The sequence below is a fragment of the Gopherus evgoodei genome, chromosome 1 (assembly GCF_007399415.2).
Source record: "Gopherus evgoodei ecotype Sinaloan lineage chromosome 1, rGopEvg1_v1.p, whole genome shotgun sequence".
Classification (NCBI taxonomy): domain Eukaryota; kingdom Metazoa; phylum Chordata; order Testudines; family Testudinidae; genus Gopherus; species Gopherus evgoodei.
This window is the reverse complement of record NC_044322.1, coordinates 164,728,627-164,843,651: the sequence shown is the minus strand read 5'-3', so window position 1 is coordinate 164,843,651 and position 115,025 is coordinate 164,728,627. Positions and strand designations below refer to the sequence as shown.

At 40.5% G+C, this 115,025-nt stretch overlaps 1 protein-coding gene and 1 long non-coding RNA gene across 4 annotated transcripts; one reads left to right on the top strand and one right to left on the bottom strand.

Moving 5' to 3' along the window:
- Window positions 1–7,245: 7,245 nt before the first annotated feature.
- LOC115658746 lies at window positions 7,246–16,460 on the bottom strand. The gene is made up of 3 exons (XR_004002378.1): window positions 16,204–16,460; window positions 14,925–15,048; window positions 7,246–7,853 (listed from the first exon to the last, which is right to left on the bottom strand). It is a non-coding gene; the product is annotated as an uncharacterized LOC115658746 (long non-coding RNA).
- A 9-nt stretch (window positions 16,461–16,469) lies between these two features.
- Window positions 16,470–111,216, top strand: DOP1B (DOP1 leucine zipper like protein B). Of its 3 annotated transcripts, none has more exons than XM_030578138.1 (37): window positions 16,470–16,565; window positions 21,475–21,641; window positions 43,426–43,607; window positions 43,698–43,868; window positions 47,943–48,132; window positions 50,923–51,021; window positions 52,209–52,332; window positions 55,053–55,153; window positions 55,598–55,706; window positions 59,634–59,754; window positions 60,338–60,457; window positions 61,610–61,715; window positions 63,003–63,194; window positions 64,419–65,109; window positions 67,083–67,351; window positions 69,716–69,868; window positions 70,969–71,069; window positions 71,840–72,030; window positions 72,736–74,353; window positions 74,613–74,724; window positions 75,808–75,996; window positions 78,529–78,654; window positions 80,272–80,406; window positions 82,406–82,461; window positions 83,354–83,458; window positions 83,551–83,617; window positions 87,289–87,433; window positions 93,491–93,573; window positions 95,709–95,818; window positions 96,788–96,934; window positions 97,373–97,434; window positions 98,932–99,060; window positions 99,601–99,737; window positions 100,103–100,158; window positions 100,554–100,718; window positions 102,411–102,540; window positions 106,338–111,216. In XM_030578138.1, the coding sequence occupies exons 2-37, from the start codon at window positions 21,504–21,506 to the stop codon at window positions 106,593–106,595; spliced, it is 6,888 nt and encodes a 2,295-aa protein (XP_030433998.1). In that variant the 5' UTR covers window positions 16,470–16,565; window positions 21,475–21,503; the 3' UTR covers window positions 106,596–111,216. The 3 variants fall into 3 exon arrangements, with proteins under 3 accessions (XP_030433998.1, XP_030433989.1, XP_030434006.1); XM_030578129.1 differs by having other exon boundaries at window positions 67,080–67,351; XM_030578146.1 differs by lacking the exons at window positions 16,470–16,565; window positions 21,475–21,641; window positions 43,426–43,607 and having other exon boundaries at window positions 43,792–43,868; window positions 47,948–48,132; window positions 67,080–67,351.
- The last annotated feature ends 3,809 nt before the right edge of the window (window positions 111,217–115,025 follow it).

The window sequence follows — 115,025 nt, the reverse complement described above, 5'->3', positions numbered from 1 at the left end:
ACACCTTATGTGCCCCTAGGCACAGCATCTTCAGCACACCTGCCTACAACTGACATTTGTGCTTTCTGTAAAAAATTAAAGGAAAAGAAATATAAATGATAATTTAAATACAGTAGAGCCTCAAAGATACAAACACCAGAGTTATGGAGTTATGGCAGCAGTGCAGACAAATAAAAAGGAAATACTGTACCGCCTCAAGGCTCGGCTTCAGCCACAGCGGGTTGGGGCTGCAGCTGCGGGGGGGACAGGTTGGAGTTCCAAGCTTCCGACCCTCAGGAGTACCAGGCCTCAGTGCTTTAGACTGGGGGGAGCACTGGGGCTCGGGGTTTCAACCCTGTGGCTCTGCTCCCAGTTTTAACCCTACGTGGGGTGCCAGGGCTCAGGGCTTTAGCTACCAGGGGAGCGCTGGTTTCAGCCCCAGCGCTCCCCTGGTAGCTAAAGCCCTGAGCACCCCCCACACACACACACCACTGAAACTGGGAGTGGAGCCATGGGGAGCCCCAAGCCCTGGTGCCCGCTGCGGGGCTGAAGCCCCAACCCCAGTGCTCCCCCCAGGTCTAAAGTGCTGAGGCCCAATGCTCCCACAGGGCAAAAGTCCTGTGCCCCCATCCAGAGACCTGGTGCCCCAAGAGTCAAAAGCCTCAACTCTCTCCCCCTGCCCTGACCCCCCACCACACCCTGCGGCTGCAACCCCAACCCCCCCGCATGTCACTGAAGTCCGTAACCTTTTCTTCAGAGTTATGGAACATTCCAGAGTTACCATAACTTTGAGGTTCTACTCTACTTACTTAACTTTTAGGCACCCCTAGAACACCAGCGCCCCTGGGCACATGCCTACTGTGTCTAATTAGAAATCTGGTCCTGCATGTAACCCCCACATACCCATGATATCATTATGAAAACACAAAGACATACTACCGGACTTTTTAAAAAGTAATAACAACATATTGTAAACAGTCAACAAAGTTTAATTAATGAGTCCTAAATTTTGCTTATTCGGGGGATGTAGTATTTTAGTTGCTAGCTTCTGTTGAAATGCTTGGCATGGTGTTGGTGTCACTAGGCATAAATCTAGGCCTCAGTGAACCAAAGCTCCTCCATGTTGAACTCTACTTGATCTAGAAAGCTAGCAGCTGTGAAATTAAATGTGTAACAGTAAGTTATCAGTTGCAGCACAGCTAAAACCGGTTTAAAGCAGTAGTGATAAGGCCTGTGCACCTTTAGCAGAAGGAAAAGATAACTTGCAGAAGGAAAACTTACTAACGAGCTGCCGCGGCCAAGATTACTTAATGCACCTGTGCTTACGTAACTGCTACAGGGGGAGGAAGGGGGGGGGGGGGAGAAAAGAAAGAGAAAAAGAACTTATAAAAAGGGGAAAGCTGCTTGTGTAGGGGTGCATGATTTGAGGCGTTCGTCTCCTTGCACTGCTTTGAGATCTCAAATAAAATTTGCTTGCTTCTCCACCCTGGTGTGTGTTCATTGGTGCTTTGCACTCTGGGAAACGAACCACTGTTGCTTGCCTCAGGCACCCTCTGTGTCAGCAACAGTTCTTGGTGTCCCTGGGTGGGCTCGAGGCTAAAATTAGCCTTGCCCGGATCCCTCTTGGTGGTCAATGGATCGTGGCGACGACCGACGCCCAGTGTGCACCAGTCACTTCACTGGGGGCCTCTACGGAGACGCAGTTCGACTGACCACGGAGGGCACAACAGTGCAATGCACTCAAGTAGTGGAGAAGCAGTTGAGGGCGACGGTGAGGAACTGGTCCCTTGGATAAGGTAAGAACAGTCCAGTGGTCTGGACTTTGGCTGCGGGCGACAGTGAGGAACTGGTCCCTTGGATAAGGTAGGAACAGTCCAGCAGTGTGGACTTTTGCCCGAGGCTGAGGACACCCAGTCGTTGTAATTAGAGGCTGGGGACACCCAGTCATTGTAATTCCCATTAGACAATAGAGCGTCATATAATGGGTCAAGGGCATGGTATGGGGCGCCAGGTACAGTGTACACTCTTAGAATGCATTCTAGTGAATTGGAAGGTGTGTGGTTCGGATCCGATGACTAAGCATAAACTGAAAAAAAGGCAAAGCAAGATCAGATGCGGAATGGTCCTGGGGGCCAGTGTGAGAGACTGTTACTGGAAGATGCCCAGAGTACCCTGTGAATCAAAAGCTCGTGACCAGGACTACTCTAACGCAAGCCCGGTAACTAGTGGATCTTTAGGAGGTCCGACCCATGGTGGGCTGACTCGGCCTGGCCTTGTCCGGTGAGGAAGCTACCTGGGTCTAGGAGTGTGTGTACCCATCTTCCCTTCCCCTTTCCTTTCCATGTGGGCTACTGACAGTCTGATCATCTCACTGAATGCAATCAGAGTAAGTGGCGCCGTCTCTCAGACTAGCCAACGCTCTTTGCTGAAGGGAGGTGTAGGAGGGTCGTGGCCATCCTCGTTAGCCTCTCCTGTGTGAGTACCCTGTAGGGAAAAACCCTTAGTTTAAGAGCCGCTAGCGCAGACAGGGCACCTTCCCTGTGTGTGTAAGTGGAAAATGGGCGGGGGGACAGTCTAAACATTCTACCTCACCCCCTAAGGCTATCACTGCATATTACATGTACGTACGATATGGTTCAACAACCTGTAGATATTTAGAGAATTGGAATATTTACACGCGTGAAATCCATCTAAACAATGCCCACTAGAAGGTACTTCAATCTAGATAAGATCATACATCTAAGAGGAGCGTTTAATCACCAAAAAGCCTTGACACAGCATGAATAAATTTGTCTATTGAGGAAAGGAATGGGTTAATTTGAAATTCAGCTTGGCCCAGGGATAAAAAGAAAGTTGTTCTGCGTTCAAGGTCAAGAATCAACGCAGACTATGCTAAGTACAAAGAAAAATTGCTTTCGGCCCCAGCTGGCTGTGAAAAAAGGAAAATTGACAGAGGCGAACCAAAGGCAATATAAGTTACAGAACTGAGATTACATTTGCAAAGCTTAACTGTCCAGTAAGATCCAACAGTGTGCCTTTGTGACCCCGGAGCCGGTGTGGCTTGGTGACACCAAAGAAGCCACAGGCAGCCGACCTGGACTGGAATCTCTGAAAGAGATGCTGCAGGAGATTCCAGGGTGTAAAAGAACAGCCCTCCCAAGAGCGGAAGCATGTTGGAAATTCTGGACGAGCTGTATACAGGATAATCTCCCATCCACCTCTCCCCCTTCTCTGAACATTATATACAGAAGTGGCCAGTCTAGACGTACGTGTGTGAGTATGAAAGGAGTTTCGGGCTTGGGGCATTAATGTTTTCCTGAGTGATGTGGGAGCCTTCCCAACACTCTCCGTTGTTGTTTTATGATTTTATTAGTGGAGCTTTAAAAATTCAGTTATATGGTGTGTTTTCTTTATCTTCCCCCAATGATCCTGTAGTGTCAACCTGATCACCTGACACGAGGGATAGATTGGTTACAGAAATTTGTCACAGTTTGGTGAGCAATTAAGAAGGGGGGAGCCCTGCAGAATTTACACCATCTATTTGTTTTACCCTTGTTATTTTATGTTTCCTTTGCTTGGTACTGTTGGTGTTATATGTTGAGAACTGCATGAGTAAAAGTGAGCCCTAATAGGATAAGGAAACGCTATCTGGTTCTGTTCTGTTTAACCGGTTACTGTTGTTTTTCTGCTCTGTTCATTTGGGCATTAGGAGTGTAGGCGGAACGGAACCTCTCGTTCGTAATTCCTCGGAGTGGAAGCCATGCGTGCAAGGAAGCTCTGAGGTCGAATTGAGATCCTTCTGTCCCGTCCCCTGTAGCGGTCAGTGTATAGAAGTGGGAAAGCCTGGCTTAGACTGTTAAGTTCCTCTGCTCTGTGTAATTCTCTTTTCTGTTTAAGTGTCAGCAGACAGATGGATGGGTCTCTGGGTAAACTCTCTAAAGGGGGTTGGATTATATGTTAAGTAAATGGCCTTTGCCCAATGGGCCATGTGTTTTTGTCCAGGTGACAAGCCTCACGAGGGAGGACTCGGGTAGTCTTGTGAGTAAGAATGTTTAAGGGAAGAGATCGGGACGGGGGGGGGTTAATTGAGAAGCCCACCCTCCTAGCTAAACTGGTAGTGGAACAAGTTGGTGCCCATGGAAGGGACGGTTCAGCAAGAAAAGCAGGATCGGGCCCAGGTGGGCAGGCAACAGACAGAGAGATTGGAAAACAGATTGGAAAACTTTAAGGGTGTAGTGGAAGGAAAAAGTCAGTAAGTGTAAGCATGGGGATTTCAAATACCCAGGACTTACTTGAAATGGTGAGTTAAGTTGATAAAAGTGGCTGTTGGAAGACAAGCAAGTGATTTAAGGGAGAGTGAGAAGTTAACTCTGCAGTTGCTGGAGGGAACAGCAGTTGAACTTTGTAAAAATGCTACAGAAGAAAGTTCTTGGTGTCTGTGAAATGTTTGTAAATAAATTCAGGCAAAGAAATTATTGGATTGCAATCATTTGGTTTGGCTATGAACAATTTAGTTAAATTAGCTGAAGAATGTATACAGTGTTATGTAATTGAAAACCTGGGCTGCCTATGAAACAAATACAAGAAAATATGGGGTCATACCTCTGTTTTGCCTGAAGTCAACAAGGGTATTTGTATATTTTAAGCGATGATTGTCTGCCCAGAAGGGGTAGACCTCTGTTTTTTTGTCTTTCAGATAACCAGAGAAAACTGATGCCAGCTGAACAGCATTCAATGTACCATGCATTTACTGGCACAATAGGAATTATGTTTTGTGTTCTATGTTCTGTCTTGTGGTGTTTGTCTTGTGGCCAGAATTGTGGTGTTTAATATTTTTATAGAATAGTCTAGTTTAAAATCAAACAAAAAGGTTAAATTAAAATGCAGATACTTGTCTTGTTCAACCTGGAATACAAAGTGTTTGGATAAATCAGGAGAATGTAATATACTAAAGTCTAATGCATTTCCTTAAGTAAGAAAAAGAAACTTCATTGGCCAAATTGTTAATTGCAAAAATTGTTATTAAAATTTGCATACCAACAGTCTTTGGAAGCAAAGACATGAAAAGTTAACCCACTCCCCATATGGTACATGGGATCTTTCTGGCTACCTCAGATTTCTAGCCAGGGAGCTGGGGATGGTGGAAAGCTATTGGACTAGAGGTTGAATTGAATGAACTCCTCAAAGTGGGTGTGCTTGTTCTAGCTTGTTGCTCCAAAGTTCTGTAATAAGGTTAGGTTAGTAAAAGGGTATGTGTGGCATATATTGAATAATAAGACTAATGTACTGTATAACGACAATGTTTATGTGTTCATTTTTGGGAAAAAGGTGTATAAGTGAAAAGTGGAAGTTTCCTTTGCAGGTTAAAAGAAGCCAAGAAGGGAAAAAGGACAAAGAACAGAATGAGTTAATGAAAAAAAAATAATTAGCTAGCAAGCTCAGGCTATAGATAAGACACTGACTCCATTCAAGGACACTCCTCACAGTTAAGACTTGGCTAACAACCAGGAAAAGGAGGGCTTGAATTTGCCCATGCAGCTATAAGGTTTGCAAAACACCAGGCACTAATGAAATGTGTTAGGTTTCTTTTCTCACAGGTAAGGAAGTGCTACCCGAAGACCCTAGCAGCCCTGCTACTCCTTGGAACCAGGAAACTGGATTGATGTAAAGGTCCACCAACGAAAGACTGCTTTGGCTCCATGCTGAAAAGGCCCTTATTAAGCCCTGCTGTCTACCAACACCACTGTGAAGTGCCAAAGGCTGACTGCTTGGACCCATGATTCTCACTACAAAAAGACCCCTCCACCTCGGGAGAATTCTCCTATTGATGCTTAGCCTATTTCTCCTTCTAGCTCCACTGTGCCTTCTAGACAGTAGGGAAAAGGTACAAGGTGAAGTGCTAGCAACCTCTCCCTTGTCCACTGACAGATCTACTGTGCCTTTGAATTTTTCTAGAAGAATCAAAACCATTACAGGGTGATGTGCTGGTAACCTCTGTCCTGTAGGATGCTGAACCACGACTGTTTCGGGAAAGAAGAAGGAACACTCAGAAATTGCCAAAGTCCAGGAATTCCTGACTAGAAAGGACATTAAGAACTGACCCTGGTGAAGAAACAAAGAATTATACACTGGTGGGAGGACATTTGTGGGACCTGTGCTTGGGAATGTGGTATTGATTAGAGCTTGGGGTTTATTCTACAGGCTGCGCCCTGTTTCCTGGAGAGTGACTAATAATGTAAACTCCCCTCCCCCGTCCTATGCTATTAATGTTGATGCCTTTTGAAAGTACCCGAGAATAGTTAAATAACAGGTGTATTATAGTACTACATCAAAAGAAAGATGGTATTGAATATCACTGAGGCTGGGAAGGCATTGCAGTGGGATCTAGTATGTTTAGGAATTCGGGATTTCCTGAATGACCAGCTGATGGCCATTCGGAGTGATCTTGAGTACCAGACTTGGCCCACTGCCCTTACAGACACATCAGAAATACCATCTGATCTGTGATCATGGAGACGTACGTGGACACTCCCTGGGTGGAAGTGTGGCTTCCTAGGGTGGGGTGTGCGCCCTCATAGGGGATGAATGCTGTACTTATGTCCCATAAAACGCACAGAATATTAACAAGCACATCCTGTCAGCCAAACAGGCTTTTGAACAGTGGAAGGCCTAAAAAGGGGAACCCACTATTTCTGATTCCCTCTGGGACTGGATACCCAACTTGGGGGGACTAGGGGGAGGCATTGTTCGCCTCCTGCTCACTGGTGTGGTGTTATGCATCGTTACTGTCCTTTTGTTTGCTTGCTGTAAAGCACTCCTACATAGAATTGGTACCTCCCGTTCCCCAGGAAATCCCGCTATACTCCCTCATTAATGACCCCAGCTCCCTAGAGCTTAATCGCTTTTTGTCCTCAAAGTATGAGAAAACTCAGCCAAAAGTTTGTTGAGTATTCTCAAAGGAGGGAGTTGTTGGTGTCACTAGGCATAAATCTAGGCCTCAGTGAACCAAAGCTCCTCCATGTTGAACTCTACTTGACCTAGAAAGCTAGCAGCTGTGAAATTAAATGTGTAACAGTAAGTTATCAGTTGCAGCACAGCTAAAACCGGTTTAAAGCAGTAGTGATAGGCCTGTGCACCTTTAGCAGAAGGATAAGATAACTTGCAGAAGGAAAACTTACTAATGAGCTGCTGTGGCCAAGATTACTTCATGCACCTGCGCTTATGTAACTGCTACAGGGGGAGGAAGGAGGAGGAGGGGAGAAGAAAGAAGAAAGAGGAAAAAAAACTTATAAAAAGGGAAAAGCCACTTGTGTAGGTGTGCATGATTTGAGGTGTTTGTCTCCTTGCACCACTTTTGAGATCTCAAATAAACTTTGCTTGCTTATCCACCCTGGTGTGTGTTCATTGGCGCTTCGCACTCTGGGCAACGAACCACTGTTGCCTGCCTCGGGCACCCTCTGTGTTGGCAACAATGGTCCCACAGCATATCTGTGAGCTTGATTTCTGACTATCATAGCAATTTCAAACAGTCCACTTTCCAGGCCAGTCCTGTTAATTTTTTTCAGTGCAGTTGCCCCATCCCCACCTTGGCAGTTTTACACACTTTAAATTATACCTTATTGTCCAGAAAGTTTTTTCAACAGTTCTAAACCATATTCCACCAAATTTTAGTGGGCACAATTGTTTAGATAACTGTAGATTGGTAAAATTTAATAACACTGACATAAATAAACTGAACATTTTTGTACAATATTTCCTAAACCATTTGGATGGCACTTTCAAATAGGATTTTGGTGGTTGGGTTTCACTCCTTCTTACATTTACTGATTTTCCCGGGGGCTGGGTTGGTTTCTGCTTTTGTGGTACACAGCCACCTGAAAAACAAAATACAACATATTGTGGATCCTCTTTGGAGCCCTTATTGGATTTGAATTAAGTACCAATTCTTGTTTATATTTCTTTTACCGCCCCCCTTTACTGTGTACATTGCACATGTAATAGAAATGTACATTCCTTTCATAATTTAACCTCTACATTTTACTTGCTATAACATATTAGGTATATCAATGTCATTATATATTATACATATTATTACTATTATTAATAATTACTTTTCTTCTGCAGCTCTTTTAGCTGTTCCTTTATTACTGAAAAAGGATACAGGGTCTCTTCCCCATAATCCTGAGTGTGGCTGCCCTTTAAGTCCCTAGTTTTATTTACTAATTTGTTTTTAACATTTACAACTTACTTTTACAACATTTAACATTTTTTAAATTATTAAGACACCCCAAGTGTTAACTAACAAAGTTAAGGCTGCCAGGAAACACTGGCTGCCGCCCAAAGAGTGTCTGTGTCAGCTCTACAAACCTTGACTGAAAGATTCAGATGGATTTTTAGTGGAATCTTTTGAAAGCCAATTCTGTTTACGTGTACATTTTACGTTTTCTTTTTAAATAGCTGCTTTCTTAAATTCTGAGGTCCCTTGCTATGTTGTATTTATATACGTTTATTATGAGAGACCAAATAAATATTTTAAACTTGCTTGATTTAGCCTTGCCAGCTGACTCTTTGAACTTCCTTCTTTTCTAAAATGTTTATAGTCCTGAAGTGTTCCTTTTGTAAAGTGCATGTTATGATACATTTAAGTTGCTTACATTTCTGTAACCCTTTTGCCAGGTTGAGTCGGCAGCAACAAGAGTTTACATCTCTAAACTGCAATGTTCATATTTATAAAAAGCTTTGAATCAGGGCTGTCAATCGCAATTAATGCAAGTGATTAACACAAAACAAATTAACTAGAATTAAAAAGTCATAATTAATCTCAGTTTTTTATCACACTGTTAAACAATAATAGAATACCAATTTAAATTATAAAGTGCTCGCTTTATATTATTACAAATATTTGCACTGTAAAAAAGATAAAATAAATATATTTTTCAATTCACCATATACAGTCCACTCGGTCTTACTTCTTGTTCAATCAATCTCTAAGACAAACAAGTTTGTTTATATTTATGGAAGGTAATATTTCCTGCTTCTTATTTACAATGTCACCAGAAAATGAGAACTGGCATTCACATGGCACTTTTGTAGCTGGCATTGCAAGGTATTTATGTACCAGATATGCTAAACATTTGGATGCCTCTTCATGCTTCCACTTGTAGGCGCAAAAGATTTACATTGTTTTGTTTTGAGTTCAGTTATGTTAAAAAAAATTCTACATTTGTAAGTTATACTTTCACAATAAAGAGATTGCTCTACAGTACTTGTATGAGATGACTTGAAAAATATTGTCCTTTTTACACTGCAAATATTTATAATAAAAAATAATATAAAGTGAGCACTGTACACTTTGTATTTTGTGTTGTAATTGAAATCAATATATTTAAAAAGGTAGAAAAACATCCAATAGTGTTTATAATCCATTTAAATTAATATTCTGTTATTGTTTAATAGTATGATTAAAACTGCAATTAATTGTGACTATTATTTTTAATTATTTGACAGCCCTATTTTGAATAAGTTCTTCACAAGCAAGATACCTTTCTTGGCCTGGGCTTATAACTGTTGTATCCTAGCTACGTTTTGGTTTACTGCTGTTTTCTCTCCCTTCTTTTTCTTCTGTATCTAAGTTCAGACTGTAGTAAGATCCCTGTTTTTCTGGCAGGCAATTCCAACTGCAGTTTCATTTATTTTTTCCTTTAACTTAGCACTACAATTTATTACCTCCCTTTTCTGTGCCAACGTTATATTGCTACTAGTACATTTGGAAGCAGTTAAGCCATACAGAAATCACTATTTCCTTTAGTGATTTCAGCTCAGTCGTCCATAGTAAGCCAATTTCAGTCAGATTGTCTCTGTACCTGCAACAACTAGCACAATTGCTCATTTACAGACACATTCATTGGGAAGGGTCCATTTCCTTCAAAATGGCTGTCAAGGCTTCTCGGGGGTGGGAAAAGCACATACTGTAATCATGGTAGTTATCACCACTGACCTCTCCTTTGCATAGTTTGTTTGATTACTAAAGATTTCACCAGGCAGGACTGCACCATGTTATACTGCCATAACTGGCTTTCATTCTCAAACCAAGCACCTCTTTTCTTTAACACTTTTACTCTTTAACATTTCCCCAATCCCGACTGTTCAGTTCTCTTGGAACTCTTCAATGTTAATTTGTGCAAAAGCTCCTTTAAATCCTCACTCTTTTTCCTTAAATCACTTACTTATCTCCCAAAGTGACACGTCTCAGCTAGGGTGACCAGATGCCCCAGTTTTATAGAGACAGTCCTGATTTTTGGGTCTTTTTCTTATATTACCCCCCAGCTCCTGTCCTGATTTTTTATACTTGCTATCTGGTCACACTAGTCTCAACTGAATTCTTTTGGTGGCTCTAAATTTATTTGTTATGTTTTTTGCATTTATTTCTTAATTTAGTACACTTTGGAAAGCTGTACTCCCTAAATCAGAGGTGGGCAAACTACAGCCCATGGGATGGATCCAGTCCACCAGCCATTTTAATCCAGCCCTCAAGCTCCTTCTGGGGAGTGGGATCTGGGGCTTGCCCTATTCCAGCACTCCAGCTTTGGCACAGGGTCAGGGGCCGCTCCGTACAGTTCCCGGAAGCAGTGGCATGGCCTCCCTCCGGTGTTCCAATGGGAGATGCAGGGCAGTGCCTGCGGATGGGGCAGAGTGCAGAGATGCCTAGCTGCACCTCTACATAGGACCCCAAGAAGGGACATGCTGCTGCTTCCGGGAGCCACGTGAAGTAAGCACCGGACCATTATCAGGGCAGGCTCATATTCAGAAAAGATCAAAGATCAGTTTTGTGCCTCCCTCTTGAAATGTGCACTCCTTGACTGTAGCTGAAGCTCTGAGCCATAGTCTTCATCGAGTCTTAGAAATGTAAGATTGGAAGGGAACTTGAGAGGTCATATAGCCCATTCCCCATGATAAGGCAGCACCTAGAATACCTTCCTAGCCTATCTCTGACAGGTGGTTTTCCAACCTGTGAAATACTGTTCCAGTGCTAAACTATCATTATACTTAGAAAGTTTTTCCTAATATCTAACCTAAGTCGTCCTTGCTGCAGATTAAGCTGATTACTTCTTGTTCTACCTTTTGTGGATACAGAGAACAACTGATCACCATCCCCTGTAACAGCCTTCAACATATTTGAAGATTGTTATCAGTTTCCCTTAACTTCTGTTAGTAAGAGTGTTTGAGCCACAGAAATCTTCCTCAGGTCCATCATGACCTGAGGAAGAGCTCTGTGTGGCTTGAAAGCTTGTCTCTCTCACCAACAGAAATTGGTCCAATAAAAGATGTTGCCTCACCCACCTTGTCTCATATCCTGGGACCAACACAGCTACAATTACCTTGCATATATCAGGTTCTCTCTGTCTTCTTTTCTCAAGATTAAACATACCTGGCATTTTAACTTTTCTTCATAGGTCAGGATTTCTAAACCTTTTATTATTTTTATTGCTTGCCTCTGGACTCTCTCCAATCTGTCCATGTCTTTTTAAAAGTGTGGCACCCTAAACTGGACACAGTACTCCAGGTGAGGCCTCACCAGTCCCAACAGAGCAGAACATTTAACTACTGTGTCTTAGATATGACACTCCTATTAATACTCTCCAGAATTATATTAGCCTTTTTCACAACTGCATCACTTCGTTGACTCATTCAATTTTTGATCCACTATAACCACCAGAACTGTTTGGCAGTATTGCTTAGCCAGTTATTCCCCATTCTGTAGTTGTGCATTTGATTTTTCCTTCCTAAGTGTAGTTTTGTAGTTTAGTGAATTTAATTTTTGTTGATTTCAATTCTTCAATTTATCAAGGTCTTTTTGAATTCTAATCCTGTCCTCCAAAGTGATTGCAACCCCTCCCAGTTTGGTGTCATCTGCAAATGTATTCTTTAAAATCTTGATTGTTTTTATATTTTATCGTTAGGACCATTTGTCCAGAAACTCTTCTATTTAGCTTTATGCAAGACTATTTCACTCTTTCATCTTAATGATAGATGTGTTATTTGAGATCAATCACTTTTCTTTCTCCTTTATTCTAAAATTATACAGTATTTTGTTGATAATCGAACTATGGCATTTTCCCTGTTATAACCACAGGAGTAAATGTATCAAATGTCATGAGTGTTTTGGCATTTGCAAGTTGCAGCCAAGGTCAGCAGCAGAAATTTTGCAGTGATACAATCACTAAGGAGCAGCTAGTGAAGCTTATGGAAAACATTTGTGGAAGATACTGTACCAAGAATGGAGTACATGAGAAGGAGTGCTAGCCCCATACTGCCTACCTACAGTATGTCTGAAATTGGAATTGTAGTATTGTCCAAGACCCAAGGCAGGATGATGAATGAGAAAAAGAAATTTGACAGAATTCTTAATGCTGACTGCCCCAGATGGCTGAAGACTGACTTAATAGGTCTGAATGCTCCTAAAACTCCAGATGAGGGAGCTCAGAATGCTGTATATTTAGCTGTTTTACCCTCCAAGACGGATACGCTCCATGGGCAGTTGATTAGTGAAAAAACAGTTCATATATGGTGACTTTTTGTGTGTCATATGCACGTAAAAGTGAGATTATGAATTGGATAGTGGCTTTGGGTGGGTATGGAAGGGAGGGAGCAAGGAGCTTCTTTACGTCCTTTTCCCTTCAAATTGCTTAGGGGCCAGCCACACTGGTAGTGGGCATTGCAAGTACTATGCTTATCTAGTTCCAACCCCAGCATTAGAATCTCCAAAGGCATTGTGGATCAGAGACATTCCCCTTTGCACCAGCTGGAGGAGCTGAGTTGTTGTGGGAGAATGCCTTTTCAAAGTGCGCTTGGACTGCTAGCCCAAATTTTCTCAGTGACTGCAGTTGCTGCATGTTTCTCTCTCACCCTCTTCACCCTTACACAGGCCCTGGCTTAAATCCACAGTGTGGGTTAATGTTTGTTAAGAATTAAGTTTTGGACATGAATGTTGCTATATGAAAGGTAAATATTATTGGAGAATTCAACTAGACATTAATAGATTAACATTACAAGATAAGTGACCAAATATTATCAGTGTAACCAGGTGTCCATGAATTGGCTTGATATCAATGCATATATACATTTTACATGTGATTATTTGTTTATTTTTTAAATACGCTTGAGACTTACAATGTTTTATGTAAGATTTATCTCAAATTGTTTGGATCAACTTCTACCAAAATGTACAGAAGGGAAGTACAAAATGTGTATATGAATGAAATTAAAATTAAGTGGCAAAGCTGATGTAGTGAGTTACTTAGGAGTTCAGTTCCCTGGCCATTGTTGTGCTGGCACTCTCCCATGTAAGGACTTTGTAGGGATATGGCAGTTGAAAGGTTGGGAGCATACTGGAACAGGAGGTGATGTGGATCCATAAAGAGCTGTTGCAATGCAAACAGCTTAAGTTAGAGTAGCCTTGGAGGCTGGTCTGAACTGTTATGAGATAGGTATGTCCCTGAGTGGATCCAGAATTCTGGAGGTGCAAAAGTGACAGAAAGGCCACTTACCCATTGGTCCTTCCTAGGCTTCACCACTTGCAAGGTGCTGCCTGCACTTGTCCTTTTTAGGCACTATTGGCAAGCTAGCAAGCATCTAGCCTTGTTTTAGAGTAGTGGTTCTACACTTTTCCGTCAGGTACCCCAGGACCAGCTCCAGGCACCAGCTAAGGAAGCAGGTGCTTGGGACGGCCAATACAAAGGGGCAGCACTCCATCCACTATTGGGGCAGCCCATCCAGAGTCTTCAGCAGTAATTTGGTGGCGGGCCCCTCAGTCCCTCTCTTCCCTTTTGAGCTGCTGCCAAAGTGCTGCTGAAGAGGAAGAGAGGGAGTGAAGGACCCACCATTGAACTGCTGCAGAAGAATGGAGCGGCGCGACTGAGCTGCTGCGGAAGTGCTGCCAATCGGCTTTTTTTTTTTTTCTGCTTGGAGAGGCAGAGAACCTGGAGCCAGCCCTGGGTACCCCCCATCTCATAAGAGAGGCAGAGCCTCTTCTGGACATGCTCTCCTCCTCATACTTCACTGTTGGATTCTCAGAAATGTTTCCTTCAGCAAGCCAATGGAAATGGCACTGGACTTCTGTGGGCTACAGACCACAGTTCGAGAACAGCTCAAGTGGAGCTTACCTGTGAGTAGGTCAACTAAACAGGTGTTGATTTAAAGCAGTGATACTCAGACCTCAGTAGCTGAAAAGCCAAATTAGTGATCAGCATTGCCCAGAAGAGTCACAGTAGTTTAAATTCTTTGTTTCATTTACTATAGTACTATATATTCATATTTAAACAGTATGGCAGGGGAGGGATAGCTCAGTGGTCTGAGTATTGGCCTTCTAACTCTAGGGTTGTGAGTTCAATCCTTGAGGGGGCAAAAATCTGTCTAAGGATTGGTTCCCCCCCCCCCTTTGACCAGGGGGTTGGACTAGATAAGGTCCTCTCCAACCCCATTATTCTATGACAAGGAAAATATTTAGTGTATAGATCAGAGAATAATATATTCTCACAGGAAAATAACTGACCAAATATGGTTATTTTATCATCTACAATTGGTTAATAACTTAGATTGGTTAATAATTAAATCACACAGTTTTTTAATACCATGTGCTGCAAAGAGCTGCAGGAGCCACTTGCAGTTCCCAAGTCTCAGTCTGAGTGTCACTGATTTAGGGTATGTCTACACTTGCAGAGTTTTTGCGCTGTAAGTTTCACCAGTGATAGGGACCCAGTGAAAGTAAAGCACTAGTTTGTGTACTCACTTAGGGCATGTCTACACTTGCCATTTAAAGCGGAAACAGTCCCTTTTTTGCACAAAAACTATGGGAGCGTGTACACTTGCCAATGACTTTGTGCAGTGAAACTCAGAAGTTTCACCACAAAAAGGAAATCACCTCCACAGAGGCATACAGCTTTTACCGGTGATGCTCTTCCAGTGATGTGCAAGTGAAGACACATTCTTCCTGTTTACACAGCTTTTAGCCTCAGGAGGATATCCCACAGTGCCTAGGTGACCAGTCTGGTCAGCAGCTCTGTTGCTCTGCTGTGAGATAAACAGACATCCACAGAGAGAAAAATACTTTTTATAGTGCTAATGAGCATAAGCACCAACTTTTCCTGGTGCCAGTGAGTGCTTGTGCACCCCCATCCTGGCCCTGCCCCAACTCCACCCCTGCCCTGCCCCCATTCCAACCCCTTCCCCAAAGTCCTCACCCCAATTCCACCCTCTCTCTGCCCCTATTGGATTCTTTCCCCAAATCCCTGCCCCAGTCCCACTTCTTCCCCAAGCATGCTGTGTTCCCCCTCCCCCAAGCACTTGCTGCCACAAAACAGCTGTCTCACAGTGGGAAGCACTAGGAGCTAGGGGGAAAAGCAGCGCGCTCAGGGAAGGCGGCAGAGGCAAGCTGGGATTGGGGGGGCAGGGCACGGAGCTACTGGTGGGTGCAGCAAAACAATTTTTCCCCATGGGTGCTCTGGGGCTGAAGCACCACGGACTCAGCGTCTATGCTAATGAGGCCAATTCAGTCAGGGTGGATGTGGCCCATTCCTAACAGTTGACAAGAAGATATGAGTATCTCTCCGATATTCATCCCTTCCTATCAACTGTTGGGAATAGGGCACCTCCACCCTGATTGAATTGGCCTCCTTAGCACTGACCCCCCACTTGGTAAGGCAACTCCTGTCTTTCCATATGTTGTAATATAAACCTGCCCACTGTATTTCTTACTCTATGCATCTGATGAAATGGGTTTTAGCCCATGAAAGCTTATGCCCAAATAAATGTGTTAGTCTCTCAAAGGTGCCACAAGGACTCCTTGTTGTTTTTGCTGATACAGACTAACACGGCTACCACTCTGAAACCTGAATCCCCAATGATCGCTGTTTCAGTGTGCTGGTTATGTCACTGCCGATCATTTCAGCAGGCGACGTTGCTGTTGCTTGTGTTACAGGAACAACGCCCCTCTGCAAAGGTGGCTTTGGCACCTGCTCTGCAACATGCACTACCCACCCCACAGCGAGCTGGCGTGCGCGATCAGCGCTGGGACCGGTATGAATGGGAGCTACCCCTCAGCAGCGGCCCCAGGGGCGACCCCCGCTTTTATGCAGCGGCACTACCGGGGCGCTCCGCTGCGCTTCCCCTGCTTCGCCGGCAGGTGGCGCCAGACACACAGCCGTGGCTACGGAATGTACCACTTACCCTGGCCCTACGGGGGGGAGTATACTTTCCAATCTAATCATGATGAATCTAGGCAGCTCCACATTCCTGACAAGGCGGAAGGAGGGGGAGTGAAGGTAGACCGGACTTCCTCGTTTCCGGCGGCTGAAGCTCCCCCCTCCCCAGTCCAGAGTGGTATTTCCCGAGCTGGCCGAAGCGGAGCCGCCCGAGCTGGGCAGTGGGGCGGGTCCCCGGGCGCAGGAGCGAGACCCCGCCCCGCCCCGCCTGGTTACCATAGAAACGGAGGGGCTGCCCCCCCCGGCCCCGCCCCGGGCAGAGACACGTCGCAGGGAAGTGGCAGCGAGGTCCGTGCCCGGCCGGAGCCGCTGCCTCCGCCTCGTCAGGTGGGTCCCCGGGGCCCCTGCGTCGCGGCCCCACCCGCCCCGGGCTGCTCCCCTGCAGTGCGGGAGCCGCTTCTTCCCGCCGCCCCGAGCCAGCCGCGGCCGGGACCCGCGGGAGAGCGGGGTGTGCCCCCCCCCCCCGCCGCCCTGCCAGCCGGTGCGAGGGTATCCGGGGGTGGGGGGAATGTGAGAGCTGTGTATGTGTGTCGTCACCGCTGTGCGTGTGTGTAGCGCATCTCGGTGGAGGGGGCAGGTGTGTGTGTGTGTGTGTGTGTGCGCGCAGCCCCATGCTCGGGTCTCCCCATGCCTCCAGCTGGCGGAACGGGCTGGATCATTCAGTGGCTGTTCTGCTCTGTTCATTCCTCTGAAGCAGGTGGCACTGGGCACTGTGGGAAGACAGGATATTGGGCTGGGTGGACCATTGGTTTGACCAAGTATGGCCAGTTTTGTGTGTGCAAACCTATGTATGAGAGTGGGGATTTGTGTGTGTTTCTGGGAGGAAGGCTGTAGGTGTGCATATTCTAGTGCAGACTGTCGAGCTCCCGCAGCTCATACCCTCCCCTCCCTGCAACAGCTGTGGTCTTTGCCATAGTGCTTGGCTGGCAGATGCTGTGGAGGAGGGCTGTGGGGCCCTGTTTGCTGCATCGATGCTGCAGGGTCTTCTCCTCTCCCATGGTATCAACTGTATCTGGGTGAACTTCTGCCCAAATCATGGTGTCCAGTCTGGCACCTGGCAAAATGGAGCCCCTGACTCCTGGTGAGCAAAACTGCCCTGCAGTCTGCACAGTGATGCATGGTTGGAACTTTGCACATATGCTGTGTTGTCATTATTAATAGGGGAAATGGAAAGAGAACAGAGACACTTAAACCAAGTTGTGGTGTATTTGGACAAAAACCCTCTTGTTTATCAAGCAAGCCTTTATCTATAGGCGACAGCCACAGGTATTAAAGGTGCACCTCAGGTTAAAAGTAATATTTTAAAACAAAACACATTTTTTTAATCTGTCCTTCATCTGAGATTGATAAAAATGGGAGGAAATGACTAAATTACTTTATATAACTTATTCAATCTATGTACTTTTTCATTTATCTTTAACATCCATTCTAGCAATGGAATGTGGGCTTCAGGATCACTGATAAAAAGTATTATTTAATTACTTGTTGATGTCTGTATTTATACCCTCATTAAAATATTATTTTGCATTTATTAAAATCGAATGTAAATTTGTTGACATCTAGCTACACAACTCCAATTGACTTCAGAAATATTTAGATGACTAAGAACAGAAAAACGGCTGTGCTGGGTCAGATTCAGACCAAAGGTCTGTCTAACCCAGTATCCTGTCTTCCAATAATGGCCAATGTCAGGTGCCCCAGAGGGTATGAACAGAACAGATAATCATCAAGTGATCCATCACCTGTTGCTGATTCCCAGCTTCTGGCATAGGGCCATCATCCCTGCCCATCCTGACTAATAGCCATTGATGTACCTATTCTCCACGAGTTTATCTAGTTATAATAGGGTTCAAAAGAGTATTGGCCTTCACAACATTCTCTGACAAAGAGTTCCACAGGTTGACTGTGTTTTGTGTGAAGAAATACTTCCTTTTGTTCGTTTTAAACCTGCTGCCTATTAATTTCATTTGTTGATCCCTAGTTCTTGTGTTATGAGGAGTAAATAACATTTCCCTATTTACTTTCTCCACAAGACTCATTACTGTACTTTAGGAAAAATACCCTTATTTCTGAAATTGGCATGCATTGTGAAGGTACTTTATATAGAAGAGTGTAACTACTAAACATTAAGTACAAAAATGGATTATTGGTGGTAAATGTTCCATTGAGAGCAATAGGTACATCTTTATAATTAGAAAATGATTTGTGATTCCATGAAAATCAGTCACTGTTAAATGTTTATAGTTTGATCATAAAGTGTCCGTCTGAATGAATTCCAGTCCAAATCTACTCAGATGCAGTTTTATACCAAGAAAATTGTGCAGTTCTGCTGGTATAGCTGTGTCCATGCTAGGTGTGTTTTGCTGGTATAGCTATTATTTGTAGTTTGTATTTTCTCTATTACCTCAGAGGACAGTGGCACAGGATGCAGGACTGGAGTCATATTTAGTATATAGCAGTGCAGGCACCCTGATTTTAGTAGTTAAAGCTGGAATTGCTATGTTTAGCATCACTCTAGACAATTCTAACTTCTAAATGATGTAATACAATGAGAGAGAGAGAGAGAGAGGGGATTGGGCCTGAAAAATGTAAACTCTTAAAAAAAAATAAAAAATTAAGGTTTATTTGGCATTCTTTATTTTAGGCAATAAATAAAGTTGCTTGCATACTATAAATCTGTGGGGTTATCTACATTTAAAACGTTACAGCTGTTTCACTGTAATATTTCAGCATAAACACTAGCTACACTTATGGGAGGAATTATTCTGTCAATGTAGGTAATCCACCTCCCTGCTGTCTACATGGGGATTTAGATTGGTTTAAATATGCTGTTCAGAGATTTGGATTTTTCACACTCCTGAGTGATGTAGTTTTGCTGACCTAATTTTCTAGTGTAGACCAGGCCCAAGTATCCTAGCCATAGAATTTAAGGCCAGAAGGACTACCAGATCATCTAGTTGAGTCTCTTGTATATCACAGGCTACAAACACAACCCAGCAATTGAAATTAGACCACGGTATTACAACTCCCAGACTAAACTGTTATGTGCTCAGACTAAACTGTTATGTGCCATAGGCAAAGGATAGGTGGGACCAAGTTGCACCAATGCCCATGGCCCATGAATTAAGTGAGATATACCCAGATGAATCTAGCAAGCACCCACACACCTTATGCTCTAGAGGAAGGTGGAAAACCCGTAAGGTACTGCAAGTCTGACCTGGGGGAGAATTCCTTCCTGACCCCCCCACATATGGTGGGTGATCAGTTGGACTCTGAGCATGTGAGCAAGAACCAGCCAGCCAGGCACCTGAGAAAGTGAATACTCAGGACCTCTTCAGAGTACTAGCCTCCTGCATCCAGTGTCCTGTTTCCAGCTGGCCATCTCTGATGCTTCAGAGGAAGGAGACCAAAAAAATACACTGTTGAGGTGGAGTAGAGGGAAATTGCTTCCTGACCTCTGCAGGAGACTGGTTGAAGCCCTGAAGCACGAGAATTTTAAGAACATCCGACTTGATTCAGAAGAGACACTTAAGACTGCTGAGCTCTGTCCGTCCCCCCACCACTACCATCCCGACCCCTGCCCCTGCCATTATCACAAGCAACCCTATCATACAAGCCCACTCACAAGCTTCTCTGGTCATAAAGTACCACTCCTGAATAGATAATTTTGAAACAGCCTATGTCAGAGATAACTAGGGAACTTTTAAGGTGGAAGAGCAGGGTCCACATGGAGAGCTAGTACACAACACGCTGGAGTGCTGTAGATTTACATCCCAGCTTGCTGCACAGTAAGTGTACATCTAGACATAGCCTGGATGGATGGCACATAATTTTGCTTTTTAACTTCTTAACCGATAGTGAGGTAGTAACCACATCTTCATTCCAGTTTTCATGCATTGCTAATTGAGGATAAAAAAAATGGGTTTGAAAGATGAACTAGTTACATGTTATAGTTTCAAGTGTTCATAATTTGTCACTTTCTAAGGCCATATATTTGCTGGAGGGGGAGGGGAAGAAAGTGTGTGTATTCTTAACTCAAGCTAGTTAATTCAGCATAAAATCCTAGAGAAAACCAGGTAGTTTGTAGTTTTCATATGTGTTAACAGGTTGGGTTAAAACTCAACCAACTAATGTGTGAAAATTACAGATTGCCTGGTCTTCTCTATTACCAATTAAGGACAGACTTTTTTTGTAGTGAAGATGAGGTCTTAACTATTCACTGCCAAGAAACTTCATTAACGCAGGGCTAATATTGGCTGGCAGTGCCATATACCTTTCCAGAATGTTGAATGCGCCTGTATTTAAAGCTCTGAAAACCAGGAAACACTGTTTCGCACTGGTAGAGGGGAAAAGCTTTATCTTTGATGGAGGGGAAGAATAGAACTGGTTTACCAACATTTTAAAGACTAAGTTGATGAGAATTGTTTTCAGATACAGACTTATTTTAATGACTAAAATAGGAGCCTATCACTGAACATTTTTTAGTGAGTTTGTCAGTATTGCCGATCCCAGCTGTTTGAAATGTGAGTCAGGAGCCCCAGAACTATGAGATGGGTCTAAAAATCATAGATTCTAAAAAAAAAATAAGTTTTACATTCTTTCAACTTACTTCTGGTTTTTGAGCCTTTGGTATGCACTCAGGTAATGTTTTAAGGCTTTGTTCTACAACCATAAAGACTCAGTGTTTTTTAAAAAAGACAGAACTGATATTCTCACATTTGCACAACTCCAGGAGCTGAGGATTTTAAGAGAAACACGGAATATTGTGAGACTTGAAATAAAATGATGAGAATTGGCACATAGTTAAAAATTCACACTAAAATATGATTTTCTACTTTTTATTGCTGCAGATAATGCCATCAATTACTATAGCTAAAAAAGTAGGAAAAAATCTTCCTCTCCCTCCCTTATTCCTCTCCAGTTTATTTACTTTGTGTATAATGATTTATTCTGTGTAGTTACTCTCCCCTATTGTTACTGTATAAAAGATGCACTCAGACATAGGAGAGAGCATTTCTAAAAACAGGAAAAAACACAAATGCTGGCAATGGGAAATTGGTGTCATGCCTTAAATCACTTTTAACTTGGTTTTTTTAAATTAATTTGTTTACAGTTCCCTTTCAAACATGTCTGCTTACTTACTACACCCTTGCAATCTTTTCAGGTGTAGGCTTTGTCAATATTTAATTCTTGGTTAATTTTTCATAACAGTGTATTATTCATTTTCATTTGCCAGGCAGTTTTGGCTTGCTATGAGGACCCAAGATGGATCCAGAAGAGCAGGAGCTGTTCAGGGACTACAGATACAGAAATTATTCTTCAGTAATTGAAAAAGCTTTGAGGAATTTTGAATCTTCAAGCGAATGGGCAGATCTCATATCTTCACTTGGCAAACTCAATAAGGTATTATATCTTGGACGTGTTGGGTTGTTTTTTGTTTTTGTTTTTGTTTGGGTTACTCTTTGTTGCTTTCTTTGAGACTAGGATAGCTAAAGATCTCTTTAATGTGTTGAAGCCCAGAAAACAATTTGGGGAACAATTATAGGGTGACTGAATAGTAGGAAGTTTGTTTTTAAAAAACAAAACCAGAAACCCCAAGGGCTTTTACAGTTAATGCAGCTGTTACTCCTGGGGGAATTCTGTGCCACTGCGCACATGCAGACTTCATGTCCATTGCAGAAATGACTTTCTGACAGGGAAGCAAAAGGAAGCTGCAAGAGTGGTCATGTGCGCCTCCCCAGCATCAGGGCGTGTCATTTTGGGCACCCAGAACAGCCAGCGGGGAGGTAAATTGCATGGCTGGGGAAGCCCTGACCAGGGCCAGTTAGACCCATCCGCCCAACCCCTGTGCGTGCAGACACACGCACCCTGCCTCACCTGGGGCTCCTGCACCCAGAGCCCCAGGCTTCTGGCCCTTCCCAGCCCTATTTGGGGCTCCTCTCCTGCACTGAGCTCAACTGATAGTTCTGGCTGGGCTGGGGGTGGGTGAGAAATTCTGGTCCCAGCCATTCCATGCAGGGAAAGTGGTTAGACCCACCCCCAGAAACCTCTCCTGGCTGCGCAAACCCACCCCTTGCTTCCTGCCCCCATCGGCCATGGGGGAGAAGAGGTCACTGTATGGGGAGCTGCTCCCTTGTCTGCCCAAGTCCCATACATCTGAACCGAGCCCCACCTTCTTCACACCTGGCCCTCCCTGCCAAGCCCCACTCCCCGCACCCAGACCACCCCCTGCTGAGTTCCACACACTCAAACCCCTACAGTGACGAGCTCCAGCCCCAGCTGCTTGGACCCCAACCAGGTGCACTTGGACCCTCACCTCACCAAGCCCCCCTCCCCCAGCACCTGGACCCCCCACTGAGCCCTATCCCTCCTACACCCAGATTCACTTTGTTGAGCCCTAACCATCTTCACCTGGACCCCCATTCAGAGTCCTATTGGCCCTGCACCCGGAACACCCCAACAAGCCCTGTGCGTCAAGATTGCACCCAGACTCCTGACTGAGCTGCCTGCACCCAGATTGCTCCACACAGCACCCTCTCATCCCACACCAAGCCCCTCAATGCTTGTATCCAGCCAAGCTGAACCTGCCTGCCCACATCTGGCGTGCCTGGTATGGAGGGGCAGGGCCTTGGTGTGTTTCTGGGGCAGGCCTGGCCCTTGCAGTGTGTCAGGGTTAGGTGCAGCCTCACCACCAAGTCTGTGTCCCAGAGGAGGTTGCAGAGTGATCTCCCACCTCTATGCAGCCAGTGGCTATGGGGGAGGAGACGTCACTGTATGGGGAGCTGCTCCCTTGTCTGCCCAAGTCCCAAGCATCTGAACCCTTTGCACCCGAACCCCCACCCCACCAAGCTCCACCTTCTTCACACCTGGCCCTCCCTGCCAAGCCCCACTCCCTACATGCGCACCACCCTCTGCTGAGCCCCATCCCCCTGCACCCAAACAAGCCCATGCCATGCTGGAGCCTCCGCATTTATTTATTGACAAATAAAATTTGCAGACTTTTTTTTTAAAATATTGTGCTCAGAATTTTAATTTTTTGGTGCAGAATTCCCTCATGAGAAAATTATTTTAATAATTTCTATATACACAGGAGTAAGAAGATTATCTGTATATATAGGAGGAGAAAATGAGAAATCTGTTTATATCATTGCAAAGGTTACAGTTAAAGCAGGAGAAGCAGGTGTGGAAACTGCAGATCTCCAATTTCAGATGTCAGCAAAAGCCCCTAATGTTGATGCAGTTACACTGGCAAAACTGCACATTTACCAATATAACCTGCTTTGGCTACATTGTGTAAACTAGGGGTAGGCAACCTATGGCACACGTGCCGAAGGCGGCACTTGAGCTGATTTTCAGTGGCACTCACACTGCCTGGGTCCTGGCCACTGGTCTGGGGGACTCCGCATTTTAATTTAGTTTTAAATGAAGCTTCTTAAACATTTTAAAAACATTTACTTTACGTACAACAATGGTTTAGTTATTATAGACTTTTATAGAAAGAAACCGTCTAAAAATGTTAAAATGTATTACTGGCACGCAAAACCTTAAATTAGAGTGAATAAATGAAGGCTTGGCACACCACTTCTGAAAAGTTGCCGACCCCTGATGTAAACCTTACTAACAGATCTCCACAGCTATGCAAAAAGTGGAGTTAGTAAGTTTACTAACTACCTGCAGTGTGTGCTATCTTCAGAAGAGAGAAGTTGGATGGTGCTACCTTGGCTGCATGAGTAATCAGTTATACCCTTGCAGCCTCGGCAAACCTTCATTTTTTGGACTGATAGGCTAGTCTCTGCTGTGAGAGAGGGGAACTTGGGACCTTCAGACAGTTCCACTGATCATTCCCAGATGTCACTGGGCACTTGCATGTGAAGGGAGATGAGCTCTGATCTTTTACCTTGGCTAGTGTTGCTCACTGGGGCCAGCTGACATCTATTAGCTGAAAACTCTTGCTCAGATGTGTAACTGACAAAACATTCAGGAATAGACTGCAAACCAAACAAAAAGCTTTTATTTGTAACGTCAGTTCGTCTGCCTTGGTATTTTTTAGACTTAATCTTCTTAGGGTTATAAGAGTTGCTGTACCAGATCAGACCAGTGGTTCCTCTAGTCCTGTATCTTGTCTGAGGCTTTACCAGATACATCAGAGGAAGGCCCAAAACGCCTATTGATTGGAAAATTATGGAATAATCTGCTTGTAAGGAAAGTCTCCTCTTGCTTAAGCAGTTACTAACTGTCTTATGCCTGAAGCATAATTATTAATTACTGTTTTAGTTCCAGAAGTGCCCATGGAGTGTGTATGTGTTTTGTGGGTTTTTTTTTTTCCCCTTATATAGACAGTGCAGTCCCTTGGACAGGGATTTTATAACCTAAAGAGACACCACAGGTACTGTGGAGGGAAGCAACAAATACTGTTATGTTAATAAACGTATTTTTAAAATGGACATGAAAATTTATACTTGGTTATACTCTAGGCATGACAGTGGTGGCTAACAAATTTCTTATAGACATCATGACAGTTGAGTGTTCAGAAGGAACTCGAATGTGAAAAGAATGGGAAGCTTTGCTGACGAACTCAGGGAGATCCTTCCTGAATAACAGATAGCATGAATGATGGCAAGGAGATGTTTGGGAGAAGCATCAGAGTTAATATATCTTAACTTTTTAATCTTCTCTTATTTTATGTAGTTATTAATGTTCTTATTTTGATTTATAAATTGATTTAGATTCTACTAAGCTCTTGGCGTCACTGATTTTTGCAGTAGTGAATTCCACAAAATAATTTTTTTTTGGGTCGGGGGGAGGCTGTATAAACTTGTTGCCGTTTAACTTCATTGGAATCTCTACTTCTTCTTGTATTAAGAAGGTAAGCCTGTAGGGATGAGGAGTTAAGGGGAGAAGATCATCTCCAGTATGCCTCCTCCAGCTTCGTGGCTGTGGTAAAGCAAGGGAGAAAAGAGGTCTATGCAGCTCTATCACTCTTCTCCACTGCCTACTGTTTTTTTTTGTGCTTCTTCTCTGTGAATATCTCCAGTGTCTCGCTTTGCTGCTGCTTACAGTCTTACCAAGCAGTAGCAGCATGAAGCTGATGTGGTTTTTTGCAATTTCATTGCTGCCTCCAGGGTCCTGAATAGCAGCAGTGAAGCCGACGAGACTTCTGTTAATTTTAATCTGTTGCTGCTTGACAAAACTTGAGCAGCAGTGTATTAGAGTAGTCTGCAGTCTGAGAAATACAGCTCTACCTTGCAGTCTGAGAAATACAGCTCTGCCTCATTTAATGTTCTTAATACACTTGTTGCAACCATAAGGATTAGAGATCAATGTGACATATACTGCAACCACATGCAGTGTTTATGTTGTATTTTATGTTTTTATGCATGAACATGAAATAGCCATTATATTGAGACGGGCTAGACAGTATTAGCTGTAGAATATTCATAGCCCTTGATATCAGTGTGAGTGATAATTATTTGTGAGTTTTTTAAGGAAGAGGAGGTGCTTTGAAGCTTGGCCTTCTGGGGAGTCATGGGAAGGACTGGTTTTACCTGTTTTCAGGAGGCTGGGGGATAAAGCAATTTTTTTTCTTTTAAATAAAAAGCCGACTTTAAACAGACACTTTGATTTTGATTCAACAAATGGACAAGACTTTGTGTCCAAGAGGTGAGACTTCAACCCTTGCTGAAGGGTTAGAAGTAGGTTGACCAGATAGAAAGTGTGAAAAATCAAGACGGGGATAATAGGTGGTTATATAAAAAAAGCCCCAAATATTGGGACTGTCGCTATAAAATCGGGACATCTGGTCACCCTAGTTAGAAGGGATGTCGGTCTACCAAACGCCCCAAGTGAAAGATGAGTGATTCCTGTGAGCATTAAAATCTTTTTATTGTTTGTTTTTTTCTCTGTGATGCTTTTGCCCTAAGAATAAAAGTGCTTACTTAGAAAGAGCTGTTCAGATTACTGGTAAATCACACCTTTCATAGCCCTTGGAGAGAGAGCTCAGCCTAGATGCTGGCCTTAAGGCAGGTTGGGTTGCTGTGGATATCACAGAGTATTTCGGACAGCTGTGCAGCCTTTAAATCCCCTGTCAGAAGGGAGTAGGACACAGGACCCTGCTCAGAGACAGGTGACAGCTGGAGGTCTGAGACGTGCCTGGGTGCTGGAGTGGAGATCTGGAGTAGCAGTATAGCTGCAGTTGCCCTGAAACTGTGACAATCGATTTTTTATAATGAAAGATTAAAGTCTGCAGAAATTGGTGATTTATGACCCCATGATTGCCAGAGAAGACTTTCCATTTGCCACTTACAAATGGATTTTTTCAAGCATTACTGTAGAAAATAGTTTACTATGTTTATACAAGGTCTATTCCAAATACATGGAAATGGAGGATGGAAGTGGACACTGTTAATTACCAAAAATTAAATATTGACACATTCATCAGTGTTTTAAAGACCTGCTTATGTTTCATGGGAAAATTATGAAAAACATTTCAATTATAGATAAGTCTCCATATTTCTCTATAGCATGAAAATGAGATCTTTGTTGGTTAGAATTTCATGTGTTTTCTCTTTATGTATCATTTGAAGAAATAATCCTTGACGTAAGTGCATTTCCTGGGATTTAAACAGCTTTACATCTATTTCCTATACTGTGGATGCACAGTGCGACCAGACTTAAGAGTCAGATTAAATAGAAGCCATGAGTACTAGAAATTACAAATCTGACAAAATAGATTAAAGGAATACGGATACAGAATTTCCTTTTTTAAGAGTCAAATTGACTCTTAAAGTAAATTCTGTATCCTTATTCCCTTAATCTTTTTTCTCAGACTTGTAATTTCTAGTGCTCATGGCCTGTATAATCAAAATATACAAGGTTTTGTGGAAAGAGATTATTTCAAAGCAGTGATTTTGCCAAACTGTTCATGAGGCTTGTATACCTTTTTAGTCCACTGTATGTTTTTAGAAATAAGATTATTCTTTTCTCATTCCTATTCTTGAGTAGTGCTTTGACCAGCATTTTTATTGTCTATATACACGTGTGTTAACTGCTAGGAAAATATTGTTTTGTTGCTAACAAAATGAATGCCAGTGTTTAGAATGTTCAGTACAGATTGCAGTGTACAGGATTTGGTAATCCCTTTTGTAATAGTCCTGGTGCCAAAATGTAATTGTGCTATTGCAGATTTTGCCTTTGTGTGCTAACAGAATGGGGTGAGGTTCTGTAAAGTTACTGCTGATAGGTTGCCTCTAAAGCAGTTTTTAACTGAAACTGGTGCTGGTTCATTATGTGTAGGCACGTCGGTAATGTTAGTGCTTTTAACATAGCAAAGGGTCCTGTGGCACCTTATAGACAGACTAACAGACATTTTGGAGCATGAGCTTTCGTGGGTGTATGCATCTGATAAAGTGGGTATTCACCCACGAAAGCTCATCTCCAAAACGTCTGTTAGTCTATAAGGTGCCACAGGACCCTTTGCTGCTTTTACAGATCCAGACTAACACGGCTACCCCTCTGATACTTTTAACATACATGCTTATAGCCAAAATATCTTTAATTAAATGATCTAAAATTTTATTATGCGGAGTTAGGGTTGCCCAATGCTAGCTTGTGTCCTTCAAAAAGGTCCAGTTCAGCAAAATTCAGACTTCTGAAAACCAGAAAATAAGAGGTATTTTACGAGGTAAAATATCCATCCAATCTTACCTCTGCCCCATGGAACTGGCAAGAGCTACTGGGAACTGTCTGCATGTGTTCCAGCTGCAGTCACCATGTTAGGTATAGTTGTGCTGGTTGGTAGCGATATGTTTGTGATATGAGGTGATCTTGGGTTTAGTTTGAGGAGCATCACAGAGCTGTGATTGAGATGATGTGAGAGAGGGTTCAGACCCAGATCTCCTCACATGTGTGATCAAAGGAAAGAGGTGCATATGTACCTTAAAGTTTCAATCTGGCATCATTTCAATATGGAATTGTGTAGGCCGTGTCAGGAGAAGAGCACTGGGATGGTCTTGCTATGAGTATTGTCAGTAGTGATAGGATATGAGAGCAATCTGTGGATTTAATGATAGGTAGGGAAAAGCATAGGTTTAGGTGGTGTGAAGGGAATTATAAATTGTTAAAAAGAACAAACTGACCATCAGGAAGTTGAGACTTGAAATTAGACGAAGGTTTCTAACCATCAGAGGAGTGAAGTTCTGGAACAGGCTTCCAAGGGGAGCAGTGGGGGCAAAAGACATATCTGGCTTGATGAGTTTATGGAGAGGATGGTATAATGGGATAGCCTAATTTTGGCAATTAATTGGTCTTTGACTATTAGCGGTAAATATGCCCAATGGCATGTGATGGGATGTTAGATGGGGTGGGATCTGAGTTACTACAGAGAATTCTTTCCTGGGTATCTGGTGAGTCTTGCCCACATGCTCAGGGTTTAGCCGATGACCATATTTGGAGTCAGGAAGGAATTTTCCTCCAGGGCAGATTGGCAGAGGCTCTGGGGTTTTTTGCCTTCCTCTGCAGCGTGGGGCATGGGTCATTTGCTGGAAGATTCTCTGCACCTTGAAGTCTTTAAACCATGATTTGAGGACTTCAATGGCTCAGACACAGGTTTGATACAGGAGTGGATGGGTGAGATTCTGTGGCCTGCATTGTGCATGAGGTCAGACTAGATGATCAAATGGTCCCTTCTGACCTTAGTCTATGATTCTATTATTCTAGTGTGGTATTCTGTCAGGGGAGTAAGCACAGTGTTTGCACTTAAGGCAGGTCTAGAGAGCAGCTGTCTATTACAGTAAAAAGGGTGTGTGAGTGTGTGTGTGAGAGAGAGAGAGATGGGTATTTTGGGGTATCTCTCAGAGAGGGCATAGTTAAGGTTACATGGGTTTTTTCTTTAAGTTTGTATTTCCTGGTTTTCAGGAGTTTGAGTTTTGATGAACTAATTGTTTTAAAAGGCCACGAACTGTCAGCAAAAGCAACCTTAACTGTGTGTTAATGAAGCTTTTTGCAATTTGGTTTCCTAGGGTGTGGGGTTTTTTAAAAGAAAATCATAAAAAAAACCATATTCATAGACATTAGTAGCCATTTAGGCAGTTGTAGTTCTCACCTCGGTTTTCAGTTGATATGCTACTCTGGCTAGATAGTATTCAAAAAACATAGCTTTTATACAGTGCTTTTCACCAGTAGGTCTCAAAGAACTTTACTTCCTATTCCCAATTTATATATGGGAAACAGGTGAAATGACTTGACCATGGGTACCCAGCAGGCCAGTGGCAGAGCCAGCAATAATCATCTTGATGTGATGGTCTCAGCTAAGTGAGAACCACCTGGGGAGATGAATATAACTTGAAATAACCACTCTGAGATGTGTGAACTGCTCCATTGGAGAGCCTCTGATGTGTCAAGCATACCCATTCTCAGTTCCTCACCCCAGTTTAGCAGTGTGTTCTTGGTGCATGCTCCAAGCAAGTCTGTTCTCACCTCCTCACCCACAAGGGCATTACTTCCCCAGATCCTGGCTCACGTGGGGACAGAGACCCCCAGATCACATAAGTGTAGGGTATGGGGTTCAGATCACTGCCCAAAAAGACAAGCCCCCACAGAACTTGGCTCACATAGATGGGCAGGGCCCCTCAGATTGTGGCACACACAAGAGTTCAGGGACTGAGGATGAAACACTCCCAGAGGGACAGGGATCCTCAATCCCATGGAGATATAGGAAGAGGGACTCCCCAGAAAGTTAACACCCACCGAGAACCTGGCTCACATAAGAAGGGGCATAGAAGGAGGTCAAAGTGCCATATATGGGTGCCCAGATCCTGGTGTGCACAAAAGAGGAGACCGTAGGACTGACAGGCACTCCTGCACCTTTTCCCTGCCACCTCCCTTTGTCACTCACCTTCATGTCTCCTTCCCAGTGTCCCTCCCACTCACCTGAGGCCCCACTCCTCCTCCTCCTCCACAATAGCCTTCCCCTGTCAGCAAGCATGTGCATGTCTAATTTTTTTTTACAAAAATACATTTGTTTTTGTTTTTTAATTTTTGGAGAACATAAACAAAAACCTCACAACTCTGATGGAGATGGATTTTTAGCAGTATGTCTTCTGACCTTTTCCAGATTTCTGCACAAGGTGGGACTCAGGCTCATACTGGCTGGGTAGGTCAAGTTCAAAGGACTACTGGTTATTGTCTTAAACCATCTAAGCCTCTTAAAATTTCCAAGGCTAAAAATCCTGTTAACTCTTCTGTTCACACATGCTCATTTATTTGGCGCAACACCAAGAACTTCAGAGGCTGATGATCCAAACTAAAGAGTTAATGTTTGGCTAATAGCATTGTAATCTGATTTTCCGCAAAGGGCTGGTGAGTGGCATGAACCCTGTTGGGGTAACTCTCAGGTGTCTGAGATCTTGGTGTGATGATCTCAGCCCTGGTTTGATCTCTCGCTGGGCACAAAAATTAATTGCCAGAACATGTCAGCTTTAAGAAAAGCTATATCTCAGGAACCTTGTGCTCAGATGGCCTCCAATTTGCATCACTGACCAAACCCTGAAGTTCATCTGATAAACCATACAAGAAACATGAGTGTTTTGGGGGGAAGGGTTTTGGGTTTTTTTAAGAGGCTTTCTGCTTTTAGAGTGTCATCTCAGAACTCAAAATTTGCATTGAGTTGTCCTCAGGGAGAGGCAACGAAAGATGGTGGTGGTTTTTTATAGTAAATATGCTCAAAGACTCCATTTCAGGTTGCAACCGATTATGCTGGATTCTGTACAAGCATAAAAAGGGAGAATTCCTATGCTAAATAGCTTATGGTTGTGGAATTTGCCTCACTGTTTCTTATCCACCCTGCTCTTTGATTCATTAACTTTTGATAGAGCCATTGGGAAAACCGATTATGGCTCTGACTGACCAGACTACCAATAAGTGCAGTTGGTAAGCTGGCAGCAGAAGCTTCACAGGGGAGGTGTATGATGGTGATTGTCATTCATGTGCACATTTCTGCATGTGAGCTGACAGTAGCAGAGAATTTGGCTAGCCTTTCCCCCCATCCACCCTATGGCAATGGTGCTTTCTCTGTCCTGGTAAAGTATATTGGAACAATAACCGAACGTATAACGTTTGTGAGCTCCATGACTAATACTTCTACCAATTGTGTAATGCTAGGGTGACCTCAGATATAGAGTGTGCTACCATGCATAAAGCTGAATATGTTTGGAAGGGAGGGGAATTGTTGTAGCCACTGGTGATATTTTTACCTGAGCTGTTGGGGGTGGGGGTGGCAGAAAGGCTGGCATAAAGTGAGGCAGAACATCAGAGAGAGAGAAGGCGCAAACTTCAGAGACAAGATCCTCTTCCATGGCCTTGCAGGATCCCCTCCCACAAGCCTTTCAGTTAGTAATGCCACTGGAAAGAGACAGGAAGTGGCAGAGCTTATACCCCAGGCTTCCATGCTGCCCTCCATTTATTTTCTTGCAGGCGTAAACTGACTGCAGACATAAATATTCCCCCATCCCTGGTTGGATATAATCTTCAATATGGAAGCATAGGCAAAGTCATCTTTCTGACTTGTTCCCCAGTAGGTATAAGTTTTCCAGTGCCAGAACATGTCTTACCTCTTCCTGGTCACAACATACACATTTCAGTTCTGCCATCAGAACAAGTTAGGTTTGCAGTGTTTGTGAGCTACTCTGACTAAACTGACAAAGATTAAAGCCTACGGAAAATCATCTTATACTGGTTGCACTCAGATCATAGTGATGGCTAGACTTTTAAGCATCTAGTTAGAAGGTTCCGTATTTCACTGTTTTTTAAAATGGTTTCTAAAGGGAAGAAATTCCAAAACACACAATCATATGTATTTTATAGTCCAAGAAATAATATCAATACTGTAGTACAAGAATTTCTAATTTAATGAGTTTTTTGAAGCAAGTTTAAAAAAAGTTGAAAGTGGGAAGAATCAGTTTTCCTGGAAAGAGATTTCTGAAAGCCCCAAATATGAAGGTACTGGGCCTGGTTGTAAATACATACTCTGAGAACATTGTAGTAAATAGTGCCATCCTGAACTCTGTAAAAGGGATCTTGTAGAGACTATTTAGACTGTACTCTTGGCTCCTATGAGATCCTCATGAGGAGGCTGTGATGAGCATGCCCACTTCAAGTTATAGCAATATTATGGCACACCCTGGGAGATGAGGGAATCATAGACAAAGACATAAATAGCTTGAAGGTGAGATTAATTCTATATAGGAAGCATTCCATTGTTTCCTTTGTCACAGCTCAGGGCAGCAGCACGTTTCCCCCTAGTGGTCCAGTAAGGGCACCCACTCTCAGGCTTCCGGCCCCTTAGCCCTTGCCTTACTTGGGTGGAGACCAGTGCTGCTCTCTTTCGTGACAGGGGTATTTCCAGGGTAAACAGTCTCCTGCATTTGCTGTGGTGTTTTCAGCAAAAGACAGTCTGCCTAAGCAAGTCCCTTCAGAGACAGGTAACTGTGTAATTGCCAAAGTTGTAAGTTATCATACTATTCTTTTGAAGCAAGCATATTTTATTCTTAAGGTAAAAGCAACGCACAGAAAACATTTTAAAATAATAAAAAGAACCTACATGCATATTAATAAGCTTACTAGTGATCACTCTAACTCTAGCATGGGCTCTGGAAGGAGCAGTCCTTCAGAACCCCACCCAGGGGTTTTCTTGTGGTTTCAAGTTCATCACAGCTTCAGCTCAGAACAAGAATCCAGTCTTACGTGGCCTCTGTAGGACGAAGTCCTTCCAACCCTTCCCTAAGGATTGGGGCCTTCAGGGGACCAGTCTGTCCACTTGCTGAATCAGAACAAAAACCCGGAGTCAGTTTAAACTCAAATTATTTATCCCAATTGCCTTCCTTTGTCAGTTAATCTCTAGTCTAGAGAATCCAGTTTGAAGCTTTGAAAGGTAATCTGCCAGACAGTGGGTCCCCTCCTCAGGGTGAAGCTTCAAAGGGCTGATAACCAGAGGCATTCCATTAGCATACCCCACCTCTCTAAAGAAGTTGCCTACAATCCCACAGTAACAGAGACAATTGCATTTTTAATACAATTAAGTTAAATGATACAATAATGTTAAACTTAATTCAGTAAGGTTTTCCCAGGATAATACAGGACCTAGTCATAGCTATCAAACGTCATTGCTGAGGCTCCAGTCCTCTATTGTCTTTAATTCAACCTGCTAACTCACATGAAAACTACAAACCCTGCCTTATATTTGCCAGGATTTTAACTCTAGTTAAGAACACATCCCCTCCAGTGAAGAAAAAGCTTAAGAAAACTTGGAACAGTCAGATTTTTCCTTTTCATCAGATAATGAAACATGGTTTATTTAAATAGAACATCAGTATTCCCAGTACGTGAATGTGGCGGGCAGGGCTATGTAATGTTAGCTTTAGGTGTTTGTTCTGCACAGCAATAGCAAGTAAACAGCTCATGGAAGTGTTTTAAAATTCCTGTTCCTTGTTTACTCTTTCCCCACCACTATCTGTGAAAATCATAGGAACTCTTGTCCTCTATTTTTATAGCAAATGTCTTTAGCGCTTGTTTTCTGAAACCATGTGTGCACTGCGGGTGCTACAGCAGCACAGCTATAGTTACTTCCTACATCAAAGGAAAGGGTTTTTCTATCAATTGTAGATAATCCACCTCCCCAAGAATTATTCCATCAATTTACTCACGTCAACACCGGGGGTTAGGTGGCTTCACTGTGGCACTCAGTGTGACTTTTTCACACCCCTGAGAACCATAACTATGTTGATGTAACTTTTAAGGGTAGACTGGGCCTTAATGACAGTTGATGAATCATAACTTCAAGTTTTAAATGTATTGCCTGTGTCTCAAACAAGTACGTTGTTAATTCTTAATTGGAGCTAATGCTATAAATTTAAAAAGTATGTTCTGTATTATAACCAGGATCCTGGTGATATAAACACGTCTCGTACTTGGTTCTTATATTTCACCAAAAGTTGGTCAGACTGACCTGTGGTGGTGCTGTTTAATAATAGCGCACTTTATCTCATTGTTCAGTACTGTACATGACCATTATTTGTCCTTCAGAAAAAACATTCTGTTTTGAAGTCCTAGGGAATAAGAACTTTTTATGCATATGACCTTCACCTATCAGCTATGAAGGGAAGATGTTGATATGGTGATAATCTGCATTTAAGAAGCCAAACAGTATATTAGCGAAGTAAATTGGTTTTCGGAAACAAACTGTTGTCCAAATTAAATGTATTAAATAAGTGTCTAAATTTATAAATTACTGAAAACTATTTTATATTTACTTCTTGAAGTAAAGAGAGCCCTAAACACTAATAAAGTATGTATTTTTAGCTGGGCTGATTTTGCATTGTAACACGGATGAGGAAGCACATAGTTGTGTGTGTTACATTACAGAAGGAATATTGAAGTCTTTTGCATCTCTCCCTATTCTTCAATTTAAATATTCTCATGGGTTTATAGTGCTAGGCAGGCTAAGAAAACGAGGTTAGATGTGATTAATAGGACCTGATTGAGAGAGAGAAAATCTGAGGTAGAGAACGAGCTGCTGCTGTGAAATCATTTGAGATCTCATACCATCAGGCTTAAAAACAGGAAAGTTTCTGTCCTTTCCCTCTGCTTTGTTGACCATTAAAAAGGAGTGTCGTTCATTACTGCTGTGTGATGTATGTACCTTGGCAGTTTCTTTACTTTTATAAATATTGGGAACATTATCTTGTCTGGAGATCTTGGAGGACAAAAGAGAAGGAGTGAGAGTCTTCTAAGCTCTTAATCGAAAGACTGGGATGATGATCGTTTAGCAAGGACTTTCCTCCTAACTGCATTTCAAGCATTTGTTTTAAATATATGTTAACAAAAACACAAGCAAACCAATATTCCCTTTCTACTGTTTAGGTTTCCTTTTCTTGATGCTTCAGTCATAATTGTACTAGTTCTCCAGTTGTCTATAGTCTTCCTAGGGAATCAATGTAGATAAGACCTGAATGTAAATTGATGAGGATTGTACTCTCTCAAATTAAAAATAAATTTAAAAAATATTATTTATATTCCAGCCCTCCTTTATGTATTGCCAAAAAAGGGCAAATAGTTTTCAGGTCATCTTCAAAGAAATTGAGGAAAATGTATTTACACTGAGGGCATTTTAATATATAGAACACACTGTTACAAGCAACAGGGGAGGTTTTAAGAAAAACACATAACAAAAAAATTGAGCTCAATAAGCAGGGAGGCCCAAAATGTTCAACTTTATTTTTCATGGGGTGTTTTTTTTTTTTTTTTCATGGGTTGGACATGGGGAAAGCAGGAGTGGTGCCAGGGTTTTTGGCGCCCTAGACGGGGGTCCTTCTGCACTCCCGGTTGTTGGTGGCAATTCTACGGCGGGGAGGGGGGTCGTTCCGCGCTCACGGTCTTTGGGGCACTTTGGCGGCGAGTCCCGGAGCGAGTGAAGGACCCGCCACAGAATTGCCGCCAAAGACCTGGAGCACAGAAGGACCCTCCGCCGCCGAATTGCCACAGAGGGCAGCAAAATAGCACCCCCCGAAATCCTGGTGCCCTAGGCGACCACCTAGGTTGCCTAAATGGAAGCACCAGCCCTGGGGGAAGGAACAAAATTCTTAAGACTATATGACTAGTTCACATGTTTTATAGATATGTAGAATCAGTAGTTTCTCAATGAACTGTAAGAACAAAACTCTGTAGAATTATTATGAATGTTAAGAAGCTTGTTGCTAGCAAAATATTTGATTTGAGAAGCTGAATTACAAGGACATGTGTGTGATGTTTAACATTCTTATCACCCCCTAGTTAAATTACTTACTTGGAAAGGAGCTGGAAAAAATGTATCCTAAGTGAGAATAAGCAACTATGTATCTGAAGGAACTGCAGTCAGATTGCATTGACTCATGAGAATCAGAAAAATACTTGGCAAATTATATCATAATTCCTAAAGCTATGGAGAGAGAGAGAGTCTATTGCAAGTGTTGCACTAGGAACCAGGAAGAAGTTGTTCAGGGCAGTGACTAGTATAGGTGTTTGCTAGGTAATGTATAAATTAAGGCAATAATGCAATGAACCTACAAGGCTCAAGGCCTGTAAGACAATATTTTAGCCAAACTAAGGCATAAGGCCCCAAAAAACACCTTAGTATAAGTAGCTAACCAAGACTAACCCTAGATAAAAGGTATAGAGAGAGACTGCTGTAATGACTAAATTGCTAGTAGGTAATCACTGAGGTGGTAGTTTATAACTGCTTGGGCTATTTTTAGTTAGGGACCTCTGACCACAAGGATGCCATGGTAACTAATTGATGTATGTGCTAATAAGCTTTAGGTAAAAGATTAATAACCTATGGGGGAAGGGCATGCCAACATTAGTAAGGTGAAAAACTACAAATAAGGAAGAGACTGAAACCTCCTACTGAATATGCATTGGGCTTCGTGGCATCAGTGTAACACATCATGAAAGTTATATCCTAGCCTGCGTGCTGGGGAAGGGAGAGAGAGAGCTCTTGAGAAAGGCCAGGATGACTACCAGTGGTGACGGTGAGGGAGAAGATAACTAACGCTTCAAGGTTTTGGTTTTGTTTGTTTGTTTGTTTGTTTGTTTTTGTTTTGTTTTTCGCAAGGAATGGTGTAAGTATTGGGATGCTCTGCTCATTCTGTATTACCTGCACCAGCCTTGCTGGGTTGGTGTGTGTATGACTTTGCTAAGTGTGTTAATAAAACTATAACTATAGTGTGATGTGCTAAGTGAGAGAGTGTTGCAACCATGCACACTGGAGATCCCAACTGAGCAGTAATTCTGATGATGCGGGGCCTGATCTTGGGACAAGAACCTACCAAATTTCAGAGTGCTAAACGGGGAAACTAAATCAGTAATTTAATCAATATACAATCAATAGATCAGGCAATGCTCATTTTACAGCATGTAGGATGGTGTGGGTGCTATCACAATTTTAGTTAATCGTTAATTCAATTTTAATCCCGGAACTATGGCTTTTGGATTCAACAGTGCTGAGCACCCAGAGCTTTTATTGAATTCAGAGGGAGTTGTGAGCATTCAGTACCTCTGAAAATCATGCCTTTAACCTCTCTGCTTAGCCTCTCCATCTGCTTCATGAAGTTAATTTGCATACCTCATTTGACTGTTGTAAGGATGTAGTAGGTAACGTTTGCAAAGCACTTTTTATGTTCAGAGTCCCAAGTAGTATTAGATAGTCAGGGATGCATACTGTGAGCCATGTTTTGTGACATTAAAATTCCCAAACGTCACAATTAAGTTTACTAAAATAAGTTAATCGAGTACTTAACTGTGGTGCAGCATATTTGTTCCAGTTACACACTTTCCTCCTTCTCATGCCTGCCTCCAAAATTGAGTATTATAATGAAGATGATTATGCTTTGAGCCTGGGACCCCACTGTATGTAAAAACATGAGAAGCACACCTCTGCCCCAAAGAGATTATGATCTCAGTGTAATGCTGTAAGTAATGGGTAGATAAAAACAACTAGAACAGGGATCACAAGGAAGCAATTTCAATGACAGTGTTCAGCGTGAAGAACAGTAGCCACATAATTTGACAGTGTTTAGACAGATGGTTTGCTTTTTGTAGGCATCATGGCAGAAGAGAGGTTTAAGGTCTGATAAGAACAATTATATTTATTTAGAAATAGTAACATTTTACTAAAAATGTCCCTTGAATTTTGTTCAAGACTGCACTTCCTAATGACATACATAATCTGACCAACTTCTACTGGCCCTACTGTTGGATCCCACACAGTGCAACTAATCTAAATCTACTCAAACACATAATCTGTCATTAAGCAAAGTGTCATGGTACAATTCCCCACTCTGAACCTTAGCGTCCAAAAGATGGGGTACCAGCATGAATTCCTCTAAGCTCAATTACCAGCTTAGAACCTGTAGCGCTGCTACCAACCAGGAATTCCAGTGCCTGGTACACTCTGGTCCCCCCAAAACCTTGCCCGGGGACCCCCAAGACCCAGACCTTCTGGATCTTAACACAAGGAAAGTAAACCCTTTCCCTCACCATTGCCTCTCCCAGGCGTCCCCTCCCTGGGTTACCCAGGAAGATCACTGTGATTCAAACTCCTTGAATCTTAAAACAGAGAGGAAAATGCACCTTCCCCCTCCTTCTCTCTCCCCCCCCCCCCCGATTCTCCCTGAGAGAGACAGTAATCCTAACAGAGAGAAATTAGCCTCTCTCTCCCCCTTCCCTCCTTTCTCCCCACCAATTCCTAGTGAATCCAGACCCAGTCCCCTGGGATCTCACCAGAATAAAAAAACAATTAGGTTCTTAAACAAGAAAAGCTTTTAATTAAAGAAAGAAAAAACAGTAAAACTTATCTTTGTAAATTTAAGATGGAATATGTTACAGGGAATACCCTCCCAGCCTAAGTATTCAAGTACAAATTAAAATCCTTTCAGCAAAATATATATTTGAACTCCTTCCAGCCAAATACACATTTGCAAATAAAGAAAACAAACATAAGCCTAACTTGCTTTATTTACCTAGTACTCACTATTCTGAACTTATAAGAGCCTGTATCAGAGAGATTGGAGAGAAACCTGGTTGCACGTCCGGTCCCTTTGAGCCCCCAGAGTGAACAACAACCAAAATCTAACAGCACACACACAAACTTCCCTCCCTCAAGCTTTGAAAGTATCCTGTCCTCTGATTGGTCCTCTGGTCAGGTGACAGCCAGGCTCCCTGATCTTGTTAACTCTTTACAGGCAAAAGAGAGATGAAGTACTTCTGTTCTATTAACTCTTACTTATCTATTTATGACACAAAGTAAAATATAGGCTACAACAAAAATGTAGACATAGATCTTTGTTGTAATATTTTCTATTTTGTTGAATTTATAAAGTTACTGAATTAGAACAAATTAATGGATAAGTTTAAGACAGTTGTATGGGGGCAACTGGAAAATGACTAGGAATTTTCTATTTTACTCTTAACAAGGCTTTTGTTACTTAATTGTTAATTTGCAGAATACAAACATATCTGTATGCAATACAAATTAGGAATAATGATGTCAAGTTTGGTGAATATTGGCTAAGTACTTATTGGAAAATGTTCTTTCATAACTTCTGGTTCTGTCTCACTTTTGACATATCACCTGATCTCCAGTATAGTTAGACATGTGTTAGAGTCCAATTAATAACATGCTTCCTTTTGGCATGCTATCTTAAAGTAAAGTTTATAATTCTATCAAATAATGTTGGCTTATTGTTTTAATTAGTTTTCTTTTGCCATGGCTACAGTAGCTATACATATAATAAATCATAAATGATTCATGCTGCACCTACTCTTTCCATTTTTCTGGCTAATTCTGCCTCTTCCTCACACGTTTACCCTCTGCAAAACAGCCATCCATCATTTCTAGCTCAGTAAGACTCCAAAAACAACTGAAAAGAAATAAAAGGACAGATTTTTTTTTCAAATCTTCCAGATATGCCTATTTCTCCTAACTGTCAGCTACTCCATATTGAAGGATAAACTTTCAGTTAAGAAAAATAACAAAACAAATAAAAGACCATTGATCCTATCTTTCAAATAAAACTTACCTATTCTACCAAATCTGCTTAAGATTCACCTCTGCCAATTTTTGTGTAAATAAATCCTGAGCTGTTGACCTGACCATCTATAACCTCTAATTGTAACAGATAAAATAGGTAGTAGTTTAGCTTAATTACAGCATAATTCTTTCAAATGTTGCTTATGCATGAGATTTCAAGGAGCTTTAACAATATGGAAAATATGAAGCACCTACCATATTCCACTTGTTCAGGACAAAAAAAAGCCCTGACAAAGGCTGCTAAATGTCTTATCTGTAATCAAAGAATAATTCCTGCAATTTTGGGGGAAAGTACACAGTGGTTGAATCCAAGATTGAAGTTTAAGACAATTCAGCCTTTTTTAATGGAACTGTGACAGGTGCTTCTATAATATTCTAATGTATTCTCCAGTCTGATGTAAAGGCATTTTGTATCTGCTGGAAAACCAATGGTAGTCTTAATCTGTAATACGTGTATTTTCATCTAATATTGCTTTCTAATGTCCATCTTGAGTAGAGTATTAGGATGCAACTTGCTAATGAGGAAAAGATTTAAAAACAATCTTCCACTACCACCCCAAAAAAACCCTGAAGGCATGAATTCATTTTCAAAAAAATAATTTAATAAATCTCAGAATTCTTCCAGTTTGGTGAAATGAAGTCTGGATGGAGTAAGTCTTGATGATTGCACATAATTTTATGCATGCATAAAATTTTGGAAAGGCTAAGGAAATGCTGGGGAAATATGATCTAGATGAAATTACCATAAGGTAGATGTACAGCTAGTTGAAAGACCATATTCAAAGTAGTTATCCACAGCTGGCTGTCCAACTGGGAGGATATATTTAGTGGAGCCCCACAGGAGTTAGTCCTGGGTCTGATACTATGCAGTATTTTCATTTAATGGCATGCATAAGAGTGAAGAATAGACTTCTAAAATTTACCAGTGACACCAAGCTGAGAAGAGATTGCAAGCTCTTTCGAGGACAGGATTAGAACTTAAAACAACTTTAGCAAGTTGGAGAATTGGTCTGAAAGGTTGCCGACCTCTGCTTTACACTTTTCTTTACTGAATTTCATCTTGGTGATTTCAGAAGTGGTGTGCCGAGTCTTCATTTATTCACTCTAAGGTTTCACGTGCCAGTAACACATTTTAACATTTTTAGACGGTCTCTTTATAATATATAACTAAACTATTATTGAATGTAAAGTAAATAAGGTTTTTAAAATTTAAATTAAAATGCGCTTCCTGGAGCGGTGGCCAGGACCCAGGCAGTGTGAGTGCCACTGAAAATCAGCTCGGTGCCGCCTTCGGCACACGTTCCATAAGTTGCCTACCCGTGGTGTAAATTACTACACGTGGAAGAAAAAGTCAAATGCACAATTAATAAAATAGAGCGTAACTGGCTTGGCTATAGTACTGCTGAAAAGGATCTGGAAATTATAATGAATCACAAATTGAATGAATCAACAATGTGACACAACTGCAAAAAAATCTGTTATTCTGGGTTGTATTAACAGGTGCGTGTACAAAACATTGGGGACAGGGAGATAATTGTCCCATTGTACTCAGCATTGGGGAGGCCTCAGCTGGAGTACTGTGTCCACTTCTGGATGCCACACTTTAGAAAGGATGTGGACAATTGGAGAGTTCAGAGAAGAGCAACAAAAATTATAAAAGCTTTAGGAAACTTGGCCTGTGAGGAAAAGTTTTAAAATAAACTGGGCATGTTTAGTCTTGAGAAAAGACAAAGTGGGGACCTGGTAAGTCTTCAGATATATTCAGGACTGTTGTGATCAGGACTGGTCAATTGTTCTCCATGTCCACAGAAGGCAGGACAAGAAGTAATGAGCTTAATGTGCATCAGGGGAGTTTTAGATTAGATATTGGAAAAACTTTCTAACTATACGGATAGTTTAAGCTCTGGAATAGGCTTCCCAGGGAGGTTGTGGAATCCCCATCATTGGAGGTTTTTAGTTAGCCACCTGTCAGGGATAGTCTAGTTTTACTTGCTCCTTCTCAGCACAGAAGTCTGGACTTTATGACCTCTTGTGGTCCCTTCCAGCCATACATTTCTATGATTCTATGCTTGGTGTAGGATTACTCATTAAGAAGCTATGAATTAAGCAGCCTGCATGTGAAGCTATGATTCAAATGGAAAAGCCGTTCTTATAAGAGCTCACTCACTGAGCAAAACTCTCACACAGGTGCTCTGTCATTGAGGAATGGCAGCATAGCTCGTGGATTTAGGATAGCGTAGACTAGTTGTTCATGTTTGTCCAAATTTCGAAAGAGACAAAATGATTACAGACTTGCTATTGTGCAGGAGAATTAGTTACGCACCCTTCCTCCAGCAAACTTTCACTGATGCCAAGAGTATTTTTCCTTTTGTTATTCCCAGGGCTTTTTAAGTGCCCTATTCTGCTAGGGGAGATTACTTGCAGTCATTAGAAAGTAAATTTGTACAAGGGACACGTACTATATAATATGACATTATTTTTACAATACCTCAAGTTCCATGATTTTACTGAATAGTGTCATTCATGACTAGTCAATAACTAACTTAATTGATAATTAACTGATAGAATATTATGGTATTTGTCTTGATTTGAATAAGTTAAGCAAGAGGAAAAAAGTATTTACAGCCTAGATATTTTCTTTCTCCTAATGAGTTAGAACTTTTAGAGTAAACAATTTAAGTATATATTTAGGGGGTGTGAGCCGTTTAGTTAAGATTGTGAAAGTGTACCAACCGAAGTCCAGCATTCAGGCAGTCCTCATACCTTCCGGCTGTAGGTATTACAAACATTATGCAGAAGAATTCTTCATGAACTTTCTAAAATTTGAAGGGGAGCTGCATAAATGTGTTCTACCTTAATTTTATATGTGAAGTTTTATTATGTCATGGATAGAAGAGATCATACTTGGATTTAGATTTGTAATGAGTCCTCTACATAGCAGATGTCACTTGTGTGTGTATTTTTCCCAGCTAAATTGTTTTTTAAATGATGATCAGTTTTTCAGTATGTTTACATGGAGCTGCTCTGAGAATCTTCACTTTTACTGTAGTTTCAGTCTTGGGCCTAGAGATAGTAATGATTGTTGTAGTCCATGTTCTGTATACATTTCCATGCTTCTTACATTTTATTGTCCAATAGGAGATAACAAAATCAGCCATCTTTATATGTGAAATGAAAAAAATAAAAGCTTACGGGTTGTGTGCAAGGAAAGATTCTGTTACTACTGAACTCTTCCCTCCTTTCCCAGCCCCTGAATGCTGAGAAAATTTCTTATTTCTCTTCTTCAATTCCTATCCCATTTACGCTCAGTCTTTGACTTCGGTCTTCTAGCCTCCAAAGAAAAGAATTTCCACACCAATTCTTCAAGTCTAGTGATCTCTGCTCCGTTAATGTAATATTATGCATTTGTCGAAGAAGACCCTTGAATACCTTATTTAATTCTACTAAGTAAATGATCTGTCACAAAACCTTATTTCAGTTAAAGTATTGACTGATTAATGTTGGATGTTATGCATGTACAATAACCTTTTGTTGTTTCTTCCTTCTCCCCCATCCCCACTGTTTGTACAGGCTCTTCAAAGTAACCTGAAGTACTCCCTCTTGCCAAGACGTCTGATTATCAGTAAGAGATTATCTCAGTGCTTACATCCAGCTTTACCTAGTGGAGTGCATTTAAAAGCACTAGAAACCTATGAAATCATCTTTAAAATCATTGGGACAAAATGGCTTGCCAAAGACTTATTCCTCTACAGGTAAATTGCTCTTTGAAAACTCAGACTTAAAATTTCATAATAGATTATTTTTTAAAATGACCAAATCTTTCTTTCTTTCTTTTTTTAAAGCTCTGGCTTGTTTCCCCTGCTAGCAAATGCAGCAATGTCAGTGAGGCCTATTCTTCTCGGTCTGTATGAGAAATATTTTCTTCCTCTGCAGAAGTCCCTCTTGCCAAGTCTTCAAGCCTTTATAATTGGACTGCTGCCTGGATTGGAGGAGGGGTCAGAAATTTATGACAGGTGAAATTGCTTTTGTTACTTTAGAAATATAAAATGCAATACCCAGTCACTTCCCTATTTATTGAATTTTTATTTATTTATTTTGAAGGAACCCATATCTAGAAATCCTCATCCAGAGGGAGAATGTCTAATGGAGGGCTACTGAGTGATGGGATGGAGAGAGTAAAATACTTGAAGTTGGAAGGGAACAGAAGAAAGACAGATGCATGAATGCAAGGGGATGTGGGGAGGGTAAGGGAGAAAAGAAATGCAAGGATAAGAAGAAATTGAAAAGTTAAACTTTGGGGGGAAAGTTGCATTAAGTCAAATTATTGAGTCATCCACCATAGTTAGAAAGCAACACAGCTCTCCTTTCAAAATTTCTGAATACTTACCTTTCAAATTTGTAATGGGGCACTGAGGAGATCTTTTGACAGACTAAACTAAGCCTGTGTTTTTTCCACTCCTTAAATCTTTTGATAGAGGGAAGTTCCTGTTTTCTGTACATATCTAGATTGCAAGCATTCTATACTAGAAGACCACCTTGTGGTCGTGGAGGCACTAGTAAATGTACCACTTCTAAAACTCACTATCAAAAATGACTTTTTCACCCAAAGCCTCATAATGCGATATTGAAAATGACCAGCTAGTGTGGTCAGGTTCAACAAAGTTTGACACACTTTGTAGCAATGCATGCTAGATACCTGTTTGAAGAGGTCCTGTTGCAGTACACTTAGTCACTAGGCTTTTGGTTATGTAATGATTGTACTTCCATCAAGTAATAGCAGTAACAAAACTATTTTGCAACAACCTATTGCAGGAATTGCGCAACTAGATAACTTTCATTATATTTCACTGAATATTCTCTATACGTAGACAGTGACTAAATGTTTGTCTCATACAGTACATATGTGTTTTCCAGGTTGATACATTCTGTTCTCCTTCCCAAAAAATGGTGGAATTGAGTTTAGTTGTAAATATTTTGTTTATCTTCATGTGTGTTTCTTTGTTAAACAGTCTCAAGTCATGAAGGCATAGAAAAAGCTTTATTTACATTGACAGTTAGCATCTAGTGTTATGACTGAACAAGAATAAGCTGCATTTGGTTAGTGACTGGTAACTAGCTTTTAATTGCTGAGTTACCGGCTGTTAGGCAGATGGATAAGTATAAGTGTTGCCTCTTCTACAACTGCTGCACAAAAGAGTAAGTTTAAAGGTGGGGGGGGTTAGATTGGTTTATACCAGGGATCGGCAACCTGTGGCCCGCCAGGGTAAGCACCTTGGTGGACCGGGCCGGTTTGTTTACCTGCCATGTCCACAGGTTTGGCTGATCGCAGCTCTACTGGCTGCGGTTCACCGCTCCAAGCCAATGGGGGCTGCGGGAAGCGGCGTGGGCCATTGGATGTGCTGGCTGTCGCTTCAGCAGTAATACATCTTCTGCAATCAGAATAAAGTTAATAATTCTGCTGTGTGTGAACTAGAATAGCAGCTCACATACTCATAGCTACATTGGTTGTGCAGGATTAGTGAGTGAAAATTTTGTGGTCCTTTAAGTAAGCTGACTGAATGTACACTGGAATCAGGTTGTTAGAGTAGAACCAAGCTTTACATTCTACATGCAGTATTGCAGACAATTGGAAATTAAAGATGAAAGAAGCTTGACACAGTTCAGGGCAACTGCTTCTGTATTCCCCCTCTGTGATCCAGCAGGGCATCCCTTTAGGCTTTCAGCTCCCCAGAGATTGCCTCGCTTGGGCAGAGACAGATACATACTACTTTCTGACTAAGGGATTTCCACACTTCACAGTCCCCTGACTAGACTGTGAAATCCTTCACAAAAGACAGGCTGCCTAAGCAGGCTTCTTTTGCCTTCTCTTCAGAGACGATACACAGTGTAATTGCCACAGACATAAGGTTTTAACATGGCTCTTTCTAAGCAAGAACATTTTAGTCTTAAGATAAAAGCATTACAGAGAGAACTAATTTTAAACAATAATAAAAAAAAAAACCCCACCCAAATACTAATAAGCTTACTAGAAATCCCTCATCTCAACTTCAACATATGCCCTGCAGTCCTTCAAAATCCCACATTGAGTGTTCCTGTGGTTTCAAGATCAAACATCCTTTTGCCCAAAACAAGAACACTAATGAGACTGTGAGGCACTCGTTTATCCCATTTGGGCCTTTTGAAGAGACCATTAATAGGTTGTCAGCCAGACAGTGGATTTCTGGTCAAAGCAAAGCTTCAAAAGAATGAACTCAGAAACGGGTCACTTGCATTTCCCTCACCTCAAGTATTTGCTAGAAAATCTACTTCGTGCTTACTGTCCCAAAAGTTGAAGTTTTAACTACTTCTCAAAGATTTCATTAGTCATGTTTCTGAGAGAAGTGGCATACAATAACATATGAACAATTGCCTTTTTAATACAATGGACTCCCAAAGGCATTAAACTTAATTCAGAAAGGGTTAATTTAATTCAATAAAGTTTCTTTATTCTGTAATGTTTGTCCAGGATATTGTCCTGTCTGTGTCAAGGCTTTCACATACAACTTTTTCTTCCTCAGGCAAGGGGATGTGATGATCCTTTATGCTAAACTCTACATAATTATCACTAAGTTTTTAGATGTTTAAAATAATGTTTTAAATTTAGCTACTTTAGGTATCACCTAATATGTTGTATTAGGTGACCCTGGTGTATGTTAAAGTGTACTGTACAGATTTCATAACAACCAATGAAAAGTTAAAGTATTTATATTGCATTAGTGCAGAGGTGAGCTATTGAGCAAACACTGAAATGCATAAGCAGCAAAGAGTCCTATGGCACCGTATAGACTAACTGACATATTGGAGCATGAGCTTTCGTGGGTGAATACCCACTTCGTCTGATGCACGTCGAACGCTCATGCTCCAATACGTCTGTTAGTCTATAAGGTGCCACAGGACTCTTAGTCTGGATCTGTAAAAGCAGCAGACACGGCTACCCCTCTGATACTGAAATGCATGTGTTTCACTGAAACAAAGTGACTTAACACACAGCTAAAAATCATCATCATTCTGTGCAAGTCCTTACATAGTATGCATGAGATTCTTTCAGTCCAATTGGTTCAGTAATTAGCTACCAGAAACTACTGCATTATTTACTGTCCAGTTACAGTTTGTGTGACATCTATGCAAAACAGGTAGTTGCTGGAGAAGTTGCCAAAACGGGCAGACAAACATTGTTCCATTGAGTGCGCACAATGGTAAGATTCGTTCTAGCACTTGCCATTATGGCAAAATCATCTTGGAAAGGGTAACATTGAAAATGCAAATAAAGGGAGGATATTGAAAATGGACATCAAAAAAGCTACATTGGGGTGGGCAAACTTTTTGGGCCGAGGGCCACATCTGGGTGGGCAAATTGTATGCAGGACAGGTGGTTGAAGTGTGGGAGGGGGAGCGCTGTGCAGGAAGGGGCTTAGAGCAAGGGATTGGGGCAGAGGAGAGGTGCAGGGTGTATGAGGGGGCTTGGCAGGGGTTGGGGTGCAGCAGGCAGCTCAGGGCAGAAGGTTTGGGTTGCAGGGGGATGTGGGGTGCACGAAGGGGCTCAGGGCAGGGAATTGGGGTGCGAGGTGCAGGCAGGGGGCTTAGGGCAGGGAGTTGGGGGATGAGGTGCAGGAGGGGTTCGAGCTCCGGCCCAACACCGCTTACCTAAAGCAGCTCCAGGGTGGCAGCGGTGTGCACCGGGGCCAGGGTAGGCTCCCTGCCTGCCCCAGCCCTGGCCCCACATTCCTCCAGGAAGCACTGCGGCCCCCAGGGGAGGAGGGCTCTGCGTGCACGGCCCTTGCAGTGCTTCCAGGTACCTCCACCAAAGCTTCCATTGGCCACAGTTCTCCATTCCCGGCCAATGGGAGCTGTGAGGGGCAATCCCGTGAGTCAGATACAAAGCCCTGAGGGGCCAGCCCACAGGCCGTAGTTTGCCCACCCGTGAGCTACACGGTATTAACAAACTGAAAGTATTGCACTTGAAGTCAGTGACAGAGTTCAGTGGAATTAACATATTTTACATGGAAAGATAAATATAATATTATAATCTTTTTCCCCCTCCCATGCAGAACAGATGCTTTGCTTGTGAAGCTGTCTGTGCTAACAGGCCAAGAAGTGTTCTATGCTGCTATCTGGGGGAGTGTTCTGGTCAGCCCTTCTATAAGACTTCCTGCTTCTCTATTTGTTGTGAGTCATATCAACAGAGAGTTGTCTGGAAAACAGCAGAAGTACATGCTGGGAACTGATTATAAACTCACAGTAAGTTCATTACATTGCTAGTGGGATATTCTCAACTACCATAATGCTGACACAAACTGGAAAACAGTATCCTTCTCCGTACAAATTAAAGTCCCAATCTCTTTAAAGAGCATCAGTAAGAGAATGAAATGTCTAATTCAAAATTTGCTCAATGAGTGGAGAATCTCAACTGAAGTACTAATAATTAAAAATAACTCTTGCAAACTTTGACCAATATGTAGAATGGCAAATAGGTCATTTAAAAAAACATGGTCAGTGATGCAAATAAGGAACAAATGGCGTTGCCTTGTTAGAGTAAAATTGATTTAACCCTGTTATTTAGTTATATTGCAGTAGAACTCACAGACTCCAATCAGAATTGAGGCCCTATTGTGTTAGGCATTGTACACAAACAGTTCAAAATCAGTATCCATTTTATACACTATAAAAAACAAAAAAGGAGAGGTGGGGTCAAATCCAATGCATTCTTACACTTAGTGAAAAGACTATCCTCTGCAACCACTAATATTAGCTTCCTACTTATTGCAGTTGTCCAGAAGTGCTTAAGAGAAGAAGATTGGAGAGTCTCATAATTCTTGGCTCCAGAAAATAGGACAAAAATTTGAAAAATAGGAAATGAGTAGAGAAGCAGTGCATTGTGGGAGTGAACTGCCTAAGGATGTCATGTCCTTGACAATTTTTAACCAAACTCCTTTACAATCCCAGCATTTCTGCACTCACCTTGGGCTGCAATTTCTTTGGTTACAGGAATATTAAGTACAGCATTAAGGATTTGACTTGGTCTAAAATCAGAAAAGACAAGACATGAAAAATAAAGCTGACATGCCCATCTTTGCTTACTCCATTTTGCCTTTAGGAATGGAACGTCAAACTCTCTGTCATTGTACATCAGACACAGTGTTTAAGATTTTCTTGTTTTTTTTTAAACTTTAACACTGTGCACCTTTTGACATTATTTCAAATAACATACAACTAAACCAAACAGCAGTAAACCAACAGGAGAACTCCAGTATCTGTTGTCTTGTATTTAATTTCCTTTCTTGAAATTGAAAAATGTTTCATAGGTTTTAAATTACCTATCGTTTTTCCAGAAATACTGGAATAACTATGACACATCCTGTCTGATAATTAGTTATCTCAAGATGCATTGGCACGCAGCAGATACTCAAAATTGTGGCCTACCCAAATATGTGGAAATGCTAATCGTTATATACGAATCATGTATATGTTCTCTTATTTGTGGGGGAAAAAAGTTCTTTAAATGTGTAGTTTTCAATGCTTTCCAAGTGTCGCCATGCCTCAGTGGGTCACAGCTGAAGATGCCAGATGCCGGACAAAGTGCTGAGAAATTACCCAGTAATCATACTGTTGCCAGTTCTTTAGTATCTAATATCTAAAGGTTTATTTATAAGAGGGAGGGAAAAAAGAGGAGAGAGTTCAAATGGCCAAAGGAATCAAATACATACATGCATTGCAAAGTTCTTTGATCGGTTTTGAAGCAGTGATGGAATGAACTGCTGGTTTATAATGTCTCTGGTAACATCTGAAAGATTGGAAGGTCCTCAGTCCATTGATTTAGAATGCTCCTTTTAGCGTAAGTCCACAGTCCAGAGATCGGAGCAGGAAAGAGGCAAAATGGAGATATTCCAGGGCCATTTATACTTTCTCCCATATGGAGGGAAAACTGTTTTATGCTGTGTCTACATACGGACCTTATAGTGGCACAGCTGTAGCAGTACACCTGTGCCACTGTAAGGTCTTCCGTCTAGTAGTTATTGGCTGACAGGAGAGAGCTCTCCTGCCAGCATAATTAAACCAACTGCAACAAGCGGCATTAGCTATGTTGTCAGGAGAGCCCTTCCTGCGAACATAGCGCTGGCCACACCAGCACTTTTGCCACAGAAACTTCTGTCGGTCAGGGGGGTGCTTTTTTTACATCCCTGACCAACAAAAGTTTGACCAACAAAAGTAGTCTAGACAAACCCTGAGTTTGTGGAAAAGTACAGGAACAAGATGGAGTCCAGAGTCACATGAGCAAGTCACATGCAGTTGCATGCTGTGATGAGTCATTCCAGGAGTCATTACCCATATTCTGGCTAAAATGTCCTCCCGAAGGCCCATCCTGCGGGGATAAGCCTCTTCCATGGCCCATTGAGTTCGTTGATGGGCCATAAACTTGAATGATCCATGCACACTGTGCTAGCTAGACTAGATGTAAACTAATTTAGTTATCACAGGACCAAACACATTTGAAATATAGGTATATAGTTAATACACCTCTACCCCGATATAACGCTGTCCTTGGGAGCCAAAAAATCTTACTGCATTATAGGTGAAACTGTGTTATATCAAACTTGCTTTGATGTGCCGGAGTGCGTAGCCCCATCCCACCGGAGTGCTGTTTTACCGTGTTATATCCGAATTCATGTTATAACAGGCCGTGTTTTATGGGGGTAGAGGTGCACTCATAACTTCAGGTACAAAAAAGATAAAAGCGCACAAACAGGATAATCCTATTCAGAAAATCACAACTTTTCCATTGACACTTTACATGACATGCTTTGTACAAGATTTGTTGCAATTGTATAACAGGGGTAGCTGTTATACTGATATACATGGTCACATTTTAATCCTATAACGTCACACCAAGTAAAGGTACTGATGTTGGTATTCCTATTGGAAGATAAAATAAATAATTAAAGTATTTAATACCTATCAGCAATATTTATAACAGGTAATGATTATAAATATAAATAAAATGGTATTATGTCTCTTTTTTTCAAATTACAGGTAAAATCTTTGCGTGTATCAGTATTGGATTCAAATGTTCTTGTGCAGAGAAACACTTTGGAAGTGCTTCTCTTCTTTTTCCCATTTTATACATCTTTGGTAAGAACATTATTTGAATGTCATTATGATTACATTTTATTGGCGGAAGGATAAGATCTTACTGAGGGAAGATTCTTGTAGGGTCCTACATAATCTAGATATTCCTGTGAATACACACCAGTAATTTTCTCTATCTGAGGATATGTCTCTATGACCCAAAAAAAATAAAAAAAACCTGCAGAAGCATGTCTCAGAGCTCAGTTCTACAGACTCGACTTCGTGAAGATTTACACTGTGGCCATAAAAATAGCCATATAGACATTTCTGCTTGGGTTGGACTTTGGGTTCTGAAGCCTTGGGAGAGGAGTGGGTTTCAAACCCTGAGCTCCAGCCCAGGCTGGAATATCTACGTGATTATTTTTGGTGCCATAGCATGAGGTCCGCAAGCACAAATCTGTAGACCTGGGCTCTGAGACTTTCTACTGCACGCTTGGGGGGCTTTTTGTTTTTGTTTTTAACTCCCTTTCTTCCCCTCCCCATGTAGACATACCCTTGGGGTCTAATCCTGCACCATTTGCAGTCACTAGTTTGGCTGTGGACTTCAGCAAGGTCAGGCATCCACTTTGTTCCCCAGAGTTGCACATAATGGTTACCATCCGTTAGGCCTGAGACACCACTGGTGTTCTTAAACATACACTTAGGGGTTCTAACATAAAATGTGAAGAGCTCAGACCTGAGCAACTATGTATAGGATATTAACTGTATATTTTTATTTTTCTCAGCTAAGAGTTCTTAAGTGGTTGGGGTTGTCTGGACTAATTTAAAATATTTACACAGTATTTGCAAAATCAAATACTTGATGCATCATTAAATAGATTTTTCCCCTATTACTTTTTGCTAGTTTGTCTCCTAGCATCATCCTAGTGTTGAAGATCTTAGCTGATTTAATTTGTTGATGAGTAACAAAATTAGTTAATTCTTAATTAGGCTTGATATCTTAATTGTGGTTATGCAATAAATATTTGAAAATGACCACGCAATTTTAAAGGAAGACTTCAGTGGATCAGTTTCTACAGAGATTTTTAAATTGCAGGTTGTTGATGGTTTGTCCCTGTTCTCCTTTAGTAGGCTAGATCTGTTAACATATCTTTGTCAGTATTATATCGGATACTGGTAGCCATTAGAAATTAGTTTAATTGTGGATTTTACAGTTCACCCACAGCTGAATGTCTTTATTCTTTGTCTAGGACTACAATGAAAGTGCTATTCCACTGCTCAGGTCTGATGTAGTCCATATTCTCTCAGCAGCTACACAGACAGTCTTGAGGAGAGACATGTCACTAAATAGAAGATTATACGCGTGGTTGCTAGGTACTGTGCAATATGTGGTGACATTAAGTTTAAATATCTACTTTGTCCACTACATTTGAATATACTTTTTCAGAGATAAATAATAGAAGTCTCTTCATTCTGTTCCTAAATGACAACTCTTTTTTGCAATTGAGAATTCTATTAAGCCAGTCTTGTTTCAGTTGATAAATAAATTCTGCCTTCTTAAATCTTAGTGTCTCTAACAAATACTTGATATCCCTCATCACAGTTCAGTCTCAAAATGTCTCTATAACAAGTTTGGGCGATAACTTAAGTCAGAGAACAAACATGCCTGAATTTGAAGCAGAAATGATTGTTCTTTGTAATCTGTGATTTACATACCATAGCATTTAAGTGTATCTACAACAGTTCTGCACAGATGCGATTCTTAAACTGTTTGTAGTATGTGAGCTGCTGTCAAGTAGAACAAGGGATGCTTTAAAGTAGTGAATCGGAATGAAAATCTTATCCCAATTAAAATTACAACGGTGATAACATAGTTTGAATATAACACAGTTTGAGTAACAAACTGATAACAATAATTACCAAGTTAGTCTTCCATTTATAAGATACCTTAATACCAGGCTGGCTTGGTTGTCTCTCCTCTCCATATGAGGAGAGATTAATAAAATAGGGACTTTTCATGATGGAAAAGAGATGACTAAGGGAGGATATGATAGAGGTCTATTAAATCATGACAGGTGTGGGGAAAGTAAAGAAATGCTATTTACTCCTCATAACACAAGAACTAGAGGTCACCAAATGAAATTTAATAGGCAAGAGGTTTAAAACAAACAAAAGGAAGTATTTCTTCCACAGGTTGACTGTGCATTGTGTGAACTCCTTGCCAGAGGATGTTGTGAAGGCCAAGACTATTACAGGGTTCAAAAAAGAACTAGATAAATTCATGGAGGATAGATCCATCAATGGCTGTTAGCCAGGATGGGCAGGAATGGTGTCCCTAGCCTATTTTTGTCAGAAGCTGGGAATGGGCAAGAGTAAATGGATCACTTGATGATTTCTTGTTCTGTTCTTCCCCTCTGGGGCACCTGGAATTGGCCACTGTTGGAAGACATATGCCTGGCTAGATGGACCTTTGGTCTGACCTAGTATGGCTGTTCTTCTGTTTTTATTGCTAGTGCAATGCTTTGTCCTGCAGAGAACTGATGTTGGATCTAGAGGTTGTCATAACTCACAAGGGTGTCAGGGTTTTAGGAGAGGCACAGAAAATAGCATGATGAAATTTTGGCCCTGGTGCAGTCAGTAGCAATACTCCCATTGATCTCATGGAACCAGAATTCTATCCAGTTACTTAATCTCTGTGGGGAGAGAGGAGACGACGACTTTGGTAGATAGGCTCTGAAAGTATCTATCTCTATCTTTCACTTCCGGAAGGATTCGTCCATTGGAAGGGATTTGATTAGCTGTTGATGATGGTGATACATATACTACCATAATCACCAGGATTCCATTGTGCTAAGCACTGTACAAAGACAGATCTAAAAGATGGTGCCCGCTCCAGGTAGCTTACAATCTAAGTATAGGGCAAGAGACAACAGATGGATATAGACAGAGGGCTAGTCTACACTCGCAATGCTAAAACACTGCTGCGGCAGCACTTTAACATGCCTTATGTGGTCGTGGCACAGCACAGGGAGAGCACTCTCTATAAAAACCACCTTCAGAAGGGGAGTGGCTACCAGTGCTGGTGCACTGTTTACACTGGTGCTTTACAGTGCTGAAAGTCGCTGCACTGGGGTGTGTTTTTTCACACCCCTGAGCAAAAAAGTTGCAGCGCTATAAAGCACCAGTGTAGACAAGCCCAGAGAGAGGGCGGGAGAACCAGGAAACAATGAGACGATATTGGTCAGCATAAAAGGCATCGATCTCAGCACTCCAGTATATCAGACATTATCAAGTTTTTTGTGTCAGTATCTTAAAACTCTCCTTTTCTGTGATCGGTGTGTGTTTTCTTGTTTGGTTGGTTTTTTTTTTATGAAGGGAGGGAGACAGTTTTGCAGATGTTTTTGGGGACTTCCTCCTGAGTGTCACAGAAATGTGGGAGAAGGCACAAAGGCGCCTGTTTGAAAATTTTAACAAATGGACAATGGAGTCTGGCATCACAGACTAATTGGAGGCAAGAGTTGACATCTCAGTAGTGAATGAAAGATGACGGTAGGGTGGGGATAGCCCATGAAGGGCCTTAAAAGTGAGGACAAGTGGCTTATGTTTGATGTGCTATAGGAGGGAGCCCAGTGAAGGGATGTAAAAAGAGAGGTCATGCGGTCAAAACAACCAGCAGAGGAAATGATCTTTGCAGCAACTTCCTGATTGAATCCAAGGGGGGCAAGATTGCATTTGTCCAGGCCAAAGAGAAGAATGTTGTAGTAATACACATAAGAGCCTGCACAAGAGTTTTAGCTGTGTGGATGGATAGGAAAGTATTTTAGATGTTATGCAGAAAAATCTGCATGATTCAGTCATACCCTGTATTAGAGGCACTAGAAAGAGGCCCAAGCTGCAGATGACACACAGGTTACTTGGCGCTTAGCCTCCACGTAAGCCCACATTTTTGCAGGTATTCAGCCTGGATTGGAGCATAAACTACATCTTGGACAAATTCAGGTTAAAATGAATATAATTGCTTCTATTGCTTGTTTTATGGTATGTATGTTACATCAGTATTTTCTGTACTCATGATGTTTTTATTTAATTTGTAGGTTCTGATATTAAAGGCGGTACTTTTGCTCCAGATTCTGCAGCTTTTGAAGATCATGCCCTCTATTTTTTTGGAAAATATTCCAAAGATCTTTTAATTGAGGTTGGTATTTATTCTGTTAAACCTCAGAACAAACTGCCTTTCATCTTGTTCACTGTGTGTCCTTCATGGCTGCTTCTCCCATCTGTTATGGTTCAGGAAGAGATCATTTTTTGTATTAATTTGACAGGAAGTCTGAACGCATGCTGTTCTGTTTTATTCCATTTTATGGCCATGCGATGTAAATGGAACTGGCAGTTTTCATTAGATTCTATCTATGCTAGCCTACCTGAATTATTACTAAAAACAAATCCTGTTTATCCAAAATTTTCTTGCATATGTATTAAATAAACTGAAAATTTCCTTGATTATCTGAATTAATTTATTCCCCCACATTCTGTTTCATTAATCAAAGTTTGTCTAAGTTTGACACCTAGTGCAAGGATCAAGACCTAAAATCCTTAATAAAATAACAGTTTCTCACATTTTGGTGTTTTCTTTTAACAGGCTTTGATTGAAATATTGCATCAGAAGTTCTCAGAGTCTGCCTTAGAAGATCATGCATATCTGAAACCTTTCCGTATCTTAATTAGTCTCCTTGACAAACCTGAAATAGGTAATATTAAGTATCACTACTGACACAGACTGCTAAGAACTGCTATACTGTAGTGATGACATGATGTATAGAAGGCTTTCTGCTAATCACCTCCAAATGGTGCAGTCCTTCCTCTACCCCAGTTTCCAACCCCTGAGTCCTATATTGCAGAGCAGCCATCTGTTTCAGCCTCAGTATTCTGCTCAACTCCCCACCCGAGGACTATTTTCTACCATCCTGTTGCTGATCTGACCTTCTCTTTGGTCTTTGCCTGCTTCTGGTTGCAGCCCCTTTCCCAGACTGCATACCTCCCTCTGGCTGTTAGGGAAAAAAAGAAGTTCTTACCCCTCCCTGGTCACCTTTCTTATCTCATTTAGCTTAGTTTCTCGGGCAACTCTCCTCTTTCTGTACAGTGTCTTTCCCAACCGTTGGCTGTCCCTGTCAAGCCTCCTCCATAGGCCTATCTGGCTCCTCCTGAGTCTCCCTTGACTGATCTCCATATCCTGTTTCCCTGCAGTAGTCATGTCCTCAGTCTGTCATGTGTTCAAGAGATCCACAGTCCTATAGTGCAAACTGGCAGTGCTTCACCCATAAAGGACCTGCACATCCTCCTACACTATGCAGGTGCCAAGATTACATACCTGATTTGCTGTATATACAAATATTTTGTAAAACCTACTCAGAAGCATTTACTGTACTTGAACATGTGACAGACACGAGACACTTATGAGTAACTTGTGGTTATTTGAAACTTGTGTACTCTTTGGCAACTTGTTGCTTACGAGATTTGTATTCTCGCTGAAGGAATCTCATGCCTGTAGTAAATGATGTTTTTCAATGCTGTGCAGGAAACTGGGCATGGTAACCCTACTTAGGAAGATTTTGTCACAGTATCTGTATAGATGATACAATGAATGAATAATTCATATTATGAGAGTATAAATATTTAGCTGACAGCAGCTTAAATATTTTAGTATTTATCTGAAGGATTCTCCTATTTCATGGATGGTGGAGAGGAAAATATCTTTCTGTTTGCCTCTCTCAGTGCATTTGCCCCTTTGTTCTTTACAAATTCATCGATATATCAGACAGCATTTAAGTGAAAAACCAGGACGAACGTGTACTGTCCTTTACCGAGTGAAAAATGTCTTGTACAAATTTTGTTCAAAGCGCTTAGTTCAGTGTTCATTTGTTTACAAAGGAAGTAAACTTCTCAAATGAAAGTAACAATTCCTTCAGATGCTCAGTTTTATGTAACAGGATGCTTGCTTTTCTTGTCCAGGCGTGACTTTCTTTGAGACACATTGTAACACAGGCAGATTTATTTTTAAAGGGTGCTTTCTTGCTTAAGGAATATTTATATGATATAAGTTGTTACACTTAGAGCCTTTTCTTATATATAAACACTGTTCAGTGTATGGATTTTATTTTTTTTTAAATTTCTGAGCAGGAAAGCACTGTTAAGTAAAACTATTGGAATAATCAAATAATATATATATTTTCTATATTAGGATATAAACTAAGCTATCATCAAAGAGCAAAAGCAGTGAAATAAAACCTGTCCTGCATTCATCAAAACCACAAAATTAGAAATATTCCTATTTCTGTAGTACATAAAAAAAGTACTAAAAAGCTTCTTGAGCCTTATAAATCAATGTGAATTAGACACTTAATTTCAAAATCAATATATTGCAAAGATACTATGCAACAAAGAATAACATAAAGAGAATATTTTTCTTCAAGGCAGTGTGTGACCTAGTGAATAGAACAGTAGACTGTGACTCAGGAGATCTGGGTTCTATTCCTGGCTCACTCACTGGCCTGTTGGGTAACTATGGGCAAGTCACTTCATCTCTCTGTGCCTCAGTTTTTCCATCTATACAGTGGAAATAATGGTGCTGATCTCCCTTGTAAAGTGCCTTGAGATCTATGAACAAAAAGCACTATATAACCTGTAACCAGGGTCCCAGTGAGGGCCAGCTGAGGTCACTCAGTTAGGGTGAACTGCAAAGAATGGAGCAGACAATCCCCAAAAAGCTGGTGGATATTCCAATACTTTGATTTACCAAACCAGCATAAAACAGCTCCTTTATTACCTCACTGGTTACCCAGAAATCCAAACAACACAGTTCCCTTAAAATGATCCAGCCTCAGGCCTCCACCCTGGTATCCACATCAAAAATGATGATTTCTGAAAATCTTGTTTCATCATAGAAAAGAAAAGGTTCTAGCAATTCCAAAGGATCGGACACATTACCTCCCAGGTTATTGAATATTCCAGATCTTACTCAGATACACACTACAGCCAATTCTTATTAACTAAACTAAAATTTATTAAAAAACTAGAGAGAGTATGGTTATAAGATCAATATATGTACAGACATGAGTTCAATTCATTGAGGTGCAGATTCATAGCAGAGATGGTGAGCTTTGTAGTTGGACTATTTCTGAAAGAACTCTTTGCATAGGTTATACTCCAATGTCCAAATATCCTATTCAGGGCATTCCAGCATAACTGGGACCTCAGTCTTGCGACTCAAACTTCCCCTGATGAAGCCTATGCAGATCTGAGATTAACAGGATCAGGACCCAAGGATCTTTTATAGTTTCATATCCTTTTTGACAAGTTGAAGTTCCTCTGGGAACAAAAGGTACACCTCTATCTCGATATAACGCTGTCCTTGGGAGCCAAAAAATCTTACTGTGTTATAGGTGAAACCATGTTATATTGAACTTGCTTTGATCCACCGGAGTGTGCAGCCCCGTCCCCCTGGAGCACTGCTTTACGGCATTGTATCCAAATTCGTGTTATATTGGATGGTGTTATATTGAGGTAGCAGTGTAATTAGCATGACTTTGAAGGAGGTCCATCACCGGTACTTAGCCGTACAAATTAACATAAGGCAGTTTGCTTGTTCCTCCACCATTCACAGATGACTTGCTATACATTTCAAAGAGAAATGAATACAGAGATATCCTGTGTTTACAATTCATTTAAATGCCAGGATGTTCTTTTGATCTCTGAATTAACAGAATACAACATAGACAGGGACTGATGATTACATTGTTGACCCTATTAATATATATGTAAATACACAAAACCTCAAACATTATCTGCCCACATGTCTTTTGAGGGTTATTTATTTTGCAGAATGTTTAACCCTTTCTAGCCATGCATTGCATAAGCATGAAGCATTACTCCTGTGCAGCCTCTTGAGGTTCATGGCTGGGCCTCAGATGTTCTGTTAGCACTATGGACTTGCTTTTCAAAAGCGCAGAGCACCCACAATTCCAGTTAAAGTCAATGGGAACTACAGTTGCCAGGCTTTCCGAAAATCAGGCCCTCCTTAGTGTATTTCCGATCCTTTTTTCCTTGATAAGCTTTTTTTCTCTTTTCCATATGTTAACCTGTGAGATCCTACCAACAGTTCAGATTTCCATGTATGGAGTTGAAGACTTTATTGTAATGCCAGCATATTAAACTGGCAGTGGGAACCCCCTGGAATTTGACTGTACAATTGTCATTTGAGACATTCACGTTGTATATTAAATGTCATTAGCACACATTTATATAAGTGTCTGAAATTATTTTAAAACAATGCAAGCATTCAGTAAGAAACTACCTTGTGATCTTTTGAAGTGAAATGTGGAATAAACAGCCCAACTTTTCAAGCAACTTCACACAAAATCGTAAAATTCTGGCAATCTCACATTCTATTAAGGTGTACAGTTATTTAATGTACAAATTTTTGATCTCACAAGCAGAATCTGGATAGTAGTTTAAAATGTCATAGAAAATTGTCTCATCCCTGTACTTCCCATAAGTAACCATGGGATAGTACACTTCCTTTATAATCGGAAGTTCAATTGTAGACTAAAAGCTTGTAATTGATTAGTTCTGTAATCAGTTTGGGGTAATTACTGAATTTATTTTTCCTTTGATTGCAGGGCCACAAGTTGTTGGGGATTTGTTCCTTGAAGTGATTCGAGCCTTTTATTCTTATTGCAAGGATGCCCTGGGTTCTGATCTTAAACTTAGCTACAGTCAAAGTGGCAATGTACTTACAAGGTATACCATAATCATTTTCAATTAATAGTTGAAATTGTATCTTTCTTAAGAGAGCTTACTAAAGTAAACTATTCAATGATCACATTGGGTAAATCTTACCTGTTTATTAACAGTGTGTTTTTTGATGTAAAAAAAACTGAAAATCGTTGTTGTTTATTATTTTACTCTGTTTCCTACCTTGAGTTCTCCTTTAGCATCACAGGGTTGTTCACCTCCAACCAAGAGGATTTGAGATCATTGATTTAGATTCTTGGCTGATAACATCATATTTATACATAAATACATACACCCACCCTGTCTCTCTAACATTAGATTTATTACATAAATGTGTTGACAGAACTCCACTTTTTAGTTCACAAAATCAAATTAAAGGTTAAAGATTTCTTGTGTCTTCAGAAACGCTTGCAAAATTTAGCTATTCCAAAATGGTTGTCTTTTAATTTTTGAATTAAGGAACTTCATGTCTTTTTTTTTTTTTTTTTTTTTTTTTTTTTTCAGGCCAACTTTCTAAGAATAGTTCAAAGAATACAAAAATGTGTATACTTGTTGTTTAGTCTTCACTGATCATTTGTTCTTCTTACAGTGCAATCAAAGAGAATAGAAGTGCCTCAGAAATTGTTAAAACAGTCAACTTGTTGATCACATCCCTAAGTACAGATTTTCTATGGGATTATATGACCAGATGTTTTGAGGACTGCTTCAGGTAGTTATGCTCTCTGGTGTTAATGCAAAAATAAATTAAGAATTGTATAGCTAGGACAACAGAGAAGTGTTAATGAAAGATTTAAATGCCAGTGTCATGATCCTAACCAAAGGAGCAGAGATGCATGGTTAGAAACTGTACTCCCCATCTAATACAAGTAGTTAAATCTGAGGCAGGTGTTTCTAAATACAAAACAAACTGCCATGCTTTGGTCACTCTTTTCAAAAAGAAAAATGGTTGTTTTTTCTGCAGGAAAAACTGCATGTTCATACGTGGAAAGCAAGATCACATGGGATAAGATCATACTTACACCAGGATGATCTGTCCTGGCCACTTTTTTTTCAGCTAATATACATAAAATATAGCATACAGCAACTCACCATACAGAAGTATCTGGTCTAGTGTCTTCTCACATGCAATGTAGAAATTAAATTAATATTGTTTTAAGAGGTGCACAAGGTGGCCAAATTTTTTGTTTTTATAACAGGTGCACCTATTTAACTGTAATCAAAATTTTAATGGAAAAGTGCTTCCTCCAAAGTGTGCAATTAAGTATGAGTGTGTTTTTGTTCTAAACCTAATTAGGTAATTGAAAGGAGGTGTCATGTCAGTCGGCATAGTATTTAAGCACCATAAATAGTGCTTGAAATGAGCCAGTATTTATTGGAATGGCATAATCGCACTCTTCTTTACTCTGCTCCTGTCTATGCGAGTGTTATAACTTTTTGTCTTCAGAAGATGAAATTCCCAGAAAATATCTCTTTATATGCTAGGCTACTAATAGTTGGGGGTTTCCTCAGCACAGCAGAGAGGAATTAGACTAAGTTGCTAAGTATCTAATATGAACCTTAAAGAAGAGAAGAAGCTGGTGCTTATTTTGATCAAGATAATACCATGTGGTGGTGTACTTCTCTTAACTACCATATGATAGGATTCTAAACTACACAACTTTGTGATAACAATAAAATGTTGATAAGAACTTGACTTAAATAGCCAAGTTGGTGGGTACAAATCAGCCTTCTTGGCTTGTGTAGTTAGCACGGATGCCAATATGAAGTACATTTAGGTTGTTAAAAAACAAAAAATCAAAAAAACCACATCCCATAGTAAATCATGTATTTTGAAAGAACACACTTTCTCTTTCAATGCCAGGAATAAATCCATGCAGACAAGATACCCTACTGAGAATGTCAGCACTCCTCCTACAGTCTCAGAGCTCTGTACACTACTGTTGTTCCTTCTTGATGTGATTCCTTTGGTAAGGCAAGTTTGACCTAAAGTTAATCATTCAGAGTCCTAACTCTCATTTTCTTTCCCTTTTATCAGATAAGTTTCAGTTACACAGAAGTATTGCTTTTATTTTGCTGGATAATTATTTTTTTTTAAATGGGGGAGCTACATTTTCATTTGGAAAGAAAACCGATGAATAAATGCACAATTCTTTGAGCCAAATCTTGCCCACTCTTACTCGTCTGAGGAGTTCCATTCAAGACCACTTAATTCCATGTAAACCAAGAGTAGAATTTTGTTCCTAGTCTTCTCAGCGTGTATAGTACTGAGGTGTTAAAGGGGAGGTTACTATCAGCATGGTATGCAACATATCCTCCTAATAAGAATGGTTTTGGACTTCTCAGCTAATAGACAAATACCTTTTGTAAGTTATCTGACAAATATATAAACTCAGTCTCAGAATACCAGCACTCCCTGGAAAATCAGTATATTGATTAGATGACATGAATAATGAACTTGTGAAAAGTATCGGAGGGGTAGCCATGTTTGTCTGGATCTGTAAAAAGCGACAGAGTCCTGTGGCAACTTAAAAACTAACAGATGTATTGGAGCATAAGCTTTCGTGGGTGAATTACCACTTTCATATTCACTCACGAAAGCTTATGCTCCAGTACCTCTGTTAACCTTTGAGGTGCCACAGAACTTGTGAGAATTACCAAAATTTTCTAATTAAAACTGGATACTTATAATAAAACCTGTAACCTACTGAAATAAAAATTAGAATTGACTGATAACTCATGTATGACTTGCAAAGTTCTGTATGCCCACTTGCTTGGGGGTGATTACTTTTCATTTTACTTGCCCATCCAAAAAAAAAATTCATTAACTGTATCCTATTCTAAAGGATATATATGTCATGTATTGTCAGGGTTTTTTTCCCTTTGCTGCTTGAGTGGATATATTATTGGAGCTGTTTTGCAAGGCTATTATCAATAGTCAAATTCCATTCGTGCATCTGATGAAGTGGGTATTCACCCACGAAAGCTCATGCTCCAAAACGTCTGTTAGTTTGTAAGGTGCCACAGGACTCTTTGCTGCATTCAACACTAGGCTCTGGTTCTACATTCAACATTGAGTGGAGTAATAGTGCTATTTAAAGCAACTGTATGTGACTTAACTGAATGTGCACATGTATTAGTCACATCTATGCTCACTGAAGTTAGACTTTATATTAGGCAGCTTGACAATGGTAAAACCCATTTCTGTCTGCTAAGCCATTTAGCATTTAATTACTTTAAATCCCTGCCTATTTTAGGAACTTTACTCTGAAGTGCAGACTCAGTATCTTCCACAGATGCTCAGTTACATGGTACAGTCTCTTCTGGAGAATGTGGAGATTCTGAGTTTACCAGAACTTACTCATGCTTTAAAGACCTGCTTCAAAGTGCTTAGCAAAGTACAAATGCCTCCTGCCTACTTGGATAACGACACTGGAAGTGAAAACTCGGTAGGTATTGCTGCAAGGCCTGTTGCATATTTGCTTATAAATAACTATTCACAAATTGTTATACTCTCCATAAAATAATTTGCATTATTAAAATAAGATCTGCTGCTAACTTTTCTACTCTAACTGAAATTTAGGTTACTCATCACAGAAGTATAGTTTTGTGAGTCTTACCTATTTAGGCTCCATTCAGAACCACTTTGTGCCGGGTATCTGAGCTGGTCTCATTTTGGGCACCAACCCCAACCTTAATTGACTTGTCTAAGCTGTGTAAAGGCATAGTGTTGTCTAAAACTAGGATGTGATGAAAACCCCTTTCCTGCTCCACCCCATCCACTGAAAAGAGCCTGGTCTTCTGTGGATGCTACTCAGTGTACTGGTAAGATGCCCTGGGGCATTTGAAATAGAGTTGAAGTAGCCAGATCAAGCCCAGCCTTTTTGTTATCAAGATTACCTGGCCTGCTACAAGGTGCATGTTAATACAACAAATTGTTAAACAAGCTCACAAGAACATGGCAAATAATAATTAATGTGTGATATAGGTAGAAAACAAACTACACAGTTTGCTGATGGTGAGCAATAATACAAGAATAGAAATAAGTTAGAAACATTCAGACTTGGCAGTAGCTGCTTTATTGACTTTATAATCAATGGCATAACAAGGAAACCCTTTCCTTCCATGCTTTATCATTTCTTAAATTTCCTGTTGGGCTGCTGTTGCACAACATTAGATCATGAAAGTGCTGAACATGGCCCAGAGCCTCGGAGAGGAGGAGGTGTGAGGAGTAGTTTTAAAACAAGTATAGTTTTGTCTTCAATGCAACAGAGCCACTCATCATTAGCCACATCTAACTATTTCATATAAATAACTCTTTGGCTCCAACAATTGCCAGATAAGGTGGTTTATTAATAAATTCAGGGGATTCATGGATTCCAAGGCCAGAAGGGACCACTGTGACCATGTAATCTGGCCTGCTGTGTAACACAGGCCATAGGATGTTCCCCAGAAAAGAGAATATTGGCTAAACAGCAGTCATCAGCAGGACCACAACTCTTACAAGTCTATTGATACCACTTTCACAAAGACATTACACAAGTTATCAAGGCAGAAGGGAAGGGATTCCTGTCCTACACTCTTTTCCCCCCTGCTGCCCCAAGTGTGATTTCAGTTACTTTAAATAACTCCAAAAATACAGTGTAATAAAATAGACACTGCTTCCATTTCAGAGCCCAGTGAAACAAGAAAATGGTGATATAACTTTAGAAACCAAGCCTGCACTACAGGATGAAGATGATGCTGCTTTCGCTCCTCTCAAGTCTGAAGACAGTGGCATAGGTCTAAGTGCCTCATCCCCAGAGCTCTCTCAACACTTAAGATTGCCAGGAGTGACTCCTGAGAAGGATGATGTTTGGAAAAAGGCGGGGAGTATTCAGAGGACTTTGCATTGTATCCAAGAGTTAGTTGATAAGTTTGCCAGTAAATACATATTTGGGGTGCATTTACAAGACATAGGAAATGACAGAATTTCGATAGCAAATGTGGGCAGAGGAGAGAAAAAAGAAAATAATTACAGAGTCGCTGAAAATACTAGCAAGAAAAAGAACCCCTGGGAAGGAAAGCAAATTACCGTACCGCAGTTTAAACAAATGCTTTCAGACTTGTTCACAGTTCGAGGGTCACCATTTAAACAGAAAAGTCTGGAGCCTCTCTCCCCTGCAAACCATGACCTTGGTAGCAAAAAGGGAAAAGAAGAATGGGACATTGAGCAGGTAATGCTTGACTTAAGGGACATGAAAGAAGACTGCAGAGAGGCCTTTGCTGCTGCCTGTCACCTTCTACTGGAATGTACTACCTTCCCAGTCTACCTTTCTGAGGAAGAAACAGAACAATTGTATTTATCTCTGTTTCAAGTTCCTGGTAAGAAGTGTCATCTTAAACAAATAACTTCAGTGCCCAAAATGTAAATTGTACTACAAACTAAGTGCACTATGTACTAGGCACAACCAAGAATGTGTACACAATATAATATGACAGGGTGTGTATTATGAATGCAGTGGGTATTTGGAGGGATACGGGGAGAGACTGAAGGCAAATTGCTTACTGTGTCCAAGACATGCCCATATTAGAGTGCATCTTATGTTTTAGAATTGAATGTGTTTTGCAGTTTTTGAAATCCACTTTGTTCTCTTTTGAAATACTTTGGTGTTCTGGTCCTGGATAAAACAATTCGCCCCACCCCCTCAGGGTTCCCTGGGAAAAGAGGGTCAACACAGGCTAACATGCACTATCAGAACAAACTGCATAATTAGGGCTGGTTCACACTGACAGTTCAGATACTCCCCTGGAAGAGGGTAAGAGTGGGCCTTTAGAAAAGATAGGCTTGTGGTGAACATAGGAGTGGGGCAATGGGAGATCTAGGTTCTGTTTCTGGCTTTGCGTCAGATTTTTGATATCAGTAAAATGGGGATAATACTTACCTACTCCCTGGGCAGTTGTGTCTTCAACGTTGGGGCTTGTCTACACTGGCTATTTACAGCACTGTAACTTTCTCACTCCCCTGAGCGCAGCAAGTTTCAGCGCTGTAAAGTGCCAATGTAAACAGTGCACCAGTGCTGGGAGCTACACCTCTCATGGAGTTATGTGTAATTTTTGTATTTTTTAGCGTTGCCAGTGTAGACTAGTCCTCAGAGTTCTTTGAGATGCTCTGATGGAAGACACTTCAGTTATGTAAAGTGTTATAATTAAAGGGTTGAGAGTCATACAGCTTCCAGAATATCATGTTGGTGTCCATATGGGCATTCTTGGTTCCAATTTGACTTTTAGGGCTTTTTCGTCTACTTAGTCCGTAGAAAGTAAAGAGTTTCCAAGGAAGAAAAAACCACCTCACTCCTAAATCAGAGAATTTGTAGTAAGGAAGGGAGGGATGAGTAACTTTTTCTAAGAGAGTTCAGATAGTACAGAAGCTACATGAATAGGAGAATGAATGTTAATTTTAAAAAAATTACATCTTCATGCACATTCTTAATTGTCAGAGTGGTTGGTCTTTTTTCACTTGATTGTGAGAGGAATGTCTGAGCTCAAAGTAGATGAGACACTAACAGTCTTCTACAAACATGGATTTGTCAGGGGATTTTTGTTACTAAAAGTCCAAAGCATTATATTTATAATTTGTTACCAAATCTTGTCAGTGACTTTCCTGTTACAATTTTTGAGGTGCTTGTGTTTTAGGACCTTTATATTTAGATACTTTTAATTGTACCCCAACATATTCCTCTTGCAAACAAATTAGTCTAGCTGTTAATGCAAGTACCATTGATGTAACAGAATATACAATGAAAATGCATGCATTTGTGGGGGGAGGTGTTGAGAGGATAGGGCTCTTGGTAGAATGTTGAGATTTGCTATGTTGGTTAGCTGTTTTAATGTTTTTTTTCTGTTCTTTTGGGCTGCTTCATGATATCTTAGTGGATAATAAAAGTTAATTGGTGTTAGGAGAGCCTAAAACATATGCATAAACTTTTAATAGAATAAAAGGGTAGTACATAACATATTTTAGTAGGTTGCGCTAATGCTGCACATTGAAATACACCTCTACCCCTATATAATGTGATCCAATATAACACAAATTCAGATATAACGCAGTAAAGCAGCGCTCCAGCGGATCTAAGCAAGTTCAGTATAACGTGGTTTCACCTATAACGCGGTAAGATTTTTTGGCTCCCGAGGACAGCGTTATATCGGGGTAGAGGTATATAAGAGTTGTTTTAAAGCTCATGATTTTGTGAGAAGGTAAATTCCATGACGTCTTCAGATTTGACAAATGTCTGTTAAAGTAATCTAACATTTAAATGTTATAAAAGCATTTTTTTCCCTGTCCATCTTCTGAGGAGGTTGTGATGCCAGCTTCCCTCTATGGCTTAAATCCCTAATGACGATATGCTGCTGCGTAAATGACTGCTACATTCAAAATGTGTCCATCTCCACGCTGCTTGAAGTTATCAACCATTCTCAGTCACTGGCACTTGTGATTGAAGACAGAATGAAGCGGTATAAAATCTCTGGACATAACCCCTTCTTTGGGAGACTGCAGATGGTCACAGTTCCTCCAATTGCTCCTGGCGTTCTAAAACTAATATCAGAGAAAACAGACTTCTATCAGGTGTCAAACTCTTTACTGTACAAATATGCTTTAGCTAAAATATATATTAGTCATAATTAGATGGATTTCTGGGATAATTCTAACACAACGTTGAAGGTAGTGCCTTCATGTCTACTGGAGTGTCTCGTGTGGCCTAGTTATACACACTCTGACATAACTTATGTCTCTTATAATGTACCATGGCCAATATTTTCAAAAATCAGTAGTGATTTTTAGAAAACATTAACTTTCTTGTGCACAGATTTAAAGGTCCCTGAATTTTAGAGGGTGGATGCTCAGCACTTTTGGAAAATAAAGACCCAGGTGTCCCAAGTGGGGCACCAAACATCAATAGTCCCTTTTTGAAAATCTTGATCCCTAACACACAATGTCTTCAGTTGTTTTTGTTTTGTGAACTTGAAGACTACATTTTGGAAGGATTTTATGTTCTTTTGAGCTCCCCGTATGAAAATACTGATGTTGGTAGATAAAATGGGGAAAAATTCAAAGTACACTCTCTGGTTTGTTTGTTTTTTTTCCCCTTATGTGGCGTTAAGATATTTCTGAAGGGTGCCCAATCAGTAGTCATTTGTGGTCCAATAGCCACTTTCAAATACTATTGCAAAAGAGCTACATTGAGAGTTTGTTTTTTTTAAACAAGTTCCATTTTATCTGTTGATAACAGAAAGTAGTATGAATTTCAACTGACTGGTGGGCCCCCAAATACTGTTTAAAAGGCAAGATGTGGGGGCAGGAAAAGAAGTTTAAAATGGTTGTGGGGTTTTTTTTCGTTTTTTTTTTTTTTTTTTTAAACCTCATCAGTTTCTCTTGTCTTTCCTGCAAAGCTTAGTAACTGGGATAGGGGTAGCAGGAGTCACTTTTCCCCATTCTTTGCAACTGAATCCTTTCTTTAACAAAAAAAACCAACAAAACCTTATGGTAGAAATAGATGAGATGGAGGATAGTAGAAAAGAGACTGGATACCATTATCTAAATTAGATGCTCTGGTAATAAGGTGGAAATGTTACACTTGTGCATCACTGGAGATTTAAACATAGATAGGATGTCTTCATTTGGATTATTTCTTTGGACAATCAGTATCCATATTATTCATAGACAAAATATTGTATCTAAATCCAGTGCATGCCTCTTTGATCAAATACCATAGTCATTGTTTTTAATTCTGCAATATATTGTGATTATTTATAAGAATATTTCGAAGGACAGCTGTAGGGTTATCTTACTATTTCTCTCTGCTTCCATGCAAGGTCAACTCTCAACTCTTTGTAATAGCTAATGCAAAGGGCAGTTGAGAGGCTTAGCTGGAAGGAGAAGGGCATGTCTAAGTAGCATGACAGACCCAGGCCAGTGGGGTACAGGAGTCTGATAGAGGGCAAATATCCTGGTCACTGGATGAGTAGTTTTCTGTTCCCTGAGTGACCAGAGCAGGGGCTGCACTAGAGTAATCAGGAACCTGCTAGAACCAATTAAGGCAGATAGGCTGATTAGAACACCTGCAGCCAATCAAGGCAGGCTAATCAGAGCACCTGGGTTTAAAAAGGAGCTCACTCCAGTCAGGGAGGGGGGAGCCAGAGGAGAGGAAGTGCGCGTGAGGAGCTGGGAGCAAGAGGCACAAGGAGCTAAGAGTGAGAGGGTGTTACAGGAGGCACTATAGACAGCTGCAATCCACAGGGCCCTGGGCTGGAACCTGGAGTAGAGGGCAGACCCAGGTTCCCCCCCAAACCTCCAACTCCTGATCAGACACAGGAGGAGTTGACCCAGACTGTGGGGAAGATCACTGAGGTGAGCAAATCTGCCAATAAGCGCAGGTCCCACCAAGGTAGAGAAGGAACTTTGTCACAGCAGCTAGTTACTTTTTAAAACGAAGTGCAGAGGGCGGGGGGGATATTCTGATTTCAACTTTTAAACTTTAATTGGGAGCTACTGTTTAGTCATGTGAGGCAAAGATGGCTATCACATTAGCACTTCCTTCAACCTTATTCCTCTTTGTATGCCATAGTGGTAAAACTATCCCAGTGTTCCATTTCTTACCTGTGTGCTGCTTTTGTGTTACAATTTTTGGTATTGTTTACATCATCTGAATTATGCATGTTTGGAGTGGGGATTAAATTTAGAAATGGAAGCAGAACTCTGCTTTCCTCACCCATTAGTGCGCACTCATGAATTGATTGCAACTCCAGGACAGTGCTATTGTGTTCCCCTAGTTCTGGATTTATGAATCAGCCTCTTGCAATGTCCCTAAACTAAGAATGTGCAGGATAGGAAAATATGAACTACGCTTTTCACAAATACAGAACACTTTAGTGTTTATACCAAGCTTTTAAACCAGTGGAAGTGTACAATTTATTTTATCTGTTCCCCTAGAGAGTCGCTGATGTACTTTGGAATCAGCTGAACAAAGAGACAAGGGAGCACCACATTACCTGTGTGGAGCTGTTCTATAGACTGCACTGCTTGGCTCCATCAGCTAATATTTGTGAAGATATTATTTGTCATACGCTATTGGATCACGATAAAGTAAGTCTTGTATTTCCTAGGCTGCCTCTTTATTGTAGTGTCTTACCTCTAGCTCCAGCCAGCCTTCAGCTCCCTGGCCGCACAGCTTCAGGGCTCCTCAACCCCTGCTTTTCTGGAGACCACAGTTGAGAATCTCTCACTCCTCCCTGTGGCGCATTCCCTCAGAGCCTCTGAATGAATCAACATAGGACCCATCTTAGTCATTGGATGCTATCTGCTTTCCCTAAAATCAGAGTCTCCAAAATTAGCAGTCCTTCACAGCATTTCTAAATATTTTCCAGATCCATCGGTAAGTCTGAAAACAAGTCGAACTGGACAATAACTTATTCTTCCCACCCTTATGTTCTGGTATGCCATTTGACCCTGTGTCAGAGACAGCACTGAACGGCTCTTAGACCAGGCAGTAGTCAAACTATATTTAAAATGAGCAGATTCTCTTTAGCAATTTCCTTTCTCTGTTTTAAAGATCGATCAGTTTTTAGTTTTTTCTGACAGCTAACGTGTAAGTTAAACAAAAGGTCACACCATGATGCTAATCTATAACGGATGTCTTAAACCTTCTATGATTCATTTTATATATAGCTATATCTATATATATCTGCTCTCACAATTCTGAAACTTGTTATATATTAGCATCCATACAGAGGTTGTGGATATCTGAATAGTCAAGAGTTTGGAAACCTATAGTTTAGACTCTTATACACGTTCAGAGATGATAAATACTCAGTAAGTTCTGCCCACTAATAAGTCGCTTCATATCACCATTCTTTGTCATCCAACCCCCAGTAACTCAAGAGATTAAAATACTGTAAATGTGAATTTCAAACATGGCTTTTTTGAAATCAGCAGCTTTTTTTGTGCACCAGGTGCTTTTTTGTTTTGATTGCCTTGGGTTGTGAGTGCATGGCAAGAAAATGGCATTGTGTGTTAATCCTATCTAGAAATGAAAAACAGGTGCAGAAGTCTTTAGATTTTGGAAGTCCTCTATGCAATAAGCATTTTTACTAGAGCCTTTTAAATTCGCTAAACTTACTATGTTTATCGCAGAATCAAGAAGTTCCTGTCCTCCTTCTTCTTCTTTTTTTTTTTCTTCTGTAAAGGGGACAAGGCTGGAGGCACTTTTCAGATTCTCTGTGATATGGCATTTGACCAGGGAAATCCAAGGCAGCAGAGTCACTTCCCACAATCGATCCTTTGACAGGTATTGCTGTACTTTTAATTTGCCTGGCTTAATGTTTATATAAATATATTTAGTTAAATTATACTTTTTTGCTAGGGAAAAAAAAAATTCCTGGACAGTCATGTGAACCAAAGTATGGCTGTCAAATATTTATTTATTTGTATGTTAAAAATAAAAACCCTATTTGTGTTGGTAATACACTTTCTCACATCAAGTAATAAAGTACTTGGACTGTGGTTTGTTTGGTTTTTTTGATTTGTTTGGAGGGTGATCCAAGGGGAGTAGGAGTTTGAAGTCTCTGCTGAGAGTTGCTTTCCATGTTTTCAGCACAGAGTGAACAGCTGAGGCCCCACCTTTTTATAACAGGAGTGGCTTTCTACATCAAGAAGGTGGGGCATTTTCCTAGAAAAGGATAAAAAAGCCCAGCAAAAGCTGCTACATTCAAAATATTGCTAAAGCAATCCAAAGGTGGTATGTTACTCACCATGCTGCTCAGTCTTATAGAATATGAGCCAAAAATTTCAACCCTTATGAAATAGAAGAGGATATTATAAAAACCTTCTCTAATTGCAGGTAGCGTGTGTGCAGTATACACACACATAGTATGTTTTTCTTTGCTCCTGCAAGCACATGTGCTCAACTTTGAACTCAGTGACACCACTACTGGGCATTGGAATTACTATCAGGAGTAAAGCTAAAATATGGGCAAGTATTTGCAGGAGTGGAGTCGAAAAATGTGTTGTGAATGAGGGCTTGCAATTTTACTTCTCCTTTGCAATTTCTCCATTCAGATCTCTGTTTGTGGTACTGGACAGTCTAAATTGTTCAGATGGTGCAATTGGTGCTGCAGCACAGGGCTGGCTGATACGTGCTCTCTCGCTTAATGATGTTGCACGAATTCTTGAGCCAGTGCTATTGCTGCTGCTTCATCCAAAGACACAGCGCACATCCATCCATTGCATCAAACAGAAGAATTCAGCAGGTAAAACTACTCTCAGACTGAAAATGTAACCATTTGAGTCAAGTAAATTAATAGTTAGTCACATGACTCCATTTTAAGCTAGTCTTTGACCTTTGGTGTCATACTCATCAGTTTGAGGTGTCATCTTATAAGCAGCAATGCCAGCTGCGTATATCACTCTTCTCAGTTACACCTGTAATAATGCTTAAACACAATTATGGAGTAGGTCATAGCTTTTTAAAGCTATAACACCCATTAATATCTTATTTTGGGTCAGCATTTCAGCAAAAGAAGCTCTAAACCGCCTAATAGTTGAATTGCTTTTTTAATCCAGCTATCTGCTTGCATAACAGTTTTGCTACCTTCTTTGCTATCTAATTGACTTGCCAATCATCATCATTTTCACTATTTACATTATAGTAGCACCCAAAGGGAGTCTCCTGTGCTAGCCGCTATGCAATTATAGAAGTAGATATGGTCGTTGTTCGAAAGGGTTTACAGTCTGAGGTTTATGATCTCTGACCTGTACAATTCCATCATAAAAAGTAACTGCTCAATTAAATTATTTCTTTGGCATAAATAAGATTTTTAACTTCAATGTAAAGTCAGTTACTTGATCACCATTACATTATCTCTTACAGTTTGTCTTTCAGCATAAAAGCTATTGAATGTATTAACAACTGCAATAATGAACACTGATTTTTGAAATTTTCATATTTTTTTCAGAAGACTTAAATCATTGGTTTAGCAAGAAAAGTGCCTGTTTTAAAGAGTCATTGGGAGCCTCTGAGCTACATGAATGCAGTTCTGAAGAAAACATACCACTGAGCCAATTTACAACTGTGGACAGGGAAGCTATTTGGGCTGAAGTGGAAATCGATCCAGAGGCATCTCAGCTAAAAAATGGACAGTCTGAAAATGAACCATCTCACTGTACAGAATCTCCACAAGATACCGGTGGTGATCATGATAACAGTGAACACACAGAATCAGCAGATACCAGCACAGGACATAGTGATAGTGAAAATACATCATCTTTTTCTCCTTCTCTGGATCCACAGGAAATGAGCAATGAGGAGAACTATAGAGCGACAACCAACTGCAGAGAAAGCATGAAGAATGTTAGTTCATCTAATACTTTCCCTCCTCATGGCTCCAAATCCAGTACTATGTTAAATCTTGTGCGTGCAGACTCTGAGAGAACTCAAGCATCAGAATCACTATCAAGTGATGAGGAGGTGGACTTGGAACTCCAAGCAATTACAACTTCTAGGCTGGTCAAGCAGCAGAAAGAAAAACAAGAGATGATAGAGGCTCTGTTTAAACACATTCTCTTGTATTTTCAGCCTTACGATTCCAAGAGGGTTTTGTATGCTTTTTCTGTACTGGAGGCAGTACTCAAAACAAACCCTAAGGAATTTATTGAAGCTGTAGCCAGTACTAGCATGGATACGAGCTCTACAGCTCACTTAAATCTCATCTATAATCTTTTAGCCCGGCACCAGGAAACTCTTGTGGGACGGAGTTTTTATGGTAAGCTTCCTACTCAGTCACCAACCATGTGTCCCCATTCTTTATTAATAGAATTGCTGACTTACCTCTGTTTGAGTTTTCTGCGCTCTTACTATCCATGTTACTTGAAGGTAACCCACAAAGATGTGCTTGGCAACAGAGATGTCCAAGTCAAAAGTGTAGAAGTCTTGTTTAGAATGATGGTGCAGCTGGCCACAATGGCAAAGTCAGCAGAAAACAAGAATATTGCTTTTATACACAACTTGCTTGGAAGATGCAAAATTCAAGAGTTTGTTCTTCTTTCTTTGTCTGCTTCTATGCATACAAGTCAAAAACGGTATGAACTGATGACATCTGATAAAATTAATAGCGTCATCGAAGAGAGCCTCTTTGAAGAAAGCCTTATCAATTTTGGGCAAGATCAGATATGGAGTGAACATCCCCTTCAGATTGAGCTGCTGAAGCTTTTGCAAATATTGATCGTCTTGGAGCACCATCTTGGACAGACACATGAGGAACAGGAGAACCAGCCAGACTTATCTAAAGAATGGCAACAGGTTCTTAATTTCCAGCAGGCTATTAGTGCAATGCAGTATGTGCATCCACACCCCATAACTTCACAAGGATTATTTGTCTCCGCTGTAGTTAGGGGTTTGCAGCCAGAATATGGCTGTGGGATGCATCCATCTTGGGTAGGTTTAGTCACGCATTCCTTGCCATACTTTGGGAAATCTTTAGGCTGGACTGTGGCACCATTTATGATACAGATATGTAAAAACCTGGATGAACTTGTTAAACAGTATGAAAATGAAACTGTGAAGATGTCTGTGAGGTAAGATTCTTAAATGCAGAGTTTTGATGTTGATTTAACTATTCGGTACAAAGTACTGATGAGCTTATTTTCTGAAAGCTCATGCTATTGTCTAAAGTATTTTAAAATTACCTTTTTGTCTGACTAGTTATTTTAGAAACTTTGCTTTCTAATACCTCAGCAGTTAGAACATTGAACCATATAGTCTCTTGACCATAGTAGTCATGTAAAGAATGAAAATATCCAGTTGTACTATTAACTTTTGTGTTCTTCTCCAAAGCGTAACTTCTAAAAGGGAGAACATTACACCAGATTATCCTCTGACACTTTTGGAAGGTTTAACAACCATTGGTCACTTTTGCCTTTTGGATCATCCTAATCAAACCAAAAAGGTAGCGAACTGCTTCTTATTATTTCAGTAGATATGTCTCCAAATGCCAACCATACGTTTGATAATTTGGCCTCAGTTCAGCAAAATACTTAAGTTCTTGGCTGAATCATGACCATTAATGTCTATTTTTATGGGCCCAGAAATGAGAGGCTGTTAATATAGGGATAGCAGAATCCCCTTGCATGTCGGAAGATAAACATGCTTGTGTAGAGGAGAACCCTCTGCTCACAGGTAAGGTAACTATTCTCTCATCCCAGCTCAGTGTGTGCTGACAATAAATATATTTGAATTATTGGATGCTACTCATTTATGGGGAAAAATACAGTATTCTCTTTAAAATGTTCTGAAGTAATTTATATGAAGAAAGAAAGGCAAGTGTCATGCTGTCAGAAAAACTATACAGTAAAAGGCCATTTCTTCTAAAAGCTTCTCTAGGAAAATATGAATTTTACATTATAAATATATTTAGTATGCTGTTAAATGAAAGTGTGAATGAACAAAATTTGTACATCTTAAAAACCACACTGCAGACAACTCTATGCGCATCATTTTTCTCACTTTTTTTTTTTCTTGTATTGCAAAACCAGAACAAGTTTAATTTGGTCTTCCCCACCCAAATACTCATGCATTTTGTGGCTCTATTCCCAAGTTACTTTACTTCATTTGTTTAACTGGAAAGTTTCCATAGACTAAATAATCAGGAGAATATTAATGGCATGTATTCTAAATGAATTGCATTTCACACTCTTTTTTTGGTACAAATTATGTGGAAAATGGAGATATGTAGTTTGCACCATGTATTGGAAGAGAATATGGCCTCAAATAGAGAAATGAACTCTTCAAACAAAAGCAAAATCAGTAGAATGTTATACTCATCCATTCTGTAAGTGATAATAAAGTTCATAAACAGAACAGCTGAATGATTTAGTGTTTTGCAAAATTATTATTACAAAAGACTTCTTGGGTGGAAAGCAGATGTCTGCACTGAAGATTGTGTAACAATGTTAAGAATAATGAATCTGTATATACTTGAGCGTTTGTCCACAGAGTGTGTTGTTTAATATAGATATTTCTGTTTTCCTAGGTGTCCCCTATATCTGACCCCGCAAACCTGAGAAATGCCAGGAATGCCATTTTGGAAGAATTGCCTCGTATTGTTAACACAATGTCCCTTCTTTGGAGTGTTATAAAAAAGGAAGACTCTCAAAAAAGACCAACTGACTTTCTTGGAGCAACCAAGGGATCTTCTTCAGTATACTTTAAGGCAACCAAAGTAGGAATCCATTCCAAGCACACTTTCTCCCCTACCCACTATTACCTTTTCTGGAAAGTTCTTGTATGTGGTTTTGCAATTCTCAACACAGCAAAGTCGTTTTACAGTTTCTGAAACTTATAGGCTGCAGAGAATGTTCTGGTCAAAGGTGCAGAATCCCTATTATAAAAGGGTTGTCACCTTTTGTGCAAGTCAGTTACAAAGTGCCAGATTTCCAAACCTAAATTGATGCCCCATTTGTATAAAATTAATTTGCCTTTTGGTGATTGATTTTTTTTTTTCTGCCCCCTTTACCCCATACATATGCTTTTTACCCCTCTATTAAATCCTCTTCCTCTCTTTGTTTTGTTTTCTTGACTCTCTTTCAAAAACAAAATAAAAACACTGCAACCCAGAAACAAGCCGACTGTCCTAATGAGTATGAGAGATGCAAGTGAACACAGTTCGTGGCTTGTCTGGAGTGAACTTGAGCTATGCGTGCTCTTTCATTTATTCTGCTTTTGTTATGAAGTGTAATGAGATTTTGCCATATAAATCAACATTTGAGTTTTGAAAGCTGATGACATCATAAACGTGAGACAGCACATTGCATATTTTCCCTTTAATATTACGCTCTGTTACACTCGTTTTTGGATAGCTGGCACTGGTAAGATAAGTAGTGTGTATGAGAAATAGTTTGTATAAATTTATCTTAATTTTAAATGATTGTATTGAAGTTAGTCTTTATTTTCTTGAATGAGCTGTGAACTTTGCCCAGTGAAACCATTCTGAATTTTCACCTGGTCAGCCTGTAACTGCCAGCTTCCCAAATCTTTTTGTGGGCAGAAGAATGATGTGACAGTTTGTCATACATATTATTTAAATTTTATTTTAAGAAATATTGGAGGGTGAATGAGAAGTTTGGGTGAAAAGCTGTGTTTTTGTTGTCAATTACTTATTTTTTGTGGGCCTGTTGAGGCCCTCCATTAGACATTGATGTGGTTGTCTACCCCACTTGGGGGCATGGGCAACTTGCTTAAAACCAATTCTGTGGTTTTTTTTCCTTTTTGAGTATATTACCATGGGTGAAAGTTGTGGGGGATATAACAAGACAGCTACCTCCTTGGATGTTTGTTTCAGATTTGTACAGATTGTTTGTTTACTGTATTCATTCAATGAACTAACTGACGAGTTTGTTAGAGATGGAAAGAAGGAGCAGGAGGACCCAGAGGTAGAATGAGTAAATGGATTTCTTTATTGCAATACTTGTTCCCCTCGACTCAATTGTCGAGTAAGCCCCGAATTAATCACATGACACTTCTGTCTAAGTTAATATGTAAATACCCACATTTACTACAATGCCCCCAAAACCCTTATTTAATAATATGAACGCCCATATACTGAATAGAATTATACGTGCCCCATTTACTGTTTACAGCATTAAGCATATTACACAGACATTCTTACCTTGAAGATATATTTCTTTGCAGTAATTGTAGCCAGGATTTCCCTTTAATCAGCAGTTCACAGGGGAGGGAGGAAGGGGCCATGACCCTGAGCTCCTTTATGTAGCTGGGAGAGGAAGGAAGTGGGGAGAGAACACTTTTTCCACACAAAGGGTTTCCTTCAGACAATCATATTCCTTATGCAGCTGCCACACTTATCTATCCTTTACAAGCAGAAGGGAAGGGAAAAGGATGGCAACTTTATCTATCAAGGGAGGAAAACTTACTCCGCATCAGCGTGATAGTGGTGACCCAAGTCTTTACTTGACTCTTACATACCCCCACAGAATTAATATTAATATTTAATTAATACTTTTCTTAACTCATTGATTTTTTATTTTTAGACAATTGTGGTAGTTGATCATTAGATTGGAGTATAATCCTTTGTTTTCTTTACTTCATTTTTGCTTAGCTATTGATCTTGATAATATTTACACAAAGAAAATTGAATCACTTTTTTTCTTTCAATAAGCCACTCAGGTCAGAGGAATTGGGAATCTGAGTAAAACATCTGATTTACTGAAGAGCTCTTATACGCTTTTTTCATCTTTCCTTCATTACAGGAAGGAGGCAGCAAAGAGTCCACTGAAGCAAATGAGAAAATGTAAAATTAGCGTTCCAGTTGTCCTCTAAACATAGCACTTAGTTTCCTAATGTATATTCTCTTTCTTCTTGGAATAGCCTTTCACTCCTTGGCCAGCTGGCGCTACCACTGTTCTCATGTCTTTCAAATCCTTTCTTCCCTCCTTGAAAACTCACTTTTCCATTAATTCTTATATTGCCTTCCTCACTAATTTCCTCATCCTGTCCTCCTTTACTAAATTGTCATCCTTTTCTCTACTCCTTCTCAAATATTTTGTTTGTCATTCTATATATACTACTAGTTTCCTTCTCCGCCTACTCCTTTTACAGATCTTGATTGATAATAATGATGAAGTACTGTGTATGAACAGTGATTGGGCAGGGAATATGATGAAAAATAATCTTTTGTTATTAGCTTTCCAGGATTTGAGATAAGCAATAACATGTTCATCTTCTTTTTTTGTAGATAATAAAAAATAAAATTTTAGATTTCTTGAATCCACTGACACCAAAACTTGGAGTCCAGTTAATATCAGCAGTAGCAGCAGTGTGGAACAGCAAAAAAGCTCATAAGAATCAAAGTAAAATAAAGGTGAAGTTAAAGAAATGTTAATTCATATGATAGTTTCATTTCTCATGAAAAGACAGAGGTTTTGGTCCTAGTTTGGTCCTGCGAAGACCCTCACGTTTTTGTTTTTTGTGTTTAGTTTGTTTTTAGTGTGCAAGTGACAAAGACAAGCCATTAGATAAGAATTTTTAATTCAATATAATGGTTAAAATTTAAAATGTGAAGACCATAAGTAAATGGAACAAACATAATCAAAATAGGAAAAATAAAGATTTTAATGTGCTTGCATGTTGAAGATACTGAAAGAAGAAAATATTTTACTTAGATAACAAAGAGACCATTTATCTGGGGCACAGCTTTTGTAACACAGCCTGTGACGACTTTAGGACTTTTTCATAGGGAGGGGGTGGGGGGCAGGGAGAAGTCATGGTGTCTGTCTTGCCAGCCAGCCTGCTGCTGAGGAAGATTCATCAATGAATTTTTACACATTTAACTCTCTATCTGCAGAGTTATATGGGGGGGGGGTTCAGCATCTTAAACAATTAAATATTAAATGCCTTAAACCATTTTTATTGTAAGAGAGAATTTATCTTTCTTGCAATAAGTTTCCCATTAAAAAAAATAAGATTATTGGCTTCCACTTTTCTGGAAAAAGTAATTTTATTTTTTATAAAATAGTAGAACTTATTTACATTGGTCAAATACTTGGTGTTGGAAATGGAAATAGAAAAGTTAATTAAATACTATTGCTTTAGTTTGCATATAAATTAAAAAACAAGACTCTCATTCTGCACATTACAATTTATTTTAAAACCTTATTCCAGATTTAAATAACTACATCTGTCCAAAGAGTGACCTTTCTCTTTTGTGACTGCTTTCAAGGTTTAAAGTTTTCATTCCACGCTGCACCAAAAACATTTTTGCAAAATGGAATTGTCAAAATAGCTGTATTCAGATTGAAAAGCTCAACTTTTCAATTCTCTTTTCGTTCTCTCTCTCTCTCTCTCTCTGGTCAGACTTGAACAAAGAGCACACAGGAATCACAAACCCTTTCCACAGACACATAATTGAAACTATAAATCTCTATGAAATGTTTTGGCTTTGAAACCACATGTTTCTAAAGCTGGTCAGAACATTTTCATCTAAATGTTTAGTCAAAACAACTGCAAAGGAAAAGCTCTTGGATTCCAAGGTGATGAGCTCCACTTACATGCATAGATGCAAAGAACAATTATCAGTAAGCAGTATGTACCAAGCCAAGTCCTGCACTTTAATACCTAGCCATTTTGATTTGGAGCCCAGACGATTCCAGTTTTCCCCCATTGCTGTCCAAGGCTCCAGGTCAGAAACCTTTCCAGAGGAGGAAAGTCAGAGATAGCTCCCTCTGGAGCCAAACATGGTTACTAAGTACAAGCCCTCTTCCTAATCCGCCTTAGTCTGAGTGCGTTGCCTCATTGTGCTCCCAGCCTGTCAGGGCAGGTCAGAGAGAGAGTGAATGAGACACAAACTCTGATCCCCTCAGGGATCCTTTTCACCTGTTTGAGTTTCATATTTATGTTTGCACATGGTTAATAGTGTGAAATGCTGTTTTCCTCCATCGTTCCCTGGTACATTGAACTTAATGATGTTTGTGTCATTTAGATTCTTCCAGTGGCTAGTGCATCTCAGCTTATTCTTGTGGATTTAGTGTGTGCACTTAACACTCTGAATACTGACACTATATTACAGCTGGTAAAAGAAGTTGTCAAGAAACCATGCCAAATCAAAGGCGAAGAGGTAACTGTTAAAATAATATTCAGCTTTACTGTCTTCTTTCTTCCAAAGTGTCCCTGAAAAAAATCTCTGCTAACCTTATTACATGGGAAAGAGGTTTTCAACATTCATTATTCTTTTTTTGTTACTGATAATTATTATAATTTGTTTCCTCCTAACATTCTGTACCTGGTGAAAAGTGTACTCAATGTGTATACAGTTTCTGATCATTTTACAAGAGTAGTCGTTGGTGGTTTTGTGTTACATTTGCAGTACAAAGCTGAGATAAAGCCAGTGTAACAGTCTTCTTGTGCATTCTCTCAGCATAGAGGAATCTCCAGATTTCGTAAGGCGAGTATAGTGGTTCCAGCCCCCTTGCCCTCCGTAAAGGAGGCATGGGCAGGGACCTATTGTGTTTGTCTGTCTGATCACTAGCTGCTGTAACAGCCTGTGGGTAAGCGGGTTGTTACCTGCCATTGCAACTTACAGCAGCCCTGAGGCTGCTCTAGGGCCTTTCCAGTGTAAAAAACACCTTGGCCCCACTCCATTCTGGGATACAGAAGGGAAAGTCGCAAGGATCTGGCTCCATCTAATTTACATTCATAGTTCAGATTATCAAAAATGAAATAACTCTTAAGTATCTACCATTTTTTTTTCTTTTCTATCCTATTGTATTTCTTGCATTTCACGCTGGATAATTTAAATTTTAAGTTTCCCTTCAAGATTATCAAACATGTGCCAAGCACTTTGAGAAAGAAAAGAGCTAGAAAGGAGCAATATAAGAACTAAGTATTTTGGTTAGTAGCTTCACTTTGTGGTTCTCGTGTACTACAATGCTGCTCTGTCTAGGCGCCATACACCTCTGGAGATTGTTTCAAATGCTTGCTCCAGTGTTTCAATGGCTTAAGAGTACTGGGACATAGTTTAGGCCCCAAATTAGAGAGGACCAAACCTAATCTGAAGAGAAATATGTTGATGTTTGTTAAGATTCAACAAAAAGTTAAATTTTATTCAGATTTAAACAGACACCAAAATTCTTCAGGGTTTTATGATGGACCAATATTTCCCTTAAAATTGAGTAACTTGCGTAAAATAAATGTCTAGAAAGAGTAAATGTATGTGTCTTAAGGTACAATTGTGTGTGTGTGTTTCTCTGTAATTCATCATAACAGAAATAGATACTTAACATTGGTACAATCATCCTGCCTATGAAACAAAAAACATGCTTTAAACATGCTTTTAAAGTCCAATCCTAGTGAGTGTTTTTAAAACTCATTAAGTGTACACATCTACCCCGATATAATGCTGTCCTCGGGAGCCAAAAAATCTTACCACGTTATAGGTGAAACCGTGTTATATCAAACGTGCTTTGATCCACTGGAGTGTGCAACCCCGCTCCCCACCCAGAGCGTTGCTTTACTGCATTATATCCGAATTCATGTTATATCAGGTCGTGTTCTATCAGGGTAGAGATATAGTTTCATTAGTAAAACTTCTGAGGGCCTTCCTTTTTATTAAATAAGACTGTTAAAATTGTAAGTATAACTTTTAGAGACCTTTGCCATCTGGTCTGGTTATCCAGGAAATGTAGCTTTCAGAACTTTTTACAAAACTTCACTTCCCAGATTCATGACAGCAGTTTGGCGTAACAATGACTTTCAGTGATCTTAGTGAGGTTGCTTCTGTGGTGATTCTGCTGTTTAACAAAGCTTACTTTGAATTAAGCCAGCCTTGTTATCATGCAGAGAGGTGCATTTATAAGTGTTTCTAGAACTTTGGAAAAATGTGTCTGGTGAACAGAAAGGATGAATCTTTTAATTTATTCCAGACTTTCCTAGCAAAAGCTCTGAACTACCTACTATATCTACAGACAAGGCACAGTCTATCAGTCTCAGACTGGGAGATAAATTGCTCGCGGGGGGGGGCGGAGAAAAGCAAGTCTCACATGGAACATTGAGTCCTTTAACACCTTAAATTTCATTTTGTTGTAAAGCAAGAACATAATTCCTTGTTTTATTTTCAGAAATCTTCTCTAGTGGATGTCCCAGTGCTGAAATTCAGCTATGCTTTCATTCAGAGGTAACTAGGTTGTTACATAAAGTGATTTTCATTTACCTACAAATGCTATTTCAGCAACTAACAGCTAGCATTATTACTTCTAGCTTTACTTTGACCTTCATAGTTTCGTGGCACAGGAAACTCTACATTATCAGTGCTTAATGAAGCAGAACTGGACAACCACTGCATTGTCAAACGACAGACATAAGATTACTGTGTGATGTGATGTTCTGTGATTGCACTGATGTATTGGTGTTTGTGTCATCATGACACAATGTCATCATGTACAGACACAGCAGCATGCTTGTAAGCTTCTCAAACTGTTGTCAGGACATTATGCTGAAATTTTTGTATTACCTTCCTCCAGCCCTAACACTTCCCAGCAGCTGGAAAAGTGTATGAAGGATGGATACTTCTCCTTAATCTCCCTTCCAGGCTTTCTTAGGGAGGGCTCCTTGTGTTTCCAGTTTATACTCTACATTCATCATGTTAGACAACATGGAGGTGATCAAAACTCTTCTTAGCATACATTGCGGTGTATGCATGGAACACCTTAGGATCTTAGTCTGCAAAGCCTTCTCCTCATATCATTCGTGGAGACCCTCTTTTTTCACAGCACGGGCATATTCCATATGCTCCAAGCCTAGCTTTAGTTTGCAGGAAAACCTGAGTCAATTCTGCGTATTGTTTTGACTTTGATACATCAACACACTGATATAATGATAGGATAATGTAAGTGTCATCATGCATTGACCGGATATCGTGGTACTTAGACACAGATACAATGGATAGTAGTTAGACTTGGGGAGAACTAGACTAAAGTTGGTGATAAGCTCCTAGAGCCAGCACTATCTGTGTGTATGGCTGAGGTATTGTTTGACATCAGACTTGCATGTTCTTTTTTGTTTGGCAGACTTCCTGTCTCAGCCCTGCAGGAGAACTTTCAGTCATTGTTAGGAGTGCTGAAGGAATCTGTGCAACTGAACTTGGCTCCCCCTGGATATTTCCTGCTTCTGAGGTATAGCACAAAACAAGGTGGTTTGGTTTGATTTGATAGATTGAGTAAAACTGTCCATTTTACTAACTTGGAATGAATTATTTTTCCTACAGTACTCTGAATGATTTTGTGACTAGAACTCCTAACCTGGAAAATAAAAAGGATCAAAAAGACCTGCAGGTACTGTATACACACACTCTTAGTTCACAAATCTGGCACTGCAGTCTTCATTCTAAATTGAGATTAGCCCAAACCAACTCCATGTCTGAACATCTCCGTACTCTGGGAAAGTTTGGGTATGGTGCAAGCCCACAAGTAAGTGTGTGAGAATGCATAAAATATAATCTTCCAGCTAACAAGTGATATTGTATGTTTTTTATTAAGTTCTAACATGGCTCAGGATGCTGATTGGCTGAAGCTGTATTCAGATTGGGTGTCTTTTTTTATGTCAACTTTTAGATTTAAATTCATAACACAAATATGATGTCACCACATCCCTTCATTTGCATTATCATTTAAATTTTCAAAACCAAGTAGGAGAATTAGGTGCACTATTCCCATTGAAGTCAATGGGAGCTATATAGCTGTTTCCCCTAGTTGGCTTTGGCAATCTCAACAACTGTTTATCCATTCACCTATTATGGAAACAAGATGAGGATTAGAACCAGATTCTTTTCTCCTACTGTCTGCTTTTGCCAAGATAGTTCAAACACCATAAACTTGTTACAATCATCTTTGGCTCTGAATTTGAAATGAAATGTTGAAAAGTGAATCTTCTGATAGCTGTGATTGTGGTGCTTGTGCTGCCCAGCAGATATGGTAGAGATGTGAATGACTTCCTCCAGTTTTGCTTCATAAACTGGCCAGCAAAATAATTGTGTAGTGAATGCCTAGCTTCTTAAAGCATTATCAAGAAATTATCTGATTTTTCTGGCAGCCTTGGAAGGGACACCTGAAGTTTCCGAACCAGCGTCTCCATCCTACAGCCAATAGCTCTGTTGCTCAAACATGAGGCTGGTGGTAGGGTTTGGCCCAAACCTACAGTGGGAAGACTGAAATATGGCCAGATGAATTCCCAAAAAATAAAACAACACTCTTAAATCACTCAGTTAAAAGTAACCAACATCCCCATCTAATTTAATACCACATGGAAGCCCTGTTGCTGAAGGGAAAGGAAAAAGCAGACAGGTTTTCAGACCATACAGTTCAGAGCCTAAAGAACAATAGAGGGTACTGGTGCAATTTTTTTTTAGAAATCTGAAGAACAAATTCAGACCATACAAGTCTTTGAGAGATGACTGCTTATTAATGCAGTATAATGGATACTTTGCAATCTTCATTTGAGCCCACTGGATGATTGCTCCACTAGAACAGAAAAATATCTTGATCAGCTGGATTCTGTGGCCTTCCAAGGAGACAAAGTTAAGAAACCTCAGGGGACAAGAACTCTTTCTTAAAACATAGTAACGTGGCAGGTAAAAGACTGGAAATCTGGAGAACCAGGTTGTCATAAACAGATTTTTAAGGGTTAATGTCTCTTCTACCTGTAAAGGGTTACAAGCAGGGAACTGGACACCTGACCAGAAGACAAGATACTTTTAAATTTGGGTGGAGAGAAGCTTTTGTGTGTGTTCTTTGTCCGTTGTGTGTTCTTCTCTTGTCTGGTCTCTCTCAGACCCTCCATTACTACAGGCTCTCTAAGTGTCTTTTCAAATAGTAAGTAAAAACAGGTGGTTTAGGCTTTTTGATTGTTTTACTCTATTTGCAATTGTGGATCTGGCTGGATAACTTTTATATGTGTAGTTGCTGGGAATATTTTGATTTGTATTGGTACTGGGGGGAAGTCTCTTTCTGGTATCTGTAAGCTATAGGACCCTGTAATATTTACATCTTGAAGTTACAGAGATAATTCTTTACTTTTTCCTTTCTTTTATTAAAAGATTTCTTTTACAGAACCTGATTGATTTTTTTTTTCTTGTTTCCCTTGTTTTATTCTAGGGGATTGGGATAACTCACCAGGACAGGTGGGGAAGAAGGGAGGGGGGAGAGAGAGAATCTCTCTGTTTTCCTTGAATCTGTTTCCCTCTTTGTGGAAGGGAAGGGAGATGCTTCTCTGTATGGTGAATTAAGAGGTTGGATCAGTATCTCTCAGGATAGCCCAGGGAGGGAAATTCTGGGAGGGGGAAAGGTGAGGGAATGGTTTATTTCTCCTTGTTTTAAGAACCCAAGGGATCTGGGTTCTTGGGGTCCCCAGGGAAGATTGGGGAGGTCAGAGTGCCCCAAAACACTATATTTTTGGGTGGTGGCAATGCTATCAGACCTAAGCTGGTAATTAAGCTTAGAGGATTCAGGTGCTAGTATCTCATTTTCTGAACTCTAAGGTTCAGATCTGAGAGGGAATGCTATGACACAGGTAAGAGTCCATACTGTGAACAATCAGGGAAATACACAGTGAGTTGAAACCTGTGAATTTATCAATTATCATAAGAATAATCCCCCAATATCTTTCAAATTTGTGACCTAAAAAAGATGCCCATCAAAGGAAATGAGGGAAAATGTTGTGAGAGACATTTTGGGATTCTTTAGTATTCAAACCTGTTCACCATTGGTGTGTGTGTGTGTGGACCCTGATTATCTCATTAACAACAATACTATTATATTCCTATTGGATGCTCTGGTTGTGCACTCTTATCCTGATGGCCACAGAAGCAGTGAGAGATAAGATCCGTAAAGAATAAACTCATCATCTAGTCTGGCTCAAGCTAGAAAAAAGAAACTTATCAGAGGGAGTAATGGTAGCAATAGGATTCCCAATCAAATTGAAAATACAACAGAGTCTGCAACAGGACCCATGCCTTCTGAGACCTGGATTCTACTAAACTGCTGATGTAAATCATTAAAACTTAAAACGCCCAGAAAGCAAATGAGGAAGTGGAAAGAATGAAGACATTCTAAACAGATTTGGTCTGGTGTGTGCTCAGTGTGTGCGAATCTACACAGGAAGTGAAAAACTGAAATGGGTTGCTTGTTTCTCCCTTTTTTAATCTTTGACTCTGCTATTCTCTCTCCAGTGCTTAACTTCTATACCACAGTCAAAGAGAATGTTTGTTTGTCAAAAGGGAAAAAATTCCCCTTTCTGTTGTAAGGATAGTCATCAAGAGTAGATTAATTATAGTGTGAGGTATTTTTTGCTATAATGGATGAATTTTCTTTTATATTAATGTTTTAGCCCAGATATGTGTGCGCATGCATACACATGTACATAATGACCTTTCCATGTAAAGGTATGAATAAGACCTGTACGTGAATCTACTCTAACCCAAAGCTTTTCTTTTTCTTCATTGTTCATGCCTACCAGGGCTGCCTGGAGGGGCCGGGGGGGGGAGGGCAATTTGCCCCAGCCCCTGCGGGGCCCCCACGAGAGTTTTTCGGGGGCCCTGGAGAAGGGTCCTTCACTCGCTCCGAGGGGCCCGGAAAACTCTTGCAGGGCCAGGGCCCCCGGAGCTTCTTCAGCGACAGGGGGTTCCTTCGGGCCTGGGACCCGCTGCTGAAGTGCCAGGTCTTCGGCGGCAATTTGTCAGTGGGGGCTCCCCGCTGCTGAAGACCCTCAGGCCCCTGAATCCTCGGGGCGGCCTGATACCTACTACCAAATGAAATGAGTGACACTTTACTACCTGCAGAGTGCTGATAAATGTTTCTCTGCTCTGTTTGTTACTCACTTCCATACACCTACAGATATGGTACCAGGTACAAAACACTGTGCCAGTTTCCAAATAAAACAAAAACATTCTTGGCCTGGCCAGGTCCCAGTAGTTTTTATCTGATACAGTGTTGCATTGATTACTTTTCAGGAGGTGACCCAAAAAATCTTGGAAGCTGTGGGGAATGTTGCTGGTTCCTCCCTGGAACAGACTAGCTGGCTGAGCAGAAACCTGGAGGTGAAAGCTCAGCCTCAGATCTCTTTAGTTGAATCCAGTGCTGAAGATGACTTGTATGGTAAGGTTGTTTCTTAAGGATCTAGTGTCACTTCTGACCTTCTTGCCACTTTTCTGTACCATTTATTGTAAAGTTTTTAGTGACAATCTGGCTTTGTGCTCATGTGAAAATGATTTTTATCATACCACAAATTTACTAAAGAGAATGAACTACTATTTAAAAAATAATAATGTGCACTAAAAGAGCATGTTATCTTCTCATTTAAGTAAAAATTGAGATATGTTAAATGGCATTCAGTCAGTATCTGTACATTACATGCACTATACTGGAGGGAAATATTAAGGTACACCTGTGTAATACATTTTATATTCCATCCTTCTAAATAAGGTCAAAAAGTGCATAGAAACCGCTTTTGTAATGGTAAAATATGTTGCCATTTATTGAACATAATCGGTAAGTTTTTTCTGATTTGTAAGAGGGTGATTTTTTTTCTTGCATATATGATAGTGAAATCCAATTTTTTATTTTTTTTTTTTTGACTAATCTCATTTGAGGTAGCATTTTTTCTAGTGTGGTCTAAACAAGTCTGAAAACCAGGAATACCCGAGTTCTAATTGCAGCTCTGCAAGTCACTCACTCTAAGGAGTCAAACAAATCATTTTACCTCTTCCTTTCCTTCCGTTTTGTAAAATCTCTTATACGTACCAACCTTATAGGGGTGAAGGTTGTGAGAATTGATTTGTTCATGCAGCACCTGGGGGAGAGTTAGAGAAGTAAAATGCTCTATAAATACTAAGGCCAGCATTTTCAGACTTGGATATTCAAGAGTCAGTATAAGCTTTGGGTGCTTGGCACCTTTTGAAAATTGAAACACTTTTTATTGTGGATTTAGAAGCCAAACAGTAGGCACCCAGGTTTGAGAAGTTCAACTTTTAGTGTTTCTTTCATGTTTTAGTTACATATATTGAATTGCTGCTTAGTGAGAGATGTATTATAATTCCAAGTTTTTTAACTACTTGGAGTAGAGGTTAATAGGGTATAACTGTAATATTTTTGGCAAATTCCTTTTTAAAAAATTATACAGTTTAGTTTTTTCTTAAATGAAAGCTAAACCTTAGAAATCGAGGAAATTCTACATTCTTCTTCAAATGCTGGTCCCTATGGGTACTCACTGTGGCTGCACATGCACTTGAGGCTGGAAAACTCTTCCATAGCAGTTGTTGTCAGACATCACCAGCGTGGTGTTCTGCTCTATCCAGTGTTGATAAATTGGCTGCTTGAATGCGTTCCCTCTGTGTGCTGCCCGGGCTCTGCGCAGATAGCTGACACAGCAGACCCCAAGAGAACCCCCAATGACCACTGACTCTGATAATGTACAAAGGCACCCAGCCAGGTTTATTGTCAAATGAAGCACAGTAATAGTTTCCCGAAGACTCTACAGGACAAACTACAAATATGTGCCCCCTGACAATGGACCAGCTCAGTCAGTGGCGGGATTCTCCACTGCCCCCTAGTCTGGACAAAGATATCCACTCAGGGATGCATTCTTATACACAGGTACAAACAAGTTACATATCACTCCTGATGTATTGAGGTACAACCCCTCTGTGTGTTGGGGTGCTGCCTGTCTCCTGGTACATGTTGATTTGAACAAACAACTCTATCAATCATATTTGACTCTTGTCTTTAGGATGGGCCAGCCTGTTCCTCATTATCTCTGTGGAATGTGTTTGTACTACAACGTTCTGGTGCCATCCTGGCATATGTTCATCCTATTAGTACTTGATACCTTTTAGATATGTGTATACATGCAATTAGCAGCTGCTTTCTTGCCAACTTCTATGAGCAGGGCCTGCCTCAGGCTCACAGCTTAACTTTGCTTTATGTTAACAAAGTCTTGACCATTACTTTAGTTCAGGCCTCTGATACCAAGGGTTTGTTTTAGGGCCTTATCTTACTACAGCAGTGTTCATTGGTCTGTGCCTGTACCCTACCCCTCCTCATACTCTGAACCAAGGGCATAAAGGGTGTCACACAGTGACCGCCTCTCCAGTTCCTTTCTCCTCTTCTTGGGCTGTTCCAGACTATGTTCTGTGTCAGTACCCTTTCTAGCACTCCCACTTGAACTTTGTAAATAGTGTGTAAACAGTTTTATCTTTAGCTACTTAGCTGTTAGTTAATTTAGTTAGCTAGTTCAGGGGTTCATGCCCCCTTGTTCCCTATTGTTCAGGGCACCCAGTATGCCCATGGTTCCAGGCTTCAGGTCTTGTCAGCCTGTTCCTGGGTCTTCCCACGAGAGCTGGTAGGTACTTATCTTGGGGAATCATAGGTTCCTTCAAAATGTGACATCCACCATTCCTTTCTCCCTTTTACCAGGCAGTTGCATGTAATGAAACTGTCATGGGGCCCGAATATGGTTCTGGGCTTCCCGCTCCCCATCTCACTGCCTTGAGCCTCTGTGTAGCGCCTCTCTGGCACTGGTGCCCTCTAGATCAAAATCCTCCAGCAAGCGGTAGAGTTGTATACCGTATTAATACGTAAATAACCACCACAACAGCAATTTAACCATAAATTCATTTATTAAATCCAAAGGTCAAATTATATTTGTATTACTGTTCCAAATGGGCCTGAATGCCTAAGCAATTATCATATCTATACACTAACATGCAGTTATACATATTGATCAGATTACAACAGATTCCCCATTGATAGATGCCTGTCTCATCTTTAGCATTGTCAATCTGTCCTCCTCCGACATTTCAATAGGGGTGTGTTGCAATCTTCTGGCACCAATATGTCTGTCCTCGATTTCTCCCTAGACCATATGATCCGGTGATGGCTTTCATGCTTATCTTCTAACACACACATTCCTCATTCACACACAAAACAAGATTAATTTACACATAGCATTTGAACCAAAACATCAAATTTCAATGCAGGAGAAAACAATCATTGCATTCTTTCACTTATTTTAAAATGCTAAACCTACAATAAAGTGGTGACCCTAAAGGTCTGTCACTGTCTGAAGCTGATTTTAAGGCACAGATTTTGGCTGATGTATCTTTACTAATGGCCCATTAGGCCATTCCTTTCTGCTTTCAGAAAGAGTGGCTGGCAGGATATGGTCAAATCATACACCAGTACATTTAATGCATGCTATATTGTTGTTGTTTATCCTTCATTCTGAATTATACAAAATACAAACGTAAAATTCTACTACTACACAGGCACTAGCAACAAACACTCTGAAGAGACCACTCTTTTATACTTGAATAAACTGAACCTACATGACTATAGCCACTACTTTTTGAATCCTTTTCTCTGCTAATTTTGCTTAGAACCATCCTTGATAATTGGGGCTTTTTCTTCAGACTTTCCTCTTATCTTTTCAGCCGCATTCCATTTAAGCCACATTCCAAGCCCAGTATTTCCAACCCAGCTGGCCATCTTTCAAAGCCTTTCCACAACTGCTAAGCATCTGCTCTTTACACAAACTTTACTTTAGGGGTGGGTGGGTGTGTGTGTGTGTGTGTGTGTGTGTGTGTGTGTGTGTGTGTGTGTGTGTGTGTAATAAAATCCCATACAAGTGCAAAGATTCAATTAAACAAAGGTAACGGTGAACAATCCCATAAAAACAGGGATAAATTGCCTCATAAGTCCCTTTTAAAAAGAAGTCTGCTTCTCCTTTCCCCTCAGTATTAAATGAGACTTTTTTCCCTGGTGTGGGTGCATCTGGAGCTCACAAGGACCAGGGGCCAGTATTGATAGTACTAGGAACTACCAATGCTCTAAAACAGTCTATGAAAGGTGCAGGACTGATCCTTGCACCACCCAGAGACAGAAGGGATTGTTCATCCTCTATACCAGATGTGGGCTAACTACGGCCCACAGGACCCTCCTGCCCAGCTCCTGGGCCCCCCTCCACTGCAGGCTCAGCATGCTGCTCTGCCGGCGCAAATGCTCTGGGCAGCCGGGCAACACAGCTGCAGAGCCCAAGCCTGACTCAGTGCTCTGTGCTGCATGGTGGCGATGGCATGGCTGGCTCCAGCCGGGCAGCACAGCTGTAGCACCACCAGCCACTGGTGCTCCAGGCAGCGCGATAACCTGGCAGGGAGCAGGAGGGGTTGGGTAGACAGCAGGGGAGTTCGGGGTGGTGGTCAGGGGGTGGGAGGTGTGGACAGGGGTCAGGGCAGTCAAAGTGCTGGGAACAGGGGGGTTGAATGGGTGCAGGGGTCCCATGGGGCAGTCAGAGAGAAGGGGGATTGGGGCAGGGGTTCGGGGGGAGCAGTCAGGAATGAGAGGAGGGATTGGATGGGGTGGCGAGGGGCAGTCGGGGTAGTGGTTCTGGGGGCAGTCAGGGGACAGGGAGCAGGGGGGGTGGATGGGGCAGGGGTCCTGGGGGGGCCATTGGGGAACGGGGGAATGGATGGGGCAGGAGTTCCGGAGTTGAGGGAAGGGCTGTCAGGATGAGAAGCGGTGGAGAGAGGAGATGGGGGCAGGGGGTGGGCCATGCTTGGCTGTTTGGAGGGGCACAGCCCCCCCCTCCCCCCCACACACACACACAACCGGCCCTCCATAAATTTCCGAAACCCGATGTGGCCCTCAGGCCAAAAAGTTTGCCCAACCCTGCTCTACACTGACAGAACCGCACTGTAAGAAAACTGCCACACTCAGACCAAAGGATCTGTCTAGACCATTGGTTCTCAAACTTATTTGATCATGGCCCCCTTCTTTGTCTCTGTAGTAATTTATGCTTCCTCTTCCACCACACAAATACATATACAGATTTAAAAACCAAAACATGAAACTCTGACTAAATATTTAAAACAGTAAGGCATTGGTTCAAACAGAGCCAATGATCCATTCTCATAAGAGTAAAAGCAAAACTGCACTTGTGGTCGACATCTACAATTAAATGTACACACTGCATCGGTTAATGCACAGATGGCAACAACTTTGTATGATGCTATGCAAAACTTAACAGAAATCTGTCAGAAGGCACAACACCATCTAACATCAAATACACATCGATATCCGAGGACCTGATATGTTTAGGGGAATCAGCTTTGCTAGTTATTCGTTGCTGTGGTAAAATGTGCAGTATTTTTTTTCCCGTAAAACTTCTCTCACACACCCCAGACCCCAGAATACATTCCTGGCCCCCTCCTCCGGGGGGGTAACCCCTAGTTTAAGAACGTCTGGTCTCAACTCTAGACTCCCATCAGCTCTTCTCCACCTAGGCCTCAATGTATCCTTCCCAAAGATCTGGTGATTTACACCAATCCCAAATTCCCAATCCTCTCAGACCAAGTACTATGAAGGTATATCGCGACACAGTCAGCACATCACTTGCCAGTTCCAAGTACCAGCTGCAGTGTGTAGACTCTGACCCCATTGGTGTGCTACTCACCATTGCTTGTCTCTGGCCGATGGTACTGGCCGCTCCACCAATAACAGGAGGCAGCACTGGCTGGTGGGGGAAATGGGAACAGGGACACAGGCAAGGCTCTGTGGTGTCAGAGCTGGGAAGGGGGACACTGAGAAAGGAAACTGGAATCGTGCTTGCTGGAAGTTCACCCCAGTAAACATTGAATTGTTTGCACCTTTGGACTAAGGGTATTGTTGCTCTCTGTTCATGCGAGAAAAACCAGGAAAGTGAGCAGGTGAAGAATATGCCCTCTAATAATGTATAATCCCTGTAAGATCAAGGGTGGGCATGCATATTGGGAGAACTAGATAAATTTATGGAGGTTAAGTCCATTAATGGCTATTAGCCAGGATGGGTAAGGAATGGTGTCCCTAACCTCTGTTTGTGGGAGGGTGGAGATGGATGGCAGGAGAGAGATCATTATCATTACCTGTTAGGTTTGCTCCCTCTGGGGCACCTGGCATTGGCCACCGTTGGCAGACAGGATACTGGGCTGGATGGACCTTTGGTCTGACCCAGTATGGCCGTTCTTATGTTCTTATGAGAGCTGGCAGGGTTCCCAGCAATATCTCACTGCAACTCAGTATGCAAGGTATAACTCAGATGGGAACCAAACAAATCCTGAACTTATAAGTTTTCCACAATAAGTTCTGCTTCAAAATGCAAATTAAACATTTTGTCTTTTTCAGATGCTTCACTAGTACCATCTTCAATGGTGTCGGCCTCTGCTCCCTCAATATACAGTGTTCAAGCTCTCTCTCTTCTTGCAGAAGTAAGATATAAAGTTCCTACACATCTCCTTAAATAGGACAAAATTGTAAGAGGGATTCAATTTGTATCACTGATCAACAAGACCTCAAATCAAATTAATCAGGACTACACAGAACACAAGCAAAGATTGATACTTTACCCTTCCTGGGGACAGCTTTGCCGATTTGGTCCCATTTTGTTGCAGTTCGGTGGGATTTTTATACCCTAGCTGTTTTTGTGTATTTATAGAGTTTACGGTTTCCTATGTCCACTTTCTAATCAATTACTTTCACTTTGCCCTTGGCAGTTGGTTACATACATACATTATCCAATCATAACTACAAATTTGACCGTAAGGTAACATTTCGTGTACACAAGAAAGGTGATTCATGTCCCCTATATGTTCTGGCCTTTGCTCAATACAGAGTTCACTTATGAGTAATTTACCATTATTTTTCACTATAACATATGCAAAGTTTCATGCTTAGTACTGAATTCATTTCCTCCAGTTATGTTTATTTACCCACTTATTCTTTTCTCGTGGTCTTGGTTGTAATTTCATAGCCTATTATTCAAGCACTGAAACGAAGCATATTTGCTGCATTTGCTAGCACATATGCAGTTAAAAGTGCCTTCTGTAGCTGTAAAAATAGATACATTTCCATTGCTTTTAGAGCATACCTTATGTACATTTAATACGCTCAAAGTTAGATTTACCTTTTAGTTCCCTTAACAGAACTGGGAAGGATGCTGGGAGTCCTGGGCCTATAAGACAACTGTCCCTTAGCATTACTTCGTAAATTATTATGGGAGTCAGGCATATGAGCTAGCAAGATAGATGCTTGTCTTCTTCTCTAGATAGTGGTTAACAATTGATACAGCTAAACTAAGGGTGTTGGGTTTATTCTGGTGTTTGATAGTGAAGGTGAGACCGTTTTCCTTTTTGACTTTTTCTGAAGATTAACATTCCTCCCTCTCCAAAAGTGTCTATTCCAGCTTAATATGATAGGACATTCCAGGATGGAGTCCAGACCAGTGAGGGCCTGTCACTCCTTCCCCGCAAACTTGGGTGCCTCACAATGCTTTTGCTGCTGTAGCTCCCACCTGGGCTGCTCACAAACAGCCTTGCAGTATGCAGACAACACCCGGAGTATCTGTCTAGCTGTAGCCTGTCAGCCACACATCAGTCACATTCTGGCTTCCACAAGCCTTGGTTACCACTTGCAAGGTGACCCCACCACACTCCCAGTCCTGGGTTTTCCACAAAAAATTGTGTTCTGCAGAGCCCACTTCTGGTAGTGCATATATATTAGGTCCATTACCCCTTGAAGGGAATTAATATACAATACTCTTTTACCCTAAATGGAGTTACTTGCACAATGAACAACCCTGGATTAGTTTTAATTAAAGACTAAAACAATTTATTTACCTACAAAGAGAGCTTTTAAGTGAGTACAAGTATAAAACATTAAAGTCAGAAATAGTTAAACAGAAATAAAGATGAAACACTTCCTAGTGTTAAAACTTAGCAGACTAGACTTGGTTCAAGATAAAATTCTTACCACATGCTCCCAATAACATTGCTGACCAAATTCTCAGTTGAGGATCCGGCCCCAAAGTCTAAAGGCTGTTTCTTTTGTCATCTTAGGTGAAAGAAAGAGATGGATTGTGAGGGAACTTGGGGTGGTTTTGCCTCCTCACTTTTGTAGTCCAGTCACCCTTTGAAATGCATTTTCCTGAGAGGAGTTCCCAGAAAACGTTCCTTCGGGTTGTGTGGACAGAGACCAAGAGTCTGGGGGCGAAAGAGCTGTGCTGTTTGCTAAGATGCAAATCTGTTTGTTCCTACCCCCTTCCTGGCCCATGAGCTTTGGTTACACCTGTCTAGAGGTGTCAGCTTGTCCTGTGTCTTTGAGAAATAGATTTGCCCACTCCCTAGACTTGTCTGGTAAACACACTTCAGTCATGATTTCAGCTTACATTCATAACTTTATATATAATGTTAGTACATTCATTTCACCACGATGTTACTGACCATCTAGTTGTTAGTTTTCAAATGATACCTCACAAGGCATATTTTGTACAAAGTTATTATAATGGAGTGTAGGGTGTGAATACAGGGGTGCATTTGGTCACGTGTGGGATTTTGGTTTTCTGAAGGTTCTTGCTTCTCTCTTGGACATGGTTTACCGTAGTGATGAAAAAGAGAAAGCTGTGCCATTAATTTCACGCCTGATGTATTACGTATTTCCTTATCTACGCAATCACAGGTAATAGCCCTTGCGGTGCATACTTATATTTTCTTTAAATAGTGCTAGATGTTAATCTGATCTTCAAGGCATGTTATAAGGTTCAACTTTATTCCTCATGCATTTCCAAGATGGGGGCATAAGGGAAACTATAATGGGTGGGGACTTGTTTGGGGTGAAAGGGGATTTGTTGTGGGTTGCCTTAAATTAAGGATGTATCTTTACCATATGTGAAGGGTGTCTGCAGTATATGAATAAGGTGTGTGCCCTTTTTAGCATGTTTAGGACTCTGAATAAATAAAGGTAACTTTTTTGGCATAAAATATAACACAATTTAATCATGATTGTCACAAAACACAGGCGATCAGGTAAACTTTCATAACAATTTTTGCAAGGCTACTCAGTGGGTAGTCTTGGTGTGGGTAGTCTTGGTGGATCTATGTCCTTGCCCATGCAGGAATCCCTCCTGTAGTTGAGTTGTTGGCCATAAGCCAATAGCAGGATGGCACGCACCTTCCGTTTTGTTTAGATGTGCATTTTCCTAATGATTGGATGTTTTCTGATTGCTAATAATAGCAAACCCTTTTTCTGAGTGGAATCTGTAGGTGCCCTGCATAACTGTCACAGTGACTCTGTTGTGACCAGGGCAGTTATGGGGTCCTAATGCTATTGTTTGAGTCTGTAAACTCAGTCCTTCAATTTAGAATAAGGACTAGAAACTTCAGTAATCTTAAATTTTGCAGAAGGTGGCAGGGCCATCTGAAAGGAGCTGAGATAGCATTTTGCCCTGTAATGGTTCATTCTGATTCATCGGTATAGTTGAAGAGACATTCATTTCCTCAGTGCTAGGGGAAAAAACCTCTTCTATATCTAGCAAACAGAATTTGGAGTAAATTATTATTGTGAGGACTAGGCTTGGAGTTCTGGGGGGGAAGGCATTCATTTGGTGGGCGTCTGTCCTGAATATTAATATTTGAGGTTTATTTGCAGTGCCTACAATGCCCCTAGCTTCCGTGCTGGTGCTCGGTTGCTCAGCTCCCTAAGTGGATATGCCTACACTAAACGAGCCTGGAAAAAAGAAGTTCTGGAGTTATTTGTGGACCCAGCTTTCTTCCAGATGGACACTTCATGCATTCAGTAAGAAATGAAATTGTGGTAATCTGTAATTCTGCTGGAAATTTCCAAAGATATTAAGGGGAAGCCTACTATTACTGAAAATAAAGGCCTCATCTTGGATTTCCCTACAGAATATATTAGCATTGAAATAAGTGCCAAATTACTAGTCCTAGCAAATTGTTTTATAAAAGGTTTAGGTTTTTCAGCAGTGTGTAGAGGCAGGATAACGTCTCTTCACATCATGTAAATGCATATTCTCCACATTAACTTTGGGATCCTCGCATAATCGGATTAAAGAGCATAAAATAACCATGTCTGGCGTTTCAAACACAAATCAAAAATGAAATGGTAAAATGTGCTACTTTTGTATGAAATGTTATCCCAGGGTCTTTCTTGTACGATGGTATGTCTACACTGACAAGTAGTGTTTATCTTTAATTCTTTGTATATTTTTTTCAGTTGGAGGTCCATTATAGATCATTTTCTAACACATGACAAAACTATGTTTAAAGATTTTATGAGTAAGTATTCTTTGCTGATAATTTATTACTACAATAATCTGGAATTCATATTCTGGTGAGCTCTCAAACATATATTTTGTCTTACATTAAATTAAGGAGGTAATATGTTAACTTCAGTGCATTTTCACAGCTCATAATGTTACTAACCTTGATTAGCTATAGTTAAATAACTTGCTTATGGAAATCCTTCTCTGTTGGCATGCTCAAAAGGGTAGAGAGTAGTAGCCGTGTTCAGGAAGACATTCTAAATGTTCTCTTTTTTCAGAAATGGTGATAAATTTGTAATAAACTTGGATTTCTGCAAACAGACTTCATCAGAATTATTGCCACTTTTACATTTCACTTACTGATGCTTATCTTGCTGAGGAGTTTAAACCCCTACTGTAGCATCTCATGCATATAGCTCAGATTAGAAATTCCTGTTATATGTTTGTATGAGTCTGTCTGTAGGATAGCAAAGTGCTCCATGCAGAGGGGAGCATCATCATAAAAGCCGTATGTTAGTAGGCTTTGGCATTCTTTTGACCCCTCACAGTCTAAAACCTCATTCTCCAGGCTTGACCAAAGTATGGGAAGATGGAGGCTCCCCTCAAAAGGCAGTCTCCCACTCTCAAGGCCTGAGGGAGGACAAGAGAAGACCCCCTAAAACACACCTGAGAATTGAGGGGTGGATCCTTTGGTCTCTGTCCTCCATATACCCCTTAAGCCATTTTAAAATGTATTTTTAAAAAAAGTAAGATATAAAGCTCTTTTTAAAAAAAACACTTTTTATTTTGGACCCATTGTTTTTAAATCTGTGGCTGGTATGTCAGTGTCACAGCTCATTCTGAGAAATCCAGAACACATAAACATAGAGGAGATGAGAGATGGGCACACAGGGATGGAAGTGGGAGTTGGAATTGCCGGGCAACCTCCTAGGAGCTGAAGTGCTTCTCTTAAAACTGGAATTCCCCATCCATACATGCAGACCTAGACTGTGCCAATTGTCCCCTGCCCGCTGCAATTAATTGACAGCAAAATTAATGTATCTTTAATGTGTTAATCGCATACCTGTGGGCAGGGCAGGAAGCATTAGTGGCCAGGAGGGGAGGAGGCTGAAGCAGCCTCAGTCCGCAGCTTCCCAGGCAGCCGACGGGGGAGGAGGGGTGTTGGAGCCCCAAGAGTGGCTGAAGCTCTGCAGCCCCGCCCTGTACCCTGAGAGGGGCTGAAACCTCACACCCTCAGGGGGGCTGACGCCCAGAGCCCCTAGCCTTAACCCTATGTTTGAAAACATAGAAAACCCCTAAAATATTTCAATAAATTGTATTCTAATATTGTTTAACAGTGCGATTAAAACTGTGATTAATCACAATTTGTTTGATCTCACAATTAATCATGATTCATTTTTTAAATTGCTTGATAGCCCTAGAAATAACTTTGTGTTTTGAGGTAAAGATGTACCTTAAATTGTGTACATATTCATTATGGTCTTTTTTTTTTTTTTTTTTTTTTTTTTTGATATGCAAAGCAGTTCTTTAAAAATGTTTCCAAGTTTTGAGCAAAAAGCAATGTTGTTAAAGCGTCAGGCTTTTGCTGTCTTTAGTGGAGAAATCGATCAGTATCACCTTTATCTTCCATTAATACAAGGTAAGAGTATAATTTTAAAATGTGCCTTGTTTACATAGACAGGAGTGCTGCCAGCTTTTTTGGCGCCCTAGGTGGTGGAAGGTCCCGCCCTCAAAATACCACCAACGACCGGGGCGGCCGCCACCCCCCAAATGTTAGTGCCCTAGGTGACCACCTAGGTCACCTAATGCATTGCGCTGGCCCTGTACATAGATACAGTTGTCTTATAGTTTATATATTTTTGTTGTATTACCTATTTCCCTACCACCTCTGAATTTTTGCTAGGTTCAGGAGGAAAAAAAACATTTAAAATCTCTGATGTCTAATACAATTAGTTTTTGACAAGAAAAAGCTCAAATAAAAGTTAATCTAGCTCCAAATTATTGTCATGTTTTGAGAGAATTTTTGGAAAAATTGACAATTTCTTTTGATGGAGTGAAAAGAACGGCCAAATCAAATGACATAATCAAAGCAAACTAAATTTTTTTCCTGCATTTGTAATTTACCAAAACTAGCTTTATGTACATGGAAAATTATAACTTTTTTGGAAATGTGTTTCAGAGCGACTGACAGAGAACCTCCGTGTGGGACAGACTTCTATCGTTGCTGCCCAGATGTTTCTCTTTTTCAGAGTTCTGTTGCTAAGAATTTCTCCTCAGCATCTAACCTCACTGTGGCCAATCATGGTGACTGAATTGGTGAGCAATAATGCCTCATATTCATTATTACATTTGCTTTCCATACCCGCCTTTCTCTTCCTTCCAAACACACACACTCACTCCATCTCTGCAACTGGTTTATGATTTTACATCTTAGTTTCCAATTGGAGGGACTGTTGTGGTTTGAAAATATATTTTAATTTCCATTTATAGATTTTGTTGTTCAAAGAACTAACTCTCTTTTGATAGGTTGACGGTGTTTATAAGTGACAAAGTTAAAATAAAACTTGTCCTGCGCTTCCTAATCTCATATGAAGCAGTCTTTTCCATGATTGAGTTGTGTATACACTTCAACAGTTTACAACTTTCGAAAAGAAAAATATGGCTTTCCTTTTTTTTTTAAGATTCAAACATTTATACAGCTGGAAGAAGACTTAGCTGAGGAGGATGAACCATCAAAGTAAGAATTGTTTATCTCACATAAAACAGAAACAAATTAACAAAATACGTCCAAGGAATTGTGGCTGCTTTCTGGCTGGAATTTCTGAAAATCACAATAGCATTTGCAGCTTACAAGCAAGGTTGCATGTCAAAGTCTGGCATTGCCATACAGTAAATGTTTTCATTAGGCAGTTGATGTGGCATTTGTGTTTTTAGAAATGGGCTACTTACAGGAAAAAATGGGTGATGACTATAGTTTTTGACTATTTTACCATGTAGGTTTTTTTTATAAATGTCTGAAGATAAAATGTATGGTACAAATGAACCCTTATAGGTGACTGTAATCCTTTATCAGATGGGAAATATTTAGTGGGATTTTTTTAATAGTGGTTTCCTTCCTGGTTAATCACGCAGGAGCAACAGCAAAGTAAGCAGACAGAAAACTTCAGCTTCAGCTGATGGCAGTGGCCCCTTACTTTCAGACATACAACAGAACGAGCTGTCCTTGTATTTATCAGCTTGTAAGTTCCTGGACACAGCGCTTTCTTTTCCACCTGACAGGATACAGTTATTTCAAATGTGAGTCCTCTAGTTACTTTTTTTTAATTAATAGCTATATGGCATATAGTACTGTAGGTAACATACTATTTGTGCACCATTTAAAAATATGTAAAATGTATTCTGACTCTTATTTTCTCCTCCATAGTTAATAAAATTGGTGTCTCATCAATCTTTTCCTCATCCACAAGTTTTTACATAGGTATGGTGTGACCAGATTCCCAGGGAAGCCAGCTGCGGTGACTCAATTAGGGTGAAGTGCAAAGAATGGGGCAGGCAATCCCTAGAGCTGGTGGATATTCCAATACTTAGATTTACCAAGCCAGCACAAAACAGCTTCTTTATTACCTCACTGGTTGCCCAGAAGCCAACAGTTCCCTTAGAGTAACCCAGCTGCAGGCCTCCATCCAAGTACCCAAGTCAGGTATAATGAAGATTAATGAAAATCTTATTCATCATATAAAAAAGTTCTTCCAATCCCAAAGGATTGGACACATTACCTCCCAGGTTAATGAATATTCCAGATCTTACCCAAACATATGCTTACAGCCAGTTGTTGTTAACTAAACTAAAATTTATTTAAAAAGAAGAGAGAAAGTATAGTTAAAAGATCAATATTCATACAGACATGAGTTCAGTTCCTTAAGTTCAGATTCATAGCGGCGATGGTGAGCTTTGTAGTTGCAATGAATTTTTAGAATTTTGTTCATAGGTTATAGTCCAATGTCCAATATCCTATTCTGAGTGTTCCATTTTAGGACTGGGATCTCAATCCTTACGGCTTGGCTTGGCTTCCCCTGCATGAAACCTCAAGCAGATCTGAGAGACAAGATCAGGACCCAAGGGTCTTTTATACAGTGTTCTAGCATCCACTTGACCATACAGTCCTGGGTAAACAATGGGCAATCAGGGCAACTTTGAAATATGTCTATTTCCTAAGCATTGCCGGTAATTATCTACATAGATTAATATAAGACAATTTATTATTAAGCAGTCTATCACAAACTTCAGAGAGACATATAGACAATGACATTATTTCACCCAAGATTCATCTAAATGTTAATATTCCCTTTTGATATCTGAATCAATAGCTATAATGAGAGACAGGAACTGTCTGTTTACATGGCTAGCATCTATAAGTAAGTTAGTATCACTTCTAACAACATAAGCTAGAACTCTGAAATGCAAACCTATCTAGCATTGAATGGCCTTAATTACCATTTCTAACCTGTCTCTACAGGTTGACTCTGGGTTGGTTGGTTAGCCTGCAAGCCGCTTAACCCTTTCTGGCCATTTGTTACACTTTGTACAAGATTCATTGCAATTATATAACAGTGGTTTGTATAATTATATTTTAATCAGACAACGTCACATAGGGGGATTACCTGCTTCACATCTGACAAATATTTAGATATCAGACTTTGAGAAGATTTTGCTGTTTCCAACACTGAGAGAATTGTTGGGAGAGAGGAAGGGTCTGTTTCATTTTCACTTATATCTATATGGGACATCTTCCATCCTTTCAATATTTAAACAAGACTGACCACAAAATACAGCTCTTGTAACAGAGCATGGGGGAGGATGGTCAGTACAGCTATTAAAACGGTAGTAGAATAAGAAAACTTAGTGTTGTAATTGTCAGCATTTTTTATTTATTTCTAGGAAAGGGACTCTCATGAATGATTTCTGACCTGTACAATACATTTGTTTCAGGTACAGATGGGCCTTTGTTCCAGAAGTGGACACAGAGACTTGTACCATGACCTCTCATCTAATGGAAAATCACCAGGAATGTAAACCACATATCATTAGAATCATGGACTCGTTAAAGCTGAAATATGGGGTAAAGAAAACACTTCATTAGATACATATTTTCTGTTAATATTAAATCTGATAACTTTAAAGAACCATTTTTATTCATTTAGAAAAGTCAGCGGGGCGGTAGTTTTCAGTCTCCATGTTAAAAGGCTCTTTGGCTTTAAAATTGATCTATCTTGACAATATTCCTATTATATTACATTTGCATGGAAGAGTCCAGATAGCCATTTATTTCAGGTGATTCACTATAGACCCATCTACCAATTATGCAGGTAATATCTTCGGACAAGGGTCAGCCTGGAAAAAATCACCCAACTCTCTCAAACTCCCTCCATTCAGTGACCCCAAAATGAGAAACTAATTGCAGGAGATTGGACACGTTTTCATAGTGTTACATGTTCAGATTTATTAAGATTTGATGTCAAATAACCAACTCAGTTGAAGTTTTATTTAAGACAATCAATCAATACAACACTATACAGAAATGAAAACATACATATCAGTCTGTGATTGGAGAAGTTTGACATCTCATTTCACTTCTTACTCAGTCCCAAATTCATCCCTTGTATATTGGTTTAGATCAAAGAAAAATTTTGAAGGATTTTCTTTCATGTTTTATTTTGAATATTCTGAACTTGCCTAATAAATTAGTTATAGATGTAATTTACTTATTACTACTGAGACAATTTGTGACCATAATTAGCTCTTAATAATTTAGACATTTAATCAATACACTATTCAGTGGTTTGTTGTTACACTGATTGTAGAATACATTTGTTATAACAAATGTTCCTTGTCCAGTTTGTCTATTACTAATAACTTAAGTACAGTGCACATTTATAAGCATCCTTTGTTAATTATTAGAAGTTCTTCCTGGGCATCTATACTAGGTTAGCAAGATCAGGATAAAAAGCAGAGTGGATAATTAAATACAGTGCTACTATCGATTAGACATTCATTAGTCTAAAACAAAGCACTCTTTAGCATTAGAGTTTAGACAGCTGTTTGGCAAACACAGAAATGTTTCTGGGATGTTTGGCCAAAGAATCATGAGTTTAATATTCAAAGGAATAATAAAAGATTAACATTTACTAGCAATATTATGATCTTACATGCTTTGATCAAAAATGTAGTAGTTAAGAATATTGGTATTTTAAATTTTTAGGCTTCAGCATCAAAAATTCCATCAAGATGAATGGGGGTGTTCATGATTCTCAGGGCTATTGTTTCTGATTGTGGGATTCTGGAGACATACACTGCCATCACTTTGCATTCAGTTCTCATTTGCAAGCTAATCTAGCTTTGCAAGCATAAGGGCTAATATTTTCATAGAAGCTGAAATTCTGGAGTATGGAATGAATTCCAGGAGAAAGTACCAACTTGCTAAACTACTGGACATAATAGATACTGCAGCTATTTAGGTCTTCTGGTTGCATATTGGAGGACAGGATCTCCATGTATATCTTGCACTGTGAATTGATAACAAGAAAAAAGGGAATTCTTTTAATACAGGAAATCTTTAAAATATATAATATATTAAAAAATAACCATCTTAAATGAGATTAGAATGTAGCCTCGAATACACAGGTGTCATACATGTATTTTAAACTAATGTATCACGTTAGATACTTCAACATAGTCTTGCAAAATAGGGAGGGTTATAAAGGAAGACAAAGCAGACTGTGGCTAGGAAGTCTGATTGTAAAATTGCATGTGTGCTCTCAAAGAACTCTGTTGCTCACAAGAGAAAAGTTAATGTGTGGCTCTCGTCAGAAAAGTCACTTTTTAGAAGTGCATCTTCTAACTTTAGATCTGCTGCCTGTGTTTAGGCAGAGGAATAAGTGCTTGCCTTAGTGTCCCAACATTTTTACTAAGTCTGCTACTACAGCAGAGCTAGTGTAGCTCAGTGAATGAGCTAGATTTTCTTTCCACATGTGCATCAAAGGAGTTGGTATCAAAGTTTTGAAGTGCTAAATCAGATTCTGCCCTAATTTATACCTGTGGAACTCCCTTGAAGACAGCAGAGTTGTGAGGAATAAATGGTAGAATTGGACTACAGAATCTTATTACATATATTGCATACACAGAACCTTATTGTGGCTGGGGATCTCACACACACTGTTAATTTATGCTAACCTCCATTACCCACTTGTCACATTCTCCCATACTACTCCATGCCTGCCTTCCAGTATGTATGCAACACCTTCCCAGAAGTAAAGGTGTAAAGCAGGGGTCAGCAACCTGCGGCATGCATGCCAAACATGGCACGTGAGCCGATTTTTTTTGAGCGGCACGCAGCCACCTGCCACAGTTCCAGCTCCCAGCCCAACTCAGTGCCCCTGCCCACCTATCTCCCCTGCAGGGGCAGGAGGCAGAAGCTTGGTTCTGCAGCAGCCAAGCTTCCCCCTCCCCCGCTTCTTCCCCCAGCGTGGTGCTTTCCTGCGCTAATCAGTTGATGGCCCTAGCAAGGGGGAGGGGGAAGAGGATCAGTGTGCAGGCAGCTCCATAGAGGAGGCAGAGAGAGGTAGGGACGGAGCCTTGGGGAAGGGGGTGGAACAGGGCACATCCCTTCCAGCCCCCTGCCATGAGCTGCTCAGGGCAGGGGGCTAGGAACACCCACACAAGCCGAGCACTGTCTCCCTTTGCCCTGACCCTCCTGCACACTCAGCCTTGTGCCCTGTATCCCCCCCCACCCTCCAGCTCTCTGCCCTGACCCCCCACACACACTCAGCCCTCTCTCCTACACCCTACACACACTCAGCCTTCTGCCCTGCACACCCCCAGCCCTCTGCCATGACCCCCCCACACTCAGCATTCTGCCCTGCAGCTCCCAAACCCCCTAGCCCTCTGCCCTGACCTTTGAACCCCCCCACCCAGCCTTCTGCCCTGCACCCCCTACACCCCCAGCCCTGACCCCCACACACACTCAGCTTTATGCCCTGCAGCCCCCTAGTCCTCTGCCCTGACCCTTGAACCCCCTCACATACCCATCCCTCTACCCTACACCCCCCCATCCATTCAGCCTTCTGCCCTGCACCCCACCACACACTCAGCCTTCTGCCATGACCCTTGACCCCACACACACACACACACACACACACAGCCTTCTGCCCAACACCTCAGCCCTCTGCCCTGACCCCTGAACCACCCCCACCCAGGTCTGGGGTCCTGGCCACAGGCCCTGCTCAGCCCGCTGCCGGCCTAGGTGAACAGAACCCCAGGCTGGCAGTGTAAGATCAGCACTTTTTAATTTAATTTTAAATGATGCCTCTTAAGCATTTTGAAAACCTTGTTTACTTTACATACAATAGTTTAGTTATGTAATATAGACTTATAGAAGGAGACCTTCTGAAAAAGTTCAAATGTAGTACCGGCACGCGAAACCTTAAATTAGAGTGAATAAATGAAGACTCGGCACAGCACTTCTGAAAGGTTGCCAACCCCTGGTGTAAAGCTACTACCCAGTCCTTTAGGTCCTTTTTTTTTTTTTTAAGACCTATTGCTAATATGTCTGCAGAATAGCACTCACTGACAGTGCCTAAGCAGGTGACCAACAGGGATTACTTGTTGCAGGGGGAGAGAATATAGAACTACATAATACCATTGTTAGAAACGCACTTTTTAAAGTAAAACTTCAGTTGAAGGTAACAGCTATACAAATCATCTTGTGTTGCAAGAAATGCCTGGTATAGCAGGCTGCAGATCTCACATTGACATCAAATAGTATCTAGTGCAGATTTCAACCAAGTAATGTCATAGAAGAATAGACTAGCTTTCTGCATAATACTCAGTGAATCTTCTGGTTTGTATGCTTGTTTGCAGGAAACAAATGCTAATGAGAGAACTTCAGAGAAATGTGAATATCCTCTTTTGAACCTTCGTTCTATATCCAGCATCACACAGTTAATGCCCTTCTTCAGGACCCTGAGCTGTGCGTTCAAAGTGCAAGGTAACAGGTCCCAGAATGCACAGAGTTCAGCATCTCTGTCAGTGGAATATTCTCTTGGCAAAAGCACAAGGATCTTGAAACAACTAGAAGAAAGTGTTGAATGTGACTTTTTGGAAAATCTGGAAAGTTAAGGCAATTGCAGGACAATTCATTTATGTTGGTATAAATAGTGAAACAAAGCTACAATCTCATTGTCAGAGATTTGTTACTGGGTTTTTTGTTTGTTTTTTTCTGCCATAAACTCAGAGTTTTGAAACGTCAGTTCATCTTTTTTTTGTACTGGTATAAAGTACACCTCCCGGAATCTTGTTTCTTGCTTTGTGTTGAGCTGTGAGGATTTTTGCTCAGCTTCTGTGGAAGAGAAAGGTAACATTTAGTACCAGTGATAAATTATAGTCTTCACAATGGAAACACGAACGGGATTCAAGAAAACTTTTTGTAATTATAGTAGAAATATCTTGACTAATTAAGGAAGGCAACAAATTTACTATTTAATTAGCAAACTAATATTTTAATCTGACTTGGAGAACCTTTCTTCTAAAAGTAAAAAGAAACTAATGTAACTTTTTTTTCAAAAATTACATGTCCGTGTAGTCATCTTGCATATATAGATACTTTCCAGAGGCTGTTTAAATTCCACTTATAGCGCTCTTTCTTTAACAATTGCCCAAACATATTTAGCTACTGAACTTCAACAGAAGTAAATTAAATTACCAACAGGTGTATTTTATCAGCTTTAAGATGATATAAGTAATGTTCAGATGTACTGCATTTGTAATCTCAAATCTGTATTATAGTAATATATTCTGCAAGATCAGTGATTATTTAATTTAGAAGACATACCTATTCAGTAACATTTATTGTTGTTTATAAATCGCTGAATTAAATTCCCAAAATTCAAAACTGGTCACTTTTCTAAAATAAAAACTTGGTTCAGAAATTGTTCTTTCAGAGACTAAAATCACCTTATAGCTTTTGAATGGCAATTTAAGTAAGGTAGTCCTGTAAAAATGTAAACTATTGTATATAAGAAACATACAGATCTTGAAATGCATGTGTGTTCTGTCCTTCATAGAGACTTCACTTTCATAGGTGATCAAAAGCAAAACCTTTTACAGTTTTTAAAGACTCTTTAAACAGGTAAATGTCTTTGCTGCTTTATGTGGCACAAAAGATAGGAGGAGACAGTTCGTGGGGCTGTGACTGAAAGGTTCAGGAGCAGCCTCTGAATTCTGGTGGCAAAGCAGTTCTGACAGATTTAGAGGAAAGGGATTGACTGGCTTATTCTCTCTCCATACAGTAAGGCTAAATGTCTGAACTGCATAAGATGCCATGTGTTTGATCATGGCCTCATGGTGAGCATCCTGGCAGTTATCTGCAGAAGGAGGATTACAAGAGGGTTTTTTTTGTTTTGCTTTTTAATTGAGAAAGCAAACATTCCTGAATTTTCAAACTGCCTGTTAATCCAATGAAGTATAAAATGATTAAGATCAACAGATAAGATAAATTATGTAGGTTGAATTATTTTGGGGCATTTTTCATGTTTGTCAGGAAGAAGAGCTTTACTTGTTTTGTTTTAGTACCTTCATCTCTAAAGACATGTTTTTGTGCAATATTGTTGAGCAGTTGGCCACTGCTACTAGTGTTAATTGGAAACCTCAGTGCCAAGCTAGACATGCTAAGACTTTTAATTTCAAACCTACTATTGCGCTTTTCTATTTAAAAAAGTCTCAGTAAATAGTAAAGGTATTAGACAGTGCAGACAGATTTATAAAGAAAAACAGGAGACTACTCTGCAATTCTTGTTGGCCTCCAGATAAACTTAGGTTTTTCATCTGTTTTTGATACAAAATAAATGGTGAAACATACACAACATCCTTTACTGTTGTGCTATACCATTGACTAAGAAATAGTTACTCATAGTCCTATGTTGAACTTTTAATAATTTGTAAACGTTGGTACAATTAAGTGTAGTATTGTTTACTCATTATGTATTATCAGAGGTTCTGAATGTAACTTAGACAAATTAGATCTGTGAAAGCTGTTGGCCTAATCACGGGTAAAAAGATGTATCTCAATCATAAATCGCCATCAAACTGGAGCAGAACATTAATTAAAGTTAAGTATATGTTACTTCTAAAATGTTTTCATTCAGCATAATCAGCCGATCAGACTAGACTCAGGGTATTTTGATGGTTTTATCTGTAAACTAAATTTTTTGTGATGAGAGGCACCCTTTGTTTTCAGTGAGTGATTCTCCTCCTGCCTAACCCAGATGAAGTGCTTATGTCAAGAGGGCTATTTGGGATGGTTCACCACCAGATCTTTCATTCCAGCTCCTCAGTTCAGTTCTAGATCTAAACAGCTGCCTAAACAGCTTTCTTTGCACTTACGGGACCAGCGTTACTTATGTGCTAGACCAGGCTCCCTGTGTTTTTCCTCTCTGTTGCTCTCATTTCTACATCCCATGAGAAAGGGAGTATCACCTTTGACTTCCCAAGCTTCAGGTGTCACAAGTATCAGATTTGTCACTTTCAAACAGGTTTCCCCACATAGCAGCCAAATAGCATTAGCCACTACACCACAGGTTCTCTTGTACTTGATTTTTGCAGACCACTTTGTAAAGACAAGGTCCCCTTGCATAACACTTAGCTCTAAATCCCCGCAACTGACCTATGGCATTCTGCTTGTTGTCATGTTCCTTAAGGTCCTCTAGAGAAGTGTCTGGGGGCCACTGACCCATAGTTGTAGAACGATTAATAGCACTACAGAGTCAGCTGACTTAAGAAAAACATGTTTCTATTTTAAGTGTCTAAGGCCTGGTTGTGACATTTACCCAGGGTACAACCTGGACTGATGAACTACTATGTCCCCTTCAACCCAGGGTATCTTTTACACTGCTTTGCTGTGAAAGCCACCACTCCTGGTCTGCCCACACAGCCTCCAACATGTAAATCACTCCCAGCTATACTGTACGAGTGCTATAGTCAGCCACCCATGAATTATGCTGCGGACAACACCAGCAAACTTCCAGTCTCAGACTTTCCCTCAGAAATGTGCACCTTGTACTGCCCAGCACTCTCCTGGACGATACAAGCTCATATAAAGTCCATTTCATTAATAGAAAATATGTGCAAATCTTGTTATAACAAATGGAGTTTCCCCAAACACTTCAATTCAAACACCCTGGTTTAGATAAAACAAAACAAGTTTAACTACAGAAAGATATTTTAAGAGATGAGGCATAAAAGTCAAAATTGGTTACAAAGAAATAAATGCAAACTAATACCTAACTTAGCAAGCTAAGTAAATACCAGCAAAGGTTTCTCTCACCACATGCTTTAGCAGTCATATGAATGAAATCCTTTCAGCCAGGATCTTCCCCCCAGTTCAGTGTTAATATCCTTGTCTTTCAGGTGCTGTTGATTCTGTGAGTAGACAGGAAGGGAGAGATATTTGGGGCCTCTGTTTCCCTCTCTCTTTCTTTGAAAATCATCTCCAGCTAGGGTTCTGGAGGTAGCAAGTCTGTGGAGATGGAAACCTCCAGCTGTTTTGTTGCCAAGATGTAAATTTTTTACTCGCACCCTTTTTCCTTCCAAAGAATGGCTGCTTAACCAGGTGATAGTCCATTTGACTTCACCGACACCTGGCTGAAGCAGAGACAGTTTGCCTTTTGTCTCTGAGGAAGCTGTTGGTGCCTGCTTTTCTAAACATGGAATATGTCTCAGTACTGTTATACAGAGGAATCTTATAACTTTACATACAATGCTGCCACACATTTTACCAGAATAATAATGATCAGCACATTGAGTTTTCAAATGATGCCTTCCAAGACACTGTACAAAAGCGCAGTTTTTAAAAAGGGATGAACATAGGGATACAGACTGTCTCACTGGTCTACTAATGTGCTATTTTGGTTATGGGTGGTGGGTTTTTTTTACTAAAATAGTTATACCAGTACAATCACATTAGTGTGGATGCAGATATTAGTATAAACACTTTTATACCAGCATAACTTATTCCTCTTTCTGTATAGGAATAGTTGTATCAGTTTAAAGGACTCTAAGGGCTTGCCTACGTGGTGCAGCAATATACACTAGGTGTGTGACTTGAGTGCACTAATCTGTTGCATGCTAACTGGACTGTGTAGACTCTGCTGGTGCACACTAAGTTCCCTAATGCGCTGTTGTACTATGTTAACGTGCACTTAGAGAACTTTTAGTGCACGCCAACAGGGTCTATACAAGTCAGTACACAAAACGTTGGTACACTTTAGAAATCACATCCCCTAGTGTGTATTGCCATGCTGTGGTGTTCTGATGCTGTGTAGATTATACTGATTAATGCAGCCATACTAAGAAGATTATACCATGTTAGCCATATTGGTATAGATAATGCAGTATAACTTATGTGTAGACAAGCGCTAAGAGAGCCTGATGTTAGGAATAGCAAAAAGAATACTTTTGCTTAGTGTGTGTCTGGTCATGAGGATTTCTTTGTAAAAGAATGAGGTAAAGCTGAAACACTAGTTCACTTGTTTTTATAGAAACTGCAACTTCAAAAATCACATAGGCTTAAAGATCAGTTTTCCAGAAGAAAAAGGAGATAGTATTTACGACAGATTACTGCCAAAGAACAGCAGAAGTTGAAACATGGTACATGAAATAAAGGTCTTAAGTGTATTCAATGTTATCTTTTCAATGTAATTCTTTTCACAATAATAAATGTTATTTTGAAATACCTCTTCAAATGGAACCTTGTTTTACTACTCATTTCTGACAGACTGTCCGCAGAGATCATTTTCTTTGACTCTCAAAAGTCTTTTCAGAATTTCATTTCAACTTAGCAAGCTCTGATACACAGCTCTATATCCTATTTTTTTTTATAGACTGTCTTCCTCCCTGTTTATTTTAAGCAACTGCTGTATGATGTAAGCACCAAACGCTCTATGCCCACATTGTCTATTGTAGCTTTGGATTTTAAAACTAAGTACAAATGATTCTGCTACTGCTCAGAACTGAAAGTCACTGTACTAAAACTTGTATCCTTTCTTTCTCTGCCTTCCTAGCACACCTCTGCAGTTCTATGAAACAGTTAATTTCAGTCATCCACCCTAGAAGTTGCTAGGCTTCAGTTGTGCTGCATAATATTTGAAAAATTCTGCTGAGCGCTAGGTGCTATACACATTTTAAGAAATACTACTGCATACCCAGTTGGAAATGATGAATAAGACGGTAACTGTAGTAAGATGTTTGAGAGAATTGATTGACACTAATGAAGAATGTTTTATAAGTGGATAATATCAGCATGTTAGTGTTGACAACAGGGCACTACTCCCCCTGAAATGGATCTTACTGGCTCCCGGTGGAGCAGATTACTGTCATACCAGTGAAAAAGGTCCATAGTAATTATCTTCAATACACAGCAGTTCAAGAAGGAATTACACAAGTGGTAAAGGGTTATATTAAGCACATAACTCCTATGTTAAACATTAAGAGCTATACATTCCTCTTACGGGTCTCTTTCACAAACAGGCCCTGTGCTAGCCTCACGCAGTTCCTGCTTGGCAAACAGAGAAGGTGATTACCAATTTTATAGACAACTTCTTCCCTCTTGGTCTGTTCTTCTCAGCCCTCTGGTCTGGCTCAGATTCCCTCGAGGCAAGGCCTTGGTTGCCTTAAAACCCCTCTGGTTCACAGTCTTACTTGAGCCCATGGAGCAGAGTTTTGGCCACTTTGTCTAGCAACGTTGCTTCTTCAAGCATCAATTAAGGAATCCCAATCACAGTAATTTACTTTGCTTCATTCTTATACTCTTTTTTTTCCCCCTCAAAGAAGTCACATGTCTTAAAAGCGTGCCCAGTGGGTGTGTGGTTACTGATTTTTACCTGATTAATATTTTAGAAGGGGCTGAGTGGTGGTACCAAACGAAGATCACCCCATGTTTACTCACTCATCATGCACTCTGCATGGTGTCCCCGCTGTAGGTCACTATAATCAGATAGACCTGTGCTCCATGCTGGAACTTTATACCTGTGGTATTTACTTTTGCATGGGCCTATATTTGCTGACCAGTGGGTTCACTATCTAGTACACATGAAGACTTTACCAGTTCTTTATCAGATTTGGTTCTGCTAAAAGGGAATCTGCTCCCAGGATCCTCTGCAGCCATGTTTAAGTCACGTCAAGTTATGCTTACATCATGCATTCAGTACAGCCACACCAATCTGGCACCATCTCAGTCCCCCATTTGATATTCATTTAACAAAAATAATTGTAATATCACATCAATCATACCCACAATTTGTACATTACTAGATCACGTGTCTCCTTTCCTGGTGTCTATAAAACTTAAAGCATTCTTTTACAATTAGTAGCATACTCCAACAACTCAATCTTGTAAATTTTCCCCAAAGCTTGTTTTTTCTTGTATTGCTTACACATTTGATATCCACAACAGAAACATACAAGAATACTACATCCAGAAATCCAAAATAACAGTGCCCATTCAACTCCATTCCATGTTACTTGACATACAACATTGTACCAAGCACACATTTGATCTTTTTTCTACAGCTTTTTCAACAATTTTATACTTTTGAGCAAGCATAACTTTTACAGATATTATCAGTCTAGTTGACCATTCTAGTTGGTCTAGTGTGCCTTGATTAATTTGTATGTCCATATTCCAATCTCTATCGTTCCACTCTGTTTCCTACACACGTTAATCTAGGGTGAATCAATGGTTTTAGTCATCTGAGGATGCCATTGATATTGTTCATACTGGAAATAAGTTGTATCTCCACAAGTACACCACGTCCCTTGCTCCATGAACCAGGTTTAGTTGTTAGTTTCGTTATCCTTTTTGTTTTGATGCCAACATATATCTTGGTTTATCATTAATCCTCACCACCCATTTTTCCACTGTAGAGTCATGGTGAGATTACCTCCTTTCCATTCCAAGTTCAGTTTCCTTCTTTAACCAAGATACCCCATTCCCACTGGGCTCCTAGTACTTGCTTCCATCCTGACCCATTTCCTTCTGGTACTATTTCATAGCACTCTGTTTCGTTTTTCCAGGTGCTGGCATATTACCAGATACACCTCCTGTGTCTTTCCATTAGCTATGCTGGAAAGGACAAGAGTGCCCTGGGATATGGTACATGTATCCACTTGCACCATCCAGGTATCTTGGAATGATTGATTTAATCTAAGAGTAGTAACTCCAATACCCAGTTAAGAGTCTGGGATCAAGTTCCATTGTTCTCCCAAGATTCCTTTTTAGCTCTGTTCCATTGTTCTCCCAAGATTCCCTGGGCTTCTATGCAAACTTCTCCCTGGGATAATCCTGAGCCAATATCCCTTTGTCATAAACGGAGAGTTAAGAGTTAATAGAACAGAAGTACTTCATATCTCTCTTGCCTGTAAAGGGTTAACAAGATCAGTGAGCCTGGCTGTCACCTGACCAGAGGACCAATCAGGGGACAGGGTACTTTCAAATCTTGAGGGAGGGAAGTTTTTGTGTGCGCTGTTAGATTTTGGTGGTTGTTCACTCTAGGGGCTCAGAGGGACCAGACGTGCAACCAGGTCTCTCTCCAATCTCTCCAATACAGGCTCTTATAAGTTCAGAATAGTGAGTACTAGATAGATAAGGTGAACTAAGCTTATGGTTGTTTTCTTTATTTGCAAATGTGTATTTGGCTGGGAGGAGTTCAAATTGATATTTTGCTGAAAAGATTTTAATTTGTACTTGTATACTTAGGCTGGGAGGGTATTCCCAGTGTCTATAGCTGAAAGACCTGTAACATATTCCATCTTAAATTTACAAAGATAATTTTTACTGTTTTTCTCTCTAATTAAAAGCTTTTCTTGTTTAAGAACCTGATTGTTTTTTAGTCTGGTGTGAAACCCCAGGGGACAGGGTCTGGATTCACCAGGGAATTGGTGGGAAGAAAGGAGGTAAGGGGGAGAGAGAGGTTAATTTCTCTCTGTGTTAGGATTACTGTCTCTCTCAGGGAGAGTCTTGGAGGGGGAGAGAGAAGAAGGGGGGAAGGTGAATTTTCCTCTCTGTTTTAAGATTCAAGGAGTTTGAATCACAGTGATCTTCCAGGGTAACCCAGGGAGGGGAAGCCTTGGAGAGGCAACGGTGAGGGAAAGGGTTTACTTTCCTTGTGTTAAGATCCAGAGGGACTGGGTCTTGGGGGGACCAGAGTGTACCAGGCACTGGAATTCCTGGTTGGTGGCAGTGCTACAAGTACTAAGCTGGTAATTGAGCTTAGAGGAATTCATGCTGGTACCCCATCTTTTGGATGCTAAGGTTCAGAGTGGGGAATTATACCATGACATCCTTGTTTAACAATATCCAGAATACTTTTCCCCAATAATTCACTCAATTCCATCACAGAATATCCCATCTCTTGAGCCATTATTTCCTCTTGTTCCCCAGTGTGTGCTGACTGCATCATTTGCTTTAAAGTCTCTCTCATTCTTTCCCTTATGGTAGACTTTGTGTTTCCCATACGGTATCTCTTAACCATTCCTCTTCTTTCCACACCCAGCTTC

What these genes read in the sequence shown, in the direction of transcription:
- DOP1B (XM_030578129.1), top strand. Translation starts at nt 21,504, where the DNA reads ATGGATCCAGAAGAGCAGGAGCTGTTCAGGGACTACAGATACAGAAAT. An exon ending in TTCTTGATGTGATTCCTTTG is followed by an intron (nt 61,716 to 63,002) that starts GTAAGGCAAGTT and finishes TGCCTATTTTAG; the next exon opens with GAACTTTACTCTGAAGTGCA. An exon ending in CTCTCTCTCTTCTTGCAGAA is followed by an intron (nt 93,574 to 95,708) that starts GTAAGATATAAA and finishes GGTTTTCTGAAG; the next exon opens with GTTCTTGCTTCTCTCTTGGA.